General features: G+C 40.8%; 4 protein-coding genes across 6 annotated transcripts in view; 2 read left to right on the top strand and 2 right to left on the bottom strand.

The window, feature by feature from the left end:
* The window catches only part of ATL2 (atlastin GTPase 2), a 59,349-nt gene extending 16,888 nt beyond the window's left edge, over positions 1-42,461 (top strand). Inside the window, exons 2-15 of one of the 2 annotated variants that reach the window (XM_089528998.1) lie at positions 7,861-8,120; positions 13,277-13,411; positions 22,487-22,591; positions 23,309-23,359; positions 25,763-25,819; positions 27,853-27,945; positions 30,328-30,466; positions 32,225-32,352; positions 33,905-33,961; positions 35,386-35,457; positions 38,378-38,809; positions 40,546-40,560; positions 40,657-40,767; positions 41,172-41,258. In XM_089528998.1, coding sequence (XP_089385124.1) covers positions 7,861-8,120; positions 13,277-13,411; positions 22,487-22,591; positions 23,309-23,359; positions 25,763-25,819; positions 27,853-27,945; positions 30,328-30,466; positions 32,225-32,352; positions 33,905-33,961; positions 35,386-35,457; positions 38,378-38,809; positions 40,546-40,560; positions 40,657-40,764 — 1,652 coding nt within the window. In that variant the 3' untranslated portion in view covers positions 40,765-40,767; positions 41,172-41,258. Of the gene's footprint in view, positions 1-7,860; positions 8,121-13,276; positions 13,412-22,486; positions 22,592-23,308; positions 23,360-25,762; positions 25,820-27,852; positions 27,946-30,327; positions 30,467-32,224; positions 32,353-33,904; positions 33,962-35,385; positions 35,458-38,377; positions 38,810-40,545; positions 40,561-40,656; positions 40,768-41,171 lie in introns of both variants that reach the window. The other variant, XM_089529000.1, reaches the window with a different exon arrangement.
* Positions 42,462-46,363: 3,902 nt separating this feature from the next.
* On the bottom strand, positions 46,364-62,218 carry LOC149310468 (eukaryotic initiation factor 4A-III). Its single transcript, XM_089528997.1, has 12 exons — positions 61,991-62,218; positions 58,996-59,068; positions 56,277-56,343; positions 55,427-55,489; positions 54,004-54,136; positions 51,769-51,849; positions 50,649-50,790; positions 50,228-50,366; positions 49,987-50,102; positions 48,969-49,076; positions 47,935-48,062; positions 46,364-46,824 (listed from the first exon to the last, which is right to left on the bottom strand). Exons 1-12 carry the CDS (start codon positions 62,154-62,156, stop codon positions 46,808-46,810), a joined length of 1,233 nt encoding a protein of 410 aa, XP_089385123.1. The 5' UTR covers positions 62,157-62,218; the 3' UTR covers positions 46,364-46,807.
* Positions 62,219-66,992: 4,774 nt separating this feature from the next.
* Positions 66,993-130,496, top strand: LOC149310467 (ninein-like protein). Of its 2 annotated transcripts, XM_089528994.1 has the most exons (24): positions 66,993-67,360; positions 83,247-83,448; positions 88,092-88,188; positions 89,336-89,499; positions 90,842-90,908; positions 91,691-91,881; positions 92,713-92,868; positions 97,915-98,082; positions 98,448-98,584; positions 100,345-100,485; positions 104,914-105,088; positions 106,661-106,771; positions 108,430-108,519; positions 113,659-113,812; positions 116,672-116,737; positions 116,909-117,018; positions 117,607-117,953; positions 120,670-120,774; positions 121,031-121,100; positions 122,246-122,530; positions 123,300-123,413; positions 123,886-124,098; positions 128,107-128,220; positions 129,714-130,496. In XM_089528994.1, the coding sequence occupies exons 2-24, from the start codon at positions 83,269-83,271 to the stop codon at positions 129,897-129,899; spliced, it is 3,441 nt and encodes a 1,146-aa protein (XP_089385120.1). In that variant the 5' UTR covers positions 66,993-67,360; positions 83,247-83,268; the 3' UTR covers positions 129,900-130,496. The 2 variants fall into 2 exon arrangements, with proteins under 2 accessions (XP_089385120.1, XP_089385121.1); XM_089528995.1 differs by lacking the exons at positions 88,092-88,188; positions 89,336-89,499.
* Positions 128,765-140,864, bottom strand: LOC149310466 (DNA replication complex GINS protein PSF1-like). The gene is made up of 7 exons (XM_089528996.1): positions 140,768-140,864; positions 138,392-138,456; positions 136,177-136,272; positions 135,347-135,437; positions 134,569-134,685; positions 134,163-134,237; positions 128,765-132,014 (listed from the first exon to the last, which is right to left on the bottom strand). Exons 1-7 carry the CDS (start codon positions 140,840-140,842, stop codon positions 131,946-131,948), a joined length of 588 nt encoding a protein of 195 aa, XP_089385122.1. The 5' UTR covers positions 140,843-140,864; the 3' UTR covers positions 128,765-131,945.
* Between the last annotated feature and the right edge of the window lie 3,315 nt (positions 140,865-144,179).

Below are 144,179 nucleotides of genomic sequence, written 5' to 3'. Positions count from 1 at the left end.
ATCAGCCCTAGCCAGCACTACCAGTGGCAAGGGATTATGGTGCTAAAACATCTGAAGGATCACAGTTGCTCAATGTCAGTACATACTGAAAGAAGGCTCAGAAAGCTGCTGCTTATGTAGGCAAAACCAGTTCTGCAGGTTCAAAAAATGCTTTCCAAGAAGAAAATAGGTCTAAGGAGCAAAGTCCCCAAAACTAATTAGTGGGAACTGGGAAAGTTCAGTTCATTTGGGCTGGAAAATTACTCTTGGCAGGAGAATGAAAACCTGGAAAAAGGTATGGCTCAGTGGAACAATAAGCAGAAGCACTCCCACTAGCAAAACTCTTTTGAAAGTTCCACTTATGCCTTCTCCTTCCAGTCTTTATGGAATGAGTACCTTTCCTTATATAGCCAAAACAGAACCATCCATGCACACACAGAAGGTATGAGTGGACTCAAAACTATGAGGTATGCAAAAGTACAATACTGTATCTTTGGTTTACAATCCCTTCCCCTTTTTATTATTGGCTGAAATCCCAAAAGTAGAAACAAGAAAACTTGCATGTATTTGCTCCTGTCAGATAGAAGAGGGAGAAAAGAATGGGTATGTGGAGGTTGTTTTGCAAAGTTGTCCACTCACTGCTATAATCTACTGAGAGTAAGTGCTTGTACTGGCTGTTTGCTATGTATGTAGGGAGGGGAAGAAGCAAGAATTTGGAGGACATAAAGCTGAAGTAGAAAGAATGGGCAGGGCAATGTAGCAAAGTAAAAGGGCAGGGAGGAGATGAAAGTGTGAGCAGGAAGGGAAGAAAGTAGCAACAAAACAGAATAGAAAGGAAATTGGCACTAAAGCAGTGGTTCCCAACCTTTCTAATGCCGCAACCCTTTAATAGAGTTCCTCATGCTGTGGTGACCCCCAACCATATAATTATTTTCATTAGTACGTGCAAATGTGTGTTTTCCGATGGTCTTAGGCAACCCCTGTGAAAGGGTCATTCGACTCCCAAAGGGGTCCCGACCTACAGGTTGAGAACCACTGCACTAAAGCAAGAAAAGTGTGAGAGGTGGGGAAAGGGAAGTTTGAAATGAGCAGTTGTGTTTGGTGTGCGTCACGTGGTGTCTTTAGTATGTCATTCTCCATGTTTGACAGCTGTTCCAAAATCGACAAGAGAGGTAACTTATAAAGCCTTCATTTCTTCAGGTTCAGTAATCTGCATTTTGAAGTTTGCTCTCTCCAGGTTCTGTTCAAGCTTTCTTCCTTCACAGGAATCTGCACTGTACATATTTTTGTGCACATTTTTTGAATGTGTGCATTTTTGTACACTTGCAACTGGCTGAAGCATGGCTGCGCTCCCTTTAGAAGTGTATTCAGTTTGTACCTTTTAAAATGTGCTCATGCTGTCTGCATTTGGGGTGTGTGTGTGTGTGTGTGTGTGTAATAAATCACAATCTTGGAAACGTTAAGAATTAAAACACCAAATTGCATCAGTTTGCATTTGTGTCCAAAAGCAATAAACTCTGTCAATTCATATAAAAATACTTTGACAGAGTGAATTTCTCATCCATCCCTAATATGGACATGATGATGTCCCGTTTCCTGGAAAAGCATTATTTCCTTTACATCTCACAGGGGATCCCTCTCAGCTTGCTTGCAAATACTTGGAGTTGCAGGATTTTGCAAGGGGACAGCATCCTTTCCTCTGCAGCTCCCACAACACACCCAGTCAGCTTAGTTTCCTCCTTTCCTAAACTTTCCACTTATTTTGCTTGGTGGCACCCCACTCCCAACTCACTATTGACTGATGAATGGAGCTAGGAGATGGTTGCATGCTGGAGCCAGTTATCCTTCCTCCCTTGTTCTACTCCCTGCAGTTTCTAGTTCATCTTCTTAAAGGTTATACTAAACTGGAGAAGTGAAGGTCTTCAAGCCGAACCCTGAGCAGAAGCACTCCTATTAGAGATGCAGATCCACCCCAAAACTTGTTGCAATTCCAGCTTATTTTATATACATAAAAGAAGCCCTCAATATCCATGGATCCAGACATCCAGGTTTGAAAATATATTTTTTAAATCATCCAAAAAGCAAATATTGGTTTTGTCATTTTATATAAAGGAACACCATTTTAATGCAGCATTGTATATAATGGGACTTGAGAGTCCATGGATTTTGTTTTCTACAGAGTGTCCTGGAACCAAGCCTCTGGATACTGAGGTCTCACTGTATTTGCTGTATAATCAGGCATGATAAAATTCCCCTGAGTTATGAAAGGACAGACAGTGGGCAAGCTTCATGAATTCCGATGTACAAATTGTGATTCTTTCCCCATGTATTTTATCATACATTCTTGGAATCCAAGCAGTTTTATACATTCAACACTCTGGATGTTGGTCATAAGCTAGTATTCTGCTTGTAGTTTCAAAGCCTCACTGATCATCTATCATCTGTCATTCTCAAAAGCTGTAAGGAAAGAACAGTTTAATAATAATAATAATAATAATAATAATAATAATAATAATAATAATAATAATAATAATAATAGGATTTAACTGCAAAGAGTAAGAAGGTGGTCTTGGTTAGGGAGTTATAAGACAAAACACACTGCAGAAATAATCCAGTTTGAGACTGCTTTAACTACCCTGAATAAGTGCTGGGGAATCCTGGGAATTTTAGTTTATTGTGGCCCCAGAGCGTTCTGACAGAGAAGGCTAAATGTCTCACAAAACTACAGTTCTCAGAATTTCCTAGCATTTAGCCAGGACAATTAATGCAGTCTCAAACTGGATTATTTCTGCAATGTGTTTTTGACCATAGTCGTCTTTTTTGGTTCCTTCTTTGTTGAGGCTAATGAAGACCACTTGTCACTATTGTTTTGAGACTTTCCCCCAAAATAACATTATGAGTACATGTCTTATTAATACTGTACTGTAAAACAGGCCCCCACCATCAGTGTAAGTGTAAAGCTTGTGATATGGTGTGCATTTTGATCTTACAGAGGTAGTTGTATGGCCCACATACATTTGTACATTATGTACATTGTCTTCTCTTGCGTTTTAACTTTGGAAGAGTACATATAATGCAGTAACCTTGGAAGTAGTAGTTGTGTGTGTGTTTGTAAGTTTTTTCTGTTGCCGATATTGAAGCCAAACCAGAATAGGAATTTACCTAAGTTTCAAGTTGATTTGCAGAACTGATTTCCTTTCTGTATACTCCACCTTCCTCTCCAGCTTGTTGCCCACCCCCGTTTTCTGAGCAGAAAAAATGTCTGAAAATCTTGACATTCTCAGTTGAGTATCTTGTCTGGGTTTCTGAAACATTGTCTTTCACTTGGAAACTGGTCTTAGTTAATAATAATAATAATAATAATAATAATAATAATAATAATAATAATAATAATACTGTTTATTTATAGCCCGCTTTTCCAAAGAGATCAAAGCGGGTTACAGCAAAGGTACTACACAATGTACAAATTTACAAACAGCATTCACATAAAAAATCCATGACAATACATCAGAGTATTAAAAACAAGATAAAAATTATAAGGTTAAAAACCACAACAATAACTAGCTTAAAATGCTAGTGTAACGGGGAGAGAGCAGAAATCACAGCGTCTGGGGGAAAGCCTGTTGGACGAGGAAGGTCTTCAGCTTCTTCCTGAACAGGTCAAGGGAGGTAACCGAGTGGAGCTCGCCGGGAAGAGAGTTCCAAAGCTGCGGGGCCAAGTTGGAAAACGCCCTCTGTGCAGTCACGGTGTACTTCGTATCAGGAACCTTCAACAATTGCTTCCTGGCCATTCGGAGAGTGCGGGGCGGATTGTATGGGGAGAGGCGGTGCTCCAAGTACCCTGGGCCCAAGCCATTTAGGGCTTTATAGGTAATAACCAACACCTTGTATTGGGCTCGGAAGCGAATGGGCAGCCAATGAAGATCTTGCAAAATAGGTGTTATGTGGCTAGTCGTGGAGCATCCAGTGACTAACTTAGCTGCCATATTCTGCACTAATTGAAGCTTCCGAGTTTGGTACAAGGGTTGCCCCATGTAGAGTGTGTTACAGAAATCCAACCGAGAGGTTACCAGAGTATGTACCACCGTTTCAAGGTCCCCCCGGCCCAGGAAGGGTCGCAGCTGGCGTATCAGCCGAAGCTGATAACAAGTGCTCCTGACTGTCGCATCCACCTGTTGTTGTATAGGATATTCTTGAGACATGGTTCTGGACAGTGGTATGGGTTTTCTGGAAAGTTGAAAGGGTTTTCCTTGCCTCAGTATAATAGATATGAAAGCCAATTCCGAAAGGGAAAAGCCCCTGATCTTAATAAATAGAAATACAAATGTAGCTGTGTATTGATTTGCTTCTGTTTGTTTTAACTGCTATTATCTGCCTATCTGGAGACAAACAGAGTGGCAGGTTAGGTGATTACAGAAATCAAACTATAGCTATATCATTCAAATTTTAAAATCACCCTGATAGCACAAGGAACTTGTTGGTTAAACTAGATGACGGTATTCCTTCTCCTGCTGCTGCTGCACAGTAATGGAGCTTCATTACTACACCTATTTATAGCTAATGCAGTCAAAACTGTTAATTATTTTTGGCCTTAAAACGAGGTACTTGGCAGAATTTGCACTTCAGCAATAAGCAATCAGTGATGTGAGGAAGCCTGAAATGGCACCGTAGCTCTTGTTTAGAGGTTTCCAGAAGTTGATCAGAATGAGACTGTTGGAAACGATGGAAGATGCAAAGAGCTAATCCATAATCTGTTTTTATTCCAGCTTCTGTTGAATTAAGTGTTCTGCGAGCTTCTAGACCACCTCCTAAGAACATGTTTCTAGTTCTTGTAGTTAGTGCATGGGATCTGGATCATAGGCAGCTTCTTTAACACCTGAAATTGCTAGAACTGTTGAAATAAAGTCAGCATAAATTACCTGGCTACCAGTTTTTCTGCAAGGAGAATGGAAGAACCAGATCCTTTGAGTTACTATGAATGATAGTTGGGCTGCTTTTAATAAAGGTTGATGTTGTAATGACCAGGTTCTTCTTTAAAAAGAAATACATGTTTTCATATTTCAAATAATTGTTATTGAGTTCCTTTGCTAAACTGGGATGTTTGTGCTAGTTGTCAGTAAAAAGGAACCACAGAGATGGGCTAAAAGGATATTCAGGGTAATTCTGAATATCTTTCTGTAGCATAAATAAATGATACCTTGGAAGAGTTGGTAATCTGGGACTAGCTGCAGAGATCATGCAGCTTCACTGCTCCATGGTTGCCACTCTGTTTCTGGGTGCAATTCAGAGTAGCAGTTATGACTTAAAATGCCCCGAACAGTTTAAGTTTAAGCTGTATTACAGACTGTATCTCCTCCTGGGAACCTCCCTAGACCCTAAGATCCTCAGGTGAACCCTTCTTTCAGTCCCACCTGTTACACAAAATATGCTTGGTGGGGATAAAAGGTAGGACCTTCTTTGATGGCTGCTCCTGAGCTCTATAAGTTACTCTTTTTAGGGAGGCTAAAATGGTCATTTCTTGGTCATAAACAACTTTTTATTACCCATTTGAATAATTAAACTGTCTTCAGTAGCCTTGCATTCATTCAAAATATTCCATAAAGAGTTTCAGTGGTCCCCAAAATTTCCAGCAAAACACTGAAGAAAAGTGGTGGAGTGTGTATGGACATTGATGTTTCCACAGACCTACACATGCTTGTAAACAGCATGCAGGTTGCATGACTGAATCCCTGGCTTATCTCAAAAGCAATCAAAGCCCAGCTGTTACTTTTGATGCAGAAAAGAGATTCTTTTATTAAGTTCAGTGAAACCTCTTGAGGTAGACATAAAACACACAGCTAATGCCTACTAATGAGCAGCAAGAGAGAAGGGCTTTACTTACTTTTCAGAGAGCTTGCTTGTATACAAATAATCTCCAAACAGTTTGATATCATGTATTCTGAATAACTTCCTTTGTGGAGTGAAAGACTGAGTAAACATTTGGCAGAGGCACAAATGAATGGAATGGTGCCACATCCAACATTATCTCACTGTGGTCGTCTTAGGATTCATTTTAGCCATTTTCACAACAAAAGCTTTTCTGTATTGCTCCTCGGAAAAATCCTTCTGATTAGTTCATGATTTGAAAACTTACATTTAGACAGTATCCGCACTTCAGTTGATGGCTCAAATGTCAACATGTATCTTGCATGCGAAGTTTTGATTCCTCTCTGGTTAAAGTTGTTTCTCAGATAAAGTTCAGCAGTGCTACAAGAATGATGTTGACAGATGTTTCTTATTAATTTTGATACCAAACTGATTTGGTAGATAGATCGCAACATTCAACAATACTGAAGAATCCTCTTACAGCTGTTGCTTAAGCTGGTTTCCAGGCAGATTACATGATTTGAGATGTAGAAGTCCCATACGTTTTGTAGCCATTGGAAAAAAATTGGATAAAAAAGCAGTATTAGCAGCCTTTATACTTTGAAAGTCACCTTGCTACTTTGTTATATGTAACTTTGGCATAAAATTATGTTAGCTACACTAAAAGTAAAGTATATTCAGAATATGATTACAAATTGAACCTTTTAAAATTGGATTTTTTTACAACAAATTGTACTGCATCACCATAAAATGTAAGGGACACTTGTATGACCGGGGGTGGGGGGTGTCAGTATTTATAAAACAGAGAAAATAATTTTGTCTACTCTAGTTCTCCAGAATGTCAAGCAGATATAACACACTCATTTCCATTAAAAAAGATCTGAGAAATTGAAGTCAGGACAAGGAATTGTAATGATCTGATAATGTACATAAATGTCTTCCTCTTTCATCGTTTTTAGAGATGATACAAAGACATTACATGTGTTAATCCATGTCTTAAACATTTTGTTTCTCATTCTAAAAGAATTCCCTTATTTATTTTTCTGGGAGGGGGACAGAGAACACCTCCCCCCCAGCTAGTGTATAAAATAGATGACTGCATGTATTTGGATTCACTGAAGAGATAACAAGTTGGGAGCATAATCATTAGGATAACACATGTCACCTTAACATTACCTCACAAGAAGGGCCATTCGTTTGTAACAGAGTAAGACCATTTAATATACCGTAGTCTCAGCTGCTGGGGAACAGAGATAAGTAAGAGGCATCCAGTTAAAAAACCCAAACGGGAAGGGCCATTTGTTCCTACAAGGAACTTGTAAATTTTCTAGATAATGCACGTCGGATATTTTAAAGCCTAAAGCTTGTACGCCTTAGTTTGGTCAAAAATTGTGTACAGAAATGTCTGATATGTGTATAGTCTACAGAAAAAGTCTCTAGCTTCTAGGATCAGAGCCTGACCTAAGATAGATTTTCACTGCTTGAAAATATTCCACACAGATATAGATATAGACACCATTTTACTGTGCCATTGTAATTAATGGGAACTGAGCATGGATTTTGCATTCACGAGGCGTGGGGGGTCCTGAAACTAAACTACAGATACCAAGGGCCCACTTTAATCTTTTTCACTTGGCAACCCTCTTCTGTTGTCTAAAAGATATTTACAAGACAGTCTGGCTAATACTCATAACTAGGGCATCAGGTGTTCCATGTCATTTGTCTAATCTTTCTGCACAACTAAAATGCCAACTCAGTTACTTCCTGAGCAGAACATGCATGCTTCCTAAGCTTAAGAAACTGTATAGCGGGCCTGTTATGAAGTGGAAGGAAGAGAGATTCTCACTGAAAAGGAGAGCTTTGCTTGCGTATGCTGCTGTTCCAAGATGACCTGTCATATTTTGTTTATGATAAGAACCCTATGTTTCATTTCATTTAAAGCATGTAAAAGTAAACAGAATACACCCAAGAAAATATAGAAACATTATATCTAATGTTAAAAAAAATATTTTCTAGGAGAAACCTATGTGGATGCGGAAGAGGATGCTGTTTTTGTTTCTGAAGAAGAGGTGGTTACAGAGAAGCCATGCCCCATACAAATTGTTCTTGCTCATGAAGATGATCATAAGTTTGACCTGGATGAAGCAGCATTGGAAAGAATCTTACTGCAGGAGCACATAAGAGATCTCAATATTGTAGTTGTTTCTGTAGCTGGAGCATTCCGTAAAGGCAAATCCTTTCTTTTGGACTTCATGCTTAGGTATATGTACAACAAGGTGAGTCATATAATGCACAGTATTGCTGAAAACTCACATTGGTTTGGGTATAAATACAAAAGTGTTTCTCATTTAAGATTTGTGTGCTCCAAAAATAAAAATGAAACCCAGGATTTTTCAAAACATTCTAGTCTTTTGAGATAATGATCTAATCCTTACCATTATGCTTCATGACCAAATTCAAGACAGACATAATTATCTTGGTATAAAATAGTTTTATCATGTGGTTTGGTTTTCTAGAAAATGGGCTAGAGTTGCATCCAGTAGTGCTGAGCTAGTGAAAAGCACATCCTCTTGTACAAACTGATTTTTGTCTTCCTTGCTACCCCTTAGGTTGAAAAGGATCTATTTGATAGAATATGAAATGAAGGTTGCAGTAAATGGGAATGGGGGATTATCTCAGGATAGGTTTTACCAGAGAAGTTCAATGCTGTCTAAATTGACGGATCTAATGGGACTAGCTGTGGAATGGTAGTGACACTACCTAACCCAAAGACATACTTTGGGTGTTGATTAGAATTGGATGCCTCCATGTACGTCTTAAGGAATTCCAGATTCTTAAAAGAAATTCTATGGGAATTTTACTTAATCTTATGGCTTCCTGTGTCAGTACAGAGAAAATGAACATTAATGCTATCACATGTGCTTAGGGATTACATCTTTCAAGCTGGATTGTCTGTAAAGCTATAAGTGTCTTAGTCTCACAAGAGTAATTTTCCACTGGAATCCTTATGCTTCTCTAAGGATGGTAATCATAGTAGTTTTCTTGCACTAAGGGTGCTTGTATTTGTTGTTGTTGTTAAACTGTTGTCAAATTGATGTGAACGAGAGACTGTAAGTCTGTGTCATCAACAGCCCTGCTCAAGTCTTGCAGACTCAGGGCTCTGGTTTTCTTGATTGGGCCTATCCATCTGTGATGCGATCTTCCTCTTTTCCTACTGCCTTCTTACTTTCACAAGCAGTATTGTCTTTTCTAGGGAGTCATGTCTTCTCTTTATATATCCAAAGTAAAACAGTCTCAGTTCATAGTTTTTTGTGCGTTTTTCGGGCTATGTGGCCATGTTCTAGAAGAGTTTATTCCTGATGTTTTGCCAGCATCTGTGGCTGGCATCTTCAGAGAATGCTAACCTGGAAGACTGTGTGTGTGTGTGTGTGTGTGTGTGTGTGTGTGTGTAGTCTCCGTTTAGTCATGTTTGTTTCTTGGGTGAGTGCAGGCTTGATTTGATCTAAGACCTATTTACTGGTCTTTTTAGCAGTCCAGGGGATCCATAGCACCACATTTCAGATGAATTGATTTTCTTCTTAACAGCTTTCCTCATTGTACAGCTTTCACAACCATAATAGAAATTGGAAATAACGATGGCATGGATAGTCCTAACTTCAGTGTTCAATTATATATCTTTTTTAGACTTGAGAATGTTGTCTAGTTCCTCTATAGCTGCCCTTCCTAGTCCTAGTCTTCTTCTGATTTCTCAGCTGCACTCTCCATTCTGATTAATGATTGAGCCAAGATATGAAAAATCCTGAACTATTTCAGTGTCTTCCTTGTCAGCTTTAAAAGTATGTAAATAAAGTTAAATAATCTGTGGTCTTCCTTGACTTTTGCAGTAAACATTCCAAGTCTTTGGTATTTTCTGCTTGTAGTGTGGTATCATCTCCATATCTTAAATTACTGATGTTCCTTCCTCCAATTTTTATGCCTCCTTCCAAGTCTAATCCTGGTTTACATATGATACATTTAGTGTACAAGTTAAACAAATAGTGTGATAAAATGCAGCCTTGCCTTGCACAACCCCTTACTAATTGGAAATAATTTAGTTTCTCCATGTTCTGATCTGATGACAGCCTCTTGTCTGGAGTACAGGTTGCTCATTAGTACAATCAAATGTTGTGGTACGCCCATTTTCTTTCAAGAGCCATCCATAGTTTTTAATCATATACACAATCAAAGACTTTGCTTTAATCTATAAAGCACAGGCTGGTTCCTCCCCCCCCCCCCCGAAATTCTTTAGTGCACTCCTTTGCCCAACATGCATTTGCAATTCGATCCCTAAGGCCTCCCCCCGCCCCCCCGAACCCAGCTTGGACATCTGGCATTTCTGGCCCCATATGTGGTAAAATCTTCGTTGTAGAATTTTGAGCACCACTTTGCTTACATGTAGGGTTGCCATAATGGAGGACCTCCAAACCGGGACAAATGTAGGACAAGGTTTGAAAATGTAGGACATTATTTATTTTTATTTTTTTTAAATTTCCTGGCTAGGAAATTTTAAAAAAAAGTCCTAGATTTTTGAACCTTGTCCTCCTCTTCCTCCTCCCGGCCTGGGAGGAAGCCTAGGCCTGCTCCCAGGCCGGGAAAGAGGCGGAGGCTGCTCCTCATCGCGGCGATCGCTGCGATGGGAAGCGGCCTCCTCCTCCTCCCGGTCTGGGAGGAAGCCTCAGCAGGCTCCCAGGCCGGGAAAGAGGCAGGGGCCAGGCCTCAGCAAGGCCTTGGAGCCGCCGCGGGGGCTGAGGTGGCCGCGGTGGGCGGGGCCGTCCCGGTTTGGGCGCCAGACCGGGACCGGGATGGCACCGCCCAAACCGGGATTGTCCCGCCCCCCCGGCGGGATATGGCAACCCTACTTACATGGCATCATTGTTTTGTTTTCCATGTTTGTTAGCAGATTTTAGTTAGAACTAAACTAGATTCTGTCTCTGTAGCTTGAAGAAGCTCTATTGATATGCCCTCCTCTGTTCCTGGTGATTTATTTCTTCCAAGTGCAGTTTCCACTTAACTATCTATCTTAACTATCATCTTGAGGGGGAGAGAAGCAGGCCAGCAACAACAGGCCTCTGCCTGCTAAGAGGTAGAGCCCTCCTCCCGACCGCCATCTTGAGGGGGAGAGAAGCAGGCCAGCAACAACAGGCCTCTGCCTGCTAAGAAGTAGAGCCCTCCTCCCAACCGCCATCTTGCTTGTCTTTATTGCATGTTGTTCGATTTTTATTGGTTTTTGTGAGGTTGTTTTTATGATGTGTAAGTTTTAAATTGTTTCTGTGAACCGCTTTTATCACCTCGGAAAAGCGGTATAAAAATAAAGCTTATTATTATTATTATTATTATTATTATTATTATTATCTAAAATTGTAGGTTCATCTTCAAATGATTCTTCCTGGAATGAATTTGTCATCATTCCATCTTTTTTATACAGTTCTTGAAACCCATTGTGGAAAAGGCAGGATATAAATCCTGTAAACAAACAAACAAACAAACAGTTAGTGTTCTTTAGCTTTACTTTCATTTTTAATAATAGCAGTTCATGGTCTGTGTTGCAATCTGTTCCTGGCCTACAAATGCCTCTTTGATTGCTTGAAGAATGTGTTTGCAATGAATAAACTGTTGGCCTTGCAAAGTTCAGTCAGTTGTTCTCCTGCATCATTTCTTGATTCTAGGCCAAATTTTTCAATTATCCTTGATTCTGTTCTGGTTCCTACATTTGCATTCCAGTCAGTTTAGTTAACCAAAGTCCTGTTTTGGTTGATGATCAATATCCTCCTGGACTTTCAGCATAGGATCTTTCAGTTTCTTCTTCTGCCTCTGTAATTGGAACATCAACATGGATTATGGTTATATTCATGGATTTTCCCTTAAATCTTACTGATATCATTTGGTGAGATTTTGCAGTATATTATTTGACTGATTTTGCTACATCTCATCACTATTAATGCCACTTCATTTCTTCTTAGATTTTCATACCTAGATTTTCTTGTTTTACTGTGGCCAGCTTTCCAATTCATATTTCTCATATTCCACGTTCATGTAATATGTGCTGTGCAGCTTCGGACTTTCCTTTCACCTCTGAGCATGTCAGCAGCTGAACCGCCTTTCACCTTGAGTGCAGTTGCATTGTTAGGCCCAGCGCTAATCTTAATTGCAGTCTGCTGTACCCCAGTAGGTCATTCAATGCCATCTGCACTGAGAGTTTCATCTTCTGGCATTATCTCTTGGGCCCGAACAGACAAAATAAAGCTGCTTTGGGTCACTTTGGAGGTATGCTGTTTAAATGATGCACGCATCTTAAGTGGCCAGAAGCTGTGCCAAAGCTGCATTCCAGTCCTTAGGTCCGGAGCATGGTTTTGGCTTGGCTTCCGGCCTCTTAAGATGCATGCAACATTTAAAGAGCATACCTCCAAAGTGACCTGAAGCAGCTTTATTTTGGCCTGTCTGTTTAGGCCCTCGTTTCATTTTGGAAAATCATGGGATTTTCATAGTAAAATACATTAAAAAGGAGTTTATCATGTCTCCTTCTGCACAGTACTAACATGTGTTAACTATGGTGCCACTAATATTGTCTCTGCCTGTTTCACCCCCGCTATTGCTGGTGCCACTAGGTGTTTGGCACATTTAGTGACTCCTCAGCAAACGCCTGTCTGACATGGGAGACTCTACTAGCAGCACTGCTGCCATCAATATAGTCTCTTACCTTATAAGAGCATGGCATCCCACCACTGTGGAAAGGTAGTGCCATTAGTGTTACTGTCTAATATGAGCCATACTTTTTTCTTCTCTTCCATCATGGTTGTGTAGAAAAATATGTGGAAAAGCACCATAGGAGAATGTGGGAGATGAAAGCAATGGAAAATGTGTGCATATCTCCTTTTTCCTCCAGTATTCTATTGAGCTGCCTTAATAAATGTCAAGAGGGAGGGAAACAGCCTTTCTAGAAGAGGCAGTTGTTTGGCCTGTTTGTATATAATAAGATAATCCCATCAGGAATATGCACAGAAACATTCTGTACCTGTGCATTAGCTGCTGAGAGAGCTACATTCCATGAATGATCAAAAGACTCTTAATTTTTTAATACAGGCTCTGTACATAATGGTTCGGAAAGGTTATACTGTACTACATGAAACAATGTAGAAGATTTTGTTTTGCCTTTGATATAAACGAGGCTATTCCTAAATTGACTTTTGTAAACACACATGGCTAGTACTTGTAAATAGGGAACAGAAAATGGGAAGAATGAAAGTGAGTTTTTAACCAGTACTGAAAGTTCTTTAAAACTGAGATTTCAATTTTAGGGTTAAAATATGTTTCCATACTAGTCAACTGTATTTTATTATTTTTTAATAACTAGATCCACATAGCTTACTGGCTAAATATATGGCTATCGTTATAGGAATCAGCAGCTTGGATAGGTGGAAGTAATGAGCCATTGACTGGGTTTACATGGAGAGGAGGCTGCGAGAGAGAAACAACTGGCATTCAGGTTTGGAGTGAGGTGTTCATAATTCCCAAACATGATGGAACAAAGGTAAACCATTCAGTAGTTAATGCAACATTCATTTTGTGATCATCAGATGCTGATGCTGATGGTTTTAATTTTATTTATGTCTTGTCTTTCTTCCAATATAGGGATTCAAATGATTTATAAAGTTAAAAGCATTAAACATTCAAAATATTTAAATGCATTAAAAACTCTACAAACCTTAATATCTGAGTTGCATAGTAACCAGTCCTTGTCAGTTTGAAAACCTGACGGCACAAAAATATTCACACCAAATGAGCCTTAGAGGGTGGTGGGACAGAGAGAAGGGCCTTCCCAGAAGATCTTAGAGCTCTACTAGGCCCATAAAGGGAGAGAGGTTCCTTCAAATAACCTGGAACCATACTGTATGGGGCTTTATAGGTCAAAACTAGCATTTTTAATTGTGCCTGGAAATGGACTGGCAGCCAATGGAGCTAATACAACAAAGTCATGTCCTCCCTCCTCTTGGAGTCAACTGAAGTTTCTTAGCACGTTTAAAGGCAGCCACACATAGAGTGAATTACTGTAATCCAAACAACCAAGGTATGTATCATCATGGCCAGATCCAACCTCCAGGAATGGGTGCTGCTGGCGCACTAGCTTTAACTGTGCAAAAGCACCAAGAAGGAAAAACTTCATTAGCTTTCTGTTATTTACTTCAAATATGCTTCAAGCATGTGGCCTTCAGAAGTTTACCTTAATTAATGGATAACATTCTATGGAGGAGGGGAAAAAAAGAGTAACCTAGCCAAGATCCTAAATTGTAAGCCGCTTTGAGTTCCAAAGACTCAAACTATCAACAATAATAATAACAACAACAATGTAGGAATTTGCGTAAGTGTTAACAAATGCATTATTGACTGAACAGAACTGCTCCATTTGTCAGTAGCAGTTAGATTCAGGACTTGACATTTTGAAAATAGTGAACACTTAATTGTAGAATGTATAGGCTCAAGGCAGTCTACCAGAATAACCCTTATACAGTTGAGTCCTAGCATGTGATATAAATTTTGGGGATGAAGTTCCAAATTTGCTTCTCATGTTGATCTTGCTTGGCTATGGTGTAATCTAAAGCCTGAAAATATCAAAAGATAATGTAAGAGTGAAATCTCCAAACACAGTGGGCTGGATGTAGATTCCTGTTCTTGCAACAGAAGGACCCCTTTCTTTCACAGAAGTGACTTGAATCTTTTTGCATCCATATTGGCTGCAATATGGAGAGATGAAAAAATATATTGAATGGATTGATCAAGACCAAACAAGCTTCTTACCTAAAATATTGTTGAGAGATAATGTCAGATGCATCTTTGGTACTACGAAAAACATAACGAAAAAAATTGGTACTGGTATTTCTTAACTGGACATTCATGAGTGCAGTACTCCCAAAGATGAATTTTGGAGAAAGTACATTAAATGGATTAAATAAATTTATGAAAATAAAATGCCAAAATTATATTTAATGAAGAAAAGACAAATCTTTTGTAAACTGAAAAAGGAACAAGGCAATGTTTCCCCTTGTCACCCTTATTTTTTGTATTGATTTTGGAAATACTGAATAGACAGATAAGAAAAGGATTTAAAATTAAAGGAAACAATTACAAACTACTCACCTTTGCAGATGATCTGGTACACTCTCATTAGATGACCCTAAACACAGCATTGATAGACTACTGGTGATACTAGAAGAGCATGGATCTTATACTGGATTTATACTAAATTGAGAAAAGATGATGTTAACTTTAAAAATGTCTAAAAAGAATGGACAGAATGAACAGAAAATGGACAATGAATATTAAAACCAAACTTCATGATGATAATTAAATGGAATTAGAACTATTTCTCAATAATTATTCAAAAATCTAGACTGGAATGAAAGACGATTTAAAGAAATGGAGGAAATTGAAATTTTCCTTATTAGGAAAATATCTACAATCAAAATGAATGTGCTCCCTAAAATGACTTTTCTGTTTCAAGACATACCAGTAATAATAAATGATCAACCATTAAAGCTAGGAAAAAAGACCTGTCAAAATTTGTTTCAACTGGAAAAAAGTACAGTGAAATGGAAAGTTTTACAGGATGTAAAAAAGAAAGGATAGGAGTGCCAGCCCTAAAACTTTACTACCTCACCAGCTGGCTGACATAAATAAAGGATTGGCTAACATTAAAGAATAGAAAAATGTTTCAGTTGGAAGGAATGGAAATAAAAGTAGTCTGGCATGGCATGGCATTTATCACATTAAAGGCAAAATAGAGAAATAACTTAATTAACATTTTATAAGAAGAGGCATTTCACAGAAGAGAATAATTCAAGAAGAAGATAGATGGATTACATACAAAGATTTGCTAAAACCAATAAAAACATTGCTAAAAATAAGAAGTATGGTGTGAAAATGAGAAAACATAGACAACTGTTATAGAGATATTCCAAATGGATGAAAAGCTACAAAAATAAAAACAGAAAAGACAGTATTTGAAGATGCTTTTTTAATGGAAAAATACCATTTAATTTCAAAAATCTGTAATGTATATTAAAACTAGAAATGAAAGGAGAAATAATAAAAGAATGTATGATAACCCGAACACAGAGTATAGGGCAGATCATAGAATTATAGAAATTAGAGAAAAAAAACCTTGGAATAAAAATCTAAAATACATTCTAAGCAGCGATTTGAAAGAAGACTTCTGCAAAATCCTGACACCTGAGAAATTTATGTTGGAAATGTGGAGAGAAAAGAAGGAACCTTTTTCACATGTGGACTATGCTTTTGGCAATTTTTTTTGATATAGCGGGGGGGGGGGGAGTTCTGGAGTCAAATCCACAAAATGATGGAGGAAATTCTAAAAATGAGGATTCTGATGAAACCAAAAATTTCTTCAAATGTATAGCATGCTAATCTGTAAAATCAGTATGTAAAGCGCTCTTATAACACCTTTGAAACTTAACTGAAAGAAAGAAGTTGTCAGCATGAGCTTTCATAGACTTAAGTCTACTTCCTCAGATGCATTTGAGGTAGTAGACTTAAGTCTATGAAAGCTTATGCTGACAACTTCTTTCTTTCAGTGGCAGAATTAAAAGATGTAGCCATGTTAGTCTGTAAAATCAGTACGTAAATAGATTGCAGCACCTTTGAGACCAACTGAAAAGAAAGAAGTTGACAGCATGAGCTTTTGTACACTTAAGTCTACATCTCCAGATGCATTTCTTTCAGTTAGTCTCAAAGATGCCACAAGAGCTCTTTAAATACAAAAATTTTCTTGTTGAACATGACAGAGGGCCAAGATGAAAAATAGTATGAGAAAATGGTCATGGATGCACAATATTATTTTTCCAGAAGTGGAACGAAATGATAATACCATCAACAGGTGACTGGTTGTTAAAATGTATTGACCTTGAAGAAATAGATAGACTGACCATACTAATTAGGGATAAAATGATAACTAATTCCATTAAAAATATTAGAAGATTAAAAACGAGAGCTAAAAATAAAACCCCAGCCCCCAAACAAATGTGCAGTCCTTGAGCACTTGATCACCCTAGAAAATGATCTCTGACCCAGCCATTGTCGCCCACCCCAACATTGTTCCATGGTGGTGGTTGATATTATTATTATTATTATTAACAATAATTTTTATTTATTTCTTCTTCGTGGTCTCTGCGAATCATACAAATGGGTTTCGCTGCGCCTGCGCAATGCTGCTCGGAAACTTCTGGAATCACTGGGCAAAGTTAACTTTGCAACATATAGAAACTTTTTGGCGGTAACTCCGCCCACCCGTTATAAGGCCCCTGCCTTCCCGCTCTTTTCCCCAGTTCCTTTTTTCCAGAAGATTGAGTCCCTGTACCGGATCTCCCGGTCGAGTTGCTCTTGGTTGGCCGAACACCCCAAGCAGAACTCGGCGATCGTGGAGGGGGCTCAGCAGGGCTTCGTCCCCAAGCAGGCAACTTCCCCAGTCGACCGGGAAGCTAAGAAGATTGATGGTCTGGCCAAGAAGGCCTACTCGGCGGCGGCCCTCGCAGTCAAGGCCATCAACTATAACGCCTGCATGGGGGTGTACATTCAGACTATCATGGAGGGGATCTCGCCACTCGTCCCAGACGTCCCTGACGAAGCCCAGCGACGCCTGGTAGAGATCCGTGGTGAGGCTCATTCGATCGGCAGCTGGCTCATTACCGCCTCCAGAAACGTGGCTGACCGTGCAGGACGGGCGATGTCGGCTTCGTTGGCTCTGCGCCGGCATGCGTGGTTGAGGGGGTCGGACCTTAATGCCAACGTCAAGTCAGCCATAGAGGACATGCCCCTGGATGGTAGCGGCCTCTTCCACGCCGAGACCGATGAGCGCCTGAACCACAAGTTCAGGATGAAGGCGGTGGCGAAGAAGCACGGGATGTCAGCAGCTTCCATCTCGCCCTTCAGAAAGAGGCAGCGCCCGTGGCAGCCGCAAGGTCAGTCACAGGGGACCTTTCAACAAGACCGGCAACCTCAGCAGCAGGGCTCCCAGAGACGCCATTACCCCTCTCAGTCCTCCTCCTCCTCTGGCCGTTGCAACTTTCCTTCCCGGTACCAAAAGTTCCGCCGGCAGGATACTGACCAGGGGAAGAAGAGAGCCTGAAGGGTTGCAGCGCGCTTTGTCTCTCCTTCGTTTTTCTTTTTGGACATTTTAAGGCCCTTTGCCACCACCTGGGCCTTTATTACAACGGACTTGTGAGTTCTCACATCGTCCGTAGGGGTTATGCCCTCGAGTTCCAAAAGCTCCCCCCAACCGGAGCCTTCATGTCCACTCACCCCTCGGACACCCTTCTCGACGAAGTGCGCACTTTGCTGGACAAAGGGGCAATCTCCCCTTTACCGCCCGAACTATGTTCCAGGGCTTTTTTCTCCAGGTACTTCACGGTACCGAAGGCAGATGGGGGCATCAGACCCATCTTGGACTTGAGGAAATTGAACTTTTTCCTTGAATACCACCGGTTCCGGATGGTAACCTTGGCTTCTATTCTGCCTGTTCTCCACCAGGACCTGTGGTTCGCGACGGTCGACTTGAGGGATGCCTACTTCCACATCGGAATTCAGGAGTCCCACCGGAGATTCCTTGCCTTTGCCGTCGGCTCCACCGCGTACCACTACAACGTGCTCCCATTTGGCCTTGCCACGGCCCCGAGGGTCTTCACGAAGTGCGTGGCGCCAGTGGTGGCATACCTTCATCAGAAGGGTTACAAAGTCTTCCCGTACCTGGATGACTGGTTGTTTGCCGCCGAGTCACAGCAGGAGCTCCGAGAGGCAGTCTCTTTCGCCTTGCACCTTTTGGACTCCCTCGGACTGGTTGTCAACGAAGAGAAGTCTCACTTCACTCTGACCAGGCAGGCCAAGTTCATCGGAGCCATCCTCGACTCCGAAAGATGCTCCGCCTTTCTTCCTCCAGACCGTTTCCAGGCGTTGGTGGCATCGCTGAGGCCTTGCATCTCCCACAGAAGGGTGAGAGCCAGGGACGTCCAAGTAGCTCTGGGCCACATGGCGTCAACGACGTTCGTGACACCGTGGGCAGGGCTTCGCCTCCGACCACTGCAGTCCTGGTTCCTCTCAGTCTTCTCTCCGATGGAGGACCCTCCGTCCAAGTGGCTCACGGTACCGAGACCGGTGGCCGCTTCCCTGAGATGGTGGCTGGACTGCCGCAACGTCTGCATCGGGATGCCCTTCCATCAACCTCAGCCTCAATTGACTTTGACAACCGATGCTTCCCTGGAAGGCTGGGGCGCCCACCTGCTCGACCTGGTTGTCAAGGACAAGTGGTCGACCCAGGACAAGCATTTCCACATCAATGCTTTGGAGATGCTCGCAGTCGAAAAGGCCTTGAGGGCATTCGAATCCGCTGTCGCAGGCAAGGTGGTCCTCCTGAGGATGGACAGCACCACCGTGATGTATTACATCAACAAACAGGGAGGCACCAGATCCAAGAGTCTGCTCGAGATCACCCTCCGCATTTGGGACTGGTGCGTCCAGAGACAGGTGCTCCTCCAGGCGATTCACCTTCCAGGAGAGGACAACGAGTTGGCGGACCACCTAAGCAGATCCCCTTCGGTGTGCCATGAGTGGATGCTCCATCCGGAGACGGTCAGCGACCTGTTCGATCGGTGGGGAACCCCCCAAGTCGACCTCTTCGCCACCGAATGGAACAGCCACTGTCCCCAGTTCTGCTCCAGGAGGCGAATGGACGGATCCCTCAGAGACACGTTCGCCTTCCTTTGGACGGGATAGCTGCTCTACGCCTTCCCTCCCTTCCCTCTCGTCATCAGGGTGGTGTCCAAGATGACAACGGACCGTTCGGATGCGATCCTAATCACTTCGTGGTGGCCGAGACAGCCCTGGTTCACATCCTTTCTCCACCTCTCCAAGAGATGCTTCCTCCGCCTCGACTTCAGTCCGGACCTGCTGTCGATCCAGGACAGCCAGATTCTGCACCCGGACATCGAGAGCCTGCCGCTGGTGGCCTGGAGAATCCAGCCCTAGCCTCACTACCGGACGCGGTGAGGACTGTGATCCTGGCTGCGCAGAAGCCATCCACCCAGCGGTCCTATGCCCTGAAGTGGAGGAGGTTTAGCCTCTTCCTTGATCGAAAGGGCTTGTCTCCTGCACAGGTGTCTACTCCAGTGGTGCTGGAGTTTTTGATGGCACTGTTGGATGAGGGGTTGTGCCTCACATCCATCAAGTGCTACCTCTCTGCCATTTGTTCCAGGTACCAATTTGAGGGTAGGGCTTCCTTCTTTAGGGACCCCTTGGTGAAGGGGTTCCTGAAGGGATGTGCCAACCTGCACCCTCCTGTGTCGGTACCGGCCCCGGCTTGGAGGCGGTGCTGGCCGCGCTCCAATCCAAGCTCTTTGAACTGATGGCCACAGCAGACTTGAGACGACTGACTTGGAAAACCGCTTTTCTTGTGGCCATCACTTGTGGCCGTGCGGGCGAACTCTGTGCCTTGCGGAGGGACCAGCCCTTCCTGGGGTTTCACAAGGACAAGGTGGTCCTGCGGACAGACATTACTTTCTTGCCTAAGGTTGTGTCTGCTTTCCACATGTGCCAGGACATTGTGTTGCCTACTCTCGCTTCCAATCCGACTTCGGATGCAGAGCGAAGCCTGCACTCTCTTGATCTCAGGAGAGCGCTGGCGTTTTACCTGGACAGAACTGCTGCCTCCAGTCGGATGGAGAGACTTTTCCAATGCTACTCGGAACCGAAGAAGGGGTTGCCCGTGTCTGTGCAGAGGTTTTCCAAGTGGGTGGCTGGTACCATCCACCTCTGCTACGAACTGTTGGGCAAACCTCTCCCTGGCAGGGTTCGGTCCCACTCCACAAGAGCAGTGTCAGCATCCTCTGCATTCCTGTCGGGTATTCCCTTGGAGGACGTCTGTAGGGTTGCTGTCTGATCCCAGCCATTGACTTTTATAAAGCACTATAGGCTGGACACCACAGCCACCCGGGACACAGCTTTCGGGAGTGGCTGTGTTGGTTTCAGGGTGGCATTGATTGCGCTACTGATGGTTTGTGTTCTCAGCATTGATGTACATAATGCCACTGTTTTACATTCGATTGAATGTCGATTTGCACAATTCCAATGGGACTGGTCTTGCATGACCGTTTATTCCCTTCTCAGGTTCTGCAATGTTATTGCTGTGTTGAGTGTTCTGTGCACATACAAAGACTGACTCTTTTTATGGTTCAAGATGTTTATTGTTGGAATAAATTTACCCTTGGTTTACCATAGCTTTGGTTTCAGGACACTCCCTCCACCGTTTACCTAAGCTTGTCAGTCTAAGCCCATTTGTATGATTCGCAGAGACCACGAAGAAGAAGGACAGGTTGCTTACCTGTAACGGTATTTCTTCGAGTGGTCATCTGCAAATACATACAAATCCTACCCGTCCATCCCCTCAGTGTCCTGCTCTCATTGGCTCTTCCATCGCCTGCTTGGCGGAAAAATTGCGGAACTGGGGAAAAGAGTGGGAAGGCAGGGGCCTTACAACGGGTGGGCGGAGTTACCGCCAAAAAGTTTCTATATGTTGCAAAGTTAACTTTGCCCAGTGATTCCAGAAGTTTCCGAGCAGCACTGCGCAGGTGCAGTGAAACCCATTTGTATGTATTCGCAGATGACCACTTGAAGAAATACTGTTACAGGTAAGCAACCTGTCCATCTCCCCTACTCCGACTAGGACTGAGGCGGCTTACAGTAAAACAGTCTAATACATAATAAAATAACAAAACACAATAATCCCATATTCTACCCTCCCACCGTAGAATAACAATTAAATCACAAATACATTAAAAAGATTCATACTAAAAACTTAAGTTGACTAAAACCAGAAGGATGGGGTGCGGGTTAATCGATGCAATAGACCAATGATGGTGAACCTATGGCACGCGTGCGAGAGGTGGTACTCAGAGCCCTCTCTGTGGGCACACATGCTGTCGCCCTAGCACAGAGTTTGCCAGAATTTCTTAGTAGAAAACCAGAGGGACGTGGCACTTTGCAATAAATAAGTGAGGTCTGGGTTGCATTTTGGGCACTTGGTCTGTAAAAGGTTCACCATCACTGGAATAGACTGTACAGTAGTCAGTTCAGTGGGTGGCTGAAAGCTATTCTGGAAAGGCCTGTCGGAAGAGATCCATTTTGACAATTTCCTTAAAGCTGTCCAAACTTGTAATGTGACAGCGATGCCTACCACAGATGCTAGTGAAATGTCAGGAATAAATTATTCTGGAATATGACCACATAGCCCAAGAAAACCCACAAAAAACTACAATTAATAGATAGATTTCATTTGATTGCATTGGATAGAGTCAAGGTAGAATGGAGAAAAATGGTTGGGTTACTAAGCTAATCCTAACATTTCCTGTAAACTACAAGTAGAGGTAAATCTCCATAGTAGCATGTACTTATGTGTTGTATTAGCTATGTTGAAGCATTCAGTGCAGCTTAATAGAAAACACTGTTATCATTTCCACTGAATTTAAACTTTCAGCCTTGAGATGAAAATATTTGCCTATTTACTCATTCTGTTATCTTCTTTTTTACAACCCCCACAATCCCCTAGGTTGCTGTGCTACTAATGGATACCCAAGGTGCCTTTGATAGCCAATCAACTATCAAAGACTGTGCCACGGTATTTGCTCTGAGCACCATGACAAGTTCAGTCCAGGTAAGACTAGCTGTCCTAAGTGGTGACAGCTTTTAAATATTTTCAAAAGGATGCTTCAAAATGCATGTTTTGCAAATAGAATAGTAAAACAAAGTGTAACTTGCATAGTTTGTGTTCTGCAGCTGAACTTTCATGCCATGGGGTACAGTAGCTTTCCTCATAAAGGAACAATGAGGTACAGTAGCTTTCCTCATAAAGCTCATCTGGAATGTGATCTTAAAAGCCAGAGCCAGCATGGTGTAAAGGCTGATGGTTTCGATAGAGACCTAGGCTTGAACTTCTTTTAAACCTCAAATTGCCTGCCAGCCTACCCTACCTCACAGGGTTGTGAGACTGAAGTTGGAGGGAGGGGACATAAGAGAAGACAATTCTTTGGAAGGTATGTAAAGGGTAGAATGTAGTATTTTAAAAATCTTCAGGCAGTAAACATGCTACCTTCAGTTGGTATGCACGCATACACACTTGTTTTCCTGCAATAGACAACACATGATCCTTCTGAAAATGAACAGGATATTGCATGCATGTCATTTGCACACTGAAGGCTAGGTTGGATTTTCCCCTAAAGTACTGGAGCTTGCTAGGGTTTAGGACACATTAATATAATCCATGAATACTAGTTTAGTAAATGATTGTAGTCTGCCTAGCCTAATTTATTTTGTAACTGATACATGTGCAAAATTGATATTGCAAAAATGGTAAAATGTAAAATATTTTCAGGTGTACAATTTATCACAAAACATTCAAGAAGATGATCTTCAGCATTTGCAGGTAAATATATGCAAAATTTATTATAGCCTCCTTCTACCACTTAAATGTTTTGATGCACATTCACAGGCCATCTGCCCATGGAACATAACAAATGTTTCCTTTTACAGTCAGAGGCTCTGTTCTGGATGGTCCCTGACTGTGGGGAAGTTCTTTGCAATTCGAAGTAGGGTGAGAGGACTTAAGTCCTGATGCTTAAGTAGAAAATGTGGATAGTGCTTTTGGTCCTGGTCTTTCCAAGACCTGGTAGCTTAAGTCTTTCTTGTTTCTGTGGCGAAAATAATTTTCTGTGGTTTAATACTGTTGTATCTATTTTAGTAATACTGGGGTCAGATCAACTCTATTAGAGTCATTAAAAATAATCCCAAATAAGATGGATTTGAGCACAAATTAGTTTGAATATTTTATAGTACCATGTAATTAATTATAGTGAACTGTAATCTGCAGTATGCATTGCCCTTTCTGCCTTAAATGTGCTATTGGCACTTTACCTTTGGCCAATCTTCTACCATCCTGAGCACACCAGTGTCATCTGGTTTTGTAACCTAATCATGATTGGGCCTGATTAGTACTTGGATAGACCATCGAAGAATACCAGGAATAGCTAGGTAGGGATAGGAATGAATTTTGCCTGAAACCCTACAAAGTTGTTACTGCCAATTGGAGCTGACAGTACTGGGCTTTGTGAACTATTGGTCTGATTCTCTATAAGAGAGCTTCCTGTGTTTCTATTCTGCCTTCACCTTCCTGTATTAATTGGATTCTAGTTAATCTAAACGTGTTTATAATAGCTCATTTAAAAAGTGAAGGGGCTTAAAACACTGCAGCACTATAATGCTTGAAGAAGGTTTGGAGTGGTCAAAATCCAAGGAAGAAATTTCCATTGATACATATGCCTCAAATCGGACTCTAAATGTTTAATCACTCCTGTTCTTGGATTTTGATATACTGTGTATGACTGTGATAACAGAATTTATTAAACATCCGGCACTCCTGTTAATGTTTTCTTTTTTATGTTATGGCTTTAATTATTGCTTTAATGTGAAGGCAGAATCTGTTTGTTTCCCTTAGACCAGATGGTATATTGCCTCCTAGAGCCATTACTAGCAATCCCTCTCCTTTCTGGTGTATTGCTTCTTTCCCTGCAGTTACAGCTCCTCCCTATGTATAGCTTTCCCCAATCTCTCCTTTTCAATAGCCCTAGGACTTTCTAGACTACACCAGAAATGAGTGTAGCTTAACTAGGCAACTAGAAATTTGGTGTGAGTGGGCTCTGCTAAATTTGGATTCTTACTGGGAAGGATTAGAATCAAAGCAAATGAAAACAAAGCCTAAAGAATTAAGGTTGGTAGAGCTGCTTTATAAAAGGGTATGGTAACACTAGTATCTGGCTATTAAAATTTTTTCTTCAGGTACTCTCTGGAGTGAAAGCTAATTAGCAACAAGATGGCATAGCCAAAGTGCTCTGACACAAAATTGTTCAGGAACTAGGCATTATTCAAGTAATTACCGTATATACTCGACTATAAGTCGATCTCATGTATAAGTCAAGGTCAGATTTTGGGGCTAAAATGGTGGGTTTTGATTATGACCCATGTATAAGTCGAGGGTAAAATTTAGGTGCATATAACAAAGGATCTGTAGGATGAAGCAAAGGAAAATGATGCCAAAGAGCTTAACAAAATTCCAGCAGGCATAACTGTTTGTGCTCCCACTAAAAAGCTGGATGGATGAGAGAGCAGAGGGGCGTCAGTGCTTTCAGGACAGATTACACTTTTGCCTTTCACCAAGGGATGGTTCCCTTTTTATAAGAGTTAAAGTACATTACTTACATTGACCCATGGATTAGTTGACTTGGATTTTTTGGGTCAACTTTTTGACTAACATTTCTGGACTTATACATGAGTATATACAGTATCTCATTTCATTCACTCTTCTGAGAGTAACTACTAGCAGGGTTCAGATTAGGGCATAGATGCAATCACTTTTTAAAGTGCATGCAAGCTGAATGTATTTTTCCAGTTGCCAATGGTTTTCTCTCAATCTCAAACTCAAGATTGAAATCCCAAAGGCTAATGAAGCATCTTTCATTTTCTCCTTACAAAGCAGCAGTGTTGATTGGGAATGTGAATGTTGAATAGCAGTCACTTTATGATTCAGTTAGGAAAACTAGATTGGCTCTTCCAGTATGGTCATACTACATGAGCTGCTAGAAGTAGAAGAAAAATGGTCTTGCAGGCCTTATTAGTAAATTAGAATATCATTTTTTTTGTCATTGTAGCTTCCTAACTTTACAAACAAAGGCTTGAATATTAGACTTCTGTAATCTCTTAGCATATAACTCATATATTGCAGTCCTTTTTGTTTCTGTACTCTCTATGCATTCTTAATAGTTTCATTTTATAGCTATTTACAGAGTATGGAAGGCTAGCTATGGAAGAAATTTACCAAAAGCCATTTCAGGTAATAGCATGATTATTACTGCCACAATTACTACTTATTGCATGTATTTTTTATCTTCGGACAGTTTCATACATGACAGTAGAAGACGGTAAATATTAAGTATAGTGTGTGTTCACTTCTGCCCAGCATTTAGGAGAGACACATAATTGTATGTGCTTCAGAGGATCATGACTTTTTCTATCTCCTAGATGTATTTCAGAGCATTCACATGTTGTAGAAAGGTAAATCTACTTAAACAACAACAGGTGTTCCTTTAGAACAGACTGGCATATTGTAGTTATAGACCACCAGGATTTCCCTGAAAGTGAGCTGGCAAAGAAGAAATAGATTCTGTCATCCCTAGGTTGCTTGATTTCTGGGCTACCCATTCAGTAAGGAAAGTCTCTTCTTCCTTAATTACTACAGAAATGTAATTGAGGGGCTGGGCAGATGAAAGAAGTGAACTTTCCCTCTTCTATCAGTCACTTAATAGATGTCTTTAGAGGCAAGCACAGAGATCCTCAGACTTTGTACTTTGAGGGCCTAGTTGTGAGAATATAAAACCTTTGAGATTACCACAGAAAGCAGTGCAGGGCAAAGCCAGTCACAAATAGTGGAATATGAGAATAGAATATGTTATAAATAGCTGACAGTTACAGATAACATTTCCTGTTACATTGAGTCCATGCTATCCACAGGGGATCCATTCTGGATCCCCCCACGGATAGTAAAAAACATAGGACCCCAACAGTCCTGTTGTTTTCAATGGGCACGTCCTGCGCATGATGCCATGTGCATGCGCACCCATTGCAAAAGCCAGGGCTTGCTTCCGCGGAAGCTGAAATCTGCAGATGGCAAACCTATGCTTGGTGTGGGAGCACTGTAAAACCTAATCCCTGACTGCTGAAATTTTTAGCTACATCAATTTTTCTTGTAGCAAAGAGTTCCCTAGTTCAACTTCCTGTACATTAAATACAGGTGGTATTATAACTCGCATTTCCCATTTTAGGCAGACTTTAGGTTTTATATTCATCCCCACCTGTTTCTTCACAGTAGTGTCATCCTTCCTCTTGTCACACTTAATGTGTACCCTGTCCCTTTCCAAATTCATTGGGTTTTTTTCCTCCCTCCCTCCCTCTGTTGCTGCTTTTGCATTCATTTCCTCCTACAAAAAGATTCTCTCCCTTAACCTCTTCTTGTCTTTGTTGTCATTATCTTAATTATACCTTCTTTTCTTGGCTTCCTTGAAAATCCTATATGGCCCTTTTACCCCAGAGACACCCCCTCACAAACCTGTCTGCTTTCTAAGCACATTAACTCAGTTCCACCTAGTTCCTTCTTCCTACTTCTCCATCATGCAAACACACACTGCAAGGTGGTTCTTCTGACATGAAAGTGATGGCTGTGACGGTGGTCAGAGGGAATAATAGCCTGCCCACTTCTTCTCCTTTCTCTCAGTCTCTGTCTTTTATCTCCCATACCTCACAGTTTTTCCCACTTGTTACTTCACATTTTGTTCTCAGTTCTCTTTCCTTTCTTACCTTCTAATTTACCATGCTGCCTCCCTGCTTTCTAATCAGCTTCCACTCCCATATGTGCCTTTTGTATTTTCAGGGAGCTGTTATTGTTGACATCAGTTTAACCAAAAAAGTTGTGGGGCAGGTGAGTCAGGAACCATTAGGCAGGCTGCAGTACTGGAGGGCCACTGGTTGTTCCAGGTCACTGTTTGAAAAACATTGGGCTAGTACACTTTTTTCAGCCTAGCAATGTTTCCTGGCTTCTGTTTTAGAGTTAGTCTGCTACTAAATTCAGAGCTATCTTAAACTTCTAAGGACAGTTATCTATGTAAATGTTACAGTATGCTAGTGCAGGCTATTTCTTGAAAAGCTGAAGTAGAGGGTACTTAATGGTATTTTCAGGCTACTTGTACATTGATTATAGAATCTACTTGCTGAACTATTGGTATGAACAGGCACTTAGAAACTCTTAGGCATGTGTTCTTCGGGCTGCTAAAATTATGGTTAACTGTTGTTTCTACTATGCTTTCCATATAGACACTTATGTTCTTAATTAGAGACTGGAGCTATCCTTATGAGCATCCATATGGCTTAACAGGAGGACAACAATTTCTAGAAAAGCGGTTGCAGGTAAGATACAATCTATAGTAATTCATCTGCTTCCAGTCTTATATAAGAATAAGACTATATTCATAAGCAGTAAAAGTGTTGTTCCTTGAGAGCTCAGTTATCTAGAAAACAAACATATTATTATTATCCTCATCGATTTTGGCTTTTCACAGATTGGGACACAAAGCAGCTTAAAACAATTTTAAAAGACAACATTATATATCCACAAGATACAAAAGTTAAAACAAGAATAAACGTAAATATTAAACCAGATTGAAACAATATATCATTAAAAAACACAGATACACACCCAGCACAACAATTAGCAATATCGAGTGCATTGTGTAAGACAGACCTTAAATATTTACTCATCAAATGCCTGATGGAATAGAAGTCTTTACTTATTTGTAAAAAGATAGTAGGGAGGGTGCCAGTCTAACTTCTTTGGAAAGGGAGTTCCAGAGCCTGAGGGCAGCCATTGAGAAAACCCTGTCTCACATGTTCCTACCAGATGTACCTGCAAGGGTGGTGGTACAGAGTAAGGCCTCGCCAGCAGATCTCAGAGCACGGACTGGTTCATAAGGGAGAATACAGTCCTTCAAATAATCTGGACCTGAGCCATGTAGTGCGGTCATAACTAGTACTTTCAATTGTGCCTAGAAACAAACCAATGGAGCTGTTACAACAAGGGAGTTGTATGATCCCTGTAGCCAGCTCAAGTTAGTAATCTGGCTGCCGCTCTTTGGACCATTTGAAGCTTCTGAACACTCTTCAAAGGCAGCCCCATGTAAGAACGCATTACAGTAATCCAACCATGTGTCACCATGGCCAGATCTGATGTTTTAAGTAATTTGGCTTGTGGTGAAAAGGAGTAATAAAGTTAGTTGGTCATCTGATGGCACTGAACTCTGAAACTCCAGACAACCTCTTCCAACAGTTTCACATACATGTTAAATAGCTTGGGGACATAATCGAACTCTGAGGGGGCCTCACAGGCCAACAGGTTGAACAAGAGTCCCCCAGCACCACCTTCTGGGTTCACCTCTCCAGGAAGGAACACAACCATTGTAAAACAGTGTCCCCAAGTTTCATCTTAGCAATGTGATGCATAAGGATACCATGGTCAATGGTACTGAAAGCTGCTGAGAAGTCCAGCAGAACCAACAGAGAAACAGTCTCCCTGTCTAGCTCCCAGCATAGTTTAGCCACCAAGGCAACCAAAGCTAGATATGTTTCATAGCTAGGTCTGAAATCAGATTGAAATAGATCTAGATAATCCATCTCATCCAGAAACCCTTGGATCTGAGAAACCACCACACTCTCCAGGACCTCCAGGACCTAGCCGAAAAATGGAGCAGTAGAGACTGATACTTATCCACAATGATGGGATCATGGGATGGTTTTTTTAGTAATGATTTTTATAATAGCCTTCTTCGGGCAAGCTGGAACTTCTTAGCTAGGCATTAACCACTTCCTCTGCCTATTGAACCTGTCCCCCTCTAGCCTTTTTAATAAGCCAGGATAGCCAAGGATCTGGAACACATGTGTTGGCTCGCCAAGAATCCTGCCCACATTTTTGTGTTTACAAATTGGAAACTATACATTATCATTGGACAAGCAGGGATCATACTTACATCCACTGGGCCTGTATCAGAGTATCAATTCAGAGTGGATTTTCATTATTTTATTTGCAGAGTACTTGACAAATTCACAGCAGGCTGTCAGACAATCTCGATTTTCTAGAAGAAATGTGCCTTTGCTGCTTATATTGCCATAGAATAGGCCCTCAGATAAGCTTAAACCTGTGTTTGATTTGATGTCCTCTGAGTTTTCTGCCAACACCAATCTAGTTGCCTTCTCACTTGATTAATCTCTACTAGCTCTCTAGAAAACCATGGTGCTGGTTTGCCTCCACTCTGTGAGAGGGTATACTCAGGACTGATGATGTCAACTGCCCTGGTTTTTTGACCATTCCAGAGGTCCATCAAGACTTTGACAGGATTACCTGTCAAGATAGTAGGTAGCCCCCCTCCCCCAAGAGCAATCAGGAATCCACACAGATTCATAAGCCTCCTGGGGTGGACCATCATACTGGGTCCCCCATCCTGCAGAGGTTCTGAGTCCCAGCAAGTCTAAATCCTTCCAGGTGGTGATCTTTCCATGATAGCAGGACTATAGATAGTTCCTCCACTTCCAGATCACATTCACCCCACCCACTATAGAAAACAAGGCCCAGAGTGTGCCTAGCAGCATGGTAAGATCCATGGTTTTCATGGCAGAAGTAGTTACTTTTGAATTAGGGCAGCTTTAGCATTCTGCATAATAAAATAATCCAAAACTGTAGTGCCAGAAGAATTCATAGAATCTCCTTTTGTGCCCTAAAAAAACCTGTGTTGTTCCTAGGTAAAGCTACATCAACATGAAGAGCTCCAGAATGTAAGGAAGCATATTCATTCATGTTTCAGTAATCTTGGCTGTTTCCTGTTGCCACACCCTGGTCTTAAAGTTGCAACTAACCCAAACTTTGATGGGAGGCTAAACGGTAGGACTTTTCTGTTTATATTACTGGTTTTGATAAATTACTGATGAGAATCTGTGTCATGATGTGAGTGCTGCAGGCAGTGAGTTATGTAGATTTAAGTGTAAATATCTGAAATTTAGTACAGATGAGCCATGATGGGAAGCAATAAGATGCTTACTATAGGTAAACCAAATGATATTCAGGCTAGTTAGGTTTGGGCTTTCTAGTCAAGTATACAATGGATGTAATAAAATAGTGCTCGTAGTGAAGTTTCAGTGTAGGGGCTTTCATACTGTTTTTCTCTGCTGCTGACTGTACAATGAAAACCCATTTACTATTAAATATCGTATACACTCAACTGTAAATCGACCTCATGTGTAAATCAAGGGCAGGGTTAGGAGCCAAAATTAGGGATTTTGATATGACCCGTAGATAAGTCAAGGGTAAAACTTAGGGACATGTAACACAGGATCTCCAAATTTTGGTCCACCAGATGTTTTGGATTTCAGCTCCCAGAATTCCTGATTGCTGGCCAAGCTGGCTGGGGGTTCTGGGAGCTGAAGACCAAAGCATCTGGAGGACGAAAGTTTGGGAATCACTGATCTAAAGGATGAAGCAAAGGAAAACAATGCCAACAAAACTTACAAGATTCCAGCAGGCATAACTGTTTGTGCTCATCCTAAAGGCTGGATGGATGAGAGAATAGGTGGTGGTGGTGGTGGGTGTCAGAGCTTCCAGGACAGATTACACTCTTGCTTTTCGCCAGGGAATGGTTTCTTTTATTTTTATCTTTTTTTTTATAAGAGTTAAATACATTACTTACTTTAACCCATAGATAAGATAACTCATGGTTTTGGGGTCAATTTTTTGAATAAAATCTCTGGATTCATACATTAGTATATATATACATGTAGTAAGCTACAGTTCATTATGATATTCACATTCAGAAGATCAGGATCAAAAACCATGATTTGATCCTGGTTTGTTCTCAACAAGAGTTCAAGGAAAAAGCAAAAATTTTCACTTTCTTCCATTATACAGTGAAAAGGCGGTATATGTGTGTATGTTCATGTATTGGAGATACCATGGTTTTCGGTTACATCTGAACAAGCATTTTGTTTTGAAAAAATAACTAGACTAGAATTGTATAAAACATCACTTTCAGGCATGAAATTGACGAATGAGACTGCAGCAGAATCTTCCCTGACTTTGAAAATGGTGACTGCCTTTATTTGCTCTATATTTGTAATACTGTCCTTTTAGGGAAGGACCTGATGTATCATCTTCCTACACGTTTTATAAAGCTTATTTTTAACACATTTTTGCTCATTTCTGTTCTCAGTATAAAATCCAAGTAACCAGCAGAAAGAAAATGTCTTTAATTTTGACCTGAACTCCTGTAACTGAATTAAAATGTAACAGTTGCAGCCTTTTCAAATACACTGTCACAATAATAATAACAATAGTAATAAAATTCATTTTTATCCTGCCTCTTCTATGAGATCAATAATAAAGTTCACTTGTACCTTTCAACTCAAGAACACTATTTAGATTGAAAGCATGGGTGCCTCTGTTGTTGGGTAGCCTCTTTATAAATGATTTACAGTTTTCTATTGAATAAGAAGAATAATCCACAGTATTAGCTAATCTTTTTAATTTCTTGATGTCCAGTTTATTGATCAGGATAGTTCAAATAATGTTAAGCTGCCACTGATTCTGTAGAGAAAGAGCTTCATGTTAATTACAGCAAACTTGATGCTCCTTTTATCTGACTATTAGACATAGATGACGACTTTAAGAGAGAGCTTCGGAATTTGGTTCCTCTGCTGCTTGCCCCTGAAAATCTGGTAGAAAAAGAGATCAGTGGCTCAAAGGTGACGTGTAGAGATCTTGTGCAATATTTTAAGGTAGGTCAAATTCTTGTATTCATCAATTTTTAAAAACAGAGTGCTATCATTATAAGGGCTTTTGACTTCTAGGCCTCAGACCTGTTGTGTGAATGAGGGTTACTGAGATTGGCAAGATGTAATTATGCACATCTTTCTGCATTAAAACTAGCATATTAAGATGTGAGATAACTAGTGATCATTTATTTTTTTCTATCTTTGTAATGCTGCTCTTTCTATAGTGAGAAGGTGAGATTAGTTTGTACAACTGAGATTTTTAGTGTAGTTAGCAATAGCAAGTACATTTCTATACTGCTTATCAGTGCACTTAAGCACTCCCTAAGTGGTTTACAATGTGTAAGCTAATTGCCCCCCAAAAGCTGGGTACTCATTTTAGCCATCTATGGAGGAATGCAAGCCTGAATCGTCCCTGAGCACCTGGCTGGTATTGAACTCACAACCTTATGGCTTATGAGTGAGTGGCTGCAGTACAGGCATTTAACCACTGTGCCACCAGGGCTCTCATATCATAGTTAGCTCTCATGTCTTTCTAGAACATTACAAATTGTTATTTTTTGGTATATGTTGTTTGTTGCTCTGTGCCTTAAAGTTGTTTCCAATTTATGGCGACCCTAAGATGACTCTGACATGGTTTTCTTCGCAAGATTTGTTCCGATGGGTTTGCCTTTGCCTTCTTCTGAGGCTGAGAAAGTGTGACTTATCTCAAGTCACTCAGTTGGTTTCCATGGCAGAATGATGATTGATATCTTGACCTGCAATCACAGTCCAAATGCTTCAAGCACTATACCACATTAGGTGGGCATTTATTTATACATATGTCCCGTTATGATGTGCTCCATTATGATGTCAGTAGTTTCCAGCTATGACTAGAATGTTACAATATGTTTAGTTTCTGGGTAATTGTTGCTACCGTAGAAGTAATAATAATCTGTTTCAGTTACGGAGGTTGCAGGGCTTGTCCCCTTTCTGCCCTGGACTGTTGCTGCGGCAACCGCACAGGTGCAGCAATGGTCCACCCCAAAAAGGAGCTGCAAAATGCAGCTCCTTTCAGCATTGCTGCTAAGGAGCCATTGGCACCCTGGAGCACGTCGATGATGTAAGCGTGGCGCTGTGTCATGCAGACATGCGCCACGCTTGCATCATCATGGCGGCCCCTGTGTCGACGCGAGGCTGCCAAAATGGTGGCATCCGTACAGACTAGAGTTCGGGAGTGTGCAGTTGCTGCGCACTCACAAACCCTAGAATCAGTGCCGCCATGCTGCTTGTTGCCCTTCTGTACCGGGCCTAAGAGAAGGTGATAAAGTTGGATAAGAACATCCAAAGCTGACATGTTTTGTATAGCAGGGCATCTTATTAATTTTGTGTGTGGGAAATATTGGTGAATAGATATTAGTGAGTAGAAAGGCATTTCTTAGTAAAAACACCATTGTTTTGCTTCTCCACAGTTCAGTGAATTTAATATGTTGCATTATTAAGAGTGACAATATGAAATATTAGCAAATGGGCTTCCTTGATCCAGTCAGTTACCTTATTTAATTGAATTCATTTTCAGGCATATATTAAAATCTATCAAGGAGAGGAACTACCTCATCCTAAGTCCATGCTCCAGGTAAAATTTTACATGCATCTATCTTTAAGGCATATGATACCAAAGAGTTCATTATGTTTGTCATGTCAACACAGGTTAGCAGAGACATTTCCTTACCACATGATTTGTAGATTGAAAGCAACTTCCCAGTTCAGTAGGTTTCAGTCCTGCTTGTAGACTTTAGATCTAGCTTTTGGATGTGAGGGCGATCTGGCTGCAACATCTATCACCCCATTGATCGCCAGGGTTGATTCAGCAGATCTAGCTTTTATAAGCTTTTAGAAAAATTATTAGTCTTGCTGACTGAAGGATTCTGAGAACTGTAGTTCAAAAATACTTTTCCAAACTTTGGTTTTTGTATTGTAGATCCAACCCATTGTCCCATCCCACCCATATTTTTATTTCAATAGCTACTGAATGTTACTTACTGAGGAATAACACGGGGAGAAGTCTGTGACATTCATGTTTTGTTTGAGTTTCCCAGAAAATATGATATTCCTCTATAGGAATCAGAACAGTGGCCTAGATAAAATTTAGATGTGATCCAGTATGTCTGTCCTTATGTTCTTACAAGTTTTCTGTAGCAGAAGCCTCCCTGTACAATTTGATATTTATGGTTGGTTCCTTTTAAGTACAACTGGCATCTAGAGACAGCTCTTTGTATCAATGGGAAATTCAGACCAGTGGTACTAATCTGTTATAGGGTACAGGGCAGACATTTATCCCAGGTTTCATCCTTCCAGTTTTTAATTAAAAATGTTGGATGCTGAAACTAAAGCCATATGTGTTTAGCAAATACTAAGCTCAACCGCCCCCTCTTAAATGTCAGTGTGACAATCTAGAAAGTGAAGTTTGCTCTTTTAAAGTCACATCAGGATTGTTGGTTCTCTTGTTGGACTTTCTGACAATACTCCTTTTCCCTTAAAACATGAAGGAGAATGGAAATTTACTTATATTGATGGTTGAGTCTCAGTTCCCCAAGTTAAACTGCTTGGAATCCTTGCTCGGTAGTAACTCAGAACTGTATCTGACCATATATAGTGGACCATCATTGGTATATGGTTCATAGGTTTACAGCTGATGGACCTTATAGTCCTATTGGAAAATAGATTCCACAGACCTAAAGTTTGCCATGCCTCACCTGATGATGTAGTTTAATACTTCTGGAAGATTCTGGTTTGGGCAAAATTGCTTTAAAGCAGTATTTTTTTAAAAAAAAGCTTTGCTGTTAGTTTCCAGTACAGAACCCCATAAAATTATTTTGAAGCTTATTATTTGAGTCCTCCTCCCCTTTCCAAATTGGCATGACCTTGTTGATGTCACAGTTAATGATGTAAGATTTTAGGAGTACAGACATGTTCTCTTCTGTGGTAGTTGGAAGTTACTACAGAGAACTCATCCAAGTTCTTTCAAAGTTTCATGGTGTTTTGATTTTTTAATTTAAGGCAACAGCAGAAGCCAACAACCTTGCTGCAGTAGCTGGAGCAAAAGATACTTACAACAAAGGAATGGAGCAGGTATCGTGTTAAAAATATTTGTATCCTACTCTATGGCCAAGACCCTACATCAAGGAAATAGAACATCGTTTTATGCTGGAGTTATGTTGTGCAACATAGTCTTTGTTATTGAATTGCAACATTGTACAACTGAATGTGAAACTAAATGTGCATGCACTATGTGCAGTGGAATTGCCTATGCAACTCTGCTTTCAGAGCTTTTAACTGAATACGGCTATTCCTTATCAGACAAAGATGTCCAACTACCTCTGTAGGGGAACTTAATGTCTTTGTAAGACACCAACAAGATTCCAACCTATAATATCTCTGGGTGGCTCACAATAAAATCAATTTAAATGATTTAAAATCTGAAGCAAAAAAGGAATGATCTAAAACATATTGAACAATTGAATAATTTAAAATATTTTAATAGTCTAAAACCACACCAAAAGCTTTAAGCCAAAATTTAACTTGGTGCCAAAATGAAACCATCTGAACAATTTGGGCACCCAAAGGGAGGGCATTCTACAGCTGGGGTCCTAAAGCAGAGAATAAACTCGCCAGTGTTTTTTTCTCTTACTGGTGGGACCCACAAGAGGGTCCCTTGGAGCATATATATAGTCATCTTGGCCTCAGAGGGAGCCATCAGGCAGACCCAGTAACATCTTGGACTGCCTGAAGGAAGAGGCCCCTCCCTCCTCAACTGTCATCTCGGCCTCAGAGGGAGCCATCTGGCAGACCAGCAACATCTTGGACTGCCTGAAGGAAGAGGCCCCTCCCTCCTCAACTGTCATCTCGGCCTCAGAGGGAGCCATCAGGCAGACCCAGCAACATCGGGGACTGCCTGAAGGAAGAGGCCCCTCCCTCCTCAACTGTCATCTCGGCCTCAGAGGGAGCCATCAGGCAGACCAGCAACATCTTGGACTGCCTGAAGGAAGAGGCCCCTCCCTCCTCAACTGTCATCTTGGCCTCAGAGGGAGCCATCAGGCAGACCCAGTAACATCTTGGACTGCCTGAAGGAAGAGGCCCCTCCCTCCTCAACTGTCATCTTGGCCTCAGAGGGAGCCATCAGGCAGACCCAGCAACATCAAGGTCTGCCTGAAGGAAGAGGCCCCTCCCTCCTCAACTGTCATCTCGGCCTCAGAGGGAGCCATCAGGCAGACCCAGTAACATCTTGGACTGCCTGAAGGAAGAGGCCCCTCCCTCCTCAACTGTCATCTCGGCCTCAGAGGGAGCCATCAGGCAGACCCAGTAACATCTTGGACTGCCTGAAGGAAGAGGCCCCTCCCTCCTCAACTGTCATCTCGGCCTCAGAGGGAGCCATCAGGCAGACCCAGCAACATCAAGGTCTGCCTGAAGGAAGAGGCCCCTCCCTCCTCAACTGTCATCTCGGCCTCAGAGGGAGCGATCAGGCAGACCCAGCAACATGTTGGATTGCCTGAAGGATGAGACTTCTCCCTCCTTTAACTCTATTTTGTATTTTTTACGATATTACTGTACACCGCTATGATCATCGCGGAATAGCGGTCTATAAATAAAACATATTATTATTATTATTATTATTATATATAGGTGGTGATTCTTCTAATATCCAAGTCGCAGGCAGGTTAGGGCTTTATTTATGTTATGTGGGTTTTGTAAGATGTTCCTGTCAGCAGTCTAGCAGCTGCATTTTGCACTAACTACAGCTTCCCAGTCATCCCAGTCTGAATAGAGTGCAGTGGTCTAATTGAGAGATTACCACTACATGAACTACTGGTAGTTAGGTTAGCCCTGTCTAGGAAATGTCAAAACTGGGTGACCAGTTGATTCAGACACTCTTAGCTACACAGTCCACTTGGGACCCCAGTGACAAAATGGATCTAGAAGTATTTCCAGGTTCTAGAAAATCTAGGAGTTCTTCCAGGGTTTGCATCTGCTCCTTCGGTGGGACTGCAACCCCATCCAGGACAGGTTGCCATTCCATTTCCTAAACCAGGTAACCACCAGTCTAACCACCATTCAGCTTCAATTTATTGGCTAAGTTCATTTCAGTGAATTGGCTGTCGTATCCAGTAATGAATTACAGAAACAGAAAGTGGGTAGATATTTCAGTTTAGACAAAATTAAAGTAGTGTTAAGAACTGGAGTAAACTAGTTTTTGTGACACATGAAGGAGAAATCCGGATATAAGATTGCCTTTGTTTTAACTCTATGAATACCATTCAGGGTTTTTTTTTCAAACCCTGATATTTTCCTCTTAGGTCCCTATATCTTGGTTAATATTTATGAATAGAAAATTAGTCATCGTTAAAAATAGCTGAGGAAGGAGAAAATGGGTGAATATATCCATAAGGGTATAAGCTGATAAAAAAAATGTGATCCTGCAGCTTGGTCTGCTACTTATTGTTAATGATTATGTCTGCAACATGCCTCACATAAATTGCTTAGCTAGTATGCTAGAGGGACTTTGACTAGCTCTATATCTGTTATTCAGTGCTAAATATAAAGGTGATAAGAAATTAATACATGCCCTTTGATTGCCCTTTCTCCACATTCATCCGTCTGATTTAGCTGCAAGCAAGTTGTCTTTCTGGAAGCAGATTCTCCATTTTAAGGAATGGCAAAGAAGACATATTCCAGCTTTATTATTTTAGTTTCTTATGCCTTTATTTCACACTTAGGCCAAGGAGCTGAGGAGAGGATACCAAACTTCCCATTTCCATTATAACCTAGCAGCCCTGTGAGGTTAGCTAGACGGATAAGTAATGACTGACCCAAGGTTACCAAGTATTTTTGGTGACTGTGAGGATTTGAACTTGGACCTCACAGTACTTGTACAAGGGTTTAATTACTGTACTGTTCTGACTTACTTTTTAGTGCTACTTAACATCTGCAGTAGTTCTACCCATATATATTAACTTATGTACTCTGATATGTCAATTCTGCTTATTCTTTACAGATTTGTGGTGGAGATAAGCCTTACATTGCTCCTGCAGACTTAGAACGAAAGCACCAAGAGCTGAAAGAACTTGCTATAAAACAGTTTCGTTCAGTGAAAAAGATGGGAGGTGAAGAGTTCTGTCGCCGTTACCAAGACCAACTGGAAGAAGAGCTAGATGAAGTCTATGCAAACTTTGTGAAGCACAATGATGGCAAAAACATCTTTTATGCTGCTCGTACTCCTGCCACTCTGTTTGCTGTTATGTTTGCCATGTATATAATCTCAGGACTGACTGGCTTCCTTGGCATGAACTCCATAGCTACCTTATGTAACCTCGTGATGGGATTAGCACTTGTCTCCCTTTGTACTTGGGCATATGTTAAATACTCTGGGGAATTCAGAGAAGTTGGAACACTCATTGATCAGATGGCTGAAGTACTATGGGAACAGGTTGGTATCTCTTTATTTAAGAGAGTTTACATTTTTGAAGAAATTTGCCAGCTTATCTTTTGGGAAAAGATTGGTCTGGGTACATAGTTTATATGAATGGATCAAAAACTACAGAAGTACAAACCAGTTAAAAAGAAACCTGGTGAATATAGCCCCTCACGCCAATCCAGGATATCTTCAAGTATCCTAGTGCCTAATCATAACAGCAGATTTTGAAAACTTTCATGAGACTGTTATATCCAAGAAAATAGTAGAGGTTTAGTTTTCATGTTTCCAAAGGTAAGTAAGATTAAAAGGCTCTGCTGTGTCAAATCTTTATCATAAACGGTATGTTTGTTCGTTTTTTGTGGGTTTTTCGGGCTAAGCGGCCATGTTCTGGCAGAGTTTCTTCCTGACGTTTTGCCAGCATCTGTGGCTGGCATCTTCAGAGAAACTCTGCCAGAACATGGCCACTTAGCCAGAAAAACCCACAAAAAGCTATGGATGCCGGCCATGAAAGCCTTCGACTGTATGTCTGTTAATTGTGACATTGAATTGAAAACTCATTAAGCCAGTTACCTGTTGGAAGATCAGATATTACATAGTCTGGCTATGACTGGCAGGATATAATTTATGATAATTCAGAATCTTTGCATGTAGAACAAATACTTTTTTTTTTATAAAATACTAATCTACTGAATCTGGATTGGATCCAGAGTGTTGCTTCATCTAATGTCCTGTCCACATTCCTACAGAGAGAAGAGGAGAATTAGTTTCCACTGGTTTCCACTAGAGTTCCCAACACCATCATGTACAGTTGTAGAGTGTATTGCAGTCCCCCAGAACAGCTTTTCAGGGGTGCAAACGTAAAGACAAATTGAAAAAAAAAAATACTACTCTTCATATTCCTCTAGCAAGGAGCATTGTGCAAGCAGAGTTCTCATAACAGGAATGCTGCAGTTAAACCCATCCGTGCTTAGCTATGCCAGTTGAAGATTTTCAGTTGAAATGGAAGTGCTAGAAACCTCAGCTGTGGACACAGTGTCAGAAGTTTTTAATAGAAACTGCTCTTATTGGGGGGGGGGGGGCAATCATTGGCTAGCTAGCTGATCAACCATGGACACATGCAGTTGAAAGGGGGCTTTGTATTCCTTGAAAGAAGGTTTTGCATGTAGAGTCTAAGTGAATAAAAGCATATTAGAGTTAGAAATAATTTTAAACTGCAGCATTGCCTTTCAAGATGCCGAAAGTGTCTTCTCATTAGAAAACCAAAGATAAAAGTCTTATACTGCAGTTTACTGAGTATGTTTACTCAGAAATATGCTCCATTGTGTTTAATGGTGTTTACTCCATATTTTTTAGAACTTCGGCCTTAATATAAAAGCAGACATAAAGGAAACCTTGGGTCCATGATGGTAGTGGTTTTGTTCCAGCACAATTGGGAATAGGTCTGAACATGTAATGCCAGAAGTATGTTGAGATGCAAAAGGAAGCAGAGGTATCTTACTTAGCTTAGACACGTGTGGCTCCAAAGTACAAGATTTAACACTATTATTGGAGCCTATTGTGCAACTAAAACAATATTCTTAGATTGCCATCTGCTGGCTGTGAGGAACATTGTATATTGTACAAAAGCGCCATATCTGAACAATTACAGTCAAAAGTAAATCTCGTCCAGGTTCTAACCCATCTTCCTGCTTGGCTACTGACCTGCTTTAAATCTTTCTGTCTATTTCTTCTTTTCCTTTCTGCTTCAGAGGAGTCCCAAGAAGGTGAGACTATCGATGGGGACTATCTTAAAACCCAGGCTATATTACCCCCCCTACTTTTTGCCAACTGCTTTTCTAACAGCTTACTTCATGTTTTAGGTGTGTTCCAAATTCTTTGAAGTTGTTAGACGCCGAATGGTTCGCCGCACTCATACCTCAGTGCAACGGCAGCGGCTCTCATCCAACAATAACAAGAAGAAAAATTAGCCAGTATTTTTACCTTTTCCTTTCTTTATCTGAAGCGTTCACACTTAACATGTATAGACAGTGAGCAAGACCTTCTGGGCCATGTTGTTTAAAAGCTATAGACATACGAGGTTTGATGCAGCAGTTTAAAATGGCTTCCAGCGTTCTAGGAACTCTGAAGTGATTTGAGTTCAGTCAAATACTGCATTGGTGGAAAGCGCTTAATACTCTGTAAATTAATAACTGTATGCTGGTAGCCAGAAACACCTTTTTCCTTTTTTTTTCTCATACTGATGCACTTTTGATACATTTCATGACTTCATTATTTCAATTTGTTTTTAATTATTTCTTCTTTTTTATTGTTTCAAACATTTGGGGGTTTGAGTTATTTTTTATTTCTTTTGTTTTGTACATTTTTCATACTGCAGGTGATAAAACCACTTGGGGATAATTTGATTGAGGATACCATGAGACAATCGGTTACAAACTCTATCAAAGCGGGCCTGACTGAACAGATGTCTCAGCATGCCAGATTAAAGACAGATTGACAGTTCATCTCTTCATCCCATTCACCTGCTCATTCTAGACTTGCTTGCTGTACAATGAGAACTCAATAAACCAAAGTTTACATTTGACTGTAGAGAAGTAGTTTAGTCTTGACTGGCTTCCCAATTTGCTGCCATAGTATTGTGGGAGAATGGAGGGGGGTGGGCTCAGGAAAATAAATATACTGATTTTTAAGACTTGCTCCTTGGTTTGCTTCTAAGATGCAGCCTGGTGCCATGGAGACCGGAAAAGGGGGCTCTTAACTATGATTCTGGTGTACTCTGTACCCAGAGGGAGATGGTGTGGCCTCTTGTCTTATAAAAACATATCCGCTGTAAAGGGTTTTTCAGGGAAGTAATTATCAATCCTATACAAGGAAATCTTTTTAACAGAATGTATGTAGCCACACAATGTCCCTTTGAACATTTAACTCCGAACACTTATAAATCATTAACATGAATCCAGTTGGCATATCAGCAGTAGCAGTCAGCTGTGAAGTCATGTTTGAGCCACTACATTTAGCTATTCCTTGCTTTACTGCCAGTATTACCCAAATGCATGTATATTGTTCACCACAAATTACATTTAGAGGTAACAGTTGTAACTAAGGAAGCTATCTTCAAGTGTACATTGTCTTGCCTTTCTAAATTTGGAGACTGCCCTACAGGATATGCATATCCAGAAAAAGCTGTTTTTCTCTGCAGTTTTAGCCTTCATGTATATATAATATGCCATTAATATTCCTGGGGGAGAATATCCATCCAAAAACAAAGACCGTTGCCTACAGCTACAAAGCAATGAGTTAGGATTGTCTGTACAGTGTGTCTAGTTAATTTTTTAAGAACTCACAGGGCATGTATAAATTATAAATATATAAATACGATTTTGTATCAAAAGTTTTGTAGTTTATGGCAAAACCTGGTTCTGTGATAGGCTAAGTACAGTCCCTGTAAAGGAATGTTTGTGGCTCATGTAAATGTGTGAATGCATCGAAACAATTTGGAGTTTTTGATATATTTGTGATATTTACCTGCCTTGAGCACTGCAATCTCACCCAATGGGAAATCAGTGGGAATGTTTGTTGTGAAACTTTGTCTTCAGTTGCATTTTAAAGTTATTTCCTGTAATTTATTTTCCGGTACATTATTAAAATCAATTGTGTATATATGAAATTAAACTCATGATTTTTATTGATAAATGTTGATGTAATTTACTGTATTAACCATAGATGCTTCTCATTCATTAGATGGAGTAGACTTGGCAATGAATGCCTTTTTTTCTTTGCAAGCAGGGATGATATAATACATAACACTGTTCAGTCAATCTATGTTTTATGTAAAGAATTCAATTGAATACAGAGTTAAGACCTAAGATACTGTTAAAATAATAGCACTGGTGCAGGAGCTATTGGACTTAGGTGGCAGCTCTATAGGCCTCCTAGCAACACTCTTTGGAAACTGAAGTAATTAAAATAATTTTGGTTGTAGCATTTGCGCGAATGACATCTGACGGAATCAAATCTTTGTGCCTTTGTAAAAGGAGCTGTGTAAACACTTTAAAAAGATGTGTGAACTCTAGTTCTAGGCAAAGTAGTAAGTAATTGTTGACTTACTCACCTTTGACATATGGTTTTTTGGGGATGGGTTTGCTATTGGGTAGGAGTGGACAACTGTGGAAGGCTATGGGACCGTGTAACCCCCCCTAGAAGACCTAAGAGGCTGCACTTGCTTCTGCAAAGAAAGAAAGAAAGCCTTTGAATTCTTGTAGAGAGCATGGAGGCATTTTTACCATGCTTTGCATTTTTCCAAAAAAGGCCTATTTTGGCTCTGCACATCCCAGAGGACATTTTGGTGCATTTGGAGGCAAAATGTTTTGGGTTTTTTTTTGTTTTGGGAAAAAGAATCTTTGCAAAATTTTGCTGTAGAAACTACTGGTATCCAGCTGGCATCTGGCAAATGTTGATTCTCCCAAAATAGATGTTCCATCAACTCTGCCAGCTCTAGAGATCTGTAATGGCTGTCTTAAGTAGCTGAATCCATAGAGGGCGATGCACTAAACTTTATAAAATGCCAGTTAAATCATTGGTATGATTGGCAGCTATAAGGTATAACTAAAGTTTTTGCATGATAAGTTTGCCTTAGGATCACTATAAATCAAAAATGACTTGAAGGCACACGGCAACAATAACCATAAAATTTTTGCAAGGTGAGCCATGGACAGGGCAACAACATTTCAAACTACTGTCCCTCCTTGTTATAATCCATCTTTCTTTGTGGATGCTGAAGAGACAGGATAGTAAAACACTCCTTGACAGCACATATATTATACTTGCCAGTTGTTTTGTGTACATATGCAGTACAGGTTAAGTCTCCCTTATCTGCAATTCCAAAATCTGAAATACTCAATGTGTTCCCATCTTTGCAAGTACCATAATGTTTGTATTTGTATTGTTGTTTGCTGTCAAGTTGCCTTTGATTTACTAGCCAACACTATGAATGAAAGACCTCCATGAATCCCAGTTATCAACTCAGGTCTAGAAAACTCAGGGCCACAACTTTTTTCATTGAATCAATCCATCTGTACAGTGGGGTCTTCCTCTTACCTTCTGCTTTGCTGACCACTACTGTTGTTTCCAATGAGACATGTCAGTTAATGATGTGCCTGAAATACAATAGCTTTAATAGTAATACAGTGTGCCTGTTCCATACACGGGTGCACCATACACAGCTTCCTGTTTACATGGAAGCTGTGTCGCCATTAAATGAATTGTGTGCACGGCCATGAGCACAAACCCCATTCAATAGAATGGGGCTTGAGCTTACAAGGAATTTGCCTTACACGGGGGGGGGGGGGGGGCTCTGAAACAGATCCCCCACATAAGGCAAGGCTCCACTGTATTGGCTTTGAGGAAGAGCTTAGGTTTAATTTTTTCCAGGACCAATTTATTTGTCTTGTTGGTGATCCCCAAGGTTTTAGTAGAACTCTCTTCCTGCACTGCAATTCAAATACATTGATTCTTTTCCTGACAGGTTTTTTTCACTGTCCTGTTTTTCCAACCACACATAAAAATTGGAAGTACTACAGCATGGATTTTTGTAATTTATATCTCTATTGAGATATTCTCTATTTCCTTCATAGCTCTCCTTCCCAGGTCCATTTTGTTGTTTTGTTTTAACAACAATCTTCATTTTGATTGATGGCTGGGCTAAGGTATAGAAATTTTTTAAATAAGTCTGATGACTTCGACATCCACTTTTAAGTTATGTAAATCTGTGATCTCTGTTTTTGTTTTCTTAATAGAGCACTTTTTCAACTTTTATCAGTAGTCATTCCGAATCTTTGCTGTTTCTGTTAGCGATATGGTGTCATCTCCATATCTTAAATTGTTGAAGTTCCTTCAATTTCCGTACCTCTTTTTCCTTGAATCTAATACGTATGCTTCATTTTTATATTTTGTATGATATGTTCTTTCAATGTGATGTTGAAGGCACAAATTCAGACAGTTTCATCACGAAAGAAAAGTGGAAGGTGTCTCAAAAAACCAGGATGGATCTATAAAGGATTTTAAGATGAGCTGAGATTTGAAAGGACACATTCTAAATAGATGACTGAGGAGCAATACAGCCAAATAGTTACTAATAGTAAGAAAGTAATAAAAGCTAATGCTCAAAATGAGCTCAAGCTTGCCAATAAGGTTTTGAAGTAATATGGTGCTGAGGGTTTTTTTGGTTATGTTTCGAGTAAGAGGAAGAACAAGGAAAGGGCAAGGCAATCACATGAAGATGGCAAAGAATGTGGAACAAAGAATGATCAACTGACTCAGGTCTTCTTTCAAAAGCAATTCTCTCAAAAATCATTCTCAACTCATTGCAAATAGAAAAAATTATGCAATTAAAAGGACAGCAACCCAGAACAGCCAAAAGATATAGTACAGGAATACACACCGTTTAAATGAATCCAGGTCTCCAGGGATTGATTGACATGAATATCAGGAAAGGAACAGATTAAGGCATAGGAATACTGTAAATACTAAAAGTTGACATGGACTTCTCAAAATCGAGTCATGCCAAACATGTCTGACAGAGTTAACAAGCAAGAAAGAGCACCTTTCAATCAGTTTAAAAGAACCACATTATGAAATTTGTGTGGGAAAGTACATATAAATACTGCGTTCATAAGTTATTTGTACTGAATGCAAATGACTGTTTACCAAGTGAAACCTTAATGCTCATTTCAATTTGGTAACAGTGTCTCCTGTAATGGAAATTAAAATCTATGGAAGTAGAATAGCATGATTCTCCTCAGTTCTTTGGCTGCCTATAAACTGGCGTGGCAGATTGTTACTTGCCAAATCATAGTCTTTGGGATGCAGTGGCTAAAATGCTGACTGTTGATTGCAACATCGGTAGGATGACGGCCTGAATGCTGCTTGATGGGGTGAGCTCCCATCACTAGTCCCAGTTTCTGCCAATGTAGCAGTTTGAAAGCATGCAAATGCAAGTAGATAAATAGGTATCTCTTCAGTGGGAAGGTAAATAGCATTCTGTGCAACCATGTTGGCCATATGATCACAAAGTAATCTGACAATGCTGGCTCTTCAATAACAGAGATGAGCACTACCCCCTATGGTTGGACATGACAACCTTGTCAATGGGGAAAACCTTTATCCTTTTAAATAATAATCTATTTATTACTGGTCTGCTGTAAACTATGAAGGGGATGGCACATGGTCTTTTCCATTGCTGTAACTAAATGTGTTTAGGCCCAAAGAGCAGTTTCCTTTCAATCGAATCTTTTAATATAGACCAGTAACCTAGTTTTCTTAGGGTTCCATTCTAACTCAACATTTTCACTGTAACAATTCAAAAGTGCTTATTTGATGGTTCAGACTCTTTTTGACTGTTTTGAGTCTAAATGACAGGCATGACAGTAGATATGCATGTCCTTAAATCCCAAATTTTTAACTTGCCAAATTAGAGTGAGAAAGGAACAGAAAATTAGCATACAAATGCCAAGAAATGTTTGGCATGCAATATTTCACACTATCTTTAAAGAATAAACACAGGGAAAGATATAACATTTATATGAAAACTTTATTGTCTAATCAGGAAAAAGAGTGGCAAGTTGGATTGACAACACTTTATTTACAGCTTCTGTCCAAAAGATTAAAAAAAAAATAAAAAATTGTCTACATAGGTAAGATTCTACTATGAGAATGTGTTTGTCTTTTTAAACACCCCACCCCACCCTTGGCTAAGTACTTTTAGCTGCTTCCAAAATTAGTTTTTTTGCAAATGGAACATTCAGTGAATGCTATGTTCAAAAATAGAGGCTTAGACTGAAGGACATGATATACATCTAACCATCTGGGAGTTACATTAATAAAATTCTTAAACACAAGTATCAGTAAGCAAAATTAAAAGCAGCCCCTGATTGCAGTTGTGTAACATCACTGGTAACAGGATACACTCTTTTTCTCTTCAGTCCATCTTGTCTCTCTTCAGTCTATCTTGTTTCTTCAAATAAGGTCAGCAACTTGATTTTTAAAAAAATCAAACAAGAAAGTAAGTATGGCAGTAATAGCACATCTTATGCATAAATTTAATACAATACTGTGTTAGCTGCTTGATGTCAAGCCAAACATTCCACAGTTACAGCATGTACCATATAGCAAAGGGCTTCCTAATTAAGGATGAGGCAAGGAAATAGCATTACAACTTGAAGAGACAGGTTGTTCACAGTACTCAGGGCTGCTACTGTTCCACATATCTAATGAAGAAAGGCTGGTCTAATGGACAGTGTCAGATTTGGGACTGCAGAGATGTGTATCAATGTTCATTCACTCCTCACTTCTGAATGATCTTGGGCAATCACCTTCTTTCAATCATACTAAGTTGTGAAGAAATATAGGGAGTAAGGAAGCAACAAATGCTGTTCTAGGGAAGCACAAATACTATTTATATCCTCGCAGAGAGTACATGTGGAAAGAGCTGCTACAATCTCATGAACCAACCAAGAGCTTACAAGGGCCTTTCAGAGCTCTACTGTATAGAGTAGCAACACAAACTGAAGTGTCACTTTATCAAATGTTTCATACTGCTGGTCAGTTAACTGTATTCTATTTCTATGTAGTAAATCTCAAGGAAGCTTTGATTACCATACAATACTTATTAGGATGGCAGGATTTGGGTTAAATTCATGAAAAAAAAAACCTGCATCATAGAATTGATGTAGAGAATTACTGTATCATTTCCCCTGCTGTAACTGGAGCAAGTCAAATGTAGCACTTCCTCAAGGTACAGACAATCATTTCTCAGAAAACTGAAGTAGGAGACAGTATTGTTTCACTCTACCCACTCAGGGTCTTGAGAAGCCCCAAGTTCTAACCTACTTTGAATATAATTCTATTGTCCAGCTGGCATGCACAGAGAAAATACATTTACTGGTCCAGCTTCTCAGCCTGTATTAAACAAAGAGCTGATAAGGGATGGAAAAAGGACTAGCTTCCTTTCCTTTGTTTTCCAGTCACAAAGCTACAATTTGGATATACACAACAGACTGATCAGTGTAAGCAGTCATCTTCTGAATCCCCATGCTATCTATGGGAACAGAAGAGACAAAAATATAAAAGGATGTAATACTCACCGTTCATGGGCATTTCATCAATTTGGGTGGAATAGTACTGTTCAATGTCTCGCAAAATACGAATATCATCATTCTTTACAAAGTTGATGGCAACACCTTTTCGGCCATAGCGACCTGATCTACCAATCCTAGTGGGACAAAAATGGGATTTGGAATCACTGTGTGCCCGCACCAAAGGAATCGTGGATCTTGAAGATATTCAAGATACTAAAGTAACAGATTATCAATTCAAAAAGGATGTTGAGAAAGTGGAGCATGTCCAAAGGAGGGCGACTGAAATGGTGAAGGGTCTGGAAACCTTGCCCTATCAGGAACGACTTAGGGAGCTGAGGATGTTTCGTCTGGAGAACAGAAGGTTAAGAGGTGATATGATAGCCCTATTTAAATATTTGAAGGGATGTCATATTGAGGAGGGAGCAAGCTTGTTTTCTGCTGCTCCAGAAACTAGGACCCGGAGCAATGGATGCAAGCTGCAGGAAAAGAGATTCCACCTCAACATTAGGAGAGACCTCCTAACAGTAAGGGCTGTTTGACAGTGGAACACAGCCCTTGGAGTGTAGTGGAGAGGCTGGATGGCCATCTGTCAGGTATGCTTTGATTGAGAGTTCCTGCATGGCAGGGGGTTGGACTGGATGGCCCTTGTGGTCTCTTCCAACTCTATGATTCTATGATTCTATTACAATGGGCAAAGAATGTAGGACATTCCAGATACTCTTGGGCTGCAACTCCTTTCATGCCTAACCATGTTGGCTGGGACCAGTAGGAGTTAACATGCATTCCACTCCACTAAACTACAATGGAATAGCTGTACTACCCACCTTACAATTTATTTAAAAAGCACCTTTCATTTTAAAATTCTGTTAGGTTTTTGAAGTCCTGGGAAAAGCAGTAACATTTTCTCTTTAAACACATTTTTCTAAAGTTTTTCACTGTTTGTACTGGGAATAATTTCCTTTAAATATTCCCAAAGGTGTACAGAAACATTTCCGTTCTCCAACTTTAACATCAGAAAGGAAAAAGCAGAGGTACCTTACCTGTGTATATACAATTCTCTGTTGTTGGGCAAGTCATAGTTAATGATTAGGGAAACCTGAGGTACATCCAAACCTCTAGCCCAAACATCTGTAGAAATAAGAACACGGCTGTAAAAAGAAAAAGAAAAAAAGAAAGGTCACTGGACTGCATATCTTTGAAACACCTTCACAATGAAAAGTGATGTGATGAGTGGCTTCCCCTATTATGAATGAAAAAAAGAAACCTTTTATTTTTCACCTGTGTTCAGTAACTACTTATTACAGAAAGCATTTGAACACAATGAGAACTGAGCAGCTTTATGTTAAACTTAACATGGCACAACAGAGTGTACATCATTTGGCATCAGACCACAAGGTGCACTTTGGACCATATGAAGAGCCACTGAATCTTTGATACCACTATAAAAACACGTCTCAAACCAAAATCCTACATCACACAGCCAGAGCCTAATAGTCCACTTACATTTTTGCTGGGTTACCACTTCTGTCTTGTGGAATGCAGCTTTTCGGTGGGAAAACATACCCCCATCAGCCATTCAGTGGCAATGGAAGGAGCTTGTGTAGCACCCAGATGCACTTGTGCAGATAGGAAAAAGCTGAGGGAGTAATGCTTTCTGCACCTTCAGCAGCCACAAACTAGCTGCCCTAGCCCCAGCCACTAAATAGCTAAAGGAGCACATGCCTGCCCTTTCAAGCAGCATTACTGAAGAAATGGGAGAAGTGCTACACAAACAAGGACTGGCTATCTTTTTGCTCAATGAACCTGAAAGGGAATATTTCATTACACACATAAGTCATCAACAAGAGTCTAGCCTGTCTCATACACAATTTGTAGAGAAGAACTGGGTATGCCAAACAACCTCAACAACTCACCCGTAACTGCTAAGACAGTTCTGCAACACAGTGCAAGAAGCACCAGAAATACTGAGTGTGCAGGGAATCAGAAGTAAACAACTGATAACATTCTTAGGAAAGCTAAGGTATATTTGCAGCATTGCAGGAAAAAAAGCTAGTTTACCTTGCCCCAGATCTGAACTCTTTCATGATGGACTCCCTCTCCTTCTGAGGCATGTCACCATGCATTGATGAAACAGTGAAGTTGGCTTCTCTCATCTTCTCAGTCAACCAGTCAACCTGAACCAGAAAGCAACTAGATTTATCTTAAGACAAACACGAGTAGTCCAGAAAGTTAACCAAGTTCTGTGTTTAAGGTCTGCTTGAAACCAGACTAGATCATAAAGTGTTACTTGCTCACATACCTTCCTCTTTGTATTACAGAAGATGACCGCCTGTGTGATAGTGAGTGTGTCATACAGGTCACACAGTGTATCAAACTTCCATTCTTCTCTCTCAACAGCCACAAAGAACTGTTTGATCCCTTCTAGAGTCAATTCATCACTGGAGACAAGAGGAAAACATTTGTCAGCTGACATTGCTACTGATTGTTATTGTTTTTCATCTACACAAACACCTAGCAATGATTTTTTACTATGCTGGAAAGATTCCTAGAGTGACTAAGAAAGATCAAGAAGAGAAGATGCAGAACACAAAGAAACTTGATTTAACCATGCTCTCTGTTCTAATTTAGGTCTCAAATGTTATCAGCATAGTCACAAATTAGGAACTATTAATACTGAAAGGAATATAAAAACGGACACTTTAAAAACAACAACACTTTACCGTTTCACCAGAATGCGGATGGGGTCAGTCATAAATTTGTTGGTCATCTCCAAGATCTCATGTGGCAAGGTAGCACTGATCAAAACTACTTGTGTTGCTGGGGGAAGGTATCTGTACACATCGTAAATCTGTTCTTTGAAACCTAAATAAGCCCAACAATATAGACGACAAAAAGAAAAAGTTGAGAACTTTGGTGTCCTTTGCTGATTTAAGATATAGAAGGATCACACTGGTCATGAGAAACAATGCACTTCTGGTCTATATCATCTACACAAACACCTAGCAATGATTTTGTGCATGTTCAAAGCTGCAGGATTTTCTGCTTTCAAAATACGCAGTGGTCAACTTCATCTCTCCACCCTTCCTACTGAAGAATGCAAGGTGTATACATATGTGTTGTAAACTACATCCCAGCATGCAGCTATACTGTTGCTAAATGTGATGAATGATTTTAACTGCCCACCTGTCAAATACGTATTTGCTACCCTATCATGAATTTGCAAGTACAGTTGACCCTTTGTATCAACGGATTCTTTCTTCACGAATTGTTTCATCCATGGCTTGAAAATACTCAAAAACTATATAAATTCCAAATAGCAAACTTTGATTTTGCCAGTTTATATTGGGAACACCATTTTACTATTCCAATGTATTTAATGGGACTTTGGCATCCATGAATTTTGGTATCCACAGAAGGTCTTGGAACCAAATCCCAGTAGATACCATGGGCCCACTGTATAAAAGCATTTTCACTGTTGTGCAACAGAAACTACATACTTACAAATCTCCTAGAACTTACAGATTTAATGAAGGGCAATACATGATTTCCTAAAAATTAAGTCTTCAGTAACTGTTAACGAGCCACCAAGCAGGTATTTTCAAGTATGGGCATATCAGAAATAACAAGGACATTATGGAAAATGCTTTATTTCAATCAAACACATTTATGCAAATCTAGTCCTAAGAATTTTTGCTATCTGTCCAATGGCTCACAACATTATACTTTGGACAAGACTAGGAATCCTCTGGCTGCCAGAATCCAACTCCCATTTTTATTAAAAAAAAAAAAAAAACATGACTAGCACCTATACTGTATTTCAGGGCTGTAAGTATTATTTACCTTTATTGAGCATTTCATCAGCTTCATCCAAAACCAACATTTTAATAGCACGAGTCCTTAGACTTCTGCGGCGAATCATATCTGAAAGATTTCAGGTTTGTGTCAAGAAACAGTCACCAAAGTAGAAATGTTGAGCAGTTTCTTGTCTGAAAGGCTGATGGCTCAGAGGAGCATTGAGAGTTTGATAAGAAATGGCACTGAACCACTGAAGATCTAGTTGGCTTCAAGGATCACATAGTAGATTTCCCAAGTACAAAAAGCAATGCAATGACAGCCCAAAATCTAAAAACAGCAATAGCAGTTAATCTATTTGTCCACTGTTTTCCTTGAAGCCAGTTTTCACCATTACATTTTCCAACTTGTACCTTAAGACAGTAGGTAAAAGCAAGGGTAGGTGACACAATGCCCTTCTTATGTTTTTGATTACAACTCCCATCAGCTCCAGCGAGGATAACCACCGATAAGGAATTATGGAAGTTGTAGTCCAAAACATACAGAAGCCAGTAAATTACCCATTCTTGATACAACTTTTCCACATGTCAGAAAGCTCACATCTCGATGACTTTATAGAAACAAGTGTTACACTAGGATTTTCCTCACTTTTTCTGCCAATGTAGTCAACAGAAATTATTTCTATGAAGTTTATCATATGAACTTGATAGAGGGACAGCAGACAAACCAGGACATATATCCATGGATCTCTTCTAGCAGGCCTTCCCAACTTCGCTTCTCCTCCCTGAACAAGAATATATGAATGCGACTGCTGTCTTTCTCTCTGTCCTCCCAATTCCCCCTCCCCAATTTTTAGTTAACTCCATTTTAATGTTTTTATATTGTTTATTGATATTATTGTTTTAGCACTGAGGTGGGGGTTGGGAAGGGATTATTTTGAATTTTATTGTATTTTTTATGTATTTTATATTGTTGTTACCCACCCGGATTCCTGGTGATTGGGTGATATACAAATAAATCATTTATTATTATTATTATTATTATTATTATTATTATTATTATTATAATTATTACATCATCATCATCATCATCATCATCATCATCATCATCATCATCATAAAATGTGAACTATTTTCAGACTTTGTATTAATTGTCCAGGGATATTTAGGAGGTACTGCTTCGCTGTTACATTACAAGCTATTGGCCAAACTGTCAGCTGCAGAAAGTGATCTCAAAGTAGAAGAAAAAGGTATGCATGTGCGTGCATGCACATTAGAGAAACTATGAGCATGTTAAAGAGAGAAACTGTTCAGAGAGAGGGAAATGTCATTATATACACTAAGAAAGCAACACATATGAGAAGCTGCAGTTCGTATGTGAAAAGTGAAAGCCAACAATATTAATCCACTTATTTTTAGAATAATTTCTATTCCAGTTCTGTAATTATCTTTCATGTATTAAAATTTTAAAATTCTAAATGCAACTACTTTTCTTCACATATCTTTTTGAAAACAAGGAGAAAACAATCCATGATAATTACGTGGGATGGTCAAATTGTTCATTAGTGTGTGCATGTGGTGGTCTGAACCTCCCTAAAGAGTTTTTGTGGAGTCAACCCTCCTGTGCAATTGTGAACAGTTCAGCACCTGAGGTGAAAGAATTAAATAAAAAGATATCCCAGAAATTTCAGTGAGCAGGGAGACACAGCTGGTATTTCTCTCAAAGTGAAGTTAGGGAGCAATGATACAAGGATAGCTAACTGCACTCTTTGCTTGCTCCCAGCATAAATGAGACGCATTCTCTCACGGGAGGTGGTGGTTATAAGCTGGGATAGTGGCTACTTCCATGCTCCATATATAATGAGACATTACCTCAGATCTACTCAGCAGGTCATGTGAAAACACAGCATGCTTTCTAAGTGGGAAGCAAAAACCTATCAGAAATGAGAGGACACCTGAGATGGTTGTAGGGCATCTTCACACCATGAAAAAGTGGAAGGATACAGCTGAAAGTAGCAGTAGAAGGAAAGGTTGCTGGGAAGAAAAATCAAGAGCTGCTTTGCTAAACAAAGGTGGTTCTAGTATTGTCATGTGGACTGAAAATGGGAATGAGAGAAATTGAAAGGACAGATGTGGCCTGCATATCTACCTGCTCGCAATCCCTAGTCTAAAAGAATGAGGTATAGTTTTGTTCAGACAGCAGAATCAAATACTGAAAAGTATTATATGCATGAAAGAAATGTATGAATTTCTTGGTACCAAACAAAATTAACCATCTTCTCACCAAATACGCGTCCTGGTGTACCAGCTACAACGTGCTGTCCATAATCCAGCTTCCTGATGTCTTCACCAACATTGGTCCCACCAATGCAGGCATGACACTGGACATTCATGTAGTCACCAAGAGCAAGAAGACCCTGTAAGAACAAGGGCATAAGAATGTAAGAGGATTTAAGATTTCTAATCAACCTGAGCTAAAACTAAACTAGGAATCCTAATAAGAGGATCTTACATCTGCAGATGTGAAAGGGTGAAGATATAAATATTCCCACACACTGAATACACTTTCCCTTTCTAACTCAGTGTTTGACTTCTTCTTGTCACTGCAACTTTGACCATCATTTTTTAATAGACACCAATTTGCTAAACAATGGAATCTGGTTTTATTTATTGGATTTGTATCCCAGTGGAACTCCATGTGGTGTACCAAGGCCCCAGGCAGTGTATACATGAGGCACTGATAAATTCAAACCCAGGTTACATCAGCGTGGTTGTTTCACCATGTATCCTCATGTCAAACTCTAAATTTTGCAACTATGATGGTCCCCTCTTCTGTCTAGAGGCTAGCTGCACTTTAGTTGGTTGCACTGGTGGCATTACAAGCAGTGCTGGATGACTGGGTCTAGCCACTTTTTTCATTTCCAACAATCACTCAAAACAAGTGGGGGAGGGAATATGGGAAATTAAAAGGGGAGAATGCAGCCACCTGATACTACTTAGAATGCTGTTCCAGGGAGGGAAAAAAGGGCTTAGGGTAGGCCTTAGCAGTGGGGCCTGATAAGTGCTGGGCTCCTGTCAGCTTCCCAAGGATGCCAGGTGCTGACACTGGCCTTGAACAGGGGTGGATGGCCCTTGAGACTCCTAAATACAGCCTGTGGGATCCCCAGAAACACCTTCAAGCCCTCAAATCTTCCCCCTCTATTTTTACCACCTAACAAGGCAACAGTTTTCTCCCCCGCCCTCCAACCCACTCTCCAAAGAGGTAGAAAAAGAAACAAAAATTGGCTGAAAATCAACAAAAAATTGCAACAAAAGTGATATCACATCTCTCTGGATACATTGAAACATGCTGGGTGGCTGCAGGAAGGAAATTTCCCCTGCTGTGTTTGCCAGTCTTGAATCACAGGACAGCACTGTAGATAAATGACAGACTTTAAGAATTTTAATTAGGAAAGACCACTGGTACTGTGCTATATGTTCAACACTATATTGTTGAGGCAGCTATTCAAATGCCTTGGCAAAAGCCCAAATAGGACTTCCATCTATGAGGCACTAAGGCTTCAATTCAATTGTACAGCTTGCAGCCAGACAAACACCTGAGATGAATGAGCAGCTGTTTGCAGCACAGGGCAAAGGGCAGTATTGTCACAGGGACCTTTCAAGCGGTCATATTCCATTTTCACACATTATTGTCTTGTGTAACTCACCTTCTGAATCTGTACTGCCAATTCTCTAGTAGGTGCCAAAATCAATGCCTGGGTTTCACGAACCTGATTGAAACAATGAGATACAGTGAATGTTATAATCTCATTCCTTCTTTTCCTTTTAAATGAATATTACAAATCAGAGGCTTTTTCATTCTTATCTTACTCAGGGGCAGGGGAGATAAGGTGTGTATATGCACTTTGCATAAAAGGAAGTAATAATTATTTATTATTCTGAGTATTTAGATCCATCTCTTCAGTCACAAAGACTGTCACAGCATCTTAGAAATTGTTAATTTGATTGTTCCCTGCCCTCAGGCTTACAATCTAAATAAGACAACACATTAAAAAAGAGAATGGCAGTGGGGCAGGAGATTAAGACCAGCAGATACTGACCAGAATGGCTCCCTCCTTGTTGGTCTTCCACCGGCAGGCCAAGACCTACCTGTTCAGGCAGGCTTTTAAAACAGAATATTTGTAAAGGACCAGCTTGGGATGTTGTTCCATTTCAAAGTGTTTTATACAGTTTTACCTTTTTAAAATGAATGTTATTTTTAACAGCTATCTATTTTAACATTCTTGGCCTAGGCATGATGGACTTGTCCAGCCTCTTCTTCTTTCTCTTTGAGGCCACAGCAATGGTAGTTTGGATGAAGAGAGGGCCTTGCCATCTGCCTCTATGCCTAGCCATGGTCAAACTGTGCCTACCTCTTTTTCCTCCAAGACCAGGGCAGTGGCAGTCAGGATGAACACTATCCCTGATCAGCACCAACTCTGTGAGACAATATACTATTTCCATTCTAAATACTATTTTTGCATCCAAAAGTTACTATGTATTTAGGTTCCAATTTACCTGGATGTCCAGACACTGCAACACAGAGATGGAAAATGTTGCTGTTTTGCCTGTTCCTGATTGTGACCTGAAAAGAGAAACAATATTTTAATGACTCTGTTCTCCTTGCCTCCATAAAACAAAATTAACATTAGCACTATCAGAAAGGTTTTCTAACAGATAACCATCCATGAGTGACACTCAAGGTTGCAAGCCTTATTTGACAATTAGCCACTGGGTCTACTGACCTTTATTTTATAATCAGTCTTCTAATGTGCTTTATAATAACTTTAAAATGTTTACAGGATGGTTTCCACATAAACTAAGAGTGGTCTGCAATGGATAATATATTGTTAAAACTAAAACTCTATAATCTAGAAACACCAGCATTGCAGATCAATTAAAGCTATCTTGCACAGTTAAGACATCTAATTTTAAAGACTGTAGGGACACAATGAGCATAATGAAGCATCTTCTTATAACGGGTTAGGTCTCAATTTCAACAGTAATTAAACTAAATACTTAGATAACAACAAATGTATCAAATTTAAGGTCATTTAATTAGACTAAACTTCTTAAATACGATGGGGACTATGCTAATCATTCCTCAAGTTCCAATCACACAAAATATTTTCTTGTGGCTATTGTAAATGTTTCCTACATTAGTACTCATAGAATCATAGAGTTGGAAGACGCCACAAGGGCCATTCAGTCCAACCCCCTGCCATGCAGGAAGTCTCAATCAAAGCATCCCCGACAGATGGCCATCCAGCCTCTGCTTCCTCCAAGACCTCCAAGAAAGGAGACTCCACTACACTCTGAGGGAGTTTATTCCACTGTTGAACAGCCCTTACTGTCAGGAAGTTCCTCCTAATGTTGAGGTGGAATCTCTTTTTCTGTAGCTTGCATCCATTGTTCCGGGTTCTAGTCTCTGGAGCTGCAAAAAACAAGCTCGCTCCCTCCTCAATATGGCATCCCTTTAAGTATTTAAACATGGCTATCATATCTCCTCTTAACCTTCTCTTCTCCAGGCTAAATATCCCCAGCTCCCTGAGTCTTTCCTCATAGGACATGGCCTCCTGACCCTTCACCATTTTAGTTGCTCTCCTTTGGACACGCTCCAGTTTCTCCACATCCTTTTTTAATTGTGGGGTCCAGAACTGGACACAGTATTCCAGGTGAGGCCTGACCAAAGCAGAATAGAGTGGCGCTATTATTTAAACAGTATGGCTTTCTTTCCGTGAATAACTGTACAGTACTTTTCAAAATGTCCTAAGGACAATTTCAGAAATCCTTCCAAGTATTATGGAAAGTATGTTATAGCTTCATTAGCCTGTATTAAAGATAGGTTACGAAAATTTGATTCCACGCAATTAATTCATGGCTAAAAATAACATGTGGACATGGAGTTCATTAAGGCTTTTATAGTGCAATTTATATACGTCTACTCAGAAATGTCCCCATTGAGCTCAGTGAGATATATTCCTATGTCAGTATATACAGGATTGCTCCCACAAACACTACATTAGAGTAGTTCTCTGCATTAGTCCTCCTCTAAATAAAAGCTATGTTCAACAGAAAATTATGATCCAGGTTAGACAGTAAAATAAAAGCATACTAGTAAATAATAGTATGTTGTATCATCTGCTACATTTCAAGCATCTATGGTTATACAAATTTAGAATGAAAAGGAATAACAGAAAGTATGATGACTTTCCCCTGAACACCCCTGACAGTACACATTTGGCAAAGTGTGATGGCTGAAGTCTGTTCTGTAAATACTTTCTGATAAAACAGTATAGGAAAAAATTAAGCACAGGTTAGCATTACAGAGATTATTAATATTAATACCACTACTACAGAGTCTTTCACTCTGTGACATGAATCACAGCCACATGTAGTTTTCTATATTCATTTTTTGTTTTCTTATTCTTTTCTTATTTTAAGATGTATGTGTATAGATATATACTTTATCCCCCCCCCTCTCTCTCTCTCTCTATATATATATATATATATATATACACATATATATATACACACACACATACATATATACACTAAAATAATTAAAATGTAAGAAAACAAAAAAAATTATAGAAAACTAGATGTGACTGTGATTCATGTCACAGAGTGAAAGACTCAACATAAAGAAATATATTTTAAATGATTCACTGATGCTACATTTTTACCAGAAGCAAGAACCACTGAACTCTGCAGGATTTAATATTGAGTAAATATATTTATGAGTGTAATGATGAACTTACTTTAACCCTTTACACAACATCAAGAGCCATTTACTTTCTTGTTGTCAATGTGGCAATAACCCCCTTTTACTTCCATCTATAACAGGGGTAGGCAACCTGCGGCCCGTGGGCCAGATGCGGCCTGGTGAGGCCTTGGGACCGGCCCCAGCCCGGTCTTGCCGCCGATTGCCGCCGGGGCCTTTGACGTCTTGTGCGAGGGACATGGTGGGGCAATTGTCTATAGAAGCCTCAGAAACATGCATTTATCTTAACATTTTTTTAAAAAATCAGCAATTTTTTTTGCGTGTGCTCCATTTTTTATTTAAAAAGTGCCCTCCATTTGAAAATTTTGTCCTACATTTGTCCCGGCTTATTTATTTATTTAATTTTTAAAAAATTGGCTTCAGCCCCCCCCCCCCCCCCCAGTTGTCTGAGGGACAGCAACCCGGCCCCCGGCTCAAAAGGGTTGCCTACCCCTGATCTATAACTTTACTTACTGTGCAATTACGTCTCTTCCTTTAATGATCTGTTTGATTGCTCTCTGCTGGATAGCTGAAGGTTTCTCAAAACCTAGAAAATGCATTTTAAAAACCTTTTAGAGTTCCTTTCCAACTAGTTTATCCCCTAAAACATGAACAAAATAATATTTTGACAGACCAACTATTTAAAAATCAAAGTAGTGAGACCTTTCACGCACTTATCTTGTGTAGGCACTAATAATCTGCTAAGTTTACATGCCTCTAAATTCATGACCCAAAACCCCAATTAGCACAAAGTCCCAAGCAATCAAGAACAGAAAAGCACAGTTTGATGTTTAAGTAAACCCAGAATATCAGGTCAGAGTAACAACTGCAACTATGAATTGGGCCAATCTGAGTGTCACCAAGTGTGAATTGCAATATGTTCTGCTCCTCCCTGATTTTAACAGATAGACTTTCCCAAAAGAGACTAAAAAGTATTATTAATTTCACATGGGCCAGCGTATCAGGGTCATTTTTTCTAGAAAAAGTATGAAATGCCAAAGACAATAAGATTCTATCTGAAACTCTTCCCAAACACAAAGTGCAGGTTCAACCACATAAAACTGGCCTCCCCATTCCAAATTCTGCCTCTTTTTTTCAGCCTGACTACCTCCCACCAATTTATGACCATGGGCTTTCTAGAATAGAGCTATCTGCTATACTACATGTTTCCTATAAACAGAAAGCAGTGCAGTGTACAAAGTAATAGCTCATTCTTGTTTAGGCCATTACTCATTCCGCAAAATACACTGCGTGTCTATGGCAAACACACATTGAAATCCTATGATTCAACTATAGCTTTCACAATACAGTACTAAACACAAGCCCACAGGATGGATAAATGCAGCAATAAAAACTTTCTTGTTGTAATCAGAACTGTATTTCAGCTTTGTATTTAAGTACTAGCCAGCAGTCTTTGGACACAAAGAAGTGCATGCAGTAGAGTATATTGAATTCTATGCAGGTAAAAATGCAAAGACTAATGGAAGCGGGCCAGAGCATCACACTCCTCTCCTGCACCCAGCTTAGAAATTGAATGTGAGGATGTGAGAGGATGGAAGCATTCTTCACTACTTCCAAGTTGTATGGCCTCTGCCATGAGGCAGATGGGTATTAGAGTGCTTGTCAGCATCATGGTCAAACATTAACAGGTGTCCAGTGACACAGAAAGGGTTATAGTCGGCCCTCTGTATCCACAGATTCTTTATCCACGGATTTAATTGTCCATAGCTTGAAAGTATTTTTTTAATCCAAAGAAACAAATCTTGATTTTGATGTTTTATATAAGGGACACCATTTTACTTTGCCTTTGTATTTAATGGGACTTGGGCATCCACACATATTGGCATCCATGAGAGTCCTGGAACCATACCACAGCAGATACCAAGGGCCCTCTGTATTTTGTATGTTGCAGGCCTTGCTAAACACTTTCACTTTAGCCTGACAGTTCAAAATTGGGAATAGACCAAAGGCTGGAAACAGAGTATGGGAGTAAACTTTTCTGTTAGATTGTACAATTCTCACAGCAATAAGGAGGGACGACTGGTCATGCCTGAGCACTTTGATGTCCTTGACATCTTTGCTCTCTAATGAGAGTCCATATTCCTTCAGCCCAGCCTTAGTATGGTACAACCAAGTGGAGGGACCCCACCAGATAGTCTGGCCAGATTTCGTTGCTTGAGGCCCAGTCCTACCACTCGCTGTGAGGGGATGTTAGAACCATCCTAAAGGATAATGGTTCCTCTGCTGCGACCTTCAGTTGCATAATTTACCACCAATGAGTTTATCTTAGAGCACAGAAGTGGCTCAGTTTTCAGTACCAAACCAAGTGTTGGGGAAGCCTAGAACTGCAAACGCAGTATATTTGCAAAGCTTCTATGTCTCACTATCAATATATGTTTTCCTTTGATCAAAAGAAGGAGACTCCACTACACTCCAAGGGAGTGTGTTCCACTGCCGAACAGCCCTCACTGTCAGGAAGTTCCTCCTAATGTTCAGGTGGAATCTCTTTTCCTGCAGCTTGCATCCATTGTTCTGGGTCCTGTTCTCTGGGGCAGCCAAAAACAAGCTTGCTCCCTCCTCAATATGACATCCTTTCAAATATTTAAACAGGGTTATCATATCACCTTAACCTTCTTTTCTCCAGGCTAAACATACCCTGCTCCTTAAGTCGTTCTTCGTAGGGCATGATTTCCAGACCTTTCACCATTTTAGTTGCCCTCTTTGGACAAGCTCCAGTTTCTGAGGCGCATTACAGACGTGCCCATGAGGCGCCGTCATTGCGCCATCCTTATGCACGAGGGGTGGCGCTTCCTGACGTGCCTTGCCCTCGCGCGTAATGACATCAAAATGGCGGTGCCGCATACAGATGGGTACCACCATTTTGACGTAGCGGACACTCTGCGTCCGCACATCACACAGTGGAAGTGACGCCACAAGTGCGTGCTTTGGCACTTGCGGCGTCTCTTCCGGGCCGCAGGAAGGAGCGCGAAAAACGCGATCCTTCTTTGCAGCGTTTGGGAACCGCGCCATTTGGCTGCTGCGGTTCCCGGATGCTGCAACCGGCAGCGGCACAAGACTACCCCTTCTGGGCTGTCTGTAACGCGCCTCAATGTCCTTTTTGAATCGTGGTGCCCAGAACTGGACACAATATTCCAGGTGGGGCCTGACCAGAGCAGAATAGAGTAGCACTATTACTTCCCTTGATCCAGACACTATACTTCTATTGATGCAGCCTAGAATCGCATTGGCCTTGTTAGCTGCTGCATCACACTGTTGACTCATGTTCAACCTGTGGTCTACTTGGACTCCCAGATGCCTTTCACAGGTAGAAGTCTCCTTAACCCAGGCCTTCCACTTTTCCTGCCTAAGTGCAGTACCTTACATTTCTCCCTGTTGAAATCAGTCCCTAAGGAAGTAAAGCGGGGCTAGGGCGGTCGCAAAGGGGGCTATTTGTGTCCTGGGGGCGCACCGTAGGCGTAGATGCCGCGCAGGAGGTCCTCTCGGAGGCCCATGGTGTCGAAGGTCGGCGTGACGTCCACCTCCTCGCTGGTCTCGAACTCCACTTTGGTCATGTCTTCCTCCTTCAGCAGCCGCTTTCGGGCCGAGCCCGCCGCGCCCCCCGCCGCCCCCGACATCGCGCCCGGACCGAGGCTCCCTCGCCGCCCAACGCCTCACAAGACCAGCAGCGCCACAGCAATGCGAACGGGAAACGGAAAGGCCGCGAGACTTGGCCGCGAGGCCGCCAGCGGACGGCGCATGCGCCCTGTCCCTCCCTTCCTCCCTTCGACGCACGCGCAGTAGACGACGCTGACGCCGACTTCCGCTTAGCAACGTCCCCATAGAGATATGGCCTTTGGAGAGTCACAACAAGCTCTGATTAGAGCTATGAGGAGAAGCGGATATCATTATTATTATTAGTCTTAGTAGTTTGTATAATATATTATATGTTATATTACATCAGTCATTATTACTATTATTATACATTATGTTATAACATCCACTCATAGAGATACATACAGCACACAAAAAGAGATATGAATCTGGTTCCTCGCTCCATGAGGAGAAGCGGATTTATTATTGTTATTATTATATTACATCTATTATTATTATTATTATTATCATAACGCCCGCTCGTCCCCATAGAGATACATAATGCAGTAGTAAAGTCACAACTAACTTTAACTAGAGATATGAATCTGAAGCTACTTGATCTATGGTCCGAAACACACTGCAGAAATAACCCAGTTTGAGACCGCTTTAAGTGCCCTGGCTCAGTGCTAGGGAATCCTGGGGTTTGTAGTTTATTTGTGGCCCCAGAGCTCTCCCTGACAGAGAAGAAGGCTCAATGTCTCACAAAACTACAGTTCCCAGAATTCCCTGGCATGGAGCCAGGGCAGATAAAGTGGCCTCAAACTGGATTATTTCTGCAGTGCGTTTCGGATCTATGAGGAGATGTATATTGTTATTGTTATTATTATTATATTGCAGCAATTATAATTTTATGTAATTATTAATTATAACTGTATGTTATATTAAAATAATTATAATTAACAATATACAATTGTTATATGATAATATACAATATACAACAGAGATTTTCAGACATGACTAGACAATCGCACCAAAGGGGAAACCTTCATTTATTATCTACTATATTATATAAATTATATGTTTTATGTACAGTCATCCCTCCATATTTGCGGCTTTGATATTTGCGGATTTGATTATTCACGGATTTCATTAATATGTTCCCTCTAGGACTGTCTAGGTCCTCCAGTGCAACTCTGTGGTCAACTTTAACTAAACGTTGCACTGAAAGACCATTTGTAGCTACTCCAGTGCCCTTCTATGGTCAGTGTATGTTGGACATTGACCACAGAGTTGCACTGGAAGACCTAGAGATTCCTAGAGAGGTGTCATCTCAGGTAAAAACAGTGTTTTTGTTATTTGCGGTTTTTCCATATTCACGGGGGTCTTGTTCCCCTAACACTAGAGAATATGGAGGGACAACTCTGTGTGTGTGTGTGTGTGTGTGTATATATATATATATATATATATATATATATATATAATTTTATGTTATATTATACTAACAATAATAGTTGTTGTTAATAATAACAACAATAATAAATTAATTTAAAATATGTAGAACGGAGGGAGACCCAGCATCCTCATTTTCCAGGACATGTCCTCCATTTCCACCTTCTGTCCAGGAGGAATTCCAAAACGTCCTCCATTTTGAGCATGACTAAGCATGGGTTTACATTTCTATGAGTGTTCTTAGATTTTCTCTTGTCCCGCATTATTCTTTCCACTGCCTTGTCCTCCTTTGTGCATCGGATGTCTGGTCACACTGGTAGAAAGGCTTCCAAAGATGTTTACTATCTTTGGAACTGCAACAACATCCAAAATCCACCAAACAAAATCCATGGATGCTCAAGTCCTATTAAATATAATGAAATAGCAAAATGGTGTCCCTTATAAAAAATGGAAAATCAAGGTTTGATATTTGAAATTTATACACTTTCTGAACATTTTCAAACCATGGATGCTTGAATCCGTGCATAAAAAAATCCATGTATAAGAAGGGCCGGCTGTATTAGTTCTCAGCAAGAGCCAGAGAGTCTGGTTTGTCAAGGTGTAGCGTGTCCATCCAAAGATCCACCTGTGAAGCAGGAGGTTGGATCTGGTGGGCATGATCATTAACATAGGTGCGGTACACACTGGCCTTTTGTGCCGTACTGGTGCCGATTCCAGGTTTAGGGACCATGCAGCATGTGCATGGTCCCTAATGCTAGCACAGCACTGCAGCATAACAATGGTGGCGCCCTGTGTACATGGGTGCCGCCATTGTTACGTAAGCACCACGTGGTGTCCGCACGTTGCTGCGTGGCGTCCACACATTGCTGCATGGCACTTATGTTGCCATTGGCACACTTGCAACATCATAGCTGCAGCAGAAAAAGAACCTGTTTTTCCATGTTCTTTTCCCTCCACATTGACAGCGCGCCATTTGGGGGCTGCTCTGTCCCTGTAGAGGAAACTAGGCTGCTGGCAGGCTGCCGTTTCTTGGCAGTCTGTCCCGGGCCATTGTCAATAAAGATCATCCAGTCTTCTTGAAACGTGTCAGTCCTTTTGTGTCCAATGCAATATAACATTGTTATAGCATGATTGCAAAACCATGGAAAAATATATTGTCATAACGCTACTGTCCTGTTCATTGTCAGTAATGAGATAATTGGGAATGGTTCTGGAATTGACCTTAGTGTGACAATCTTCCTAACCACAGTTGTTCATGCCATGGTACCTACATGTTCAAAGTATTATGATATGCTCTACGTGAGGCTGCCCTTGAATTACAGATTACAGCTACTGTAATATGCAGTCTGGAGCGTGGCTTTGGCGTGGCTTCCGGACGCTTAGGACGCATGCATCATTTAAACAACATACCTCCAAAGTGACCCGAAGCAGCTTTATTTTGGCAGTCTGTACGGGGCCTCGGTTGGCCTCCTCTGTGCTCTCTTTTTGCTGGCAGGCAAAGGCCTAATTTAAACAGGACTTTAGCCTGTAATTGGTTGGGGATGAAGGATGCACAAGGGGTGTGCTGTTTCTGAATATGCTTTTAATGTATTTTTGACTGTTTTAAATTGTTTTAAATTTATTATTTAATTTTTTAAAAACTGTACCTGCAGATTGTTTTAGCTCTTTTAACCTTTTAAACTGCTTTGGGTCCTATACTAGGATAAAAGCAGGATTCACATTAATTAAATAAATGAAACCATGAGGAGCTGCAGTGTAGGGTCTTTGATGCTGTGATGTGCTATTTGTGGAATTACCTCTTTGATGATCAAGATACTGGCTGCACTTCATCACCCTTTTAAAACTTGGCTTTCCAACCAAGCTTTGGGTTGTGGGTTTCTGTTGCTGTTGGGCAAATTCTGGAACAGCCAGAACTCTACCAGGTTCCTCTCAATCACATAGTATTGCAGGTGGATGCCAAATCAGCCAAGGATCCCAAACCACCATCAAATATTACCATTCAAGGGGGCTCTCCCAAGAGAAGCATGGATTCTTGTCATTCTCAAGAGGGACTTATTGATCACAGTAAAGATTTTATAATGGCAGATCAGCATAAACTCATGACAGTCGCCCTCACATGAGCAAAAGTAGGTTGATTGACCAATACATAGATACAAGCCATGTCCTCGTCAGCAAAGAAAGTACCATTGTGGAAGCAAAAAATTATTCCTTTAATTTTGTTTAATTGCCTGCACCCCAGGCAGTCATCTTTAGCATTTTGTTTGTTTTGACTGCCCTCGAGTTGATCTTGACTCATGGTGACCCTGTGGATGAGACATCTCCAGGTCTCCCTTTCCTCAACTGCTCTGCTCAGTTCCTGCAGGTTCAGGACCATAACCTCCATGATTAAGTCTAACCATTTGGTATGCAGTCCTCCTCTTTTTCCACTGCCTTCTACCTTCCCTGGTATCATTGTCTTTTCTAATGAGACATGCCTTTGCATGATGTGGCCAAAGCACAACAGCCTCAATGCAGTCACCTTTGCTTCCAGGCATGATCTTTTCTAGGACCCATTTGGGCCAGTACAGATGGGCGCTTTGTGGTGTCCTGTAGCCAAAATTAGGGCTAGATAGGGCTGGGCATCCAGACACCTCTAAGTGGCTCCTTTTGAAGAGCTCATTTGTGCTGCTGCTGCTGCTGCGCAAATGCGCAGCAAAGAGGGGCGGCATTTCACCGCCAGTGTGTACAGCCCCATTTGTTTGTCCATGATATCCTGAGCATTCTTCTCCAGCACCACATCTCAGATGAGTTGATTTTATTTCTATCCGCTTGCTTCACTGTCCAGCTCTCATGTCCATACATGGTGATGGGGAATACAGTGGCTTGGAGTTTAGTGTTCAGTATATCTTTACTCTTTAGGATTTTGTCTGGCTATTTTATAGCTGCCCTTTCCGGCCCTAGTCTTCTGATTTCTTGAGTGCAGTCTCCATTTTGATAAATATTTGAACAATGTTGATGTTGACCAAAAATATTTGATCTATATTTGAACAGTATTTATTCACTTATGAAATGTTAAAACATGAATATACATGAATGTGCAAATGACAATATGCATATTAAATAAACAAAATGTTTTTATTAATATACTACATTGGGGAGCATAAGTCATGTCCCTTTATAGTCTGGTCTATATTTGGGTCTATAACTGTAAATAAATAAATGAAATAGCAAACATGTTCATACATAAATATTGCACTTGCTAAGCAATGGGCAGCCTTTGTTTCTGCAGCCAGACACCCTTTTTTGTTTATTTTCTGTTTGCTTAGCCTTGCAACAAAACTGCAGGCACCTGATGGCTCTGGGCTCAGGGCTGACTCCTCCATTCCAGCAGAGGATGCCAAGCTGCTGATAAAGAAGGAGGCAGGCTAGGAGGAGAAGGCAGTGAGTGGCTCCTCACTGTCCTGGTGTTAGAAACTCCCTTGGGAAAAGAAGCCAAGAGAAGCAATTGTGTTGAGTCTATGCTGCTGGAAGCTGGAAAAGAGTGGGAGGAGCTGGGCAGAGGGAAGGAGGCTCCTGCAAGGCACAAATGCTTGCAAAGGTGTGGCAGCTCAGTTAGCCATTGCCAGAGGAGGGAGAGCCACTCTGGAGAGGAGACCTCACAGCAGAAGGAGAAGAGGCTGGGGCTGGCAGGGGAAGAAGGACACAAAGAAAAGTCTGGGAAAGAATTAGTTGGCTTTCCAGTGCTGCTCTTCCACTAGAGATGTTGCTGCTGCAGTTTCTGCTCTGGTAAAGAAAGCAACACAGTTGGAAGAGGAGAGAGGTGAGTTCTGTACTACCCAAGTTTGCTTCGAGTGGCTCAGTGTTTGCTCCTGAGGATAATTCACATTCATGTGGCCCTCCTAAGCATCCTTTCTTCTTTAACTAGGGTGTCCGAGAGATAGAAAACTTGGGTATCAGCTTTGGAGGAGGGAAGGAATCCTCATTCCCTGCCACTGAGTAGCAAATACTCTCTTGAAAGAATGTGTCTTTGCTTTTTGATGGAAGGAGAAACTTCCCCTCTTGGGTTTCCCTGTCTTTATCAAAAAACCAATCTCTTGCAACACACCAGTTTCTCTGTTAATACCTGACTTTCCTACTCAGCTGTGGATATTATTATCATTTTAGTTAACTATCTTTTTGCCCTGCCTTTCCACTCGAACAGTAGCTTTGAAGGTACCTGGTGAATGTCGTTTTAAAAAGTAAAATCAACCAAGTAAACAATAATTAATTAAAATAATCACATCTGTCAATTTCTGTATTGTGTTATATTTTCTTTTGCTTGCAGTCTTCACATTTTTAAAAGTTACTGTTATTTTGGCCTTTCTTCTAACTTTCCAAAATGTTTATGGTCTACATTGAACCTGTATTTCTTTTGATATTTCTGGTGCTTGCTTCTTTTTATGTCTCACTTGCTGGTTAAAGTTGTTTCTCCTGAACATAAGAAGTGCTAAAAATAGCCAGGAAGATGCGTTTGTTTTATGAAACACTGGTTTGAAGTCTTGTCATACTTGATGAGTAATAGCAAAATGTTATCTGGTTATAGCAAATTCTTTCCTATGGAGACATGTTTGCAATGCTGGGAATATTGTAGATTTTTACAATATGGTTTTTACAATATTAATAATAATAATAATAATAATAATAATAAATTTTATTTATACCCCGCCTTTCCAAAAAAATGATCAAGGCGGCTTACAAATGTTAAAAACAGTTACAATAGGATTTACAATACAAATTAAATTACAATATAAAAGTTAAAACATTACTACAAAGAATAGGAACAGGAGTCAAAAAATACACATATCAGGGTACAAACAATCAATCACAAATATTTCGGAGTCAAAGGAAGAAAACAAGGGCAGAGAAAAATCAATTAAACTAAAGAGGGAAGGCCAATCTAAATAAGTATGTTTTTAAATTCTTCTTAAAAGAATCTAATGAGGCGGCAGAGCGAAGCTCTAAGGGGAGCTTATTCCAGGAAGATGGGGCAACGATGGTAAAAGCCCTCTGTGAGGTCCTTACAAGATGTGCTCTAGGAACCTCTAACAGGTTTGTCCCGGATGATCTAAGTGTGCGGGGCGGATTATGTGGGGAGAGGCGGTCCTCCAAGTACCCTGGGCCCAAGCCATTTAGGGCTTTATAGGTTAAAACCAACACCTTGTATTGAGCTCGGAAGCGAATAGGCAGCCAGTGAAGATCTTTTAAAATAGGTGTTATATGGTCCGACCTGGAAATACCAGCGACCAGTCTAGCTGCCATATTCTGTACAATTTGCAGCTTCCGGGTTTGGTACAAGGGTTGCCCCATGTAGAGCGCATTGCAGAAATCCAATCGAGAGGTTACTAAAGCATGTACAACAGTTTCAAGGTTCCTACGGTCCAGGTAAGGGCGCAGCTGGCGTATCAGCCGGAGCTGATAGCAAGCACTCCTGACCGTCGCATCCACCTGAGGTGTTAGCTGGAGCGACGAGTCAAGGAGCACCCCCAAGCTGCGCACCGAGTCCTTCAAGGGGAGCGTGACCCCGTTCAGGACCGGATGACAAATCTCATCACCCGGAGCCGGGGAACCTATCACCAGTACTTCCGTTTTCCCTGGATTCACACTGAGTTTGTTCTCCCTCATCCAGCCCATTACCGACGCCAAGCAGGCATCTAGAGGAGAGATGCCATCCTTAGTTACTGCATCAGTCGGAGACACAGAGAAGACTATTTGGGTGTCATCAGCATACTGATAACACCGCGCCCCGTGTCTCCGGATGATCTCTCCCAGCGGTTTCATGTAAATGTTGAATAGCATAGGGGACAAAATCGCTCCTTGAGGGACACCAGATGTAAGGGCCCTCATGTCGGAGCGACAGTCCCCCAGCTCCACCATCTGGGATCTGCCCGAGAGGTAGGACCGGAACCACTGCAGAGCAGTGCCCCCGATACCCAACTCCCCCAGGCGTCCCAGAAGGATACCATGATCGATGGTATCGAAAGCCGCTGAGATGTCCAAAAGCACTAACAGGGACACGCTTCCCCTGTCCATGCCCAGACGGAGATCATCAACTAAGGCGACCATGGCAGTCTCAACTCCATAGCCCGCCCGGAAGCCGGTTTGAAATGGGTCCAGAAAGTCGGTATCATCCAAGATCGATTGAAGCTGGAAGGCGACTGCTCTCTCGATCACCTTCCCCAAAAAAGGTAGCAGCGAGATGGGCCGATAATTGTTGTGTATCAGGGGGTCTAAGGAGGGATTCTTAAGCAAGGGTTTAACCACTGCTACTTTCAGTTTAGATGGAAACTGACCCTCTCTTAGAGATGTGTTAACGATGCGGTGCAACATAGTCAACACCACATCACCCCCCTGAGCTGCCAACCATGAGGGACAGGGATCAAGAGAGCACGTCGTCTTCCTAACGCTTCGAAGGATCTTGTCCACTTCATCGGTACTAACAAACTCAAAGTGATCCAGTAAAACCGGGGCCACGGACGCTTCGGACGCCTCTCTTACAGGATCTGCATCAATACCGGCGTCAAGATCAGCCCTAATCCGAGAGATTTTATCCGCAAAGAAGTTGTTAAAATCGTCACAGCAGGCTTTAGATGGTACCAAAATAGGGCTCAGGGAGGGAGGGAGCTGAGTTAGCTCCCTCACAACCCTGAACAGCTCTGCTGGACGCGACTCTGCGGACGCAATACGTGCAGCATAGAACGAGTTCTTTGCTGCACCTATTGCCACTCCATAGGCCTTCAAGTGAGAGCGAAGGAGTGTCCTGTCGGATAAGCGCTGATGTCTTCGCCAGTTACGCTCTAGTCGTTGCGCAGCCCGCTTCCTTACCCTGAGATCTTCCGTATACCAAGGTTGTTTGTTGGAAGCAGGCCGGTAAGGACGCTTGGGAGCGACACTGTGTATAGCCCTGGAAAGATTAAAATCCCAGATGTTGGCCAGGGCATCAACAGAATCGCCGTCAGTGCCAGTCGTATACTTCTTCTTTCTGTGGTTGGGGTGGGATGGCATTTTCCTACCAAACTCTGACATAGAGCTTAAGGTGAAATTACTTCGGATTGTTCTGTTTCCAACTTGTGGCAACCCTAAGGTTGGAGGGCTTATCACACTGGGGCTAATTTTGGCATTAAAGAGAGATTAAAGTGCCTTTAAAGCACAAATAAAGCAAAAATGGCAAGTAATTTCACAAATGATTATCATATGCAATTGCACAAATAATGTGAAATCCGAAGTTGTCACTGAAATCACGAAAAAATGTGTGTTAATGCTTCTTTGTGACTGCTTTAATGGCAGGTTTTGTGCAACATTGTGTAAAATCGTTTTGTGTAATTACGTGATTTTTCTTGGATATTCAGGAGATAAACTCCCGATTTCCTTCATGTGATAAACTCTTCAGGGGGGTTCCATGACCAAGTGAGGAATTGAGCCCTTATTTTCAGAGTCATAGGCGGTTTACAGACCGCCCCTTTGGGGCGGCCTGTACCCGCCCCTTTCCCCGACGGATCGGGACCTCAGCTGCCACAGCGGCAGCCCTGGGGCCCCGATCCGCCACTTTTCCAGGCCGCAGGAATCGGCAAAAGGGTGCTTCCCACGGCCTGGAAAGGGGAGTCCTTGGGGCTTCATGCCCCAAGGACACCCCGACAGCAGTGGGAAAAAGAGAAAGGGGCTGCTTGGCCCCTTTCTCTTTTGTGTTGCTGGCGCAGCCGTGTAAAGGCTGTGCCAGTGACACAAATGAAGGAAGAAGCTCCGTTTCAGAGCTCCTTCCTGCGCTGTGGAAAGGGCACCACAGGTGCCCTTCTGTGGCGCCAGGACGTCACATCCGCGCCACTCTGTTTGGAGTCGGCGCAGCCGTGACGTCCTAATGCCGGCGCCCATGTAGAATGGGTGCTGCCATTTTGTACATACTGTGTATGTACTAGGGTTGGGGGCGTCTGAAAGAGACGCCCCCGGGCAACCCTAGTACATACACAGTACGTACTAAAAGGCCCGTGTAGAATAGGCCATAGTCAAACACTCAAACCATAACACCATGCTGACTCTCAATTACTTTATTCTTTACTTTACTCATCATCACTTTACCAGTAATGAACAAGAAAAGGATACTGTTTACACGGCAGTGCTTAAAAATTACATTGGTTAGTCTTAAACAAGTTTGAAACAACTACCCAAACTCTAGAAGCACTCTTTCCTCTCCTCTGCAGAAATTTTTCTGGCGGTATCCTGATAACTTTTGTTAGTAGATTTGTATCCTCCTTGATCTAGCTTTCTAGACTGCCTTTTACAAAACTATCACCAAAAGCAATTAATTCACTAATTAATTACACGTGTATTATTCTGTTTGTCTGAGCAGCTCTGGCTGGTAGTTTAGCCACAGAACAAACTCTTGTAAACTCTTTCTGTTAATGCATAGTGTTCCACTTTTGTAGGCTGTAACATGAGTTTAGTAGTACTCCTCTGAAAGGAGAGTATAGCTGGGATTCTGGGAATTGTAGTATGTTGTGGCACCAGAGCTCCCTGACAGGGAAGGTGAAATGTCTCAAAAAAACCCACAAATCCCAGAATTCCATAGCATTGAGCCATGGCAGTTAAAGTAGTGTCAACCTGGATTAGATGCATCCTGCATCAGCTGGCTTCTCATAGGGCAAATAACCAGCTCTCTCACACACAGCTGATATGTTCACTAGCTATACATACATATATTGGCATGAAAGGGTTGAGTAATTGTAGTGTAATGATGGGAATATTGATTCACTAAATTCCCAGGCTAACTCAGGACTAAGGGTCTGTCGAAATATAGCCATAGGTGCACTAAAACAATGGCTTGTTGGTCACATGCCAATATCAGATGGGATGCAGCAGTAAAATCCAAGGCAAAGGCAAAGTTAACTCACATCCCTCAGCTGATTGAAGCAGTCCTTCATCACAACCACTATTTACCAGGGTCCCTATAATGGAAGGAACATTTTCCCAGTGGACTAGTTTCCTGGGCTAGGATTCTGTGTGTACGCTCACTAGGGCTCCAGATGTTGTTAGATTATAACTTGTAGTCTTTGTCCCTGTTGATTAGCACTGATGAGACATGGAGTCCAGTAATACCAGGAACCCCCGTGAATACCAAAGTCCGTGGATGCTCTAGCCCTATCAAATACAATGGCACAGCAAAATGGGGTCCCTCATACATAATGGCACAATCAAGCTTTTCTTTTTGAAATATATGCATTTAAAAAAATATTTTCAAGCCAGGGATGCTTGAATCCATGGATAAAATAATCTGTGGCTATAGAGGGCTGACTCTATCTAGAGGAGCACATGTTTAATGTATTACAGGGAAAACAAGTGGTAAGAGGTACGGTTGGTAACATTTGAGTGCATAGCGCTAACTTATAAAAAATGTGGACCATCATCAATTGTATAGAATCAGTAACTATTGATAACACCAATTCCTGTTTTTGCAATGTTAACTTTACAGATGCAAGAGAAGCAGAATCCTTCCTTTTGAAGGACATCGAGGTCGGGGTTAATCTCTGTGCACACGTATGGATGTACAGTACATATGTTCGGTGATTTTAAAATGACTGTTGTGATTCTAAATATTCAGATTTAAGAGCTAAGGATTACTGCTTTCAAATTAATGTTCTTTTGAATATTTCTGCTAAATCTAACCCAGACAGAAGAAAGTTTTTTAATATTGCAAGTGAATCATTTAATCTTCCTTCAAGTGCACATTTTCTATCTTCACTTGTATATCATATATGTTCACTTGTGTATAGTATCCCATATTATATATCTTAATTTCAAAAGATGAATGGAAGGGTAAAAACTAAAAGCTTTGCTTTCAGAAGCAAACATCTAAAATTGAAGAAATGCTTGACCTTAAGGCTTACTGTAATGATTGATTAAAGTTCATCATGACTAAGATGGGTCTCACTGATTTCAATGGAGCTGTTTTCTAGGCAGGATTAAGTATGGTTTCAACCCAATGTACATTTTACAAAGGGACAATTTAGTGTCAGGATATTAATTTTGCAAGGGTGACTTGAACCAAAATGTGTTTTGAAGTTGCTGGTATTTTAATAAATGCAAGCTTCTTCACAGAGAAAGGAAACAGTATGATTTAAATTGGTTTTCCAAATGATGTAAATAAACAAGTGTACAATACAAAGAACTGGGCATAGTTAGCTCTATCAGGAAGAGGATAAATGAATCTCCTGCTCCTCCTGGAAATTTTGAGACTTGCTCTTGATTACAGTATATCAAAACTAGATTGCAAAAACACGATATATTTGTTCAGTGTCTGTTGTCATTACTTTTTTTAACCTCAGTTTAGAAATGAATGTTGAACTTCTAATTTTAAACTTGTAATGCTAGTGTCTTTATTTCAGAACACATCTATCAAAGTTCCAGTTTAGTTGCATAACAGAGATAACAAGCTTAAAACAAGGCAAGAAAAATACCTCAGATTTTTAGATACTAGCATCAAATTTCTATATATCTGAGCAACTGGACATTATAACTGTTGTAGCCCAGCTGGACTAAAAGAGGTTTAGTAATATTTTAGAAATATATTTGTTTTTTGCCTGAAAAGTTTTAGAAAGAACACAGAAACTATTACTATTAAAAAGTATTAAAAGTAAACGAATGGCTGTGTAATGTCAGCCAACTTGCTCTCCTTCACTGATAGCTTAATTTTTGGAGCTTAAGTCTTTGAGGGCGCAAATTATTTTTTAATACATAGTTAATACACATCTTACTTGTTAAATTTAATATGTCAACAAGGCTTGGTAAATGATCTTTCAAAGTCCTTTTTAATATGTTTCCTCTGGCAAAATAATTGGTTTTGAGGAGGGGAAGAATTAGGCTAAATCCACAAAATCTTCCCTAAATAGGACTTGTTATGTAATAACTAACTGAAAGGGATTTGTTATTATTACTAGCTACAATTCCATTAATTGCAATTAATCTGCTCTATGGCTAAAGTTACATTTAGCCCATTATTGGTAAAAGTGCCAATGGAGCTAAGCATTATTATTAATTCTGCACCCTGTTTTGGACCTTTGTTACTTCACTAAATATCTTCTCCAGGCCTGATTCCCTCAAACCTGGCAAAACATCATTCATCTAATGCAGGGGTAGGCAACCGTTTTGAGCTGGGGGCCGGGTTGCTGTCCCTCAGACAACTGGGGGGGCCGAAGCCAAAAATAAATAATTAAATAATTTTTTTAAAAAATTAAATAAATAAACAAACCGGGACAAATGTAGAACAACATTTTCAAATAGTGGACATTTTTTTTAAAAAAAGTGGAGAACACACAAAAAAAATTTGCTGATTTTTTAAAAAATGTTAATATAAATGCATGTTTCTGAGGCGTCTATAGACAATTGCCCTCCTTGCCCCTGCGCGCGAGAGGCCAAAGGCCCTGGTGGCAATCGGTGGCAGAACCAGGCTGGGGCCGGTCCCAAGGCCTCGCCGGGCCGCATCCGGCCCGCGGGCCGCAGGTTGCCTACCCCTGATCTAATGCTCTGATCTCTGGCAGAATGTACCTCTTCTCCCCATGTAGTTGATGTTTAGTAAAGTAGTTGTGTGTGTGTGTGTGTTTATGATAATGGCAATAGTGTCACAATCGGGACTAAGAACTTTATTGCATGAGAAAATAAAGTGGAACCAGAATTGGGAAGTAGCGTGTTTCTCTGTTCCTTACTGCGTGACATTGTGTAGCCCTTCAGTTCCTTTAAAAAAAATTATTGAATTTTAATTTGACAAAATAAATAAACAATAAACAATTTTTCCATTGTACATTTGCATTGTCTCCTCTGTTCCATATTTGGTTAAACTATAATTCAATTTCTTACATTTTTATATACTTCTTCTTTGTCTTAAGTAATAATTGATATCATACTTATATACCAATCTTATATTTCACATTCTCGTTTTCTTCCCCAATAATCTTGACACTTCTTTCCACTTCTCTTCATATTGCTGGGTTGTCTTTCTATTTGTATACATTGATGAACTATCCAGTGCAGCTAAGTAATTTAATTTTATTATCCATCCATCAATTGATGGTATTATGTTTTATTTCCAGTACTTCACATATACAATACAGGTGGCAGTTATCATATAAAGTAGTACACTTATTTCCTCTTGTTTACTTTTATCTTCACTTATGTCTTGTTATGTTTAACAGGAAAAGTTCTGGTCTTAATGGAATGTTTTTTTGTAATGTTTCTTTAATTTATGTATATCTTCCCAGAATTTTTTAACCTTTTTACACTCCCACCACATATGGTATACCGTAGTTATGTTCCCCTGGGAGACGGTTGTAAAAGCATATCTTTTTTTCTGCCTGGAAAATCCATTGGAAAAAAGGTATGCTTTTATTACCATCTCCTGCTGAAAGAACACAGAACTGTTGTGATGAACCCGCTTCTACTTTGTTTTCTTGTGTGGTAAGACTCTTACGTAGTGATCATGTATACAAAATAGTTATAGATGAGTAAATCTTGGTAACTATTTTGTATTGACAATTGCTACTTAGTCATGATTGTGACACGGTTGCCGTAATCGTAATTCCCCTCCAACCTACTTTACAGAGCATCAGCTACATAGAGAGAAGGAGATCCATTCTGCCGTCGACTGTAGAGTGGATGAATGACGTTTCCATTCATTTTGGGGAGGTTGACCAGGAGAGGATACTAAGGGCCAAAACACACTGCAGAAGTAACCCAGTTTGACACTGCTTCAACTGCCCTGGCTCAGTGCTATGGAATCCTGGGAATTGTAACTTGTTGTGGCACCACAGCGCTCTGATAGAGAAGGCTAAATGTCTCACAAAACTACAGTTCCCAGAATTCCTTAGCATTTTGCTCTGCTCTGGGCCCCACAACAAACTCCAACTCCCAGAATTCCATAGCCTTAAGCCAGGGCACTTAAAGCGGTGCCAAACCGGGTTACTTCTCCAGTGTGGATGCAGCCCAGGTAGCTGATACAGATTCCAAACAATATTTTTATTTATTTCTCGAGAATCCAAGCCATGGCTGGGCATCCATGTTAAAGGTCTAACATGGCACTGTCAGCACTAAGTTCCTCTGTGATGACATGTTTGATCTGGGAACTAATTTGTTTTAGTTCATTATTACTGAGGCAGTGAGATTTCTCCAGCCAACATATGCTCAGAGACATTAATGATACGTTATCTTTAACTGCCACAAGAAAGAAAGATGCTAAGGAGTGGTAAAGTTGAGAACAAAAACCTATTTTCCCCTCTTTACTATCTACCCTATTAGTTGTTTCTGTGGTCAAAAGCAGAAGCTTCAAAGCTGTTCACAAGGTTATTCAGCTCTTGTAAACCCCGTGTATATTTTGAGTATCAGTGCACAATCTGATGCTGTTGAAAATGGATAAACTTGGCTATTTTTGTTTGTTTCAACTTTAAGTAAAAACATACTGTATAAAAACACACAAAACAAACTGCTAATAGTTGGACAAGACCTAGGCAGCAAAATGTCTCTGACCATCCCTGGATTTACCAGGGGGAGATATTATCAAATAAGCGCCACACCTGGTAAATGGAGATTTATTGGAACAGGTGTTCCTGTTGTGGAAGGCATCACATTTTTATTCAAACATACCATTTCATCTTTTCTCCTGGAGTGGGCATGGGAGGAATTAATTCTGTGTCTTTGCAGCAAAAGCAAACTATGCACAAGCAGTGATATGCTAGGGTCAGCAATACCATTAATTCATTCCTTGCCACCATCCCCTCATGGAAGCAGATTTTATACTGTAGAGGTAAAATACAGAGAGCCATGTAGTGTAATGAATCCTGGCTGGGCCATGTAAACCCACTGGGTGATCTTGGGCAAATCACACTCTCCTAGCCTCAGAGTATGGCAATGGCAATGTAGGGTTACCATAACAGTCAACCTCCAAACCAGGACAAATGTAAAAAACATAGGACAAATGAAGGACAAAATTTAGCCCCAAATGTAGTACATATGCAAAGTAGAAGGCAAGATGCAAAGCATAATGTCTCGGCTTCAGAAAGAGTGCATGCCTCAGAAGCTGACTGGTATCAATATCACCACCACCATCATCATCACTGTCATTGTTAAAACAAGGCAGACCTGTTAGAATTAAAAGCACCAAAAATACACAGAAAAGGCACTTTGGAAAAAAACTTAGGAAATGGGCACCCACCTCTTCCTCCTCCTTCTGCTACTCTTCCTTCTCCTCCTCCTGCTCTTCTTCCTCCTCCTTCTCCTCCGCTGGCTGCTGCTGCCTCGCTGGGCCTGGGCCAGCCTACGTGGGGACCAGAGGAGGAGCTCCTCCTCTTGAGGCTGGCTGGCCAGTGGGGGCAGACTGGAGCTACAACAGCCCCGCCCCCTGCCAGCAGCCACTGGCCATCCAGCCTCAGGAGGAGGAGCTCCTCCTGCTTAGCCCTGCACGCGGCCCTGCAAGAGCGCGCAGGGCAAGCGGAAGTGCCGCCATATGCTGCCACTGCCACACCGCGGCAAAGCCACGGTGGTGGTGGTTGCAGTGGCACCACCGCGTGGTGTGGTGGCACCACTGTGCGGCGCAGCAGCAGCACCGCACAACACAACGGCCGCGTGGGGCAGCAGTCGCAGCAGCCGCCATAGCCACCCTCAGCCGCAGCTGACCCAGGGCAAACCTGGGTCACTGAAGGAACCAGGACGGGACGACCCAGCCTGGTTCAAAAGCGGGATTGCCCCGCCCCCAGGCAGGACATGGCAAGCCTATGGCAATGGCAAATCCCCTCTGAAGAAACTTGCCATGAAAACCCCATGATAGGTTTATCTTAGGGTCACCTGAGTCAGAAACAACTTTAAGGCACACAACAACAAATTAAAAATATGCCAGCACCATTTTTAAACATAACAGACAAATAGATATTGGATAAAGAAACATGGAGCCTTTTTATTAAAGTCTGGTGGGCATGAGGCAGGAGGGAGACTAGACAGTACTACATCTGTTACCTGCAAACCAGACACAAGAAGAAGCTGAGTTGGTCCTTGGGATGTGAGGAATATATACAAGTGACTTGTTTTTGTTATGTTTTCAATACATTCTTTTTCTTTTCTGTATTTATCTTAACACCATCTTTACCCGAATTCCAACTTTCTGTACTGATCATATTGCAAGAGGATAACTGGAATGAATAGCCAAGAAAGTTAACAGGTTGAAGAAGTTTGATTTAAGGTGAACAAACACTAGCGCAGATCTATATAATAGATAGTTTTATAACTTGTCTTTTTACTATATAATCTCTCAGCCATCGTAAATATGATTATGAAAATAGTTCAGGAATACCTTTGAGACTAACTGGAAGAGAGAAGTTGGTAGCATGGGCTTTTGTAGATCTGAGTCTGTATCTGAAGAAGTAGACTCAAGTTTATGAAGGCTGATGCTACCAACTTCTCTCTGCTACAAGATCCCTTTGCATACTGCTTTTCCAGACTAATAAAGTTATGCCATTGAGTTCGGGAATAATACAGTTAGACTGGGGGGTGGGGGGCAGATTTACATGTTACAAGTGCTCTGGCCATACGGTAAGGCAAGATGCAAAGCATAAGTTCAAGAAGGCTGCAGACAATGAGAACGGAAGCCAAGCCTTAAGAGGATAGCTAAGACAGGATCAGGAGAAGAAGCTGAATGACTTGTGGAAAATCCAAGACTGGAAAGATGTGTGACAGATAAGAGGAAAGGGTGTTCTGGGCAATTGCAGATAAATGCATAAATCTACTGAAAAGCCCATCAGTCATCAGCGTTCCATCAACTTCAGTTCAACCTCTACCAGTCTTCAAATGTTTTTACAAATTCTTGGCTATTAGCGTAGCAGTAGTCACAGGATCATTTTGTATGTTATTTTCCCAGCGTATACCTGCATCTAGAATGTAGATGTTTATCTTAACAATTTTTTCAGTTCAGGTATCTAGACTGTGTGTGCTGCTTTCCTGGTTCAAGTTTAATGTTCATCGTGTTGGTACTTCTCAATCCTCAACCCTCAATTATTTCCTTTCTCTTTCTAGCCCAATTAAGTTCTAGCAACAGTGGGAGCTCCCAAGAACAGGTGTTTGCATGCTTGACTGATGCAGGACACTGGAACAGTTGCTCCCACTGAAGCTTGCATATAAATAGTTCTGTTGTGCTAAATGCAGAGTTGGGGCTCCATTAAGACTTTCCAGCAACTTGCATGTGGCATTCCTGAGACATTCCTCTCAGTCATGAATGGAGGGAACAAACAAAGTTAAGTGGACATCATGGTCTAGATAATCCTTCATGAGCTGTTGCTGGAATTCTAAACAAAGCGTATTTGAGCATGGTGCAATGTTAGGAAAAAACAAACCAGAAATAGCTGTTGTTGCTCAGATTAGTGATCCATGGATTCAGGGACTGTCTCCAGCAGAGACCAAATTGAGCATTTTATGGAACAGCAGGAGTCAGAAGCATGTCTCATTGAATTCAATAGGGCTTATATGAGAGCCAGCATGGTGTAGTGGGGTGAGTGTTGGAATAATTCTAATAATAATTAGATAATGATAATAATTCTGACAGGGCTTCTTCTTTCACACCTCCATCCTTTAATCTCTGTCCAGCATTCAGCTGCCCATATTGTCACCATGTTTCTCCTCTTTTATCCTCCCTTCATTGGCTCCCCTTCCCCTTCCACATCTGGTACAAGCTTTTGTTACTGACTTTCAAAACCCTCCATGGATTGGCCCCTCCTTACTTATCTGACCTTCTTTCTCCTTACATTCCTACTTGCACCCTCCGCTCTGGTAGTCAAGGTTTCCTGTCACAGTGTAGGACTACCACTGCCCCCTCCCAAATTCGTCCCTTCTTGCTTGCTGCCCCTAACTCCTGGAACCTTCTTCCCCCACATGCACACCTCATCACTTCTCTACCCAGTTTCAAAACTGGGTTAAAGACTATATTGTTTAGAGAAGCATTCCCAGGGGCAAGGATGCCTCCTTTTAACCATCCATTAAGAAGCCAAGCCCTTCCTCCAGTCCATCTGCCTTGGTCCAGGCCTCTGAGGTGGAGAAAAACTGCTGGACCTGATCCCCTTCCCCATAGCCATTCCTTCTCCTTTTGTGTCGTGTCTTAGCCTGAGGGCAGGGAACCATCTAACTAAAAGATTGTATGTACAGCGCTGTGTAAATTTACAGCGCTTTATAAATAAAGGTTAATAATAATAATAAGAAGACACTGGAAGACCAGGGTTCAAATCCCCACTTAGCCATGAAAACTCACTGGGCAAGCCTCAGAGGAAGGCAAGGGCAAGTCTCCTCTGAACAAATCCTGCCAAGAAAACCCTGTAATAGTTTTTAATAATACTTTTTTACAGTAATAAAAGTATGTCTTTTGTCACACTGAGAAAATCTGTTTGGCAAAAGACACACTTTTACAGCATTCTCCTTCAGGAAAGAATGGAAGTGCTACAACAGCATGCAGAGAAGCACGGAGAAACCTGCTGTTCTCCTCCTCCATTTTGGCTTTCTTTTCTTATGTGATAAGGTTCTTTAAAAGAAAAATGCTCAAATGCCATTAGAGATGACAAATACTGTTGCAGAAGGGGCATTCTTATGTGAGAGAATGAAAAACTCACTTGGCTTCTCGAGAAATATTTTTGTTCTGTTTCTAAAAGCAGATAGAAGTTAAACTTTAGGAAAATTTAGCTGTGGGAGCAGCCAAGCTGACCTGAGAGGTCATCTATACTATTTGGTGTTCCCACAAAAATCTGCCAAGGTTCTGAAATTCATGTGGCTGGAAAAACTTGTGCACAGTCTCCAACCTGCCTGGTTGAGTTGTTCCTGCATGACTTCTATGGGGCTTGCCTTTCATGAAAAAACACACAACCCACCAGCTAGAAACTGGTGGCCAACTGAGTGAAACTGGATGAGAGAACCAAGATCCCTAATCTTGTCTTGGGCCCTGAGACTGTAAGGAATGTCTGATAAACATCTCTGCCCTAGAAATGCTTATATAGCACAACTTGGTTTGCCTTTAAAAGTGGGATTAATTCCTCCTCTAGCATATTAGTGCCAGCTGTTGTGTAGCCAGAAATTCTTTGGGAATGGAAATTCTTGCAGATACCAAATGAAAATCTTGGATGTGTTTCAAAGAGTTCTGTGGCTGGATACTTCTAGATTTTTAGTTTTTTCCTTTGACGTTTCTGGGTAGAAATGAGTTGCTTGGCTTACTAGACAGTGTTTTTAAAAATAGACTACAGGTAAATATAGTATATTTACATATACATATTTAATATGTAACAAAAATGTAATATAAAAAGTTAAATGCTGACTTTCCTGTACACTTTTTAGAAAGGATTATTCATTATCCATGTTCTGCATCAGGCTTTGCTAACCTGGTGCCATCCATATGTGTTGGACTACAATGATCTCTTACTATTGGCCATGTTGTAGAGGGCTGGGGGGGGAGGTAATTATGATCCAGGAGATCTGGTGGTCAGCAGGCTGGGAAAAGCAGATCTATGAGCTTTCATAACTTCTGTAATAATGTGTGCTGTGCTGTGCTGTGAAAATGGAATGCACTAAGCAATCACACCAAGCACCTAAAACAACACAAATCCCAAAGATCACTGAACTGTCATAGCGGGAGAGTAAGTTGGAGCAGCGGTTGGAAAGCATTGCCCTGTAAAAACTAAAAGGTAGTGTGTGTTAGTCAGATCTGTTTATATAAATCATTATGCCTTTGTTCTGTTACATTAATTTCAGTCTATTTGGCAGTTCTTCCCACCTTCCCCAGCCTGTTGTTTTGCTGTACTAAATCAACAAAGTATGAATGATGACCCTTAAAATAATATATTTGTGTCTAAACTCAAATGCCCTCTGGTATGTGGACCGCACATTACGACACATGTTTCATTTGGTTGCTAGGTTAAATACCTTGCCTGAACTTCAGTTGGCTATTAATACATTTCTAATAGACATTATTTCTTTGTTTCTTCCAGTCTGTTGAAATGTTTCTTGTGCAGAAATAATGTAATCTCAGGATAGCAGGAAGACAGCTTCCACCCACAGATAATGACGGGAGCTTGGGAAATGAGTCTGAACCTTAACAGATAGTCTGTGCCTCCAAGGGAAATCTCCCACGGCCAGATATTGTTTCCCTCTCTTCTTTTTCTGACTCTCTGGAGCATGACATTTGCAATAAAAAGTGGTTTTATTTTAATGAGTGGGAAGAATTAGCGCTCCTGTAAGACTGAGTTATGCATCTATTTTGCCATAGATTCCAAAAAGTATCCGCATGGTGCATTTATCTGTGATTGGGCAGAATTTCTTCCTTAACTTTGCTTCATCTGTTTGTTTGTTTTTTAAAGCAGTTGTGTATATTCTCTTTATTTCCATGGCACAGGCACACCGGTTATGAAGATAAAATTAAAGAACCATAACTAATAGGATTGTTAGTTAGGTGGCGGTGGAGAACAGCAGTAACAAAGTGTGTGTTTGTCTTCAAGTGGCTTGCCAAGAATAACTGTGAAATTCCTGCTACAGCACTAAACAAGACTTTGAATATACACTCTGTAATGTTGTGATATAAAAACTTAAGGCAGGGAAGGCTGAGTTAAAAATAATAAATAACCCGGATGCTCAAAATGTTGATTTACTTTCCCTGGCTTACTTTCTCCTCTTAGGTAGAGTTCTGTATACTATGGGATGGGTGAAGAAGAGAGCAAATATGTGTCTCAGCTCAAGGATGTGTATGACAGCTGTGATACTACAGGTACTGGGTATTTGGACAAGGAGGAGCTGACAGACCTATGCCACAAGTTACATCTGGAAAGACAGCTACCCTTACTCCTAGAAACACTCTTGGGAAATAATCACTTTGCTAGGGTAAGTAGTTCCAAGGCCTTTGCATTTGAATGCTATGAAGGAACTTTCCTCTAATAACATTTTAAAATTCCTATCTCTTTCCCCCTCTCCGTCTTTACAACTGTTGCTAGTCATGCACCAAAGTAGATGTTGTTGTTGTTGCTGTGTGCCTTCATGTCGTTTCTGACTTACGGTGATCCTAAGGTGAACCTATCATGGAGTTTTCTTGGCACATTTCTTCAGAAGGGGTTTATATGAGATGAATAAACTGACCACCTTGCTGAAAAAAGGTTCATTAGAAAATTTTTATATGACAGGGAAACCTTGGAAGGATTATATACAATTAGAAAAAAGGGAGAATTACACATTGCTTTGTCAAGAGACTAAATATGATTAAAGATACAATATGGTGTAAAATTATATCACTTAAGTAGCTATAAAGGATATGCGTATATAAAATAAGAACATAAACATTTGGTGGAATACTGGTAGAATCTAATGGTTGTTGTTTATAAGTTATAGATAAGAGTCAGTGAATTAAATATCAATTTTTTTGGGGGAAACTCGGTAATTCTTAGGAAGTATATTGAATTATAGCTAAAATAATTTGCTTTAAACAAACCATTTGTTAATCTGTAAAATGGAATCTGTTTATTGGAATGTATTTTATCAAATAATAATAATAATAATAATAATAATTATGGAACGGTCTGCCGGACGAGATCCATCAAAGTGCCAGCTTAGACAGCTTTAAAAAAGCTGTCAAGACGGATCTCTTCTGGCAGGCCTTTCTTGAATAAAAGTGCCCGGCCACAGAATGACTGCCCCCCACATTATGTATTAGCCCACCACTCTGTCCTCGTATATATTTGTGTGTGTGTGTTTTTAATAGATATTTTAATTGTACATGTTTAATCCTGGTTTAAGGGGGGGAATTTGGGACATAATTCTGTAAATGTGGATTTTAATATGTTGTGAGCCGCTTTGATTGTCTTGTAACAAAAAAGCGGGATATAAATAAAAGTTTTATTATTTATTATTATTATTAATAATAATAATATAAAAAGAAGGAGGTTGCCATAGCCCTCCCCTGAGGCTGAGAGTGTATGACTTGCCCAAGGTTACCCAGTGGGATTACATGGCCAAATTGGGATTTGAACCCTGCTGCCCTATTCTATTTGCTGCAGCAACATAGTGCCACTGTTTACAACACAGGTGGTCCCAAGTATATATAGACTTGTAGTGGAAAGCCTGGCCCTATCATACAGTGGTCCCTCCACATTTGCTGGGGCTAAGGGTGAAGGAACCCAGTGAATGTGGAAAAACTGCAAATAAAAAACCACTATTCGTTTTACCTGAGAGGACACCTCTCTAGGAATCTCCAGATCCTCCAGTGCAACTCTGGGGTCAGCATCTGCTTGAAGTTGATCATAGATAGAATCATGCTGGATGACTTACAAATGCTCAGAGAAGTGTTTTCTCTAGGAACCTCTAGGTTCTCCAGCACCCCTCTATGGTCAACTTCTAGCAAGTTGCTCTGGAGGACCTAGTGATTCCTAGAAAGAACATATTAATCAAATCTGCAAACAATCAAATCCATGAAAGTTAAAGACGTAAACGTGGAGGGCCAACTGTATTAGGTGTATGGTATATGGTACAGGTATAGACCTTTTGTTTTCAATGGCAGTTCTCCAAAGAATTATTTAGAAGACTGGTGAAGTACACTCCTTTCTCTCCTTCCTTCATAATGGATGAAGGGAAATTAATAGATTCTACTTCTAGGTAGAAATATACCATATTATTTCAAGACGCAATAAAAATGGTTTAGTCAAAATATACATTGTGCATGAGGTAGGACCTCAGACAGTCCTGGCTCGTTGCTTTTCATTTTTGTTCCAGGTTGGCTTGAAGTCCTGGATTGTAAGCATACTAAAATTTAAATAAAAAATATGGGGTCCCAAACAAATACAGTCATCCTTCCACATTTGCAGGTTAAGCATTGGCGGATTTGGTTATTCACAGATTGCTGTATTTGCTGCCGCCTTCTCTGCTGCCCTATGTGCAACCAAAAAAAGTTGTCTCTAGGCATTTCTAGGGCCTGTTACAGACTGCCAAAATAAAGCTGCTTCGGGTCTCTTTGGAGGTATGCTGTTTAAGTGATGCATGCACCCTAAGAATCCGGAAGCTGCACCAAAGCTGCCCTCCAGTGCTTAGGAATGGAGTGTGGCTTTGGCGCAACCTCCAGACTCTTAGGACCCATGCATCATTTAAATAGCATACCTCCAAAGAGACACAAAGCAGCTTTATTTTGGCAGTCTGTAACAGGCCTAGGTCTCCCAACATGATTCCATGGTCAGCCTCTTCCAGATGTTGACCATAAAGTCACTCCGGAGGATCTAGAAATGCCTAGAGATGTGTTCTCAGGTTTGAAAAAAAAAATAGCAACCTATGTCTGTGTTTCTTCCACTTTTGTAAGGATCTTGTATCTCAAACCCTTGTGAAAGTTGAGAGGCCCTAACTATACCCCTACTATGTAATGCTATGCTCCTAATAGGAGCTTCTCATTTCTTCCTTTTGGATGCAGAGTAGGGATGGGAAGAGAAGCATCTCAGTTTGAGACTTCCCTCCTTTCTTTTATTCCTTACCAACATAGTTCACAGGTATTCTAATCATTTTTTTCCAGCAGGCCATTATAAATTACTCTCTCCCAGCTCCTTTCTTTTCTCAGCTGTGTCCTTGGCTCATGGAACCTGCAAGAAGCTGGAAACAAATCTCCTTTAACAAAAGCTGCACTTTTGAACTGAGTGAGCTAATTGTTCCCTTTCTTTATATGTCATCCAGAGACTGCTGGAAGCAAAAGTCACTCTGGTCTGCCTTATATTCCCAGTATCTCCAGAGTGCCAAAAACAAACAAGTTCTCTTTCTTAGTGTAAAGAATGAGCTGGCTAAAAATGTGAATAGAGTAGATCTTATCAGTTGAAAGAAATGTAGCCTTTGTGAGAGACCCTTAAAAAGGAGCAAAATTCTGAGGCTTGATTTATATCTTACCCACATGAGGGGGAGCATGGCCTATGGGCTGCATGTGGCTCCATGGCTATTTTTGTGGTACCTGGAGTCAGTTCGTCCCCTCCAAAAATGTTTGCCCTTCTGGGCCAATTTAAGACCAGGAGGCCTTTTTTTAAAAAAATTGAAACAGAAAATGACTTCGGCTTACTTTCTGTTGTTTAAAAAGGCCTATCCTGTTCTTAAAATGGCCTGGAGAGGCTAAAAACATGATCCACTCAATTTTTTAAACTTTGGGGCTCCGAAGCTCCGAAATAGTGTGAAAAAGTTGGGGAAATTTCTTTAAAGGGAAGGGGGGAAGAATTGGGAGAGGAGGGGACAGTGAGACCACATGACTACCAGTTGTGCTACTGCTACTGGTTTTCTGCACCCACAGCAGTGTACGATTGGCGTTTTATTCACAGGTTTCCCCTTGAATGAAAAGACACCGGTGAGAAACTGGGCAGCTACAAGACAGAAGTGGTATCATGCGATCAGCATCACTGATGCCTCTTGTTCCCCATGGGAATTGCGTCTTAAAAGCCATCTGTGATAAAACTCTTGGACTGTGGTTTTAAAGACCCAGGTTGTCATTCCCGCTTGGCCATAGAAACCCACTGGGTGATCTTGTGCAAGTTACAAACTCTCAGCTTCAGAAAAAGTCCATAGCAAACTCCCTCTAATCAAATCTTGCCAAGAAATCTCCATTAGTATAAGTTTTCCATAAGTGATAAATGACTTGAAGGTGCACAAGAACACATACAACACATGCTAACTACATGTGTACCAGTTTTCCCCTTGCTGTATGAGTACTATACTTATGAACCCAGATTCTAAGTTTTGTTTGTTTGGAGTTAGATGTTCTGGGCAGAAAAGGGAGGTCTCCAGACCATCCAAAGTTTCTTACCTCTAATCCTCTCTAACCTCTATGTGAATAATTCAGATACTATCGAGGAATAGCAGGGTCTGATGTGTTTTGTATGAACCCCTGTGGTTTAAAATGGAAGCACAAATGTATTCTGCCTTAATTTCTACTTATAGGTGTGTTACAGACCACCCTAAAGTGGGCGGTCTGCCGCCGCTGCCATTAGCTGCAGTGGGAAGCCCCAGCGGCCAGACCGCGAGGCTTCTGGCTGCAGCAAAAAAGGAGTGCCAAAATGGCGCTCCTTTTTGGCTCCCGGAAGTGGTGCCGCGAAGCGCGCACTCGCGGCATCACTTCCGGTGTGCCACATCTGGACGCGGTGCGTCCAAGACGTAAAAATGGCAGCGCCCATGTGGATGGGCGCTGCCATTTAGGATGCGCTCTGTGCATGTTGGGAACAGGGCCGGTTAGGAAGGGGCAACCCTTCCTAACCCTAGGACGCCCCTTCCTAACCCTAGCACGCGCGGAGTGTGTCCTAAATGGCGGTCTATAACCCGCCATAGTTTGGTTATTTAAATATGGTTGTTTTGTCTTGGCATAGCCAAATGAGAAATAGATTCTGCTGGGGATTTGTGATGTTCTTATTTCCTCCTCTATATTTATCATCTTCCACAAAGCAAGACAAAAAGGAAACAAGAACTGAGACTTCTTTCTGTTATGGAACCACCTGAACAGATTTCTTCTGTCTGTCTCCTGCTAGGTTAACTTTGATGAGTTTAAGGAAGGCTTTGTGACCGTGTTGTCCTCAAGCATCAGCCTTGGTCTTTCAGATGATGACAGCAGTTACTTGGAGCCAGGTGGGTAGAGTGAGGTGCAAGAAGAAAGCTTTACTTTGGATTTCCTGATTTAAGACTTTGTCTAAGATGTGGATTAACCACTAAGCTAAGTATGCTACAGAGCATCCTGGATCAATGTATTACTAACACAACCTGCTTAATAGCAGCCCCTTCTGTTGTTTGTTTTTTTCTGCCCTAAAAATGGAAGAAACACATATTTAAAAGAAGGATGCTGTTGAACACACCTGCAATCAAAAAGTGATGTACTTTTTCAGGAGTGTCCATCTTCTCATGCTCCTTCAAACTCATAGTAATTACTAACACAGTTGTTAGTGCAATAGACATGTTCCTTTATTAGGAACCCTCAAACTATAGTTCCTACATTCAGCAATATCTGACAGATACATACAGCTAATTTGCAATGTGACCCTAATGATGATGATATGACAGACTCATTTAAGGACTGGTAGCATGTCAATTTATGTATTATTTTCTCTGCTGCATAGAATTTGATTTGTTTATAATGCCTGTAATAGTTATAATCCCTCAAAGCAATTTTTCCAAGCTCTGCAGCAGACAAATTTGCCCACAGCTATAATGCATTTCTTAGCTGCAAGACAAGATTCTCAAATGGTAAATCTAAACTTGTTGTTTTGTTATGGATGGGTCAGTGGGCTTAACACTGAAAGACAGTAAAGGTAAGAGTAATAGACTTCACATCAGGCTCTGAAGTTGTAAATGAGTATTTTTAACACTACTTTGTGGTTTGATTACATACATCACCAGCTATAAAATTTGTCTTCCTGATTTTAGCAATTCTTCCCTTGTAAGCCCATAAGGCAGCCTGCACTGGTTAAGTCTCCCTGCTCTCTAGAGGAAGGTTTTTGTTTGTTTGTTTGTTTGTTTGTTTTGCATTAGTTGCCATTTGATCCTCTGAGATTCTTTATAACTGATTTGTTGGCTAGTCTTAAATAGAATGAAAATTTGCTTACGTTCCCAACTTTTTATTACATTTTAATTGATATAAAATTGATTTAAACTTTAAGTAGCCCACATTAGCATCTTCTGTCAGCAGTGGGCTCAAGTTGAAATAAAAAGAGAGAAAAGGACAAGATGAGAATAGCCAATTAGTGCCTGTACCAGAATTATAGTTTTTTCCAACTCTTAGTTGTTCCAGATGAAGTGGCACCCAAGTACATCAATGGAGCCAAGTGGTATGGCCGCCGGACACGACCAGAAGTGCAGGGCACCAAATTGGAAACCCCTAAGTATTTACAAGAACAGCAGTCAAAAAGTCAGCTGAGGCGCTCAGCATCTCTGGAGAGTGTGGAGGTAAGACTTAAGGACTCATCCACCAGCTATTTTAAATAGACTAGGTGGATTTTATTTAGCCTCTTGAGTTCTGCTTAATGTCACCACTGTTACATTTTTAGTCACCAATTTCCCCTCACTTCTGCAATTCTCTGCTCCACCTCATGATGTTCCAGAAGGTCCTCCAACCCTCCAGAGAAGATTTGCTGGAGTGCAGGAAGGGAAAAATTGTTGACGGAGCTCACTTGTTCTGCCTGTGGGTTCTATCTGTATTTAGGAAAATTGACATCTCTTCACCTCACTGCAGAGGAGGTCAGGGATCATCCTTGATGAGATGGGCTGTTACATAAGCAGGGGGAGATCTCTTAAATTAAAGAGAGAGAGACATAAACCAAGCTGTTCTCTCAGTAAGTGTCTCCACTTATTTTTTAGGAATTTGCTCCAGTTCCCTCTCAGCTCTTTCCATAAGAACCTATTCCACTTAGCAGGGTCTCCCAGGCCTCCATGTAACACTTAGGTAGGAGAAAGGGTTGGGAAATTTGTTGTCAACATCTGAATTGCACATGCCTTAAACTGGATCAAGCTCTTGGTTTAGTAAAAGAAGATTTGACCTGGTGTGTTTGGGCAGAATCCTGTTAGTGGCTTATGCCCATGTAAGTGTGGCTTACGTGTACATGTGGATGAGGCACAGGGGTTATATTTTTGCTCTTTATGCCCCATCCAAAACATCACCATCCTCAGCTGTCAATCTCTGAGAGAGGTGGTGGTTGTTGCTTCTGTTTACTGGTTTACTGATCTTTTTTTCAAAGGGCAGAAAAAAGATGGTGCACTCAGCCTTTGGGTTTTCTTGTTGTGATATTGTAAATCCAGGTGGTTGTGTAAGGAGAAATCATTTAACAGTGTAGCAATTTCAAGCCTGAAATAAATTATTAAAATCATATATATGTGCCTACCTGAGTTTTTATAATTGGAGTCTGATAACTTTATCATCAGACTTGTTTTTTACACTCTGATATTTTGCAGGGTAGTGTAGTAGGTGGTGGTGTTTTGTACACTTAATCCAACATATATGATGATACTTTAATTCCATGTCACTTCTAGAAAGAGATCTCTGTTGTGTGTCTAGTAAACAAGTTTAGGGCTAAGAAATCAAGTTTTACAAGTACATTATCTAAAGTACCTGTCGATATGAAACATTTGCTAAAGACAAAATTTTTGTCAAAGAAAGTACTGGTGGGAAACATTTACAAAGCTGAAATATCTGGCAAGCCTTCCCACATGTTTTGCATTTGGTCCATGTATTTTTCTTAAAATGCTTAGCTTCATAGTTTGCATAAATAGATAATTTTGTTCATCTTTTCAGAGCCTTAAATCAGATGAAGAACCTGAAAGTGCAAAAGAACAGCAGCATGAGATGCTTGAAGGAGAAGGTAGAAACAATCTAAATTCTGTAAAAACACATATATTAAGATAATCACTCTCTGTCTTCTTTGAAAAGAAACACTGTATGTTGAAGATGAGTAGGATAACAGAAGACACTTCTCTTCCTTTAACTTAATTTCTTGCTACCTGATTCAGCAGAAGAGCTTAAGAAAGGCAGTCAGAAGGCCCCCATTTTAGTTTCAGTGGATGCAAGCTACAGGAAAAGAGATTCCACCTCAACCTTTGGAGGAACTTCCTGACAGTAAGGGCTGTTCGACAATGGAACACACTCCCTTGGAGTGTAGTGGAGTCTCCTTCCTTGGAGGTCTTTAAACAGAGGCTGGATGGCCATCTGTCCAATATGCTTTGACTGAGAGTTCCTGCATGGCAGGGGGTTGGACTGGATGGCCCTTGTGGTCTCTTCCAACTCTAGGTTTCTAGGATTCTATAAGAAGTACCTGATTTGGATTCTTTCATGTTTTATTTCAATGTACTACATATTACTAACTGCAACAGGAAGACCCTACAGATGTTGGAAACAATGCCAGAAAAGGGTTTTACAGGGAAATGACTTGTCCTTGGTATATTAAGCAGTCTCAGAACAACACATCATGGTTGGGTATGTGTACTGGGGAAGCAATTGTCTTTTGGAGGGGAACAAAAACATAACAGTATAGTTCCAGTTGTCTAGTTGGGTGCTTGCACAATGGGAAGACTTTGTTGGGAAAAAGACAGATAATTAAAACTAATCTATTATTCTATTTAACTAACGGAAATCCAATAATTACAGGTCGAATGTGCACGTGGGACGATGATCTGTATGACGGCCCCAGAAAAGTCTCCAGCTCCTATTTTGACATGACTGAGAATCAGGTTCGGGACATCTGGGAAGACCTTGGCATTGGAAATAATGGGTATCTGAACAAACAAGAGTTAGCTACTGTGTGTAAGAACATTGGACTAAAAGAGATGGGGAAAGAGGTTGGTTAAATTTGGCTTGTGGCTATTCTCAGAAAGCCTTGCTTGAATGTTAAAATGGAGGTTATGCTTAAAATAGCATTTAACTTTAAAAGTTTTGCATTATTAGGACTTCTTAGGAGACTTTCTGTTTGAGAAACTGGTAGGAGTACATAGAACCATGGTTGGCACCTGAACTCCCCTGTTGGCCAGGAGTGAGCGGACATCATTCTTCTTCTGCCCAGTCAATGACAGGAATGAGTGAGGGCATAGATGAATAAAGTATTTTTTTAAATAAATAAATAAGAGTAATGTGGTTGGGCTGCTGAAAGCCTGAGATGGATTAAATTATTCTGATAGTAGTCTGGGAGAGAGGATGTTCCCCCTTTTTGCAGAAGCAAAGCTGGTAATCTGAATTTGTTGAATGCTCTCCAAGATCCTTGGGAGAAAAATTGATTTTGTTCCCTTGCATGGTGTTTGGAGGCTTGGTTACTTGTATTTTTTCTTTTTCTTTTAGGCATCTCTCTGTCCAAAAGACATTTATTCCTTGACAAGGGCTTATGAGTCCTTGTACTGGGAGGAAGTTGGGATATAAATAAATAGCATAAGAATAGGAATAGGAATATGCCTTGCTTACCACTTAATGATAGGATAGCAAAAAAAGTCCTAGTAAGCAGAACTGTCCTGTGTCTAAGGATATTTGATAGTTATGCAAGATAAATGATCACAGTAGTATTCTGTCTTATGTGTGCCATACAAAGTAGATCCATTCCTAATGTTTTAGAAAATGCTTTAAGTCAGTCTAATACTTTGTGATGTCTTATTTTAATTTTAAAAAATGATTATTTTCTACAGGACCTTGAAGAATTATTTAATAAGTTGGATAGCGATGGAGATGGCAGAGTAAGTTTGAAGGAATTCCAACTTGGCTTATTCAGCCATAACTACATTCCCTGCCCAGTTTCTTCCACACCACTGAAACCAACGTGTCAAAGAGGAACATCCCACCAGGTAATAATTAAGCCATACTAATTCCTCTGAGAGAGACTTCCTTCTTTAGTTCAGGACTGAAAACTCTTGAAGCTGCTCAAAAGCATTCTTTTTGTTTCCTTTTCACAGAACAACAGTATGATTTTAATAACATTAAAGCCTAATGCAGATATAACAGGAAGGTCTGGCCTAAATCATTTTGGTAGAGTAGACCCACTAAATCAGTGGGATTTACATAAATGTTTACTCACTAGTGATTCAGCTATTGATTTGATACTTTTACTCTTGGTGTGTGTGGGGGGGGCGGGGGAATAGGACTCGGGCCCCTAGTTTCTGGCTACATGAATTCTTGTAGGCAAGATTTCTCAGCATATGTATTCTTCTCTTTCACATTTCAGGGAGAAAACCAAAATCTTATTTTTTCAGTTGTAAGCTAATCATAGTTCTGCTGATTTCCAAATTCTGGGAATTGAATATTCCTCAAGTACAGTTAATATGAACAAGCCCAGATCAAATAAACTAGCAAATTGTCTTGTTCTAATTAACAGTAGTTTAAACTGTTCAGAGATCACGGGGAACAATGGTTAGGGAACACTGGAGGCACAGTGGTTAAATGCTGGTACTGCAGCCATTCACAGCCACAAGGTTGTGAGTTTAATTCCAGGGACTCCAAGGTCTACTCAGCCTTGCATCCCTCCATAGATGGCTAAAAGGAGTACTCAGCTTGTTGGGGGCAATTAGCTTATACATTGTAAACCACTTAGGGAGTGCTTATGTACACTGATAAGCGGTATAGAAATGTATTTGCTATTGCTTGCTATACTGTAGAAAGTTTTGCTTCTTGTTCAGTCTTCTTCTCCTGGAGCGTCACACATCAAGGCTTACCACAGCTTCTTCACACGGTGAAAGAGTGGACAATGGTCATTGCTTGGGTGTGGGTTTTTTTTTTGACTAGGACTCCCATCAACCCAAGCCAGCATAGCCAATGCTGAAGGATTATAGACACTACAGTCTTAAAACATCTGGAGGACTACAGTTACTATAGTGGGGGGGAAATGGTTTCCTCTGACATCTGAACTAGGCCAAAATGTCCTGATGGAGTTTTCAAATTTAACCGGTGGCCTGAAAACTTCCCAAAAATCTAATTTTGCACTCTGCACAAAATCCCATTCACCTCATTTTGCATTTTCCTCTTTATGATATTGTTGAAAGCAAAGCAAGGGCAGAATGTAGAAATTCCTCTGGTAGTTCAGTCTGAAGTATTTGGGTAATGTGTCTGATCTCTAACTTACCATTCCTAATTGACTTGATTCAAAACATATTGTGTGGCAGGACTCCTTGTAGAAGCAGAGGCGCCAACAGAAATGGAAAATCAGATTGGAAAAGGATAAGGGGGCAGAAATAATGCAGGGATCCAGGATTATATAAATGTACCTTTGTGTGCTCCAAGAAGGTACTGTATGGCTGAGTGGCATTTTACTGTAGCATCTGGCTTGGATCTAGAGAAGCTTTTTCAGTGTATAGTGAGATTTCTTGGTTTCTCTCTCTGTCCACTCTGCTTCTTTTTTTTATGAACTGTAACTAGGAGGTGGCTGCTCTAATCAAATGCAGAAGAGGTCACCCAATGCCCTCCAGATGTTTGGGGTTATAACTTCCATAATCTCCAGACAGCATGGATGATGATCAGTGGTTATGGGAGCTATAGTCCAAAATCCATAGAGGGTAACAGGTTTCATTTCCTTGATCTAGTGCAATTGTAGTAATTTGGTCTACTATCCCTTTGAGCCCTGGTTTTGGGGGAAGAGAAGGGCATAAATAAAGATGATAATGATGATCATCATCTTTATTTATGCCCTCCTCTTCCCCAAAACAGGACTCAAAGGGGCTTACAAAATTGAAACAAATTTACAATATACTTAAAACATACCAAAAAATCAACATAAAAATAACAGTAAACTATTGTTGTTGTATGCCTTCAAGTCATTTCTGACTTATGGCGAACCTAAGGCAAACCTATAATAGGGTTTTCTTGGCAGGTTTCTTCAGAGGGGGGTTGCCATTGCCTTCCCCTGAGGCTGAGAGAGTGTGACCTCCCCAGTGGGTTTCCATGGCTGAACAGGGATTCGAACCCTGTTCTCTAGAGTCATAGTCCAGCACTCAAACCACTGCGTCATACTGGCCCTCATATTAAACTATTTGTAACACTAGGGTTGCCACAAGTCAGGAACTCCAAACCGGGACAAATGTAGGACAATGTAGGATAATATTTTCAAAAGTAGGACACATTTTTAAAATGGAGGACAGATGAAAAAATTGATGATTTTTTTAAAATGTTAATATAAATGCATGTTTCTTAGGCATGATCAAAATGGAGGACATTTTGACCTTATTCCTAGACAGATGGCAGAAATGTACTTCCCTTTCTGGCCAAACACCACCACCCACCCCCCCAATTCCAAAACACACAACAGCACATTTGGACATTGAACATGGCTTTATTTCACATGGCCTCTTGCATATTTCAGAGGCTTATTCCATAACCAAACCCTTTGGGTTTCACACTTAATATGGGTTAACATGGCTATGCATATTGAATATGTCAAAGTGGTTTAACAAGACGTGGATTTGCCCTGAATTTCAGGTTTCTTACATCAACTGTACTTCTCAGAAGTGTGTACTTGGTCAAGGGACTTTGATTTTAATTCATTGCTCATGTGTTTGTAAAAATCCGAGCAACTTACATTGGCCATGCCTCTGAGGCTTGCTGATATCAATATCACCATCTTCATCACCATCATCATTGTCAAAACAAGACAGACTTGTCTTAGCATTAAAAGCACAAAAAACACACCAAACTGGATTAGATATCATTCATTGGAAATGAAAGTCCACAGAACATTAGCACTGAACCAAAGGCAGTCCTTTGTGCCGGCAAACTACATGTCCCACTCCCAAGCACGCTTAGCAATTCCTCCCTTCCTCCTTCTCCTTACCCCCTGCAACCCCCCCAAAAACCCTCACCCCCTCATTTCCTCCAGGTATGTCTCAATTTACTGTAAGGGGGGATTTGCGGGTCTGATCTCTTGCAAAATCTTTTTCTTGCCTTTTGCAAGGGAGCAAAGCCCTAAGAAGCCCTGGATCCAAGACAAAGGGGGGGGGCTTAAAGAGAGGGGAATAAATAGATACAGTGGAACCTCGCCATACGCGGGGGATCCATTCCGGATCCCACCGCATATGGCGATTTCCGCCTATGCTCGAGCCCCATTGTAAACAATGGGGCTCGTGCACAGCGGCGTGGAGGTGCGCGGGGCGCAACGGGCGCGTGCGCCCATTCAACTGAATGGGACGCGCCGCCCCTTCCGCCCCGCGCGCGCGCCGCGACCTGAGCACGTATGCTCAAGGCCGCGTATGGCGCGCCCGCCTATGGTGAGCTTCCACTGTATAAGGGTAGATAGAAGGGGGGTTAAATAAGGGGGTTTGAGAAAAGGGGGCTAGAGAAGGAGGGTTAGAGGGGGTACCTAGAGGGGGTTAGGGTTAGATAAAGGGGGATTAGAGAGAGGAGTCAGATAGAGAGGGGTTAGAGGGGGGCTTAGAAGAGACTTAAATAAGGGAGTTAGATAGAGGGAGGTTAGGCTTAAATTCTAAAGCACCAGAGTCGTTCTCTCTGCAGGGCTGTCAGACTACATACACACTGCAGAAATAACCCAGTTTGACACTACTTTAACTGCGCTGGCTCAATGCTATGGAATTCTGGGAAATGTAGTTTGTTGTGGCTCCAGAGCAGAGCTCTGCTTGTTCAGTACCAGGAGTTGATCTGCCTGTGTAGTTTGGCTATCTGTGAATTTCACAAACTGCTCGGATTCCCAGTGATTGGGCGGTATATAAATAACTCCTATTATTATTATTATTATTATTATTATTATTATTAAATAAGGGGGTTAGAGAGAGGGGGAAGTAGATAGAGAGGGGTTGGAGGGGGGTTTAGATGGAGAGAAGGAGGTAGATAGAAGGGGGTTAGAGAGGGCTTAGCTAAAGTGGGTTAACAGAGGGAGAGGAAGTCAGAGAGAGGGTTACAGAGGAGAGGGGTGTGTCTTTGGGGGGCCTTGGGGAGGGGGCTTCCAATGTCCGACGGGGGGGAGCCTGGGGCCCAGAAGGTGCACGGAAGGTGCCCTCTTGCCGCTCCCAGGTGCCAGCCCCTTCCTCCTCTTCTTCTCTGACAGCTGGGTCCCTGAGGCGCCCCTCCCCTTTGGTGAGGCAGCACTCCCGGCACTTCAGAGCTCCTTCCTTGCAAGAGGAGGAGGAGGAGAAGCCGAGAAGGAGGAGGGCTGGGGGGCAAGGTTCCAGGAAAGGGCCCTTTCCTTCCCCTGAGGCCGGGCTGCCCCAGAGGCCAGGGCCCTTTCCTCCTTCCCCCCCAGTAGCCTGCCTGGACGGGGGCTACTGCTGCTGCCGACCTGTCTGGCCCTGCTCCTCCTCGCACCTTTGTTACCGCCTTTGCGCCTTCTTGCACGCCCGCATGCAGGCGCAAAACAACAGAGGCGAGCCCTGCCTGACCAAGCCTGCTCCTTGGGAGGGCTGGCCAATAGGGGGCAGGGCAGAGCAGCAGAGCCTGCCCCCTGCCAGCTCCAGCCCTGCTGCGCTCCCTAAGCTCATCACACTATAGGGACACAGCAGGGCCAGGAGCTGGGCAGCCACCCGGGACCTGAAGAGGGCGGGACAGGACCAGGAATGCCCCCTAGAAAGTGGGGCAGTCCCGCCTCCCGCCGGGATATGGTGACCCTATGTAACACTCAAAACAATTTAAAAACATACATCTTGAAACAGATAGCTGTGGAGAGGAATAATTTAACAAGTAGCAAGCTTTTTCTTTTAACATTTTAAGAAGATTTTCAAACATTAGTCTGAAGGAATGTTTTAGTTTGTATATGCCACAGCTGTTAATAAAATACAAATCCTTGTAGTTGTTAACATTTTCCATTTTCTAGATATTTCAGGATTTTCCACAGTTGCTTTTACAGATAACCCGCACTGATTTTTCTGTCCCCTCTCTGCCCATTCCCTACTGTCCAGATTTTCAAAGGCAGTGGACGTCGAAGTGCAACTCCATCGTTTTTATCTGGATCGATGGCTTTGAATCTTTTCTCCAGCATTGATGACGGCAGTGGCTTTGCAAGTCCTGAGCAAATACTCTCCATTTGGGCCCAGGAAGGGGTTGAAAACTGCAAGGAGCTGCTTAAGGTTTCTATAGCTGCTTTTTTGTTGTTTGCCTGTGAATTATTAACACTTTAGTGTCCCATTGGGCCTTGGGGCCCCAAAAAGTAAGATTCAGGGGCCACATGTGGTCTACAGCTGCACTCTCTCTATGCCTACTTTACAGTTTTATCCAATATGTCCTAGTTTGTTGATCTTACTCAGTTCCACTGACTATGGGCATTGCCTGTTCAGTATAGGAAACTGGAATTATACAGATACTGCTAGTAAACTTACTTGCTCAAGTATGTGCTTATTTACCTAGATCTGCTAACTTAAAGAACTGAGTGAGATGCTGACTTAGTTTTCCCTTGATTTTGAGAAGTTCTTTACTTTACTTTTCTTTTTTATAGAGTCTGGATGTCAACATGGAGGAGAAAGTGAATCTCTTGGAGCTGTCTATGGCCCTCAGTGATGAATTAATGGCTTCTAAGAGCCAACTTCAACAGGCAGCTTTTGCCACCTTTAAACATGAACTTCACCATCTAGAGTAACTATAAATATTCCCTTTCATTATTGAGTTGAGTGGGCAGATAGGTCCTTAGATTTTCTTTATATACATATTTGCCACTTCCCAGTGGTACTGTGCTGTATAGCTGCAGCATATCTGTGGAAGTATTGCAGCCGTGATTGTGTGATCTTAGCTCTTCTGTCATTGTTCTTCATACTGGTGCTATCATGTTCATGTGTGTAAAAAAACACACCAATTGGTTGCATATTCTTACAAAAACATTTTGCAACTATATGGGGTCAGATCACAGAGAAGTGACTTCTGCATGGTGCTAGACACATATGAAATTGGTTCAGTTGGCTTTAACATTTCTCTCTGTCAAGTATTTGTGATGCCTTAACAAGACTGGTACTATTTTTACACTGCCTATACCTCTACAAATGTGTGATTTTGAAACTTGTGAATATCACAATGAATGACACAGTTCCCATTTTTAGTCCTTTGCATTTAAGAAGTGGTTGCATAATGGTATAGGACTTTTATCAGACGGACAAAAAAGACTGGAGCATAGCGGGATGCTCCATCAATATTATGCAATCGTGTGAAGATTTTCACATGATGCTGCGCAATATTGCAATTATCGCATGAATAAAGATAATTTCTAGCACCACTTTTTATTCACTGATTTTCCTGTGAATAAAAAGCAATGCTAGAATTCCACTTTATTTATGCGATAATTGCAAGATAATCACAATATCATGCAATATCATGTGAAAACCTTCGTGCTATTGCATGATATTGATGGGAGCATCCCACTATGCTCCTGTCTTTTTTGTCCATGTGATAAAGTGTATAGTCAGGTGTGGTGTAGTGGTTTGAGTGTTGGACTATGACTCTGGAGATCAGGGTTAAATTTCCCACTCAGTCATAAAAACCCATGGACTTTGGGCACAACTTTATCTCTCAGCCTCCAGGGAAGGCAGTGGCAACCCTCCTCTGAATCAGAATCTTGCCAAGAACACCTCATGATAGGTATGCCTTAGGGTCCCCATAATTTGGAAATGACTTGAAGGCACACAATAACTACAACAACAACTTGGTTGAGACACCTTTAGGTCAGTGGTGCCCAGTATGGAGTTCTAAAATGTTTTCTATGTACAAATTGTGTATTGAGATGAAGGGAAAAGCAGAGTAGTAGGTATCATCATCATCATCATCATCAAATTATGTACATTAAAACTGTTATATCAGTTATTTACAATAGATGCGGTCTAATAATATCAATAACCACAGACATCTGAATGTCCATTGTATACTATAGATTTCCACAGTTCATTCAGTGATTACTCCTCTATTTCCCTTTCGTTTCCATACTCTTCATGAAATACTTATAACATTATTATCGATTTCCTGGGATGTTATAACCTGGTTTATATCTGTAGAGTAGTAGTACTCATGGTATAAAATAATTGTATTATTTATGGAAATATTACATGGAAGTCCACTTCAAATAGCTTCTTTTTGGGGGGTGTTTTTTTAAACAACAAAATATGGTGTGATGAATGGGCATGGGCTAACCTTTATTTTTTCTTCTTCTTTTATTTCTTAATTCATAATATTCCTTTGTTAAAGAAAATCAGTATGGTTTTGGCATATATTTTAATGTCTTTGTAACATGCAGATATAATTTTAAATTTTGATTCTGATTGGTCTTTGCACAAATGCTTTGGGAAAGGGTCAGAAACTTAGCAGCATAATATTTCTAGATAACGAAAACAGCACATTAACTCTCCTTGCAGAGCTCAGGTGGAACAGATCTCCAGTGACAGAGACAAAGCAAGGATTGAATTAGAGAAGGTGGAAAAGTGGAACTTTGAGCTTTCTAAGGAAGTGGATGATACCCATAGTGCTCTGGAGTACCACAATGAGAGTAAACTGAGGTATATGAACCAACATTTAGACATCTTTCTGTGATGTGTTTTATGAGCATATCTGAAGATGGATGTACCTGGAAGATTGCCATGCAAACCAGTGGAACTTTTCCTTCCCTTTATAAACTAATATCACACAAATGTATTTTTAGTATTTTTTTTTATTTTCATGATGACTGTGAAGGAAATGATGGAATGTAAGTTGAATTTTCTCTTGATTTTGTACATATAGCTGGCTACCCTATGTTTCTTCATTTCTCTTCCCTAATTTCTATATATAGACGGCTACCCTGTGTTTTCTTCATTTCTCTTGCCTAATTTCTCTGAAGAGCAACTTGTCCAAAGTGTGGTTAAAATTAGAATTGCTTAAATAGATGTTTGAACAGACAAAACATGAAGATGGCCAGACCACAGAGCAGGAGGTCTGTTTATAGCCTCAAACTCTTGTGGGATTTTGTGCCAAAGTGAGATTTGGCCCAAGATCTCCCAGGGGAAATCACAAGATGGCTGAGAATCACAGTCATTGCAAGATTTGCCATCCCGAGATCAGAATGTGAACCTCTTGTGTGGCACAAATATCCCCACCTCAGCATTTTTACAATGATGGGTGGACTTAGTTCCCAATTATTAGGCAGCCCTATGGGTAAATTTTGCAAGCAATGTGAAGAACCTTGAATACTGCTCTTGCTGCTTCTGTGCAGGATCTGAAGATGGAAATCCAGCAGACCTTGATCTTTCATTAGCCTAACTGGCCGAGGTTAACACAGGTCCAAAACACATTGCAGAAATAATCCAGTTTGAGACTGCTTTAACTGCTCTGGCTCAGTGCTAGGAAATCTTGGGAATTGCAGTTTATTATGGCCCCAGAGCTCTTTCTGTCAGAGAAGGCTCAATGTCTCACAAAATTACAGTTCCCAGGATTCCCTAGCATAGAGCCAGGGCAGTTAAAGCAGCCTCAAAGCGGATGATTTCTGCATTGTGTTTTGGACCATAGTTTGCAGCCCTGAAGGAACTGGAAGAAGAGAAAGAGAGCTATAGCTTGACAACAGAGCACATGTTTTTCATACAGAAGTTCACTGCCATCACCACTTAGAAATTTTGGCTAACAATTTGTGGGAAAGATTTCTCTTTGCCTGAGATCATAGAGGGCATTTGCTAGTCGGCATAGAAATAATAATGATAATGATGATTTATTTTACTCATTTATATCCTGCCTTCCTCCCAATAATAGCACTCAAGGTGGCTAACAACACATTTGAAACAATACAAATTGTAAACTCTACAAAAGCATTAATAAAAGTATAAATTTAAGAATCAAAAACATTTAAAGTTAATATATTAGATATTAAAATATTAAAATTCATTTAAAAAACCATATTAAAGCCTTTAAAACAGTATCACACACCATTAAAGGCCCAACTGTAGTTAGTTTCTGAAGCCTGATTGCACAAAATATTTTGACTTGATGTCAGAAGGAGAGTAGGGATGGGGCTATCCTGGTCTCCTGAGGGAGGGAGTTTTAAAGCCTGGGATTAGCCACTGGGGGAAACTTCTTCTTTGTTCTCACCATACAAACGTAAGAATGTGGTGGTCAGAGAGAAGGGCCTCTTCCAGGAGATCTTAAAGCTCTCATAGGCCCATAAAGGGAGATACAGTCCTTCAATAACCTGGACCCATGCTGTATAGAACTTTATAGGTCAAACAACAACACTTTGAATTGTGCCCAGAAATGGACAATTGTTCCCAGTGGAGTTGTTGCAACAAGGGAGTTGTATGCTCTCTGTAGCCAGCTCCAGTTAACAACCTGGCTGAAGCTCTTTGGGCCAACTGTAGTTCCTGAGCACTTTTCCATTTCAGCCCCATGTAGAACACATTACAGTAATCCAAGCAAGATGTAACCAAGGCATGTACCACCATATCCAGATCTGACTTCTCCGGGAATTGGCACAGTTCAAATGCTAGTTTTAATTGTGCAAAAGTACTCCTGGTCACTGCTGGAACCTGGGACTCCAGGCTCAGAGCTGAGTCCATGTACAGACAAACCAGTTTTTCAGGGGGAGTGTAACCCCATCTAAAACAGACTGAATCCCTATTCCAAGATCTGTCTTTCAACTGGCAATGAACATCTCTGTCTTATCTAGATTAAGCTTCAGTCCATTACAGGTGCCAGACACCAGCTTAGTACAGGAGTTGCATCCTTGGAATTGGGTGGAAAGGAGTAATAGTGCTGGGTATCATCAGTGTACTGGTGACACCTGACCACAAAACTCTGGACAATCTCTCCTAGCAGTATCATGTTAATGTTAAATAGCAGGGGAAATGAGACTCAACCTGGAGGGACTCCATAGCGCAGTGGCCAAGAAGTCAGATAGGAATCCCCAGCACCACTCTCTGAGAACACCTCGCCTGGAAAGAACGGAGCCACTGTAGAACAGTAATAATAATAATAATAAAATTAAAATAATATTTTTTTATATGTATTTTCCCACCTCTCCCAGATGGATCGAAGCGGGATTACAATCGAGCAACAACAACAGTATACAAGAATAAAACATAATATTTATTGTTAAAAAGTCCTCCATTTGAAAATTTTGTCCTACATTTGTCCCGGTTTATTTATTTAATTAACGTTTTTTTTAATAAAATTATTTAATTATTTATTTTTTGGCTTCGGCCCCCCAGTTGTCTGAGGGACAGCAACCCGGCCCCCGGCTCAAAAAGGTTGCCTACCCCTGCTCTAGTACCTTGACTGAAAATGGAATACTAGAAACTGGCTTACAGTAAACCAGTATGGTAGGATCCAGGGAAGGTTTTTTGGAAGAGGTCATACCACAGCATCTTTCTGGTGTGTTGGGCCCCTGCCTTGCTGTAAAGAGTTATTAATCGCTTTCCCACTCAACCAGGCCTCCTCTGTCTTGTTTAATATGCCAGGATGGGAATGGGTCTAGGACACTTGAGATGGTTCTCACTTGTCCAAGGATATATAGATAATCTGATTCAATATAAGGCAACTTCCTTTGTTCATAAAACAATTGCCTGAAAAGCAGACATTTTCCCTTCTGGTGTTTCTTCCAAATGTGAAGAACATAAATATATATAAATATAAATATAAGTACTGCACTTAGGGTGGAAAAATGAAATGCACAGATATAGGATGGGGGACACCTGGCTTAAGGAGACAACATGTGAAATGAATCTAGGAGTCCAAGTAGACCACAAGTTGAACATGAGTCAACAGTGCGATGTGGCAGCTAATAAGGCCAATGCGATTTTAGGCTGCATCAATAGAAGTATAGTGTCTAGATCAGGGGTAGGCAACCCTTTTGAGCCGGGGGCCAGGTTGCTGTCCCTCAGACAACTGGGGGGGCCAAAGCCAAAAAATAAATAATTAAATACTTTTTTAAAAATTAAATAAATAAATAAACCGGGACAAATGTAGGACAAAATTTTCAAGTGGAGGGCACTTTTTAAATAAAAAATGGAGGACATGCGAAAAAATTTGCTGATTTTTAAAAAAATGTTAAGATAAATGCATGTTTCTGAGGTTTCTATAGACAATTGCCCCACCATGCCCCTCACGGGAGACGCCAAAGGCCCCGGCGGCAATCGGCGGCAGGACCGGGCTGGGGCCGGTCCCAAGGCCTCGCCGGGCCGCATCTGGCCCGCGGGCCACAGGTTGCCTACCCCTGGTCTAGATCAAGGGAAGTAATAGTGCCACTATATTCTGCTCTGGTCAGGCCCCACCTGGAATACCTTGTCCAGTTCTGGGCACCACAATTCAAAAAGGACATTGAGAAACTGGAGCGTGTCCAAAGGAGAGTGACTAAAATGGTGATGGGTCTGGAAACCATGCCCTATGAGGAACGCCTTAGGGAGCTGGGTATGTTTAGCCTGGAGAAAAGAAGGTTAAGAGGTGATATGATAGCCCTGTTTAAATATTTGAAGGGATGTCATATTGAGGAGGGAGCAAGCTTGTTTTCTGCTGCTCCAGAGACTAGGACCCGGAGCAATGGATGCAAGCTGCAGGAAAAGAGATTCCACCTCAACATTAGGAAGAACTTCCTGACAGTAAGGGCTGTTCAACAGTGGAACAAACTCCCCCGGAGTGTAGTGGAGTCTCCCTCCTTGGAGGTCTTCAAACGGAGGCTGGATGGCCATCTGTCAGGGATGCTTTGATTTGGATTTCCTGCATGGCAGAATGGGGTTGGACTGGATGGCCCTTGTGTTCTCTTCCGACTATAATTCTATGATTCTAGGTGTACCCTCACTTTCCAAAATTAGTACAGTGGAGCCTCCTTGCCTTATGTGAGGAATCCATTCCGGACCCAGCTGCGTAAGGCCAATTCCGCCTATGCTCGAACCCCATTCAGTATAATGGGGCTCATGCTCTTAGTGTACCTTTCTTCATCACATTACAATTATGCTTCCATTTTTCAGATACCTTGAGCAAGATTACAGAGGAAAACTGACCGTTATGAAGTCTGAAGTGGAGATGGAAAGGGAGCAGCTCCTGCAACAAACTAACCATCAGAGAACCAAGTTAGAAGCTGAAATTAAATCTCTTAAAGAGGAAGAGTCCAGTTTGAGAGGAAAACTAACTCTGGTCATCAAAGTAAGGATTTAGAGCATTTGTGTCTATGATATGATTGTGCATATTGTGCAGTTCAAATCAAATTACTGCAGTAAAAAGCTGAATTGTTTGATTCGTAAGACTGGCTTAATTTATATCAATCCTCCCCTCCTCTCAGTTTTTACAACTAAATCTACTTATGACATGAAACAGAGTCACTGCCCATTCTTCCTCTCCTTCCCCCCCCCCTTTCATCCTTCACATACCCATGAAGTCAAAAAAGTTGGCCCTTTCCTAAACTGATAATTACTGGAAGTTGTTTTTTAAATTTTCTGAATTCTGTGCTCCTACAGAATAGTAGGATACACAGAACATTAATTATAGGAGTCCTAAATGATGTCTGACTAAAATTAAAGCTTGGGCTCCTCCAGGATGACAGTGTGTGCTGATTTGTCTCACACTGTTTTATGTTCTTTCTTCTTATATCTTGTTGGTTCCTTATCCAAACACTCTTTAAGGCAGGGATAAGCAACTGTGGAAGGTTGGGGGAAGGATACATTAGCCCCCTGGGAGTCATTGGAGAGCTACATCTGCTCCCATTAAAAATAACAAACAAACAAAAAAAAGGTTTGCACTCAATTGCCTGTATGGGCTATGAGGGCAATTTCACTATGTTTTGCATTTCAACTAAGATCTCTCCCAGACCCAAATTGACCCAGGGAACCCACAAAATGTGACGGTAATGCATTCCATACCCCCAGTGGATATTTTTTGGCAAAGCAACGGGGGTTGCTGTCTGCAGTTGCTTAAATCCATGGATGGCAAGCCTGCGGATATTGAGAGTCTGCCGTACTAACCCTTCCTGACATGGGACTTGAGCAGATGGACTGCTTGGAGCAGTCTCTGGCTGCTCCAACCATGAGAGTGCCCTGAGTGGTGTTGGCCCGATGCAATCACAAGCCAGCCGCCACTGTGATCTGCAGTGGACTGCCAGCAAGAACCTTTTTTTGGTGCTCCTTTTGTGGCCCGGATTGGGCCATCTTAGGCGGCCGCAGCACAACATCAGCCCGATCTGGGGTGCGTTCGTCATCTGAGCACCACACCATTGAATCAGCCTGAAGGCAGTGCTCTTGACCCATCTGTTTCGGGCCATGGTTGCCTTGTCTGGAGCAGCCCCTTAGTACAACCTTTCTAGGAGAGTGCCACTTCAGAATGTAATTAAGGGAAATGAATGAAATAAAGCATTGATTTATTACGTTTCCCATTCCAAAAACATGGAAGCAAGTGCATGATGTGGATTCTGTAGCCTAGCTTCCTCCTTGTTACCCATTCTGTGTTTGGGATATGTTGGTTTGTTGTTTTTGGTTCATTGTTTATGAAGGAGAGCATTTCAGATATGCAGTCCTCGCCAATTCTAAAGTGGTACAGGTTGAAGTGAGTTGTTACATGGTGATAATAATTTCTTAATAGCATTGCTTATGAGTGCAAAGTCTTCAGGATTCAGCATGTTGCTGTAACCACCTTATTCTATATAGCAAAATGAATCAGAGCAGCAACATGCTTTATATGTGATTCCAGTTGCTTTCTGGGTGTTTGTTGTTGTTTTTTTTAAAGGAAAACAGTCGCTTACAAAATGAAGTTGCTGAAATGGTTCAAAAACTGGCTGAGTCTGAAAAACAAGTATTAAAGTTTCAGAAGGATCTTGATTTCTTGTTGAAAGACAAGGTAATGTTTTAATGGTTAAGCTTTCTTTCCTCTGTGTTTTAGGTAGTTGCAAGTGTTTCTTGGACCTTTGGGTCCGTGTGAGAAACAAGTGTGATATTAATTATAGCCCTGCATATAAAAGGCAAGTGCTTTATTAAAGTAGAAACTACCAGTGTTTTTTGGGAAGGGCAGAAGATCGTGGTTTCTTTTGTCATTGTATCCACTGTTTTAAAAAATGTATCCCACTTTTTCACTTCAGGTGGCTTGTGAAGATTTATTTTAAAACAAGTAAAGATAACATTGAAAACACATTAAATAATGCAACAACAAACAGGAAAAGGACAGCAAGACAGTTTAAATATTAATAAACAGAATAAAAGAAAGGAAAAATACAGCAAAAGCACACACATATAAAGCATAAAGCAGTTTTTGCCTGGTGCCTAAATGTTAATGACTATTATTATTATATAGTCATGATGATAATATAATATAGCTGTGTTAGTCTGTAAAATCAGTCCGTAGAGAGATCTTGTAGCACCTTTGAGACTAACTAAAAGAAAGAAATTGGCAGCATGAGTTTTCGTAGATGAAGTCTATGAAAACTCATACTGCCAATTTCTTTCTTTCAGTTAGTCTCAAAGGTGTTACAAGATCACTCTACTTATTATTATTGTTATTATTATTATTTCACTTTCCCCCCAAAATTGGGTCACAGAGTGCCTTACAAATTAAAACAGTACAATCAAAAACATACAGATATACACATTTAAAATAATGACTGTGTTTCTAAGGAAGGACCAATTATCTCTGTCTGCTAGGTGTGTTACAGGAACTAGAAGTCTTTGGCTCTGCATATCCTGGAGAGCAGTCTCCCCTCCACCATTGCATCTGCACCATGACTCAGCCATGCCCTGACAATTCTAATAATGCAGAGTAGAGCAACTTCATTTCATTTTGCAACTTCATTTCATGTATATACCGCTTCATACCACCTAAGCAGTCTATAAGTGGTTTACAATTGTAAACTAATTGCCATAATGTGTGCCCTTTTGGAGGTGATTGAACTCAAGCTTTCATTCATGTGTCTTATGCTCCAGCAATATCTGGGGGTCACACCCTTAGAATAATGCCATCCAAACATGAACAGATTAGGAGATCCCAGCTCACCCCAAGCAGTTTTATTCCTTGTTCAGACGTCTTTCAGCATATAGGCAATTTCACTGAGACTCTGAGAATGATTAGGAGAAAATGCATACCTTCTTCAAGTCCAGTACTAGATATTTTGGAGTTGGGTGCCATCTCTTATCACCCAGTGAGAATGCCTATCTGAGCTGCCCTTTTCTGTTTCCATCTTAATGGGAGAAAGGTGTGGGGAAGAGACACGGATTGGTGACAGGGCTTCAGAGTTTAGTTTTTGCAGATCATGGCACCAACCTTTATGTAGAATTTTGACCTCTTGAATTATCATTGTGCCTTCATATTGGTTCCTAATTACAAAAGTAAATACAAATAGTTGAAAGTGCCTTTTCTTGAAGTCAATGGAACTTCCAAAGGAAAGTCTTTTAAGACCAAATTGTACATCTATAGCTTCCTGTTTCTGAATACCTTAGCTGTTTTGACAATGAATGAAAGTACGAAAATATTTCTACAACGTTTTTTATCTCCTTTGCTTGTTTTAGCTAGGACTTCTGGATCCACATAGCACTGAGTTCTATGATCAAGAAGAGCGTTTTGCTGAAATCATCAAAGAATATGAATTACAGTGTCGGGTAGGTGATCTCTACTTGATGTTATAAATTATTTGGTGTGGGGAAGAAGTGCACAGCAGAAAACCTGGACATGGAGGATTAGTGAAAGAACTGTCTGCATTTAGGACATCATAAAAATCAAGGAGCCAGCATGGCGTAGTGGCCTGAGTTTTGGATTCTGACTGGAGATCTGGGGTTGATTCCTTGGCTGTGGAAACCCATTGGTTGACCTTGGGCAAGTCACACATTTTCAGCCCTCAAAACACTTGTGATAGGTTCACCTGAGAGTCACCATAAGTCAGAAACGTTGTGAAGGCACACAACAACAAAATAAAGGCTTAAATCTTTCTCTTCTAGCGTAGTTACAGAACCTTTTACTTTATGCTAATACCAATTAAAGAATGACACATGATTATGAAGACTTTACACCATGGAAGGCAACTTCACAAGGTCCAGGGGTTTCAGGATCTATCATGGACTCCTCCTGACTTTGAAAATAAGCTAAAATAGTAAAATACCAAAGCAGGAAGGGAACAGTTATACATTTCTGGTTTTATTTTGCGATGTTTATTTTGCGAGGCCCACACTTCATTTTATCATAAAGGTGAACAATTTTCTTGTCAAACAAAATCGTTTCTTTGATCATTGGGGAGTCGAGGGCCATAAAAATAGTCTTGGAGCTTCATGTGGCCCATGGTTTGTGGTCTACTCTTACCCTACATACTGGCTCAGTTTGTACACATCCCAAAGCACAAAATTGGCTATTTCAGGGACTGAACCACATTTGTTCTGCTTGCAAAACATGTGCTCTGTTGCTGAATTATAGTTGTTCCCAAAGTTAAGGTAAAAGTGTGTGTCATCCTGAGCATCTTGGAGGAAGGGTGGGAAAAGAATATACAATTCTGAATTTCATGTCCCAGACAGTGGCTTGAAATCAGAGTTCATGGGCCTATTTGGTAGAGAAAAATGCTGGAACTGCCAGCATCTTTCACATAGGAAAGAACATAGGACCAGCATAATATATCACTTGCTAGAGATCTGAAAGAGAACCTCTGTGTTTTCATTTGCCTCTTGTGTTCCCTTCCCAATTCAATTCTTCCTGTTTTTCCAAATTGTCAACATTTGCTGCTGATATATTCATAGAGGGTAAAGGTGAGCAGTTAACTTCCAAGTGTGTCCTTAATTCACATGTTTGTTACAGTATATTCTGTTCTTACAGCCTGCATGATGTCTTGTTGCAGTTTGAAATCTTGGATGTTTACAAGCATTCTTGTTTCTTTGAATGCTTGAATGTACATTTCCATAGGCTTGTATGTCAGATTTGCTTTTCATGCTGTTTGTGTTGAGTGGGTCTTATCCCTTAGTTCTTTAGTTGGTTTGCATACATCCATTGTTACCTAATGAAATAAGCAGTTTAGGTCTTCAGTTTACTTTTGAGACTCTGTCTCTCAGGCTGAAACAGTCTCAGATATTTTTGAGAATGGAGTAATACCCTTTCTTTTCTTTTCTTTTCTTTTCTTTTCTTTTCTTGAGCAAGTATGTTCAGTTTTGCAACTATACTACAAAATGTAAGCATTCCTGAAGTAGGCTGTGTTACAGTTAATTTTTAAAGTGCATGAGAATAAGTGTTAACTTGTTCTGGGGGATCTTATGGAGTTCTCATATATAATTTTTTTTCTGAGTTATTGCTACCTCTGTTCTCATACATTCTCTGCTCCATGAATCCTTCTGATGGTGTAGGTATGCTTTAGTTTGTGTTTCTGCTTTTATGGTGGCTTCATCATATAAAGTATGTTCACACATTCTAGTCCAGCTTTACAAAAACCAATACATAAACATTTTAAAAACAAAATGCTTCATGGAATGTTTATGACCAGTATTAAAACTGTCTTTTTCTGTCTCCTATTTCACTCTGATTCCTTCCTCACCACTATGTAACTATACACGTTTACCTGAGACTTTTGTAGTGTATTCCATCATTGGATCTGAGGAAGTGGAATGTGATTCAATAGAACCTGATCATTTTTTTAAAAAAAAATTGGTCTTAGAAGTACCACAAGACTCCCCCTTCCTCCTCCTCCTCCTCCTCCTCCTCTTCTTGTACTGAAACATATTAACACAGATAAGTCTAAAAAAGTGATATAATGCAATTTCTGTTTCATACACACCATTCTGTTTAAAAAGATTTGGAAGATTAAGAGTACTTTATTTTCAAACTGCTGTAAGCTGACAAAATCTAGATCAAACTGTAGGACAACTGCAGGACAAAACTCAGCCCAAAATGTAGGACATTTAAGGTCCTCCATTTTTCTTAAATGTCCTACATTTTGGACTGAGATGGGTTACAGACTGCCATTTAGGACGCGCTCTGCGCATCCTAGGGTTAGGAAGGGGCATGCTAGGGTTAGGAAGGGTTGCCCCTTCCTAACCAGCCCTGTTCCCAACACGCGCGGAGCGCATCCTAAATGGCAGCGCCCATCCACATGGGCGCTGCCATTTTTACGTCGTGGACGCTGTGCATCCAGACGTGGCACGGCGGAAGTGATGCCTTGAGTGTGCACCTTGCAGCACCACTTCCAGGGGCAAAAAAGGAGCGCCATTTTGGCGCTCCTTTTTCACTGCAGCCGGAAGCCTCGTGGCCTGGCTGCTGGGGCTTCCTGCTGCAGCTAATGGCGGCGGCGGGAGAACGGCCACTTGAGGGCAGTCTGTAACGCACCTGGGTTTTGTCCTGCAGTTGTCCTATAGTTTGGTGCAGATTTTGTCCTACATTTTGTCCCAGGTTTTAGTGGACAATTATGGCAACCGTACATGAACGGGCAGTTTGTGGCCTTCCAGATGTTGATGGACTATAGCTCTCATATTCCTTCACTACTGGTTGCATTTGGATTAGGACCGTTGGACGTTGCATACCAACAATATCTGGAGGACCACTATCCTTTGCCACCAGCAGAACCCTCATCAGATATCAGGGACTCACATTGATTATAGGCTCACCAGAAGGTATTTTCTCAGAGGATTGGCACTAAGATAAATATACAGAAAATCTACTTGTAATTTCCCAGAAGTCTTTCTCTAGGTTCATTCCCACTTTTGTTTTGAAGAGCAGATCTGAGGTTGCTTGTTCCCTCCTCAAGATGGGGCTCTTGATATAAGAGTTATATCAAGGCCAGTAGGCCAGCCTTCCACAGGTCTGGGAATGGCTGGCATCAACAAAATACATAAGATGATAGGGTTGCAGTCAGATTTGTGGCTAGGATAAATTAGCCCTAGGAAGTAAAGCAAGGAAAATATGACAAGGATATAGTGAATGTGCCAAGGAAGGAAGTAAAGATAGAAGGAAGTTGTGTTTGAAAAAGGAAGGGATAGAGATTACATCTGCCTTACATAGTTTAAACTAAACTGGAATTTAATATCATCATCATCATCATCATCACCACCCCTATTATTATGATATTTATTTGTATCCTAACTTTCTCCCAAACTTTGGACTCAAGGTGGTATACAATTTTATTGTTTTTTATTATATTTTATTCACTATATACAATCTTGTCTAATAACAATATTCAGTTATAAAATCTTATAAGTCAATAGTCATATTGTACAGCTTACCTTAAAATATTTCTTTCATTTTCTAATAAAAAATTCTTAAACCTGAGACCATACTTTGTATAGTTCTTTCACTGAATATTTTTTACATTTCTGTGACCTTCATTATAACAATACTCTATTATATTAATCTCTTGTTTATTCTCCCTCTTACCCTGAGAGCACTTCAGTTTTGCCCAAATATCAGTATCTCTAATCGCCATATAATTTCTATTATCCATAATTTAACTTAACTATCTTTGCATTATGTTCATGGCAGAATGGGCTTAAATATGTTCTCCCATATATCCAGCCTATTATTATTCTAAGATAAAAAAAAATTCCTGACGTTCAGCCCAGTGATGAATTTTCTTCCTCTAGCTCTGATTTTATATGCTTATCCTACTGTATTAAGCCCATTTGCCTTTGTTTCCACTGCATCATAACTGTTGTACAATTTTAAAAAGAACACTACCGCTAAAATCATACAAAAAGTGAACATTAAAATGGAATTAAACTATGCATAGCATTAAAACAATTCAAACCTACATTTAGAAAGATAAAATGCAAATAAAAAGATAAGGCTGTTAAAAACAGTGCCATTTAAAACAGGACAATACCCTTTGCTTTCTCCTTTGAAAGCCTGTTGGAACAAAAATGTTTTTGCCTGCCAACAGAAGGACTCCCAAAGAAGGGAGCTCAAGAAGTTAGAGAAGCCCCCATCTCATGTTCCCACCAACTGTGATTTGGTTGGCGATACTTTTCCTAGAACAGAGTTTGAATGCTGTAGTTTTGTACAGCATTTGGAAATATGACAAGTCTCTAAACTTTTCAAAGGAACTCTAGGAACTCACAGATCCTAGGCTTGAACTAATTAGCATGAAATAAACTTGACGTTACTTTTAATTTTGCAGTAAAACCAAACAAACCTTTTTGGCATGCCTGTATTAGCTGGGAATTGCTTTGTCAGATACAGTTAAATACATATCTTTGAATATAGAGCCAGTGTGGTGTGTTCGTTTGAGCGTTGGACTGGGATGCTGGGAGATCAGGGTTCAAATTCCCACTCAGCCATGGAAACCTACAAGATGACCCTGGGAAAATCACATTCTCTCAGCCTCAGAGGAAGACAAGGGCATATCTTCTTGGAATAGGGGATAGGGTTGCCATAAGTCAGAAATTAGTTGAAGGCACACAACAAACAAGAACAGTGGCAGCATATAAAACTGTTGATCAAGTAAACCGTACCTAAGGCCACCCTAACAAATGCTAATCTAAATCTGAAAAAGCTGATTTCTACAGTGTTGTGGTACTTAAGGGAACCTTTGGATCCAATTCATGGTTGCATAGAATCAAGAGTCACTTCCTCCTGAGGTTTTAATAGAAACTTAACAACAGTTCAGGTGTTTTGTGTGGTAAAGGTCTTCTTACTTTATGGTGTTTCAGTGAAAATTATTTGCAAGCTTAACTGGTTAATTCCACTGAGGCATGGTTGCACGCTGCATCTCTTAAAACAGAGTGAGTGAGAGAGAATTCCACATTGACTTTTGGCATTCATCATTTTCTTGCTTACAGGAATTGCGTGACAAGAATGATGAGTTGCAAATGGAGGTGGAAAAACTGTGCTCCCAGCTGCATGGAAGCAAACATAGCCAAGCCAAGCATAAAATGAAGTCCAAGAGCCCTGGAGGAAGGCTCCTGCCTGAAAATGTAAAAGCCAAAATCCCAGGTAATAATAATTAATAATTTGTTTTATTTATATACCGCTATTCCAAAGATCATAGTGGTGAACAGCAAGTAAGCTAATTAGCAAGTAAGCTAATTTGCCCCCAACAGTCTGGGTACTCATTTTAGCGACCGCGGAAGGATGCAAGCCTGAGTCAAGCTTGGGCCCTTTTGCTGGTCTTGAACTCGCAACCTTGTGGTTTTGAGTGAATGGCTGCAGTACAGGCATTTAACCACTGCGCCACCAGGTAAGTCAGGGGTCGGCAACCTCCGGCCCGCGGGCCGGATGCGGCCCGCGGAGGCCGTTGGAGCAGCCCCCGACTGCTGCCGCCACCGCCACCGCCGGTCACGGCTTTTTGCCGCTCTGGATGCCGCCATGTTTCGTCCAAAATGGCGGCGAAGTCTCACGCGACCTTCTCTGAGGTCGCGCGAGACTTCGCCGCCATTTTGGGTGAAAAAATGGCGGCGCCCAGAGGCAAAGTCTCGCGCGACCACAGAAAAGGTTGCGCGAGACTTCAGCCTCCAGGAGGCCCGCTGCCGCCGCCGGAGCCCTCGAATTGGGCTCAGACGGCGGCAGCGGGCCTCTGTGAGGCTGGGGCCGTCGCTGGCGCCGGCGGGAGGGCTTCCAGAGCCAAGGAGGCTTCGCTGTAGCGAGGCCTCCTTGGCCCTGGCCGGCTCTCTCCGCCGGCGGGAGGGCTTCCAGAGCCAAGGAGAAGAGGAGGGAGAAAGAAGAGAAGGAAGGAGGAGCAGTGCATTTCTGTGTATTTTCAGTGCATTTAATGCTAAAAGGTCTGCTGTAACAATGATAGTGGTGGTCGTGGTGATGGTGATGATGATGAGTGAGCTTGAGAGCCATGCAACTACTGTTTCTGAAGCTGAGAAAGTGTCACCTTCCAAAGTGTGTTTTGTGTGCTTTTAATGCTAACAAGTCTCCCTTGCTTTGACAATGATAGAGTGGTGATGGTGATGATGATGAGTGAGCTTGAGAGCCATGCAACTACTGTTTCTGAAGCTGAGAAAGTGTCACCTTCCAAAGTGTGTTTTGTGTGCTTTTAATGCTAACAAGTCTCCCTTGCTTTGACAATGATAGTGTGGTGATGGTGATGATGATGAGTGAGCTTGAGAGGCAGGCAACTACTGTTTCTGAAGCCGAGAGAGTGTCACCTTCCAAAGTGTGAAATGCACAAATGTTCTGTTGTGTGTGTTTTGGAATGCAGGTTGGGGGTGTTTGTCCAGAAAGGGACCGAGAAGGAGAGGGCGGGCACACGCCTCCTCCTCCTTGCGGGGCTTCAGTGGAGGCTCCGCCCCTAGAGGGTGGCTCCACCCCTGGATGGTGGAAGCTCCGCCCCCAGCATGCACCCCCACCCCTCAGCTCCGGCCCCCCAACTTGTCTGAGGGACAGCAACCCGGCCCCCGGCTCCAAAAGGTTGCCTACCCCTGAGGTAAGTGATGTCAGTTGTGCACAGCTGTTTAGGGCAAGGTGGGTCTGGGGCAACACTCACCCTGTTTTCCTATTACATCCCCAGAACATTTTTGGGCCACACACACTCATTTTGAAAAAAACTGAAGTGATCAAAAAGTCACTTCCATTTTTTTCCAGGTTTTTTTAATATACTATTTGGGAACTGGACATGGCAGCATTTAAATTGTGACCTGTGCCACCAGAGGCCTTTGGAAGTAAAATGCTCAATTTTGGGCAGAATTATTTTTCTGTCAAGGGGAAGAATAAAAATGGGTTATATGGGACATAAAAATCCCCACTTATTTAGAAATTATATCTGTTTAAAGTAAATAAATTTAGATAGAACTATAGTCCACTGGTTCAGATCATGACTCTTGATCTGCTCTATGTTCAGAGGAAGGAGATCCCTAATTATCAGCTTTTGTGAACAAAAAAGAGAGGTAACTACTGCGATCTTGCTTAATGCTGGCTATCCACAGATAATGTGTTAGAAGAGATAGATCGTGTGCTTGACCCAGTGTGACTAAAGTGTCATAATTCATAAATGGTCTGTGTTAAAAATAGGAAGCATTAAAATCTGTACATTGTATTTATGAATTGCTGCTCTGCTGGGGGGAAAAAACCAGTGCATTCATATGTGATAAAACCACACACCACAGAAACTCAATAATGATGCCTTTTGGCTTCTTATAGACTGACATGCTCTTCTTCTTTTGTATTTTATGTTATCGTAGATTATGTTTGATTCACCTACCCTTGCAGTGTTCCCTTTCATTAATTCTCACGTGACTTTCATTGGAGTAGTGTCTGTGGCAATTTCTCATAGTCCTGATACAGCTTATCCTTACCTGTATTCCATCCCAGCTATTTCTAGAGCTTGGAAAGATTACTTTTTTGGACTAAAACTCCAGCATCCCCCAGCCAGAATGGTCAGTGGCTATACAGATTGTGGGATTCTGGAAGATCCCTCCCCCGCCTCCAAAATAAAAAACTGCTAAGCTCTGGCTGTTTGTACTCTAGTCCTTGGCACTGAATATCTGTGCTTTAGTTTCTTTCTCACAGTGTTGCATTAGTAGAAAGAGGTATTCTGGTCCTGTTGTCAAGGGCAGGGCTGCCTTTGAAGTATTCAGTCTTTTCACTATTATGTGTGCTTTTCTACCTACACCAAATTATGTAAGTTCTTGCATAGGGCAGCTCTGTGTAAGTCCTGCTGCAAAGGCACTATGTCCTTTTTCAGTCATGTTTGTATAATGATCCTTGTCCCAGTTGTGTTTTTCCCAATAGGAACAAGTTGTACAGTACTTTACAAAGGCTGTGATTGCCCCCTTCTGCTATAATAAAACAAGGCTTTGAATAACTTGCTTGATCCTAGACATGTGCATTTTTCTTCTTTCTTTCTAGATGACATCCAAAGAAATGATCAACTCCTGCTTGGATACCAGCACTTACCAGCCATAGGTCAAAATGGTAGGAGATGTTTCATTGTGTACTTGTGTGTTGTGCTCTTTATGCACCTTTGTTCCCTGCTTAACCAGTCTTTGAGGGAACAACTACCTGGGCACACAACAAATGTGTTCTTTCCCTGGATTTCTGCATTCTTGGGTCTGGTGTTTTTTTCAAGTATCATTTCATTTATAGGGGTAACTTTCACTGAGTCTGATCCTTACTCAGTAAGTATACAAATGGAGCTTCTGGTAGAAGAACTGAAAGAACAGCATCAAGACTTGAAAATACAACTGGAAACCAAGGTGAGTTAGAGAGGACACCTCATTTATTTCTCCATGCTGTTCCAGATTGTTTGGTTAGTAGACTCCAAACTGGTTTTAGCATGGCACCCCTAAGTTGTCCAACCTCTCTAGCATTGCTAGTACAGTAATCATTTCTCTGTCTTGATTAAGATTTATGTCTAAACACAGTTAGATTAACTGTATATTTTGAAAATGTAGTTATGTACTGGATTTTTTTTAAATCACTGTTAGTTGCATTGTGAGACAGCATGTTGATTTTCAGGACGATTAAGCCTGAATTTGTATACGAGGGTAAACTCAATCCTTTCCTATCTGTCTGCAAGGTAGATAAAGACATGGGACTCTCAGAACATACGGTGTATTTTTGATGCAAGTTTATTTTATGTTGAAAGCTCTTTTTCTTATTTAAAAACACTCTTGAAATGACACTTGTTTGGATGTGAAAGTAAGATGCATATAATTCTAGTCCTTGGATTGCACACAACGTTATTTCTAGGGCTGTGTCATTAAACATAAAATTCTAAAGCAGTTTGTGCCTTTATGAGCTGTGCTACTTAAAGGATGCATTAAATATTTTGACTGTTCTAGGTCAACTACTATGAAAGAGAAATAGAATTAATGAAAAATAACTTTGAGAAGGAAAGGAAAAATATTGAAGAAGGTTTCAAGATTGAAATAAATGAACTAGAAGAACAGAAGAGCGATCTGGAAAAGCTGAATGCAAAATGCGAGGAAGTGATTGGAGGCTTGAAAGCTGAGCTTGAGAAACTAACTCCTGTCCAAGAACTCAAGAGGAGTTTTGAAAAGGAGAGATCAGAAATGGAGCAGTACTATGCCAAAGAAATTTCCAACCTAGGACAGAGACTGGCCCAAGAAAGGGACAGATTGCAGGATGACATGAAGAAGCAGCACGAGATTGAGATGCATCTCATGAGGTTTGGTGGCATTGTCTTTTTGAAATTCTAAATATGGGCAGTTGCCAATATGGATGGTAACCATTTATTTGAACTTAAATAAAATTCTCATACACTGGGAAAACATATTCTGACCATAACATAGTTGAATCCGTAGTTATTTAGAAGGAGAACAGTAGAAGAACAAGGGTTGCAAAAGTGTTCAAGTTGTGTGTAGTCATCCTTACAAGATCCAGGGGCAATTTTGGGGAAATGACATGCAACTTTTGTGTCATGAGGGACCTAGTTGGTCAGACCTCCATAGTTCCTCACTTTCTCTCTGGAATCACTCTCCATATGCTGCTTATTTGTCCCATTGTTTTCAAACGAAATAGAATCAGTGTGTGTTGCACACAACAAGCATAATAGCTAATGTGTCTTATATTAGAATTAAATCTAAAAGTATTTCAAGTGGCACACTGCAACAGTCTAGAGTCAGTGGATAAAGTCCATGTTCTCTCATAGTATTCAAACACAATTTAAAGAAACCAGAGGGTATGGGAGTGTTATCACACAACATTTCCTGTTTAACTCTCGTTTAAATCCTGTTTGCCCCCTAGTGTGATAAAGCAGTTAGTTTTCTTTATTTCAACTGTCTAAAACAAGTGGACAATTACTGAGTCAGAGAAAGACTGGCTAAATTAAAGCGGCACTGATGTAGTCATCAGGCTAAATAGTGCTGAGTTCAGAAGGAAATCTCTGTAGCTTTAGCTATCTAGGAGAAAATCTAAAGGATCAAATGGACTGACATGCGCTAAATGTTGTGAATACATTGTGACCGTAAGATTGCTTATGTATGCTTTTACTTATAGAAGTTAAGATAGAAGCTAAGCGGCTTAAAATACACTGTAAAAACTAATTGTTTTAAGTCACTTGTGAAGAAAATTCCATTAACATCTGGATAGTTTTGGTGGAGAAATCCATAACCTGTTCGCTGGCTTAAAGCCCCCTCTGAACAAATCTTGCCAAGAAATCCCTGTGATGGGTTCACCTTAACTGTTGCTGTAAAGTGGAAATGATTTGAAGGTGTACAGCAGCAGCAGCAGCAGCAGCAACAACAACAACAAAATTGGCCCTTATGTTGCAAACAGATGGGTGAGGGATAAAAATGTAAACTGGAGGGCCACCTCTAGATGTCATTGTGCCCGTTGCAGATCTCTGGTTCACTGCTGTGAAATTTTTAAAGTAGCCTTTGAAATGTTTAACAGCAAAGGGCTATGTGATCCTTGAGTGGAAGCCAATCTAGAAAGATAGGTTGGAGGTATGGCAGCTTGCACAATAGAGCAAAGTGGAAGAAAGCAGTAGGTTAAACTATTGAGGTTGTAATCAAAGTGTACACTTACCTGGAAGCAAATCATTTTATTTTAATTTTATGTATATTCTGCCTTTCTCCCAGTATGGGTCTCATTGAACTTTGTGTGTCTTAATTCTCAGTAAGAATGTCCAGGACTGAGCTATTTCACAGTTACACTAATTCATCAGTTAGCAAATAACATTCACCTCTGACAGTGAAATGATCAAAATGCAATGATTCTATGATTCTAAGATGAGAAGCTGGTTTTCTGGTTTTCCTGGCCTCTTATGGTAGGACAAGTCAGTCCAACTTCTCTGACTGGAACAATTCATCTTCATCTATCACCTTGTAATTTGATGTGTTAGATATTTTTCCGTAATCATCATGTCATAATGCTGCAGAAAAGAACATTCCAATGTGCCTGTTTGATTCTTTGCAACAGAGTGCTATTTCAAAGCTAAGTTTAAAAACAAAAGCAAAATGTGTGGCTTTTCCACTTATAACAAAGCATTAAGGTATTAAGAAATTTTAGACTAAATTCTTTGTAGAATAAATCCCCTTTTTAAATTATTTTTTATATTTTGTGATAGAGATTATCCATTTCTTGTTTCTCTTTGGAGGCTGGATAATATGTTCTCAATTCTGTATGTTTATCTGTATTCGTGCATTTTGTGTCCACTGGTAGACACTTATACACACACAATTGCGAGAAATGTTTCCTGACAATGAAAAGTGTAGTGTGTATCTGCTGACACAGGGCACTTGGGATCTGTTACACTATGGTGACCTATGATCAGGTTTATGTGCATCCTCCTCTGACTTTGTCTCATAACATTTCAGAAAGAAACTAGATACCTTATCTCAACCCATTTTGAAGCTGCAAGCAAAAGTAGCAAAACATAAGGACTTAGAAACCTCCCTCGCAGGGTTAATAGAGGTCTCTATGGGTGTGTTTTTCTGTGAGATTGCAACACAGAGGGAAAAGGTTAAACAATGTTCCCACCATGCAATCTTGTTCCTGCTTGTCCCTTCAGTCAAGGTATCCTGCTATTTTAATAATAAAGTGTGCATGTAAAACTCTTACATATGTAGTTTGTCCCTGACTTTGCAAGCAGGGTAACAGAAACATAAACTGCTAATAACACTGGGCTGTCAAAGGTATTCCTTGCATTCCCATTGATGTAAATGGGTGTAAAAGGCACATCTATAAGCAGCTGCTGAATTGTTGGGTGCAATATAAATGATTTTCTCAAAGATCTCCCATATCCAGGTTGGTCAGCCCACTGGTGGTACCCAGATAACTTCTGCTGATGAACGAAACATGATGATTCTTCTAAACCCTTTTACCTAACTGAGATGTCTTTTCTACTAGTCTTGCAATAATTTCCCTTTTCTACAATGCAGAATTCAACTTGCCACAGTTTCAGAAGACAACATTCTCCTAAAAAATAAACTAGGACGATTTCAGCAAGAAGTGGAAAATGCTGGTGAAGCAAATATAAAGCACAGGTAAAAAAAAACCCCAGGTTTATGTGCTTAAGCTTGTGGCTGAAGTTCTCCAGTTTTAGGTAGGGACTAAGCTGCCCTCCAGATGTTGATCTGCAAATTGTAGGAGTCTGAGTCAGCATATCAATTGGTGAGGAGTGCTGGGGTGTATATGATAATGAAGAGTTTCAATTATCATGATAGCTTTTATATCAAGTTATATAAGTATTATTTATATCAAATTTGTGACATTGTATTTAAATCATTTGTCTCTGTTCAGAAAAGAAATTGATGAACTGAAGATGGAAAGAGAGAAGGCCATCTACAAAATAGAAGAATTAAACCAACTAGTGAGTATGTAAACATGACCAGCATACAAACAAATCTGATTTTTCACCAGATCTGGGCATTACATTTGAATCACTGCCAAAGAGCTCAAAACATCACAGGGAGAGTGTTATTTGCTATTGAGAAGCAGTAATAGATTCTGTGTATTATTCCTGGCATCTTCAGTTAAAAAACGGATCTGATAGCTCATAATATCTCTGTCTGAGACCTTGGAAAGCTACTATCAATTTTGAAAGTGTGAGAAGCTCCCTTGTATCGTTGGTCCATCAGGATCATTATCATCTTTGGACTGGCTGTCATTAACTCTCTTGGGTTTCAGGCAGAAATCTTGCATGTGAAGTCTATGGCTGTTTTTTGAGCTGTGCTGTATCTCAAGAATAGACAACACTAGGCTTGGTGGAGAAACAGTCTGTGTGGGTGTAAAGCTACATCTTATATTTTTAAACAAATGTTTTCAATTGCTTTTCCTAAATATGCAGTTAAAAAATCTTTGGAATCCTAGCTGAGTGATAGAAAGAGAAAGAATGGTGCAAAGTAAAAGGAACGGGGACAGTTAAGAATGCTTTTCTGCTATAGATTGCTTCTCTGCTACAGATTGCTACCCTTTCCAGCTATTCAGCAATGACCTACACTTCCTCTGAATGTCATGTTCAAGTGATTATTAACAGAACAAAAGTCCCTTTAATGTGTTTTTAAAATGTTTTTTTCAAAGTATTGTTTTTATTTGTTCATTGCCCCGGGAGCCCTTATGGGCTGGGAGGCAATACAAAAATACTTTAAATAATTATAATTATATAAATACAGTCAGTCATCGATATTCATGGTTTTTTTATCCATGGATTTAAGCATCCATGGCTTGCAAATAATTTAAAAATATATAAATTCCCAAAAGCAAATGTTGATTTTTGCATTTTATATAAGGGACGCCATTTTATTGTGCTATTGTTTTCGATGGGACTTGGGCATCCACCGATTTTGGTATCCATGGGGGGTCTTGGAACCAAATCCCAGCGGATACTAAGGGCCCATTATATCTTCCTGTATGAGTCTGCTTACGATCCAGATTCTCTAGTCCTCACTTCCAGAAACACTTGTCTTGGCTATGATGAAAGCTACATCTTTTAATGTGTAAACTTTCTTGCTTCAGAATAATCACTATAAGGAGGAAATCTTCCAGTTGAATGCCAGGACCAAACAGTTGAGCCACGAACTCTCTGAGCTAAGCAGCAATAATAAGGCCAATCAGAATACCATTGCTGTACTGAAACAGAGGTTTGCAGAGTTGGAGAGTCAAAGAGACCATGAAGCTGTGGTTGCCAAGCAATACCAAGAGGCCTCTGCTGAATTGACAAAGGAACATCTTCAGCAGCAGTTGGCATGGCAGGGAGAAAAGGCCCTGCTAGAAGAACAGCTGAAGGCCTTTAGGGGAAAGGTAATGTTGACTTAAACAGACCGTTTATATTGTTAGGAGTGGCACACCAGTTCAGTGCTGCAGTATCCTATATCAGAAAGGCAAATGCCAGCTACATTGTGTCAGGCCTGGGAAACATGCTCGATAATATTTTTAATCAACCATCATGATAGTAAAACAATAAATGAAGATAAAAGTTGAGAGTAGCCCAGTGATTCAGCGCAGATCCCAACACCGCGAGAAGTTAAAGAGTTGGCTCCAAATTTCTTTGCTCCAAATTTTCCTGAAGAACCATTAAAGAGCAAAGGCATTGAATTATTATCAATCATTCAGATTACTGTCATTTTGTAACTTTATTTATCACTCTATTTTTCTGTCATTGTGGTCTGTTTGGATGCTCCTATATGATCAAAATACATATAATGAATGTAGGATATGTGACATTAAGAATAGCAATGGCTGGGGGTGATTATTAAATTGCCACCTTTAGGTAAAGCAGTTGGGGGGGGGGGGCAAGCGGGAGAATGTTTAGTATGCTGCCTAAAAACTGATGATGCATCTGAAGAAGTAGACTGAAGTCTTTGAAAGCTCACACAGCCAGGTTCTTTCTTTCAGTTAGTCTCAGTGGTGCTTACAAGATCTCTCTACATACAAAATTTAAAACAGTACAAGTCAACACTCTAGTGGGCTCATAATTGTCACAAACAAGGCTTGGTTTGCAGGACTTGATACAGAAGGATATCGTTTGGCTAATATTGTTGTCCTTCCTTGTCCTTCCCTTTATGAACAGAGCAAGCAGTATCAGGAGCTGGAGTCTGAACTGGAACGTTTGACTCAGGAGTGCCAGATGCTGCGTCTAGCAAAAGCACAACTGACAGATGAATTGGAGGAATGTCATGATCAGGTGGGATAGTGATGCTGGTGCTAAATAACATGTACCTTTGGCTCAATGTGGCCATCACTGTGTATTCCAAACAAGAGCCTCAGCATTTCTTAGATAAAGCAGTGGTGATGCAGATTTCATATCCTTTGTTGGGAACAGAAGGACTGAATTCTGAGCTATAGTAATGTGTCCAGAAATTATACATTATACACAGGAGCAGATCCCATCTCATAATTAAGGATTTGAGAGTTTGGTAATATTATGATGTGGTTTTCTTGTCAAGATTTGCCATTGCCTTCCCTTAAGGGTAAGAGTATGTGATTTGCCCAAGGTTTCATGGCCGAGCTGGGAATCAAACCCTGGTCTCCAGAGTTGTAGTCCAGCACTCAGATCACTACGCCATGCAGGTACCCCCTGGATAAAAAGGTCGAGTAAGGCTGGTCTACCATATGGCAAGTCTTAATGCAATGGATTTTTTCCCCTTGCAATATAGCTATTGGAAGCCAACACATGCTTAAATCTGGCAGAGTCTAGGCATGTAGAAGAACTGCAGCAGTTAAGAAGCCAAATGGACAATTACGTAACTAAAGACTGCCTTGCTGAGGCAGAAAACAGACTAGCAGAAGAACAGAAAATGGTTAAGTTGTTGGAAGGAAAATTCAATTTCCAGGCAGAGCAGATGAAGTGGCAGTTGTCCACATATCAGGTAAGAAGTAACAGTATTTGAGATTACTCTCATGCATGATAAGTGACCCTCATGAATAAGTGACTCTCATAGTAAGAGCATTTACACAAAACATCAAACTGTAGTTTTGCACTAAAATGCAGAGGCAGAAAGAAATGTGCTTCTTCCTCCTTCTCCAGTTGGTTAGGAAGATGAATGCACCGGAACACATTTTCAGTTTACCATTATATGCAAACCAGGAAATTTAATTCAAAAGAGGTTCTAGGCAATTGCTAAACATGTCAGCAAAATACCAAACAAAGTAAACAAAACCTTGAGGTGTTCTGATTTATTGTTTAACAAATTTGAATGTATTTTAAACGATATTTTCTAGCTTAACAAAGTACAAATCTGCTAAAGCAAAGCGAAAGTATTTTTCCCTTGGCCATGTGAAGGGAAGACGCAAAAGAGTAGATGCCTAGTGCTTCATGGGGAGTCCTTTCTACTCATGCATCTGGTGCTATATTATGGTTTAGCATTATATGCCAATGAGAATTCACATGGTCATTCAAAGTCCTCTATGTGTTGCAGACTTTTAAATCTGAACTCTTACAATTCCATATTGTCTTAATTCAAACTCTATGTAGGAAGTCAAATTCTGCGCCTCATGTAAACTAGCTTGCTTTGTTTAGTAGGGCAGTAACTAGCTGCAGTATTTGAAGCGATACTGCATGCAAAAAAGATAGTTTTGAGCCAGTGCACAGTTTTGTGTCAGTGAAACTGGACAGTAACTGGGAAAAACAGAAATCTGTATTACACACCAGGGGCAGACAACATGCAGCCTATGTACCTCCCCCTGCCTGAATTTGTGGACCCTCAATGACCTCCATCTACTGCAACCAGAAAAAAAAAGGTGTGTGTGTGGAGACTATCATATGGGGGACAGGACGTCATTGTCCTATCTCTGTCCTGTCCTTCCTGCGCGATCATGGGAAGCACTTTCAGATGATGTTGTGCTTATCCAGATACTATGCCATCTGGAAAGCGCAAGTGACAGTGATTGCATGAAAGCCTTTCAAATGATATCACACTGATCCTGTCATTGTCCCATCATTGAAGTGGCACTGGCTGGCATTTTGCATTAATGAGAGTTTGCGTTAATGCAATGCCGCTTCAATTACATGATAATAGCAGGATCAGCGCTACGTTATGCAAAGCTTTTGTGCGATCGCTGTCATGGATGGGATAAGGATGGTGGAGTGATCCCAACCCTATCCCATCTCTGTGTGATAATCTCGTGTGTGGGGGGGGAAGAGACACAACAAAGGTAGTCATGCTCCCAGAAGCCTCCAAGAACAGCAGTTCTCCTCTAAATCAAATAAGGTCTTCCTTTGTTGAACATTTGTTTTTGTTTTTTAAAGTAAAGGCATTCCCCCATGAACGTTGGTGTTATTTTTCTCCCCCTGAATGTGACGTTTTTCCATTCTGTCAGCCGTGTAATTGTATTGTTGTTTTTATCTTGTTATTTTATTGTATATTGTGTTTTTAAATTGTTTTTACTATGCTGTAAACCGCTATGATTCATGGAATAGCGGTATATAAATAAATTTTATTATTTATTTATTATTATTATTAATAATAGCTGGAAACAAAAATTCCAGTCACTTCTAGAAGCTTTCTGGAGAAGAAGCCACAATTTTTGGTGGTGTGGCTTACTGTGTGTCCCAGGAGTGGTGGTCAGTCTGGCTCCTGACCTACCAGAGTTGCCCAACCCTGATGTAAATGTTTGATTGTACAGAAAGACCCTCAGAGTACTGAAATATATATGAAGGATATTTAATGAATGATAATTCATGACTAAGTGCTGTAAACAAATGATTTACATTGCAACACAGATGCTTCTGAATGCTTATGCTTATAGATGTATTGTTCTTAACTACCCTCAAGTCAACCCCAACTCATGGTGACCCTGTGGATGAGACATCTCCAAGCACCCGTCCTCCACTGCCACGTTTAGTTCCTGCAAATCCATGCCATGACTTCTATGACTGAGTTTATCCACCTGGCACATGGTCTTCCTCTCTTTCTACTTTCTTTTACCTTTCCTAGCATAAAAGTGGCAATAATGCCATTTTTAATGAGTTGTGCCTTCTCATATGTGGCCAAAGTATGACAGCTTCAACCTGATCATTTTGGTTTCCAGGCAGAGTTTAATCCTGATCTGTTCAAGGACCCATTTGTTTGTCCTTTTGGTTATCCATGGTATCCTCAGCACTTTTCTCCAGCCCCACATCTCAAATGAATTTATTTCTTTCCTGTCTACTTTCTTCACTGTCCAGCTTTTGCATCCATCCATGGTGATGGGGAATATGATGGCTTGAACGATTCTAACTTTAGTGTTCATTTGTACAGTCGGTCCTCCTTATCCACGGATTTTTTATCCATGGACTCAAGCAGTCATGGCTTGAAAATATTCAGAAAAAGGATAAATTCCAAATAGCAAACCTTGATTTTCCATTTTATATAAGAGCCACAATTTTGTTATGCCATTAGATTGAATGGGACTTGAGCATCCACTCAATTTTGGTATCCACGGGGTGTCCTGGAACCAAACCCCAGTGGATAACAAAGGCCCCCTGTTTATCTTTACTCTTTAGGATCTAGTCTAAATGAGAGGCGCCCTGATGTCGCAGTGGTTAAATGCCTGTACTGCAGCCACTCTCTCAAAACCATAAGATTGTGAATTCAATACCAGCGAAAGGGCTCAAGCATGACTCAGGCTTGCATCCTTCCGAGGTCACTAAAATGAGTACCCAGATTGTTGGGGGCAATTAGCTTACAGTTGTAAACCACTTAGACACTGTTAGTTCAGTATGAAGCAGTATATAAATGAAGCTGTTTTGTCTAGTTTTCATAGCTCCCCTTCCCATTCTTCTTCTGATTTCTTGACTGCACTCACCATTTCTGATCAGTGTTTGATCCTAGATATGGGAACCCTTTTACATTTTGATTATCTCATTGTCTAGATGGAGTTAATGTCTTTTTTTCCGTGCTCATTATTTTTGTTTTATCTTCAGCATTAACCCTGCCTTTTCACTTTCATCTTTATTATTATTTATTATTATTAAACTTTATTTCTATAGCGCTGTACAAAGTCGGTAAAATTAGGAGTAAATAAAAGCCTGCCCAAGGCGTACATTCTAAGATAATAACAATTAAAAGAGGAATAGATAAAATTACCATATAGAAAGGAGAAAAACAGGTTAAAAACATCAAATATCAAACAAATCACATCACATCAAATATTGTCAGACAGCCAGATAACAATCACAAATTCCCTGAGAACGCTTCCCTAAACAATATGGTTTTCAGCTCAGCTTTCAAGCTGGTTAAGGAAGTGATGAGCCGTGCATGCAGAGGAAGAAGGTTCCAGGAATGAGGGGCAGCAAGAGAGAAGGGACAGATCCAGGACGGGGCAGAGAAAATCCTGGGTTGAGAGAGGAGATTTTGGCTACCAGAGTGGAGAGTGCGAGTAGGGATGTAGGGAGAGAGAAGATCAGTTAAATAAAGAGGGGCCAGCCCATGCAGGGCTTTAAAGGTGAATAGCAAAAGTTTGTACCTGATGCGGAAAGGAAGAGGGAGCCAGTGAAGGGAAGACAACAGAGGGGAGACATGATCATAACGGCGAGCGAGTGAAATAATGCGTGCAGCTGAATGCTGAACAGAAATTAATGGGTGGAGGTGAGAGAGAGGAAGCCCTGCCAGGAGGAGGTTACAGTAGTCTAATCGTGAGACCACTAGGGCATGGACCAGTGTCTTTGCGGTAGAAGCTGAGAGATATGGACGGATTTTGGCAATATTATAGAGAAAAAATCTTTGACCTTCCTTAGTAATTGTTCTAAGTCCATGATGTTTTCTGCTAGAAGTATTGTGTCGTCGTGATGTTGGGATTTCTCTGGAACGGTAATCTGAACAGACAGCCCAAGCGTAGCTTTTTCAAGTACCTTTTGTGATGTTGCTGCTGCTCTGATTTTTATTGTCTTTGTGCAGGAAGAGCATGAGAACTCAAAAAGATTAATGGAAGAAAAGGTGGGGGAACTAGAGATGAACTTGAAGAATGCACAGCTGTTGCTTCAAGAAAAGATGACCCAACTTAAGGAACAGGTTGGTGCAAGTGGAGCATCTGTTTTTTGTTTTTGAAAAGAATGATTATGTGTCTGAAAGGGATGACCTCATGATCTGCTTACAGTGGTAAATGTTATTAACACAGCTACTGTTTGTCTAGAAAATTATACTTAGGTGAGCTAAAATAGTTCCCTTTCTTCAGCTAATGTTCCTTCCCTTTGAAAATATTGGGTCTCTTTAGGTAGAATTCTCTTTTTATTTGCCTTTAACTATGGCAGGATTGACTTTGTAGTCAAGTTCCCTTCATTTGGTCAGTGTTGGATAGGCTCTTATTCTACAGATCCAAAGAGGTTTAAGATTAGAATAGGTGTGGAGAACCAGATGAACCATCATTATTATCATTAATTTATTTATATCCCACTTTCCCCCCGAAACTGAGACTCAAAGTGACTCAACAATTTTGTTGTTGCATGCCTTCAAGTCATTTCCAACTTATGGTGACCCTAAAGCGAACCTTTCATGGGGTTTTCTTGGCAAGTTGCTTCAGAGGGGGTTTGGCAGTACAATTAAACACATACAAAAATTTAGCATTAAAATTGAATTTATTACAGCATTAAAAACACATACTCATTAAAATAATGGAATGTAATTAGAAAGATAAAAGCAATCAAAATAGTGCCTTTATTAAGCTCCTTAGGGGCACTTTGCCAACCCTACATTCTCCCAAAGGGGAAAACTATGGGGTAAAGTCACTTCAGCACAAGTACAGGGTGAAGTATTCCTTCAGTATAGGAGCTCATCTTCCCTGCATATTTCTAAATTGGAAGGGCCAGATGTATAAGGATAATCTCCCTGTATGTGAGGGGGTACATTATTTGAGAGGAACTGACTTTACCAAATGTTCAACAGATTGAATAAGGAACTTCAAGCTGAATTAGTCCTGGGGTCTCTTGGTTCTCCTGTCCTGGTTTAGTCGCTAAATATCTTAACAGCTTGAAGAACTTTCACTGTGGTTTGTACATGCATATTTGTAAGTTGCTGGTTCTAGTACAGTGCTGTACAGATCCATCAAGGGGAGACTAACAGCTGTTTTCTCTCGTATATTTTGTAGCAGAATTTCATAACTGTATATATACATAATATACATACTTACCATATATACTTGTCTAAAAATTTATGCCCACACATTGACCCCAAAATCCCAGGTCAACTTATTTATGGGTCAGTGTGATAATGTGATAGCAGCTTTTTCAGATTTCCCTATGCTTCTTTTTCTCTTGAGTCAAGCAGAGCCCTGAGTGATTAATTGTTGTTAGACAAACAAACAGAGAACCAAGATAGTTTCTTTTTCTCTTGTGCCAAGCAAAAAGAGTCTCAAGTGATTGCTTTTAAATAAACAGAGATCTTCTCCCGCCGGAGCCTCCAAGTTTTACCCTCGACTTATACTTGAGGTTGACTTATAATTAAGTATATACAGTACATATAGGTTTCTGTAACTGTATTAACAGTGCACTATTCATTCTATTTTGCAGTTTGAAAAAAATGCCAAGTCTAATCTATTGTTGAAAGACTTGTATGTGGAAAATGCGCAGCTGATGAAAACTCTGCAGGTTGTAGAACAGAGGCAGAAGAGCATTGAAAACAGGAACTTAGTCCTGGAGGAAAAAATCGTATCCCTGAATAATTTAATTAGAGAAATTACTCTAGTGTCTCAATGAATTTCATCTATTTTTCAGTTATGTTGCTTTAAACTGGAAAAGACAATCTGGTTAGACGGCATATTTTGTACACATTTCAGATCCTGGAAAAATAGCTTCTAATTAACAAAACTCTCATAGAATACATTATGTGAAGGAGCCTAATTTCCTTCATGTAGCGAAAGAGTTACTGCTAGAAGAGTGGAACCATTTCCCCAAAAAGTGTAACTAAAAGATAAAAGGTATTCTCAGGGAGAAATCTGAAGTTGGTTTACTGGCAGTAAAATAAATATACATCTCATTTTTCCAATGGAAAAGCTAAAATGTTTAGTGCCTTCTGGATCCTTTCTTCAAAAGCAGAATCTTCTGCTGTTGGGAACTGGTTGATAGTTACTGTGATAAGCAATATTCTTGCCCCCTTCCTCCCAATTTTGTCTATACACTGGTTTGTATTGTGTATATATGTACAGTTTTCTACACGTGTGTAATAGTAATTCCTTATATCATTTTCTGTATCATTTAGACAGATGTAGTCTAAAATGAAAGTATGTTGTAGTATTTTGGTGTGCTTTGGGAAAAACCTGACAAGATTTTTAATTAAATGCTATTTATATTGCCTATACTGCCTCCCTGAATTTTATGGCTCTACAAAAGATTATTTTAGGATGATTGCAAAAATGTGGTGCAAGACTTCAAGTGCAAGTCTAACTGAATGGAAAATAGATACTGTAGCTAGGAATTGTTTCTTATGAGAGAACTAAGTCAAATGGACTCCTGCAGAGCAAGATAAGGTAGAAAAAGTCAGACTTTATATGAACTGCATAAAACTGTATCTTTTAAACAAGCTTTCTACATTGCCTTCTTGGTGGGCAATTGCAAGCCACTAGTTGTTTTGGGTTTGCTTGTCCTATAGTCCCTCACCATTGGCTATGCTGCCTTCAGCTAACAGGAGTTACAATGTAACATCATCTGAAGGACCACAGCAGCTCACCTGTGTACCTGTTAGCAACCATGATATCATACACTGTGAAAAAAGGATAGCTGAATTAAGCTTCTGTAGCTTGCTTGTCTCCAACCAGTGGAGACTTGAGGCTAGAAATATGTGCTCTGTGCAATCTTGCAGATGGAAAGCTTACATTGGAAATTCAAAGGTAGCTATTAGATTAGCCCACGTCTAATCCTACAGCTCTCAACTGCTGAAAATGTGTCTTCTCTTTGCACTTGCAATTAGAGGTAACATTTTCCTTTTATCTTTGAAGTCTAGATCTGGCCAAAAGTATTTTAGTGCCTCATTTGTCATCAGTTCTTATACTTTTCAGCTGCAGACTCCAAATAACATAGTACATTTTTGCCTTAGTTATTCAGAAACCCCTGTAACTTGTTTTAAAGTCAGAGAAATTGGGGGGATAAGATTCCCTCTGAGAGCAGCAACTTCCCGCAGACAGATTATTGAAGAAAGTTCACTGGTGAAGAAGGGTCTAGATGCAAGATATACAAAGAGTGATTTGGGTTCCTACTAGACAGCCATCTGAAAGTCAGCCTCCCAGTGTGGTTCCCCATTGTTCCTTGACTAAAGTGGAGATGGGAATGTATTGTTCTGGCTTCTCCACTGCATTAATAGCTAGTTTAGCCTCTTTTTAACTGAAGACTACACAATTGATCAACAGCACAGTGACAGGAGTCATAAAAATACAGACATTACACATTTTAACAGGATTAAAATTTACTTACAGGCTTAACAACAGTCATTACATACATATACATAACAATAAGATTGCTAGTGAAAGTATAGTGACTTTTATTGTGACATTTAGCATAAGTTTATATTGAGCTTATTGATCATAAACTTTACTACCAAATAGACTGAGAAGAAAAATGTGGCTAATACCCCCCAAAGGGTTTTTTTTTCTTCTTCACAAAATATTCAAGCAGTTCTCACAATATCATTCAGCCTTTATGTTTTTCAAAAGAAGAGGAAAGGCACTGTGATATTTTGCTACTTACACTTATTTTAAAATATGTTAAATACATTTATAAGCTCTTCATCAAGTCTCACGGGCATCTAGTTTATGATAGGACATGCTCCAAAATCCCTTGTCTGATTAACTGTTCACATTTCCAGCGGGGTAAAAAATGCTGAAGGAAAGAAAGACAAACATTCTTCAAATCTTATGCAAACATTATAAATTATCATTATATCTCCTTTACGAATGACCAGATACACACAGTCTGACTTCAACTGCTTAGAAGTGCCCAATAACAGTCTGGACTAATTCAAGTATATTATGTGATGTAATTGAAAGAAAAGCACTGAAAGAAAAGCACCATAGGTTGCTGCTGCTGTTGTGTGCCTTCAAGTCATTTCTGATTTATAGTGACCCTATCAAAGGGTTTTCTTGGAACATTTGTTCAGAGGTTTGCCACTGGCTTTTTCTGAGGCTGAGAGTGTGTCACTTGCCCATGGTCAACCACTGGGTTTTATGTCTAAGCAGGGATTCGAACCCTGGTCTCCAGTATCATAATCCAGCACTTAAGCTACCAAACCACACTGGATTTACTCCACGATGGGTTGCTGCTACCCTACAAAAAATAAAGCAGTTTGATACCACTTTAAGTTCCATGGCCCAATGCTAGGGAATTCTGGGATTTGTAATTTGTTGGAGTTCCAAAGCTCTCTGACAGGGAAAGCTAAATATTTCACAAAACTACAAATCCCAGAATTTCATAGTATAGCGTCATGGCAATCAGACTGCTTTACTTCTGCAGGGTGGATACACCTATGGCCTCTCCATAAAAACTACACAAGAACCGATGCTCTTACGTGTGGTGGAGCAGTAGTAATTACTCTTTCCATCTTAGTGCGTATTTGCAAAGAGCCCCTGTAATAGATCAATCTCCTTGCTGTGCAACTCAGTCCATATCTAAGACAATATAATGACATATGTGAAAGTCTTTTTTAAAACAAGCCCACAAATGAATCCAGGTTTTTTAAAGACCTTGGGGGAGAGAGAGAATGACATCTCAATATTTAGAACTATAAGCTTATAAGAGAACAGGGAGTACCATGGGAGAGTAGTGCAACACATTTAACGTGTAGGAGAAAAACATCACTTCCCTGCTGATTTCCCTCCTCAGCTGTGTTGCTAGTTCCTCATTAGCATTACTGCTTCCCACCCAATTGCCTTCCAATAGCAGAATTTCATACGGTGCAGGAGAAGCAGACTGTGAGAAGTTGGGGTCACCCTTTGCTATGGAAAGAGGGGAAGTGGTGTGAAGAGGAACCTAAAACATCCTGGAATATGTGCCTTTGAGAAACCTGACTGATTACCTACCCAGCTACAATGTCAGCCTGACTTACACTCCCCACTAACTCTAAATACAGCACATAAGGGTACATGCATATAAATGACACCACAAATACACAAAATAATGACCAATGTTAATATTATAAAATAGATATAGTATATACTCAGTTAAAGCAGTTAAAACCGAGCTTTTTAGCCGAGCATACCCCACCTGATATGAATATCCCCGATATGAATGACATGGCCCTGTTTGTGTACGATCCCTGCCTTGCTTGTTGATGCTATTGTTATTGTCTGATGTTGGATATTTTATTGTTTTTAGCTGCTTTTAATTGAATTTTATGTAAACACTTTGTGCTTTTATTTAATCTGTAACCCTGCTTCGATCCCTGGGAGAGGCGGGAAAACATGAATATTATTATTATTATTATTATTATTATTATTATTATTATTATTACTCGTCTATAAGTCAAAAATATTTAAGGCCAAAAATGGGCTCCAAAATCCTGGGTCGATTTATATATGGGACAATATGATAATACTGCTCTGATGTCGAGACCATGAGCCTTGGAAAAGCTGAAAGGGAGAGAAATCAGAGGTTTATGTCCTTTTTTGCAAGCCATGAGTCTTGGAAAGGTTGGTGGGGAAGACAGGGAGCAGAGAGAGAGAGAGAAATCGGAAGTTTGTGTTCCCTTTTTGCAAGCCATGAGACTTGGGAAAGTTGGTGGGGAAGGGAGGGAGAGAAACCAGAGGTTTGTCTCTCCATTTTCCAAGCCACCCTTGGGAGAGGTCCAGAGAGGTAGAAGGAGGGAGGGAAATGGTGTTTTGTTTTCCCCTTTATTTCATGCCCCTATGATTTTGGCCCCAAAACCTGCCCTCGACTTATACATGAGGTCAACCTATACACAAGTATATATGGTAATCCAAATGGCCAATACTCCCTCTAATTTGGGAATGTTGGCTTACTTATCACAAATACCTGGCTATTCTTCTTTAACAGAATAGTTGTGCCATCATCAATCTCAAATTCTCCACAGTCTTTTAAACACCGAACCTGAAGAAACAAAATTAAGTAGCTATCAAACTATTAGCTGCTTATAAATTAAGTATGTCAGCATAAGCCTCTTTGAAGAAAACAAGTAGCTTCTAAGTTTGAGAAACAAAATCTTTATCTTGCTTCAGTTAAACAAAACAAAACTTGCACTTCAGTAAGCTAAATTTATCTTTTAATTGTCTCTTTCTCATACTTCAAAAGTGAAAATGTTGTTAACAGCAACACCTCTATGAAAACATTAACAAAAATCTTCCGAAAATGTTTGGACATACAAACTATGAACCTACTCCTAGGGAAAATAAATCACCACATAATTTTTGGTTTTACTTACTTCAATATATAAGCTTTTGGGGGGTTTAATGTCCTGTGTAAGGTCCAGCCCATCTCCGCCTCCTAATGATCTCATGTAGGTAGCCAAAGATTTTTTATATTGATTAAACCACACCATCTGGGGATACAAGATGTGTCTTTAATTAATTCCAAAGATTATTTCTAAACTATTAAGGAAGAATTATTAACATACCAGAAAATAACTGTTGAGAAGCCTCTCTGTATTGCAGAGGGCTCTGAGTCATGCTTTAGGGCATGCTAAATGCACTTATTGGGCTCTACAATTACTTCATGTGAATATGGAATCGGAAAAAGGTGGAATAGGATTACTGGGTGATTTGCAGTAGATAAGCAAGGGCTCCCAACTCTGACATATCCACTGTTTTGCTGTATAGCAAAGAGCTCTCATAAGTAAATGGGAAATTATTATGGACCAAACTATGATGTTCTGTAATAAATACAGTATTACAGTCAATTTATGTTTCACTGTTCCAAGTTTATTGAATATCCAGTCTTTGTAGCTGCTTGCAAGTATCACTTATCAGAATGCACAAAACAGTGTTCTTTCATAAAGATTTGATAAAATTCCATAAGAACTAAATCCAATATAACAAGATGCCTTCAAAACAGTTGAGTGTTTTTGTATTTGAGTTCAGAATAATGAAGCATTATTTTCTGTAGCTGGATGGTGGAAATACCTGCCCCTTGCTTTTTGGCAGTGACAAAGAAGTTAGAGGTTAGCAAGTAAATAATTTACAGTTAATATCTGACTAGCTTACTTCATCAGCTGACATGTGAAATCTGACAGCATTTGGCAAGACACTCCCGTATTCCCATCTAAGGGCCCGGATGCGAAGTAAGCGGTCATATCTGATAGGGAAAAAAACAAACCCCACAACATATCAAAAGCATTCATAATTGGAAACAGAGGTAATTTAAACTCCTAATGCATAATGAAATGTTCCTATCAGGATCTTAGGTAACTTCATCATTAATTCCTTAATTAATTCTGGAGAGAGGAAGTTTTTCTGATGTGGAACGGTATAGAGTGAACTGCAGGATGAAAAATGAGAAAGAACATAAACTGAAAGATTTGCCCAACCCTAGACAGCTCAGCAGCCATTTTTTAATTTTTTAAAAAGTACAGTCACAACTGTTTGAAATACTTGGAGCATCCCTGATTTAGGAAGATAGTACTATAGGCTTGCAGCTCCTTGTCTAATGTTTTCAAATAGCTACTGCAGGTCAAGAGTAAATGCACAGCAGGATGGTAAAGCAGTCTAATTCCAGATGTCAAACTGCTTATTGGATTGTGGATTAGACTATTACGTACATAACTGAATTGTATGAGGCATGCAAAGACATCACTGATAGATTACTGTGATGTAGATAAGCCAATCAAACCCATTTGCTTCATTTGATGAAAATTATATCAGTTTACAGGACATGATTTGCTAAACTGTGTGAATAAGCATAAGCATCCACAACAACTGTGCAAATCCAGTTACCATGAAAAACAACAACTTTGAAACAGGTGAGTCCCAGAAGTGAAGGAATCAGATCCCAAAAGAATCAGGAATGACATCACAGATGCTTATTAGAAACTTACAGATATGCAAGAATACACCGTCGATTTCTCAGCAAAGAGCAATGGCGAAATTTGATTGTTGGAATCAATTCACTATGTCCTGATTTAGCTTCATTTCTAATAACAGAAGCACAAGCTATATTACATACTCCCTGAAAGTGAAATATGTTAGCATACATTATGTTGGAGGAAACATTTGAATTAGTTTTATTTTATAAACTTTAGCCAGCACAGAAATTCCCTCTTTTACCAATTTTCCTGTGAATTGTGCTGGACATAGGAAAACATCTTTCCTTCCAAGTTCTAATATCTTCCCAAGGTAGAGTTAGTTTTTTTCAAGCTTCTGTCTTCACTACAAAATGCAACAAAGCTCTATGTCATTTGTCACATGCATAGATGTAGAGGAAACATTTATTTTTATTTCAAAAGAGTAGAGGAAGATGCAACTAGGTTTAATTGTTTTCTCCTTTCCAACAGTTGGCATGGGTTGAAAACACACTGCAGAAATCATCTAGTTTGAGACCACTTGAACTGCCCTGGCTCAGTGCTAGGGAATCCTGGGAATTGTAATTCATTGTGGCACGAGAGCTCTCCAACAAAGAAGACTAAATGTCTCACAAAACTACAGTTCCCAGAATTCCCTAACACTGAGCCAGGGCAGTTAAAGCGGTCTCAAACTGGATTATTCCTGCAGTATGTTTTGGACCATAAAGAGGATTTTGAGAAGAATCTTGCCTCATCTTGAACTGGGGCTCAAGTAAGAAGCTGCCTGAAGCCACTCATAACTTCTGCCTCTCTTTAAAGCCCAGGGTAAAGTGAAAGTAGGAGGAAGATCTTACTTTATGGCAAGGGTAGGCAACCGTTTTGAGCCGGGGGGGGGGGGGGTGCTGTCCCTCAGACAACTGGGGGGCCGAAGCCAAAAAATAAATAATTAAATAATTTTAAAGAAATTTAAATAAATAAATAAACCGGGACAAATGTAGGACAACATTTTCAAATGGTGGACACTTTTTTTAAAAAAGTGGAGGACATGCAAAAAAATTTGCTGATTTTAAAAAAAATGTTAATATAAATGCATGTTTCTGAGGTGTCTATAGACAATTGCCCCCCTTGCCCCTGCGCACAAGAGGCCAAAGGCCCCGGCGGCAATCAGCGGCAGGACTGGGCTGGGGCTGGTCCCAAGGCCTCGCCGGGCCACATCCGGCCCGCAGGTTGCCTACCCCTGCTTTATGGTGAAGCAGCATCTAGGTCCCATTGCTCCACATCATGATTTAAGCTATAGCCAATCATTTGTAAAATGAAAGACTAATGCTACCCTTCCCTCAGATTTCTGGCATATACCAGCAGATAAAGGGGAAGAGAACAGTTAATAATAGTGGTAGACAATAGCATCTAATTATCTATCAAAGACCGTTTTTGTCTCATCTTGCTATAGCAATCCACTGGTTCTTGGCAGACACAATGTTATTATATACTGAACTTGTGAATTTCTTCCCCATTTAACTTTCACAGAATCAAACCCTCAGTCAGACTAGCTAGTGTTGCATTTGAAGTGTTTCTGATGGGTTGAGAATCCCATAATTTGTACCCAAAACAGAATGTCCTAATTTTTTTTTTTTTAAAAGGAGGTACAAAAAGCAATGGAACGGCTGACAATTACTTGAGCATTTGGGATTTATTTTATCAGAGCATTATTAAAATGTTCAACGTTATATTATTTTAAAGTTCAATATGTTTACTTTCTGTGTACTTTCTAGCTTAACAATCAAATTAATTCTGGCTTATTTTCCAGAATAAACCTTTATTCTTTAGAATTAGTTTTATCTTAAGCCATTCTTAAAGTTTTAACTACCCAGTGAGCTGTCAAGCCAAGATCCTATACACTTTTAGGGCATCATAAATATGCCCCACCATAGTCATACTGTGTCCCACAAATCTACAATTAATTTTACATTGTGCACCAAGGCTCATCCATTGTACCATGGTTAATAGTTCCCCATTCATCCAACCAAAAGTGAGAGAGAAGACTGTGCTTGTGGAACAACTGACTGCACTATGGAGTCCAAGTAAGCAAGAGAAAGACTGTTGGATTCCTTCTAGTGGTTAAGCCCAATAAAATTCCTTTTTCACAGTATTAAAAATATGCTTTTATTTCTCACCTTTGCTTTCTATTTTTAATTTTTTTATCCTTTATAAATAGGTTATTAATTCTCTTACTGAAAGAGCCTTGACTTACACATCACTTTGGTTCTGTTCATATAATGCTTTCATCTCTTCAAGGACTTGTCTGATTCCATCCTCCTGAAAAGTAAAAAGGCACCAGTTTCATCAAGTATTTTCGACAGTATCTAATTTTTTAAAATGCTTCAATGAATTAAAATTCAAGTTTCATTTTCTTTCTTTTCTTTTTTAAAAAGTATCCATTCCCCACATAAAAGGAAGCCACAGGCTAAGTCCACAACTGAATGTACATTGTTCTCTATGTGTGCTGTATGCTTTCAAGTTAGCTTAAGGTGAAGCTATCATTGTGTTTTCTTGGCAAGATTAGTTCAGAGGAGTTCTGCCATTGCCTTCTCCTGAGGCTGAGAGAGTGTGACTTGCCCAAGGTCACCCATTGGGTTTCATGGCCAAGCAGGGAATCAAGCCCTGTTCTCCTGAGCCATAATTCAATACTCAAACTACTACATCAAGCGGGCGCCTACTCCAGTCAAAATCACAACTCTTTCAAAAAAAATTCCAACCATTCAGAATTGGTTTCCATCAAAACTGCAATGCTTTTGCCTCCATTTATTATTTTCCTTTTGTTTTACTTGCTCACACTATAATTCAACTTGTTTGTAGAAGGGAAACAGATATCCAACAGAACTGGAAGGATCGTGGAAAATATTCTCTAACTGGGGCCAACCAGATGACAGACCTTTCTACAGATGCAGAAAAGAATAGCACAATTGCTCCTTCTGGGCTCATGAGCTCAATAGTTTTGAATGCTGTTGGTGGAATATGCATCCAGTTCAAAGTACGCAAATGCTTCCTTTGGTCGTCCCTCCAATGGCCCATATAGGTTTCTCCTACAAAAAGAAACTTAGTGTGTGTAGACAAGCTCAAGACTAAATCCCACTTAATTTAACAGAAGGCCTAAATACCCTAATGGTATTAGATACCATCTGATCTAGGAAGCTAAGGAGAGTCACCCCTGGTTAGTACTTGGATGGGAGACGGCCAATTAATAGCAAGTGCACTGCTGAGTATTCATTGCCTAAGAAAACCTTATGAAATTATGAGATCACCATAAGTTGAAATGAAGGCACATATAGAAGTCAACAGACCTTATATCAGATCTTATAACAGATCCAATACAGGAAGAGGCGGGATAGAAATAAATATGGGGTGGCCCCATATTTGTGAACTGTCTTGGCAAGACTGCTTACAGCAGCTTTGGGACTCAGTCTCAAAGTGTTAGCCTCAAAGGTGCTACAATATCTACTGAGTCTACGGACTAACACAGCTATATCTTTGATTCCCATAGTTTAGTTTGTGTGTGTTTTAAATATATATATATATATATATATATGGTTTAGCCTGGTTTTTAATTTGTTTTTTCTGATTGTTTATCTGTCTTTTAACTTTTCTGCCTTGTGAATTTTGTAACAATTTTTATTTTTAAATTGTTGTAAACTGCTTTGAGTCCCAATCAGGGGAAAAGGCCAGATAAAAATAAATAATAATAATAATAACGATAACGATAGCTGCCTGTCCAAGGTGCCTTTGGTAACATTGCCTCAGCCTGCCAGAGCAACCCAATGCCTGGGCCACTTGTCTGTAACATTGCCAGAACAACAATGGGAGGGTGCCTGTGTCTGTCACGGCTGTGGCGCTGTGTGCCTTGCGCTCATAGCCAGCTCAGGGCGACCCTTTCGTGGGGCTTTCGCTGCAAGTTTGTCCAGAGAAGGTGCAGCTTGGCCTGTATTCACTCAATGGGTTTCCATGGCCTAGCATTGTGTTCCCAGTGATTCATGCCTTCTCATGATGTGTCCAAGGTACGCCAGCCTCAGTTTTGTCATCTTGGCTTCCAGGGAGGTTTCTGGCTTGATCTGCTCCAGGACCCCATTCTCCAGCACCGCATCTCAAATTAGCCTCCAGAACCAGCGCGTTGGACTGGTTTTAGTACTGAGATATATATATATATATATATATACATACATACATACACACACACACACAGAGCTGCAAGAGCCAGACTGGCACAGTATTCTGAGTACTGGACCATGTCTCTGGGGACCAGGCTTTGAATCCCAGCTTGGCCATGGAACCCAATGGGTGACCCTGGGCAAGAAGTCACACTCTCTCAGCCTCAGGGGAAGGCAATGGCAAACCTCCTCTGAATCAGTCTTGCCAAGGAAGCCCCATCAAAGGGTTGCCGTGAGTCAGAAAGCGACCTGAAGACAACAACAACAAAGGCCAGCCTGATCAGTGGCGTCTTCTCGGCTTCCAGGGAGAGAGAGCAGCTGAGGCCTGCTTTATTCCAGGACCCAACTATTTGTAGCCTTTGTTGTGGTGCCAACAACAACAACAAAAACTACAACTCCCATAATTCCAGAGCACTGGGCCTCACGTTGTAGGAAGGCAGCTGCCCGTCGCTGGCGCGGTGAAGTTCGCGGATGAGCTCGGCCGCCTTCTCGCAGAACATGGCGCCCCCGCCCTCTCTCTCTCTCTCTCTCTCTCTCTCTCTCTCTCCACGCGCCAACGAAGAAGGCGCGAAACCCGCGCCTCCGGGCCGCTCAGCCAATAGGAAGGCAGAGGGGAGGAGAAAAGGCAAGCCAGGCCCCGCTCCCCATTATCGCTTGCCTACGGAAGGAGAAAAGGGACAAAACTGAGTCGTGCTTTTTATTTTCTGTAACGCTAGGCGGCCGAATTGCTGGACATTTCCAAGCTATGGCGACCCAGAGAGGCCAAGATTTCTTGGCAAGATGGCTTTGCCGTCTGGTTGTTAGGAAGTTTGGCTGGATATGATGAGAAAGGGATGGGATGATGCTGACAAGGAAAGGCACCTGGCTTCCATATCACCATGGAATCATAGGGTTGGAAGGGACCCCAAGGACCATCTAGTCCAGCTCCATTCTGCCATGCAGGAACTCTCAGTCCAAGCATCCCCATTGACAGATGGCCATCCAGCCTTTGTTTGAAGACCTCCAAGGAGGGAGACTCCATTCCACTGTTGAACAGCCCTTACTGTCAGGAAGTTCCTCCAAATGTTGAGGTGGAATCTCTTTTCCTGGAGCTTGCATCCATTGCTCTGGGTCCTGTTCTCTGGAGCAGCATAAAACAAGCTTGCTCCCTCCTCAACGTGACATCCCTTCAAGTATTTAAACAGGGCTATCATATCACCTCATTAGCCTGGAGAAGAGAAGGTGAAGAGGTGCTATGTTCACCCTGTTTAAGTGTCTGAGAGTGTGTCACATGGAGGATGGAGCACGCTTGTTTTGCTGCTGCAGAGGATCACCCTATCATTCTATGGCGATGTGGAAGTCAGATGCCTATCCTTGTCATACCCAGTTCCCTAAGTCACTCCTTGTAGGGCATGATGGTAATTAACCCATTTGTACACACATATGTGAAGCATTTCCTTTGGGATATGTTGCCTTCCACTTGTTTTGCAGTGCTGTTTATTTTGTGTGCTTTTTTTGTGCTCCTTTTGCAAAACAGTGTGAAAAGGTAAAGGTATTCCCCATTGACAAGTTGTGTCTGACCATAGAAGGTGGTGCTCACCTCTGTTACTAAACTGAAGAGCCTGCGTTGTCAGAGACTATTCTGTGATCATGTAGCCAGCATGATTGCACAGAATGCTGTTTACCTTCCTACCAAACTGGTACCTATTTATCTACTTGTATTTGCATGCTTTTGAACTGCTAGGTTGGCAGAAGCTGGGACTAATTATGAGAGCTCACCCCATCAAGTGGCACTTGGCCCTCAATCTGCCAATGTGCCGATCTTGCAATCAACAGAGTCAGCGTCTTAATTGCTTGAGCCACTGTAGAATCATAGAATTGGAAGAGACCTCAAGGGCCATGCAGGAATACACAACCAAACAGATATATAATAGTAAAATATATAAAGAAATGTAGCAGGTAAGACATACTGTTCCTCTCCACTTGTTTTTACCTTTGCTGTAGTTTGCCTTCAAGTAGTTTCTGATGTATGGTCGGTCCATAAGGCAACCCTATCATGGGGTTTTCTTGGAAAGACTTTTCAGAGGAGGTTTTGCCTTTGCCTTCCTCTGAGGCTGAGAGAATGTGACTTGCCCAAGGTCACCAATGGGTTTCTGTGGGTCAGCAGGGATTTGAACTGTGGTTTCCTGGGTGATAGTCCAAGACTCAAACCGCTACACCAGGATGGCTCTCTGTCTTTACTTACCTAACAGAGGCATTCCTTTGAAAGGCAGTATCCAGACTAGAGACCAGCTGGGTGACATTCCATGTAACTGGTTACAGGTCTTTCAAATACAGTAGTTAATTTCACACCACACACGCAGGTTAAAACCACAGCTCTGAAGGAATTCACCCTGCTTGAATCCTTATTTTTGTGGTGTGCCTTCAACTAATTTTTGACTTAAGATGACCTGTTGGCTTTCATGAAGTTTTCTTGGGAAGATTTCTTCATTGGGGGTTTGCTATTGCCTTCATCTGAAGCTCAGAGTATGTCACTTGCCCCAGGGGCCAGCCACACATATTTTGCACAGAGAGATTCGTATCTATGAATCAAAATCAATTCACCGTTCCCACTATGTTTTAAGGCAGCGATTCTCTTTGTGGCATTTAAATCTGGTCTGAAGTTCCCATTTGTTACTGTTCTGGATCAAAAATTTCCTGAACTGTGGCTGCGCAATCTGAACCAATCTGATAGCTTACTCACACTATCGGAGATGTGGATCATTGTGGTTCTTAAAAAAAGAATCACTAAGGGATCTGGTGCCAAATGCACAAGTTTAAATGGGCTTTTCAGTTGCCCCCCTGCAAACTGCACTGAGTACAATTGGAGCAAGTCTGAATGATAGGGAAATAACCCAGTTTCCAAACTGGATTATTTCATAGTGTGAATGGGGCCCAAGTTCACTCAGTGACTTTACATGGCTGAGTAGAGATTCAAACCCTGGTCTCCCAGAGACCTAGGCCCCCTTTCTGCCCCACATCGTTGCCACGGCGACAATATGACGGTGGCAACGATGTGCTCCAAAAAGGAGCTGTGAAATGCGGCTCTTTTCTGCACCACCGCCAAGGCACCATTAGCGCCCTGGAGCAGCGCAGCGCACAAGGCACGTAATTGGTGAGCGCATCATCTGAACGTGCATGCTGTCTGAATGCGCATGCACCCAAAATAGTTCCAGGAGAGTGAGGAGCATGCGAATGCTCCATGCTCTGGAGCGCTAATTTTGGCCCCAGGCTGCCACAAAGCGGCGGTCTGTATGAGGCCCTAGTCCAACATGCAAACGACTAGACCACACTGGCTCTTTTTGAGTATTTAATAGCAAACCACATGGGGTAAAATGTCTGATCTTCAAATTATGACAACTTAATTGAATCTGTCTTTCATTGTTTTGAGGAAGTCACATCTTTAATGGAGAAAAAAATGGGAACCAGCTATTGATGAACAGAAGAGTATGTATTTAAATCAATCCATAGGTCATACGACACACCAATACTGGAAGCATTTCTTCCTTTCTTTCTTTTCTTTTTTTTTTGGAGATGCTACTTGTGGGAATATATGTCCATATGTGGTAGTACTGCACAACTACATATCAGTCCTGGAATATAGCCTTTGGAGAAATTATAATGGGACCAATCAGTATCCCTCTAGTCTAGGTCTACTCCATATTTTTATTGAAGAAAATAAAGAACTATCTCATAAAACAAATTGGATTTCTTTGCTTATCACTGAGACTGGAAATAGCTAAGGCCTGGAAAGAAACAAAAGTTTGCATTCTATTGGATTGGCTAAAGATCTTATGGAAAATACTCCCTATGGAAAAG

This window comes from Sceloporus occidentalis, unplaced genomic scaffold (assembly GCF_023333645.1).
Source record: "Sceloporus occidentalis isolate IW3139 unplaced genomic scaffold, rSceOcc1.0.p SCAF_6, whole genome shotgun sequence".
NCBI lineage: Eukaryota > Metazoa > Chordata > Lepidosauria > Squamata > Phrynosomatidae > Sceloporus > Sceloporus occidentalis.
Note: the sequence above shows the minus strand (reverse complement) of the source record. Positions and strands in the feature narration are given on the sequence as shown.

Coding starts and splice junctions, on each gene's coding strand:
- LOC149310467 (XM_089528994.1), top strand. CDS start 83,269: ATGGGTGAAGAAGAGAGCAAATATGTGTCTCAGCTCAAGGATGTGTAT. Junction 91,882..92,712: donor TAAAAGAGATGGGGAAAGAG/GTTGGTTAAATT, acceptor TATTTTCTACAG/GACCTTGAAGAATTATTTAA. Junction 123,414..123,885: donor TGGAGGAATGTCATGATCAG/GTGGGATAGTGA, acceptor CTTGCAATATAG/CTATTGGAAGCCAACACATG.
- LOC149310468 (XM_089528997.1), bottom strand. CDS start 62,156: ATGTCGGGGGCGGCGGGGGGCGCGGCGGGCTCGGCCCGAAAGCGGCTG. Junction 51,850..54,003: donor TACACCAGGACGCGTATTTG/GTGAGAAGATGG, acceptor GAAATCTTTCAG/ATATGATTCGCCGCAGAAGT. Junction 48,063..48,968: donor AGAGAATTGTATATACACAG/GTAAGGTACCTC, acceptor TTGTCCCACTAG/GATTGGTAGATCAGGTCGCT.
- LOC149310466 (XM_089528996.1), bottom strand. CDS start 140,842: ATGTTCTGCGAGAAGGCGGCCGAGCTCATCCGCGAACTTCACCGCGCC. Junction 138,457..140,767: donor GGCAGCTGCCTTCCTACAAC/GTGAGGCCCAGT, acceptor TTTACTTTTCAG/GAGGATGGAATCAGACAAGT. Junction 134,238..134,568: donor CCAAAAGCTTATATATTGAA/GTAAGTAAAACC, acceptor TTGTTTCTTCAG/GTTCGGTGTTTAAAAGACTG.